At 42.6% G+C, this 144179-nt stretch overlaps 2 protein-coding genes across 5 annotated transcripts; one reads left to right on the forward strand and one right to left on the reverse strand.

Annotated features, from left to right (window-relative positions):
• Nucleotides 1–5410: 5410 nt before the first annotated feature.
• On the reverse strand, nt 5411–64637 carry lhfpl4a (LHFPL tetraspan subfamily member 4a). Of its 3 annotated transcripts, XM_014132151.2 has the most exons (5): nt 63517–64637; nt 25117–25356; nt 15349–15365; nt 10889–10924; nt 5411–8589 (listed from the first exon to the last, which is right to left on the reverse strand). In XM_014132151.2, the coding sequence occupies exons 1-5, from the start codon at nt 63920–63922 to the stop codon at nt 8536–8538; spliced, it is 753 nt and encodes a 250-aa protein (XP_013987626.1). In that variant the 5' UTR covers nt 63923–64637; the 3' UTR covers nt 5411–8535. The 3 variants fall into 3 exon arrangements, with proteins under 3 accessions (XP_013987626.1, XP_013987627.1, XP_013987628.1); XM_014132152.2 differs by lacking the exon at nt 10889–10924; XM_014132153.2 differs by lacking the exons at nt 10889–10924; nt 15349–15365.
• Nucleotides 64638–82299: 17662 nt separating this feature from the next.
• On the forward strand, nt 82300–128045 carry LOC106565250 (myotubularin-related protein 14). Of its 2 annotated transcripts, XM_014132148.2 has the most exons (19): nt 82300–83194; nt 94213–94361; nt 95620–95728; nt 96559–96634; nt 100543–100609; nt 100817–100939; nt 101405–101478; nt 101917–101987; nt 102189–102263; nt 103034–103100; nt 105222–105307; nt 107796–107872; nt 109519–109555; nt 109938–110008; nt 110422–110480; nt 113101–113239; nt 116928–117107; nt 123100–123264; nt 124483–128045. In XM_014132148.2, exons 1-19 carry the CDS (start codon nt 83054–83056, stop codon nt 124661–124663), a joined length of 1947 nt encoding a protein of 648 aa, XP_013987623.1. In that variant the 5' UTR covers nt 82300–83053; the 3' UTR covers nt 124664–128045. The 2 variants fall into 2 exon arrangements, with proteins under 2 accessions (XP_013987623.1, XP_013987625.1); XM_014132150.2 differs by lacking the exon at nt 123100–123264.
• Nucleotides 128046–144179: the final 16134 nt, after the last annotated feature.

Genomic DNA, 144179 nt, shown 5'->3' on the forward strand with positions numbered 1-144179 from the left:
GGCAGTAACAACTACAGTAGGTATCCCAAACAAATCTCAAAGAACTCGAAAATGTCATAGCAGAGGCACTCGGGAATAAATACAAATGAAGTTACAGTAGTCGTCGGATACATAATTATTTAACTTTAAATGCTACTAGATGGTGTTGTAGTTTACTTTGGCTGAATGCATTATTCTTAGTTTTCCCAGATAGTTAGTGTCTCAACCATAATATGAAATAATGGAAAGCATGATATTCAATTGATTTATTTCATTTTTTCTTTAAAACAACAACACTAACAATGTTAAAGTGGTGTGTGACAATATCTGTCACGGTGGACTCTCCTGCTGCACAATCTTGCATAAACATTCCATTTTCATAACATGGAGAGACATCACTTCATCTCATTACGATAGAAAATAACATTACGACTATAGCAAAGCAACAAAAAAATATTTAAAGGAAAAGCATTCAACAGGTAATGCACATACAAAGTATTCCACAATTTCAGTTTTGTTTTGGCACATTTTGATCAGAGAAAGAACAAAAAGAAAAACTGATTATTAAGTAAAAGTGACAGTGCATGTGACTACCTAGCCTTGGCAGTCGCTAGTGGGCCTTATGGATCTCCACTATCGTCTGGGCTTGATGTGCACAGCCGGTAATACACTCACGTCCCCCGGCGACCGGTTCCTACATAAAGCATTCTCCCTTATGGCTACAAAGGCTTCGACTTAATTTAATGGCGAGAAGGAGGGGGGAAAAAACGGGGAAAATATGCATACTTGCTTTATGAAACATCATTTTCCTCCACCATGCTAGAGTCGCTAATGCCTAGGAATGCTACTTCCTGATGTTGCGCTCCACGTTCAGCCAATTAGGTTGTAGCAGTCTTGTATTTCAAACCCAGAAGATTCAATTATTTGTATTTGTCAAATGGCAGCCGTGCATCGATCATCATTTCACCAAAATAAGACCCTCAATATTTATTGGAAAGGAGCATCAAGCTCATCACCGTGCACTTTCGCCACACTGTGAAATTCATAATAACTTATTTAATCTGTACCCTAATAAACTGCATGCTTTCCCAAGTTGTAATGGGAGGACCACACAACATATCATTGTGTGACTTTACTTCGATACAATGGTTATGATATCAATATTTGCGCATAATGGCGCTGCCACTGCCATTTCTCGCATAATGAATTTGACCTACACAAAAAGATGTCTAGCGTATTTTGTTTTGTCAACATTTGGAAAGTTTACTGAAAAACGTTCTGTTTCCATCAGGCCTGTAATGAAATGTTTTATTGGACATGTACTTTACTCACCTGAAAAGGTTGGATGGAAACCTGATATATGCTGTACCAATTCTTGTATATTGAATTCACAAACTCATCGCAGGGAGTGTGGTTTGACATAAGACTCATCTGGAGGGATGCTCGACACTAAGACTATTTATAGAATTTAAATGTAATTTCTGGCACATTTCGTAGAACATATCAGTGTGAATCAAATAACAGATCATATAACATACAGTGCATTCACAAGTATTCAGACCCCTTGACTTTTTCCATATTTCGTTATGTTACAGCCTTATTCTAAAATGAATTAAATTGTTTTTTCCCCTCATCATTCTACACACACACACACACACACACACACGTTTTTGGAAATGTTAGCTAATTTATTACAAATACAAAAATGGAAACACCACATTTACATAAGTATTCAGACACTTTACTCAGTACTTTGTTGAAGGACCTTTGGCAGCGATTACAGCCTCGAGTCTTCTTGGGTGTGACGCAACAAGCTTGGCACACCTGTCTTTGGGGAGTTTCTCCCATTCTTCTCTGCAGATCCTCTCATGCTCTGTCAGGTTGAATGGGGAGCGTCGCTGCACAGCTGTTATCAGGTCTCTCCAGAGATGTTCGATCGGGTTCAAGTCCGGACTCTGGCTGGGCCACTCAAGGACATTAAGAGACTTGTCCCGAAGCCACTCCTGCGTTGTCTTGGCTGTATGCTTAGGGTCGTTGTCCTATTGGAAGGTGAACCGTCACCCCAGTTTGAGGTCCAGGTTTTCATGAAGGAGCTCTCTGTACTTTGCTCCGTTCATCTTTCCCTCGATCCTGACTAGTCGCCCAGTCCCTGCCACTGAACAACATCCCCACAGCATGATGCTGCCACCAACATGCTTCACCGTAAGGATGGTGCCATGTTTCCTCCGGATGTGACACTTGGCATTCAGGCCAGAGTTAAATCTTGGTTTCATCAGACTAGCGAATCTTGTTTCTCATGGTCTGAGAGTCTTTAGGTGCCTTTTGCCAAACTCCATGCAAGCTTTCATGTGCCTTTTACTGAAGAGTGGCTTCCGTCTGGCCACTCTACCGTAAAGGCCTGATTGGTGGAGTGCTGCAGAGATAGTTGTCCTTCTGGAAAGTTCTCCCATCTCCACAGAGGAACTCTGGAGCTCTGTCATAGTGACCATCGGGTTCTTGGTCACCTCCCTGACCAAGGCCCTTCTCCCCTGATTGCTTAGTTTGGCCGGGCGACCAGCTCTAGGAAGAGTCTTTGTGGTTCCAAACTTCTTCCATTTAAGAATGATTGAGGCCACTCTGTTCTTGGGGACCTTCAATGATGCAGAAAGACATTTTGGTACTCTTCTCCAGATCTGTGCCTCAACACAATCCTTTCTTGGAGCTCTACGGACAATTCCTTCGAACTTGTGGCTTGGTTTTTGCTCTGACATGCACTGTCAAATGTGGGACCTTGAATAGACAGGTGTGTGCCTTTCCAAATCATGTCCAATCAATTGAATGTACCACAGGTGGACTTCAATTAAGTTGTAGAATAATCTCAAGGATGATCAATGGAAACAGGATGCATCTGAGCTCAATTTCGAGTCTCATAGCAAAGGGTCTGAATACTTATGTAAATAAGGTATTTCAGTTTTTTTATTTTAATGAATTTGCAAACTTTTTGAAAAACCTGTTTTCGCTTTGTCATTATGGGGTATTGTGTGTCGATTTGATGAGGATTTGTAATTTTTTAATCCATTTTAGAATAAGGCTGTAACGTAACAAAATGTGGAAAAAGTGAAGGGGTCTGAATACTTTCCAAATGCACTGTACATGTATGTGTCAGTTATCATACCAGATATCATATTGTCAAGTTAAAGAATTGATATGGCAATTTGCTGACAGGTTTCATTGTAGCCAATACAGAGATTTGTAAAAAAAAAAAAAGTTTTATAATAAAGAGGTTCAGAGATATGTGATATAAGTCACAGTAAAACAAGAGGGATAATACAAAAATGAAATAGTCTCCCATTAGAACCATCCCAATAAATGTCAATATACTTGGCTGTTTGCAAGATGGAGAAGACAGAAGTTCCTCTGTTGTTACATACACATTTCATTTCAGGCTGGGATGAGAGTAGAAATCTGTTTTGAAAAGGCTATACAAAGGGTGCATCTGAAATGCCATCCTATTCCCTATATACTGTATTGCACTACTTTTGGCACCCTATTCCCTATGTACTCAACTAAATTTGACCGGAGTCCAAGTCAAAAGAAGGGTTTCTGTTTAAAAGTAGTGGACTACATAGGGAATAGGGTGACAGAAGTAGTGCAATATATGGACTAAAGTGACCCTTTGGAAGGTCTGTCCTGAGGAAACCATCAGGATGTTGTCATTGCTGCTGTCAGGCCAATGGGGCGCAAGAGTGGTTTACAAGAGACTAGCCCAGTGAAACTCCTAATGAAAGACGAGCCACATGGCACTGTTCAAAACAAAACAGCCCAGTGAGGGCACCCCTACCGTACAAAACACTGGACGCTCTGCAAAATATAAAACTCTCCAAATATTTGTAAGGGTCCAAGTATTCAACCCCCCCCGTCATATTGTCTTTATAAACATAACCAGAAAAGAGAACAGACATGTAGAAAACAAGTGAAAGGAAAGTGATACTAAGTACACCAAATTATATATATATTTTTCTATCTTTTCATATCCCCATTCATATCCCTCTGTGGTCAGTTGTTACACCAGTATTTAGTCTCCATGTCCCTCAGGTGGATAAAAGGCCTGAGGAGGACACACTTTCCTTTAAAAGAGTTCCGCTAAACGGAAACGATGGGTCTGGCAATGGCCAGGGAGAAAAAAAACACTGATGATATTCATTCAAATACTACCAAGGAAACATATTTTTGCATTTACAAGTCCTCATTTTAGAACGGCTGATCCACGGGAGCCAGAGAAAGGGGTGTTGGGTTAAGGAGAGGGGCAAAGAAAGAGTACGGGTCTCTGCCTGATGTCTACAGTAGGACGTCGACTGTGTTTGATTGTCAGGCTTTGCCGACATTTTGCTGGGTTCCACCTCCTCTCCCTTTGTTGTTCTTCGTAAGCTCATTCTCCTTTGTTATTTGCTACATCTCAAAAGAGGCGCACTTCTATTTCCTCATCTATATTGGAGGTTCAAAGTTCAAGTATGGGGGATTTAAGGTATGGGGACATTGCTGGGTTGGAAAAGCACCACGGAGGAATCTGTCCACCACCTAAAGAGACCGCTTTGATTACCTTTGCTCCACATCCAACATCCCATTAGTCTAGCCAGGCAAGACATTACGATGGTGTTGCAGCACAAGAGGTCAACCTCACTGACCTCAAGATGACACCAGTTCTATTGACCCAAGACATGTCGGGACACTTTGTCTACTCACCGTTGGAGAACAACCATGGGATGTCCTGTATTTATTTAATCTGAGATCCAAAAATGGGATCTGTGATCCTAAAATGGTGAGCTCCCGTTGGTTAGATATTGAATCGATCAACCACAGTGTGCGATGTTGGTGCAGAATTAAGATTCGAGGGCAGGGACGACATACAATTCTATGTATGTAATTTCACCTGCAGCTAAGCCTTACAGTAAGAAGATCTGTGAAAAGTGTAGGAGAAAATCTCTGGGCATCTAAGGTGTCAGGGTCTAACATATAGCGTTGAAAGATTAACCAAAATCTAATTGACCAACGTCGGTTAAATTATTAGAATTCTATTTAGTCGCTAGAGATAAATCAGATCAAGCGCAAACTGCGTGGTGTAGTAGGGAGTTGTAGTTTCCAACAGGCCAATATTCAACATAGTTTAGTGCAGAAAACGTGGTAATGAACTACAATGACCATAATCCATTGTATGCCTACTTGTCTGGTCTGTGTGGTGTGATCTAAAGGAAGAAACTACCAAAATAGTGATTTTGTCAGACAGCATAGGCAGCAGTTCTATAGAGATGAGATGATGACTTGGAATTAAATAAAGTTGTCAAATAGGCCTAAAACAACTAATATACACAGCAACTGGAATATTTTTATTAAAGTAATGTGAATAAATGATGGTTAGTAAGTGATACACAGTAATGGGCAGTCACTACCGTCATTGGACTTGTATTAATTGTTTTATTCTCTGCTGTTACAGTATTTAATGTAAAAAAAAATCTAAATCATGAACAATTATTATTTTTCAATTCCTTGACAGAAAAATTATTCTTCACAATGACTTCACAGTTCTTACTTTCGCAACTAGAGGGCGATTGGCTGATTTCTAGGGGTCTTTACTCCCGAAGTGTTGACTGTTTTTTTGTTTGCCAGTTAGCTAGCAGTTCTCAGCTTTTAGCAGCCAAAGGCTTGCAGTTTCTCTTACTGGCGATAACTGATTGCCATAATTTATTTTTAGTCATTACCGAATTATTCAATGTAATAAATCAAACATTAAGCCTTGTAAACAATTCATGGTAACATTGTAAACAATTAATTTAGACCCGGGGTATATTTGAAACAGGTGTTTATTTGCTTAAATGTGTTCCTCTGCGCAGTTATTAAAAAGGACAGGCGGCTATTTGAGACTGTATTTAATTTAAGTTTTATGGTACTCTGGGCTGCTTTCACAATGATATTAAGATGACCGTATGAAAAACAGAGGCTATTTTGCTTGTACCATTATGTTGCGATAGACTCATTTTTCTTTTATACAGCAACATAAATGTTCAGCTAATGTTTTGCTACCACTGCTAGACATGTTGTCTTACTTGTTGTTTAACTTTCACTAGGGTTTTCCTCATTCTCTGGTTTGGGACTGAAGTTCACCATTTTATATGAATGATCATTCAGGAATATAAAAGCACTCAGAAATTAAATTATTTTGCAAGTCAAGACCAAGGACTTAACACCAACACATTTTGGGGGAGATCCTTCGCCTGGTCAGAAATGGCTAGCTGACGTCTGACATTTTTAAACACTCTATGGCGGGGGGAGATTGAATTCGCGTTTTGCAACATTAGGTCGGAGTGGCAAACAGCAAGGTTCATACAAATCTGTTTCAAACTAAATGCTAGCTAAACGCAAGAATAAATAGTGTTTTAATAAAACCATACACTCTTAGATAAAAAAAGGGGTTCTATGTAGAACCTTTTGGTCTATTCAAATTTGAACTGCCATTCTGATTCAAAAACCAACTGCCATTCCAGTATGACAGTGGTTAAACGTGCAAATAGCCTACCAATAAGCATGTTATTTTTCCATTTATTAAGGTAAGTCAAGTTTATTATTTCATTCAAATATGACACCAGTCATATGATAAACTAGCTATGCTAGATAGATAAAGTTGTATTAGAATTTGAGCACCATTTGTTATCTAGCTAGCTAGACAAGAAATTAGCCTAGTTTAATTAGACACTTTACAAGCTAATTAGCTCAGTTATTAGTAACTCTTACAAAAAAAAATTACTTTTTATTATTGAATATGCCAAATAGAGCTACAGACCCAGCCTGACATTGGCTATTAGATAATTGTTACTTTTATTTCAGTATTTCACTGTTGAGTCAGACGAGGGGACTATGTTTCATGAAGCCATTAGAAGACTGTTGCTGACCTCTGTATAATGCATGTGATGGGCAGTGGGCTGACTGAGAGGAGGTATGCATCTAAATTATTCCTCATTATTTCTAAGTCTTGGTGATTCAATAGCCTAGTTAATCATTACATGACTTTTAACACACTATCTGTTTTACTCAGTCTGGCAGTAACTCAACTATCAGAGGCAGAGGATCTCTTTCGGCTGCTGCTGACAACAACTCTATGTAAGTTGTTCTTCTACAATGTTGTCTTCATTTTGGCAGATCAACTCATGCTTATTTCTGAAGATGAGTTCATGTTTTTGGTCCTTTTTTTCTTATTTTCAGGAACCAGCCTAGGAAACAACCCTTACTGTACTGTTCCATAGAGAAGTCAGCTTGAGTTGGTACCAATATTGACGTGGCCCATCATTCAAACAAACAGATGCCTCCTTGGCCACCAGTGCATATTTCCAAACTATGTTTGTATATAATGACAGTAAAATCTCAAAACTATACTGGTATTCTTTTCTCCATTATTTATTGTTTATTAAATTATATTGTTATCTAAAAATATGACAATTTATTAGTATTAGCCATAATTCATAAATGGCACCATACAGGGTTCTATATGGAACCAATTTTGTTTCAGTGAAAAAGAACCCTTGGGGTTCTGATCAAAGAACCCTATAAAAGGGTTCCATATAGAACTTTTAGAGGTTCCATATATGAAGCAAGTGATCTATCAGAACCCTTTTTTTCCTAAGAGTGTGAGTTAGATGCAGGATTGTGATTGAAATTCTGTAGATTGAAGGAATTGACAGCAGTGAAGTCTTTTCTTTTCAATGCCTGTCAATTAATTCGGTCCATCATTACCACTGTCTTTGCTCCTGTTGGCTTTTCTGGTTCAAGGATGTTGGTAGATCAAATTACACGGGTAGAAGAGAAGAAATGGTGCAGATAATCCACACTTCCTTTTCCAAGACAATGATCAGAAAGGGGTTGCTATTCTGAAGGGTTTTAAGGGATGATAATTATGGGGTAATAAATGCTATTTTTACCATGTTTCCATAGAAACACCTTATTTACACTTGTCTTCTTTTTCTTTTGTATTTCCTGGGACCAGACCTCATGTACAAAAAGGGGAAGTTGAAAATTTGTCAGAAAAAAAGATGGTCTTCAAAATTACTGTCGCTGTACAAAATTCTTGTTTGTGTTTTTTTTCTTCCTTTTTTGTCTTCTTTTATTAGATATCTCAGAAGTAGCACCCACTTGTACAAATGCACTTCTTAAATGGTTATTTTTAAAGCTGGAAATGACTCATTTTCCATTCTGAATAAAAATATGTAGATTTTCATAGAATATGCCTGCCGCAAGCATCATCATTATCATTAACTTCATTACTTTGTTATAGTAATATTATGTGATAATTAATTAATACTGTATATCATTAATTTTTTTCCCAGAGTTTTATAAAGCTGATCATATAATTCCTTTTTTATCATATTTCTCTTCAAATAGTTTCTCTTTTTGAATATCTTCCATTTCAGTTCTATTTTACAAACAGCTCCACTTTGAGACCAGTGGTTAGACCTGAAGAGCTATGGTCTTTGGGGGCGAATGAGCAGAGGAGATGAAGAGGAGGGTCTGAAACTGTTGGGGGGAGTGCGCTCAGTGGAACCGTTGGACTCCGTATCGTGGATCCTTGGTCTCCCGGATTTCAATCTGTGAAAAAAAAAGAAAAGATAAAAAGGTTAGAGGGACTCCAGAAAGTAAGGCAACACATGGGGAAAAGAGAGAATGGGAGAAGTAAGGCAACACATGGGGAAAAGAGAGAATGGGAGAAGTAAGGCAACACATGGGGAAAAGAGAGAATGGGAGAAGTAAGGCAACACATGGGGAAAAGAGAGAATGGGAGAAGTAAGGCAACACATGGGGAAAAGAGAGAATGGGAGAAGTAAGGCAACACATGGGGAAAAGAGAGAGAGAAGAGGTGAAAGAGAGAATGGGAGAAGTAAGGCAACACATGGGGAAAAGAGAGAATGGGAGAAGTAAGGCAACACATGGGGAAAAGAGAGAATGGGAGAAGTACAAGGAAGGATCTGGTCTGGAATAAGGGGAGTGACACAAAGGTTCACATAATGGGTTTTGGATCATTCATGCCCAATTTTACTCTTGTTTCAGGAATCCACTACCGCCCCACCGGCCACCCCCCCTGCTTGTGTTGTGTGCTCAGTTATTAGTATTACTGTCCATCCCAGCACTATGGTGAAACAAGCAATAACAAAGGTGCTGGGGCGGACAGTAACACTAATAACCGAGCACACAACCAAAGCAGGGGGGTGGCCACGAGTAGCGGATTCCTGCTTTAACAGAAAACAAATTACTTGATTCCTCTAGTGGCTATTATCATAATTTTGTATAATCCTGTGAAATCATTTTCATTTTATCCAACCGATATGGTATGTCATTGTGGATGAGAAAGGAGCAGCACAAGGGGCATGAAACATGAGTCACTGTCAGTAACCGAGGTGTGGAATATGAAAGAAACAAAAAAGCATACAAACGCAATACTGTTTAAAGGTCACAGATTACATTTTCTCTGACATTTCAGACCAAATCCCTAAAAACAACATTTCATTATGTTTTTGTATGGGATCATCTTGTAGATAACTTTTCATTATGTTTGAATATATATTTATATTGGACTCAGCATTGCGACAGTGATAACCATAGTAACTGCGCTACAGCACATAAAACTTGGATGTGCCTCAGAACGTACAGCTGCTCTCCTTGTTTACATGTTATTATTGTCTTTTTGCCTGGTTTTAAAAATAGTGTTTGTATAAACAAAATGTGCATGTGCTTGACTTGTTTTGTCCTTGACGCTTTGCAGAATACACAGAAATCCAGCTGACGTTTTCAAGCACAACGGCCATTAACGTTCCGTACAAAACGGCTACGTTGCCTAACGAGGACTTTCAAAGTAACGAGTCAAACCACATAGCGTGTCACATCCTGCTCTAACCCCACATCGTTAGTCCACTTGGACCTGAGACTACATTAACTTGCTGTTTGCAACTCAGCGTGCCTGGCGAGGATAATAATAGCTGTAGCACTTTGCCAGGATGACTCATCCTCCACGCAAGCCAATTTAATGAAAATCGGATTACGCCAAAAGTGAATCAATCAGGGGCGGGGGCTGTGGATGAATAGGTAGATGGAGGAGAAAAGGGATTACAGTGTTATTAATCTGTTTAAGAGCCCCGCTCTACCTTCGCCACCCAAGCAGGTGTCACATTTGGCTGGGGGCCAGGACGTCTTCGGCGCAGACTGAATTAAGTCATCGCATTCCTCCCCCACTTTGGAAACATACCATGGAGTGCTAAGGCTCCACCTGGAACACTACACCTCAACCCCCCCCCTTCACATAGGTTGGTCTGCTTGCCAGGAGCATGAGTTCTTCCCCCCGATTTATGGGGAGATCTAAGTGCCTTCCAAAGACAGGCTTTATGAGCTCATTAATTACAATAGTTTGGGACATGTCGGCCATTTTGTTTTGAGTTGGTGTCTGACCTGTGCTCTGTGCAAAACTATATTGATTAATTATTGTATTATCAAAAATGCTGATTCACTGAGAAAAGTATCAACTTGTCTGTAGCAGGTTAGAGAAAATATCTAGAGAACAATGTCAAGATGTCTGATGTGGTCATCACCTGTCTCTATCAAGAAGAGAATATGAACATAGTGATATCTAGATGTCTATTTTGCTGACTTATTTTTGACAAGCTAATTGATGCCTTTAATATGGGAGCATCACGCACAGGAAATATGAGGAGAGGTTGAGGGAAGGAGTGCACAAAACACCAGTACTACTTATTACAAACAGAAGCAGTCACATCAAGACATCCAAAACAGCTACAAACAGGTTCCAAGTGAATGCTAGGGTAAGTCACATGCACATTGGTTGATTGACAAGGTCATATTCCCCCATGATTGAATGGGAGAAGCTGATTGGTCTTACTCCGTCCATCCTGAGGGTGGAGCCAAGGTGGAGATGCTGGAGGGGAGGAAGGTAGCGTTATCCCTGTGCATCGTCATGACAACAATAGGTACTGCTATTGTCTACCACACCCAATTACTTATGTCACATCACTAGCATTTATAGCACTAAATAAACAAAGAAAATGTACATATTTTTAGTAAATTATTATAGCGAAGAGGTTCAGAATCTAATAAAAATGCAGAAACATAGCCAACCAGTGCCTAATTGACCTTATTTAGATTTTATTGGATGATTCATTGGGAAAACTGAGCCTACCTCTATAGCCTCGAAATGATCATTTCGATTTTTTTTTTACTGCAGCCAGAGTGAAAATTAACCTATAGTGGTGTGCTGTCCGGCATCCATATTGGGAAGTCATCAGTTCTCAGACAAAACTCACGACTTCTTAATATGGATACCGTACTAGTGACCAAAATTCTGGATATTGCATTAAAAATGACCTCCGAAGTGTCTTTGTAGAGCAGTGTCATCAGCTTACTACTGTATATTAAATACCAGCCCTCCGGCTCTATCCATATTGTTTCTGCTGACTCTGTCATTACTTTCGCCACCTGACGAGCACAGTGGTCTCCTTCTGTGTGCAAATAAAAAGGCCTCAGGGTTCAATTTGGACCATTTCTATTGATTGAAGCTATAAATCATCGTTTTCAAGGTAGACACTCAATCTACTGTGGACAAGGAGTTCATTTCTGCACTCCTCTAATAGACAACTCTACTTTGAGGTTATTATCTCTCCTTGAACAATGATAACCTTCCCTCCTCCTCCTCCTCCTCCTCCTCCTTAACCAAGAATGAGCCTTTTTCCAGAACAAGTGAACAGACACTTAAAATGCTGAAAACGGTTCTTAAAATACCCCTGACATTAAATATTCACATATTCAAGGTACGATTCCTTTTCATTGCGAGACATTTAAGACATAAGCAGAATTTTTTTCCCCCCAGTACATTAAAAGTTATCGCTGCGGCTTCTTTTCTGTGGAATACAAAGAGGTGGACATGTTTCTCTCCTTAAGCGTCACTACTAGTACTTTTAACAATTCATTTTTCATGGGCCACAGTGCTGGTGCTCACAGCTCACGTCATATTTGTGTTTGTGAGAACAATTTTTTTTTTTTTAAAGACCGCTCCACTCGTAATTAGGCTAGCATTTTCCTCTGCTCCCTTTCTCTCCCTCTCTTTCTCTCTTTCTTCCCAGATATGAATCAGAGTGGCTACACACTAGCCCCAGGTCCTGTAGCTTCTCCTGCAGACAGAGGCTCAGTGATATGAGTTACTCGACTTGACGGCTCCTCTCCACTCGCGGTATGCCTCGCTCCTGTGGGAGTGCATTCTGCCCCAGGATATTTTAATACAACATGCTACCACCTTTGTTTCCACGAACCTCTCTTCCCTCCCCCCTGCCTTCCCCCCTCTCTCCACTCCCCTGTCCCCTCCAGCGGGGATGAGAGAGGATTGAAATCACTGCGGAATATCACTTAGCGAGGCATGCGCATGTGACCATCTCACAGGAACGAGTGGAACGCTGAAGGGTAAGACAACCGACATAACACCAGGTTGCGTTAGCAGAGGCAGTAACACACGCACCCAGGCTGAAGCGGGGGGGGTGGGGGGGTGGTTCTACTCTACTCGCTAACCCACCTGGACAGCAGAGGTCACTGTAAACACCAGAGGCTGATGGGAGGAACATTGCAATGGCTGGAATGGAATCAATGGAACGATATCAAACACATCAAGCATATGGAAACCACATGTTTGACTCCCTTCCATACATTACAACGAGTCGTCCTATAGCTCCTCCCACCAGCCTCCACTGGTACAAACTAGTGGTGCGCGGATCAGCTTTTTGTTCACTTGCACCCGCCTGCAATTGCTAATAACCTATCCGCAACCACTTTATATGTGATGAAGGGAAAATCTGAGACAATGCGCTGTAGGATACAGTCAGAGACGGCAGAACAATAGTTTGACAGGGGGTACAGGATTTTTTTGTTGTTGCCTGATTTAGATATGTTTCTGCTTATAATTTCCGACACTTTGGTCAGCTATTTTCAGGTCAACTTGTCTATAACTAGATACATGCAGCTTCTCTTCTGACATTATACAGTTGAAGTCAGAAGTTTACATACACCTTAGCCAAATACATTTAAATTCTGTTTTTCACAATTCCTGACATTTAATCCTAGTAAAAATTCCCTGTCTTAGGTCAGTTAGGATCACCACTTTATTTTAAGAATGTCAAATGACAGAATAATAGCAGAGAGAATGATTTATTACAGAATATATTTATTTCATCACATTCCCAGTGGGTCAGAAGTTTACATTCACTCAATTAGTATTTGGTAGCATTGCCTTTAAATTGTTTAACTTGGGTCAAATGTTTCGGGTAGCCTTCCACAAGCTTCCACAATAAGTTGGGTGAATTTTGGCCCATTCCCCCATGACAGAGCTGGGGTAACGGAGTCAGGTTTGTAGGCCTCCTTGCTCGCACAAGCTTTTTTCAGTTTTTTCACAAATGTTCTATAGGCTTGAGGTCAGGGCTTTGTGATGGCCACTCCAATACCTTGAATTTGTTGTCCTTAAGCCATTTTGCCACAACTTTGGAAGTATGCTTGGGGTCATTGTCCATTTGGAAGACACATTTGCGACCAAGCTTTAACTTCCTGACTGATGTCTTGAGATGTTGCTTCAATATATCTATTTTGTGAAGTGCACCAGTCCATCCTGCAGCAAAGCATCCCCACAACATGATGCTGCCACCCCCGTGCTTCACGGTTGGGATGGTATTCTTCGGCTTGCAAGCCTCCTCCTTTTTCCTCCAAACATAAAGATGGTCATTATGGCCAAACAGTTCTATTTTTGTTTCATCAGACCAGAGGACATTTCTCCAAAAAGTACGATCTTTGTCCCCATGTGCAGTTGCAAACTGTGGTCCCGTGTGGCTCAGTTGGTAGAGCATGGTGTTTGCAACGCCAGGGTTGTGGGTTTGATTCCCACGGGGGACCAGTACGGAGAAAAATAAATTATGAAATGTATGCATTCACTACTGTAAGTCGCTCTGGATAAGAGCTTCTGCTAAAATGTAAAAATGTAGTCTGGCTTTTTTTATGGCGGATTTGGAGCAGTGGCTTCTTCCTTGCTGAGCGGCCTTTTAGGTTATGTCGATATAGGACTCGTTTTACTGTTGATATAGATACTTTTGTACCTGTTTCCTCCAGCATCTTCACAAGGTCCTTTGCAGTTGTTCTGGGGATTGATTTGCACTTTTCACACCAAAGTATGTTAATCTCTAGGAGACAGAACGTGTCTCCTTCCTGAGCGGTATGACGGCTGCGGGGTCTCATGGTGTTTATACTTGCGTACTATTGTTTGTACAGATGAATGTGGTACCTTTAGGCATTTGGAAATTGCTCCCAAGGATGAACCAGACTTGTGGAGGTCTACAATTTTTTTTCTGAGGTCTTGGCTGATTTATTTAGATTTTTCCATGATGTCAAGCACTGACTTTGAAGGTGGCATGGAAATGCATCCATAGGTACACCTCCAATTTACTCAAATTATGTCAATTAGCCTGTCAGAAGCTTCTAAAGCCATGACATCATTTTCTGGAATTTTCCAAGCTGTTTAAAGGCACAGTCAATTTAGTGTATGTAAACTTCTGACCCACTGGAATTGTGATACAGTGAATTTTAAGTGAAATAATCTGTCTGTAAACAATTGTTGGAAAAATTACTTGTGTCATGCACAAAGTAGATGTCCTAACCGACTTGCCAGAACTATAGTTTGTTAACAAGACATTTGTGGAGTGGTTGCCCATTATCAGCAACCATCAGTCCTGTGTTCCAATGGCACGTTGTGTTGGCTAATCCAAGTTTATCATTTTAAAAGGCTAATTGATCATTAGAAAACCATTTTGCAATTATGTTAGCACAGCTGAAAACTGTTGTTCTGATTAAAGAAGCAATAAAACTGGTCTTCTGTAGACTAGTTGAGTATCTGGAGTATAAGCATTTGTTGGTTCGATTACAGGCTCAAAATGGCCAGAAACAAAGAACTTTCTTCTGAAACTCGTCAGTCTATTCTTGTCAGTCTATTAGTGTTACGGACTAATGCCAGTTAGCCAACAATAATGAAATAAAAACCTCAAAGTAGCCTTATGATATAAATGCATGCATTTTCTTTACATATTGTTTTCTATTTATCAAACCCGCCCGCCACCCACCCACCCACCCACCCACACAATATGACCCTAAACCTGGCCTCCCCGCGGATATAACCGAGAGGACTGCGGGTTATGAGTCAACCTGCTCATCACTAGTACACATCACACACACGCCGGCGCACAAGCACACAACACAGATACATTACAACCACAACACACAACAAGGCACTAAAAAAGCCATAATAACAATTGAACTTACCCTGGACACTGCAAAATCTGTGAAGACAGAAGGAGAATTGTTTTGAGTCAACCTCCTTTAGTAAGACTGATGTGAACAGGGGGAAATGGTTTTGACTGCACATGTACAGTGCCTTCGGAAAGTATGCAATCAATTTACAATTACCTTAGTCTAAAATGGATTTTTAAAAATTATAATCCTCAGCAATCTACACACAATACCCCATAATGACAAAGCAAAAACATGTTTGTAGAAATACCTTTTTTACATTAGTATTCAGACCATTTGCTATGAGACTCGAAACTGAGCTCAGATGCATCCTGGTTTCCATTGATCATCCTTGAGATGTTTCTGCAAATTAATTGGAGTCCACCTGTGGTAAATTCAAATGATTGGACATGACTTGGAAAGGCACCTGTCTATATAAGGTCCCACAGGTGACAGAGCAAAAACCAACAACCATCTCTGCAGCACTCCACCAATCAGGCCTTTATGGTAGAGTGGCCAGACAGAAGCCTCTCAGTAAAAGGCACATGACAGCCCGCTTGGATTTTGCCAAAAGGCACCTAAAGACTCTCCGACCATGAGAAACAAGATTCTCTGGTCTGATGAAACCAAAAATTAACTCTTTGGGTTGAATACCAAGTGTCATGTCTGGAGGAAACCTGGCACCATCCCTACGGAGAAGCATGGTGGTGGTGGCAGAATCATGCTGCTACACGCTTCAGCACTCGCCGGTCCCGTTCTGTAAGCTTGTATGGCCTACCACTTCGCGGCTGAACCGTTGTTACTCCTAGACGTTTCCACTTCACAACAACAGCACTTACAGTTGACCGGGGCAGCTCTAGCAAGGCAGGAATTTGACAAACTGACTTGTTGGAAAGGTGGCATCCTATGACGGTGCCACGTTGAAAGTCACTGGGCTCTTCAGTAAAGTCATTCTACTGCCAATGTTTGTCTATGGAGACTGTATGGCTGTGTGCTCAATTTTATACATCTGTCAGCAACGGGTGTGGCTGAAAAAGTATGTGGACACCACTTCAAATTAGTGCATTCGGCCATTTCAGCCAAACACTGACAGGTGTACAAAATCAGCAAAAAAATTATGGAACTACCCAGACTCTGCATAGAGCCGGCCATCTGACCAAACTGAGCAACGGGGCAAGAAGGACCTACAGAGTTCCTTGGTTGAGATGGGAGAACCTGCCAGAAGGACAGCAGTCTCTACAGCACTTCACTAATCTGGGCTTTATGGGAGAATGGCCAGACGGAAGCCATTCCTAAGAAAAAGTCACATGACAGCACACCTGGAGTTTGCAAAAAGGCACTTGATAAACTCTGAGATCATAAGGCAAAAGATTCTGTGGTCTGAAGGAGACAAAAATGTAACTCTTTGGCCTGAATGCAAAGCGCTATGTCTGGAGAAAACCAGGCACATCTCATCACTTCCACCTGACAGATCCACGGATGAAGCAATCGCTATTGCACTGCACACTGCCCTCACCCACCTGGACAAAAGGAATGCATATGTGAAGATTCTGTTCATTGACTACAGCACGGCCTTCAATAACATATTGCCCACTAAGCTCACCGCAAAGTTCCCGGCCCTAGGACTGAACTCCTCCCTATGCAACTGGGTCCTGTACTTCCTGACGGGACATCCACATGTGGTGAAGGTAGTCAACATTACCTCCTCCACACTGATCCACAACCAGTGGAGGCTGCTGAGGGGAGAACTTCTCATAATAATGGCCGGGAAGGAGCTAATGTAATGGCATCAAACACCTGGAAACCATGTTTATTTCATACCATTCCACTGATTCCCCTCCAGTCATAACCACGAGACCGTTCTCTCCAATTAAGGTGCCAGCAACCTCCTTTGTCCTCAACATGGGTGCCCCAAAAGGGTGCGTCCTCAGTCTACTCCTGTTCTTCCTGCATGCCCATGACTGCATGGCCTCACACAGTTCCAACTCCATCATCAAGTTCGCTGAAGACACGACAGTAGTAGGCCTGATTACCAACAACAATGAGACGGCCTACAGAGAGGAGGTAAGCACTCTGACGGCGTGATGCCAGGTAAACAACCTCTCCCTCAACATCAGCAAAACAATGGAGCCGATTGTGGACTTCAGGAGGAACCATGCTGGGCATGACCCCATCATCAACGGGGAGACGGTAAAAACTTTAAAGTTCCTCGGAAATGGTCAAACTACACGGATACCGTGGTGAAGAAGAAGGCTGAAGAAATGTGTCCTGTCTCCGAGGGTCCTCACTGTGTTCTACAGGAGCACCATCGAGAGCATACTGTCGGGCTGCATCACAGTCTGGTATGGCAACTCCGCCGCCGCTGACCGCAAGGATCTACAGAGGGTGGTATGCTCAGCCAAAAGTACCATTGGGTGCACACTGCCTGCCTTTCAGAACACCTACAACACCGGGTGTCGCAGGAAGGCCAAGAAGATCATCAAGGACCTCAGTCACCCGAGCCACGGCTTGTTCTCCCGCATTCCACTCATGCGCAGGCAGTATCGGAGCATCATGGCAAAAACTGTCAGACTAGCTAACAGCTTCTACCCCCAGACCATCAGGCTGATGAATAACCACCACTAGAAAGGTACCTGCTCCCCCTTTACCCTTCCTGCCCCCCGGACTTCCAAACTTTTACTACTGAACTTGTTTAGGCTTGCATACTTTTTGACTCAAGACATTTCAGCGTTTCATTTTTTATTAATTAGTAAAAATATTTAAAAAACGTAATTCCACTTTAACATGATGGGGTATTGTGTGTAGGCCAGTGACAAGAAAAACTCAATTTTAAATGCAGACTGTAACACAACAAAATGTGGAAAAAGTCAAGGGGTGTGAATACTTTCTAAAAGGCACTGTAAGTCAAGGAGTATGAATACTTTGTGAAGGCACTCAGTGGCCGTTTATTAGGTACACCACCCCGTTCATGAAAATGGATTGCTCCTACAGACAGTGAGTCAAGTGGCCGTGGCTTGCTATATAAAGAAGGCAGATAGGCATCGAGGCATTCAGTTACTGTCCGATTGAACATTAGACTGGGCAAAACGAGTGACCTAAATGACTTTGAGCGTGGTATGATCTTCAGTGCCAGGCTGGAGTCAGTATCTCAGAAGCATCTGCCCTCGTGGGCTTTTCACGCAGGCAGTTTCTAGGGTTTACCGAGAATTGTGCGACAAACAAAAAACCTTCAGTCAGCGGCAGCCCTGTGGGCGAAAACAGCTCGTTGATGAGAGAGGTCGAAGGAGAATGGCAATTATTGTGAAAGCTAAAAGGTGGGCCACAAACAGACAAATAATGATGCAGTACAACAGTGGTGTACAGAACGACATCACGGAACGCACAACCCGTCAATCCTTGTCACAGATGGGCTATTGCAGCTCCTATCAGTTAAAAATACGAAGAATCGGCTCCAGAGGGGACATGGTCACCAACACTGGACAATTGAGGAGTGGAAAAACATTGCCTGGTCCGACGTATCCCGGTTCCTGTTGCGTCATGCTGAGTCAGGATTTGGACCCATCCTGCCTGGTGTCAGCGGTACAGGCTGGTGGCGGTGGTGTACCACCGTCCACTCTGCAGCAACTGCATGATGCCATTGTGTCAGCATGGACCAACATCCCTGTGGAATGTTTCCGACTAGTAGAATACATTCCCCAAAGAATTCAGGCTGTTCTGGAGGCAAAGGGGTGTTCGACCCTGTACTAGATGGGTGTACCTAATAAACTGACCGCCGAGTGTATATCTTTTTTTGTCTTTCGAAATTGATACTCTGGCCTAAAAAAAGTGGTACCCCGGGCAGCCAGTTGCCCATCTCTGGACTATATATTACATTATTTACCTGAAATTAAAAACATACTGTACATTAAATAAATATTTCCAATTGTGGGATAATAATAATCATAGTCCAGCCCCTGCATTGCATTTATTAACATTTATGTTTAATATTATATAGAGCTTATACATGTTTGGTAGTCTGTATGTAGTCATTTACTAAATCACATCTTAATTTTATGTAGGCTACAGGCACAACATCACTGTTGTCTTTATACAGTTCTACTATTGCACGAGCCCAGTGTCAATTAGAGACTAGTTCAATGTGATAATATCGAAGGGTGGAAAAAATCCCATTATATAAATGTATTAAGTATAGTGTATTTTCCTTCTATAGCAGGTTAAACCAGCTGTTTATCCCCAAGGGTTGTTGAATAAGACTATTCCTCTTGGCTGGCTCAAATAAGATTTGCAGTTCCGTCGGAATTCTATCCAAATTCTGGCCTCCCGCGGTGAGAACTAGTGGGAGGTCTGGAGCGGGAAGCTGGGGAGGGAAACCCTCTGAAAAATGTGGCTGGAAATTATCCCTCGGAATCCATCGGACACGAGCACGGCTCCCAACACACAAACATGTCCACATCTGCCCATCAAAGCTCCATCGTATCTTATTCAAACAAAAAAAGTGGTTTAAAAAAAATCTTATTTAGGTTTATATTTCATGTATAAAATTGTTTTTATAATTGCATTCAGGGCGTGATATTTTTATGAAAGAGAAGCAGTCTTATCTCAATGAAACAAACCATGACGCTGTGACTGAAGCTATTTTATCTGATGAAGAATAAATAAATACAGATGGGGGAAACAGCAGAGTGGATTAAGGCAAAAACAAATAACGCCAGAGGAGTTCTGGCACAGTGCCACCAGGTTGTTGTTGTTGACGCAACACCGATTCTCAGGCAACTACAGATGCCTTAACACCCCCCTCCACTCACACTGCCCCCACCCCACCAGAATCTAATCTTGTGCTATCCCAGAGCCCCCCCAACCCTCCATCCCCTCTGTCTGGCCCCCCACCCCCTACGACCTCATTTACCCCCGCCCACCTCATTTACCCACATCCTTAAACCTGATGAAACAAAATGAGCATCCAGATGAGGGATGATGGAGAGAGAGGGGGGGGGAGGAAGGAGAGACAATCGATGGGGGAGAACTGAGGAGGAATGATTGGAGGAATATTAGAAAATGTATGTGAGAGAGAGAGAGAGGAGAGGAAGGAGGGAAAAAACAGGCACAGCTGCAGAGTGCCGGGTCGCTGGGGAGAGAGAGCAACCGCAGCCTTATCCTGCTTGAATCTGACACGTAACCATGGAAACTTCCTCAACAGAATCAGAGGGCTATGAAGGAATTGGGGGGGGGGGTAAAAAACATTTTTTTTTTTAAGGAAGCTCGACGCGCTCTCCGTCTTTTCCTGGCTCTGATCATGCTGCAACATCCCTCATCACGACACTAACAATATTTATGGTAAATCGTACAAATATACAGACGCACCGAATCTAGATAGAGCAGCGTTGTCTCGTTATGCAACCCTTAGACTGCACACAGAAATATTTCATACACTGAAATGTTATAAGGGAACAGTGGGTAGATGATTGAAAACCTGGATGATGTAATGCACATGACTGAAATGCAAGATCAAATATTTATGAACATGTGTCCCCTGAAGCTTAAACCCCCATCCCCATCAATATCACAATTTTCAAGTCAAACAAGCAGGGGAACCAGCCCTGATTGTGCAAACTACAAGAAAAACACATCCTGACCTGGTTAAGTATGGTGTAGAGTTCCCCCTGCGGTGTTCAGGTTTGGGTAGGTTACTTTCTAAATGTAATCTGTTACTAGTTACTTGTCCAAAATTGTAATCAGTAACATAACTTTTGGATTACCCAAACTCAGTAATGTAATCTGATTACATTAGATTACTTTCCCCTTTAGAGGCAAAAAATGTATGTTACCAATTGAACAACATCTATTGCAGGATAAATCAATGTTAGAGTTAACATAGCTGGCCATAAATGGATGTAAAATGTTACTTTGTGTTGGTTATGTAGGCTTCTTCTAACCCATCACTTTCTACTACATATAATAACATGATTAAATCTTTACATTAAAAACCAATGTCTATCAGATTATCAGTCATTCCGATGAACTTATTATCCCTTGATCTTCAAGAATAGGACTTGGAAATATGGAAGTATATATTAGCCTAATTGTTTTACCTGAGCATGACCCAATAACGAAGGACTTATTAGCCAGCCCTACTCTGTTGTTTATGATTCTGTTGTCATGGAGGACTGATTGGGCTCATTGATTCGAGTTGAAAAATAAATGCTGCGCTCATGTAATGGCATGCTTTGAGCACTACTGAAAGGTCCTATTTACATGTGAAAAATGTATGCCATTTGCTATAGGCCTATTGTTGACCTTTTTTGTTGGTGACACTTTGATATCTTGATAATATGCGGCTGTTTAAAGGGTGAATCCACAGTTGAGGGGTGGGCCTGGAGAAATGTAAGAACTCTCAGATTAATAGACAGAGCTGTGGATGCAAGGACTAACCATCCATATCATCATAATGATTGTTTTAACCATGTTATGAGGCGATACAGTGTTTGTTTACAAACATTGGGAGAAAAACAAGCTTATATTTTGGGTTCTCATGTGGTGTGACAGTTGAACTAAACTCATGAGGCATTTATAAGATATTCTTCAAGAATCAATGGATATATACTGTGGCAAGAAAAAGTGTGTGAACCCTTTGCAATTACCTGGATTTCTGCATAAATTGGTCATCAAATTTGATCTGATTTTCATCTAAGTCACAACAATAAACATAGTGTGCTTAAGCTAATTACACACAAATTATTGTATTTTTCTTGTCTATATTGAATACATCATTTAAACATTCACAGTGTGGGTTGGAAAAAGTATGTGAACCCCTAGGCTAATGACTTCTCCAAAAGCTAATTGGACTCAGGAGTCAGCTAACCTGGAGTCCAATCAATGAGACGAGATTGGAGATGTTGGTTAGACCTGCCTTGCCCTATAAAAAACACTCACAGAATTTGAGTTTGCCTGATGTGAACCATGCCTCGAACAAAAGATATCTCAGAAGACAAATAAGATTAAGAATTGTTGACTTGTATAAAGCTGGAAAGGGTTACAAAAGTATCTTTAAAAGCCTTGATGTTCATCAGTCCACGGTAGGACAAATTGTCTATAAATTGAGAAAGTTCAGCACTGTTGCTACTCTCCCTAGGAGTGGCCGTCCTGCAAAGATGACTGCAAGAGCACAGTGCAGAATGCTCAATGAGGTTAAGAAGAATCCTAGTGTTAACTAAAGACTTACAGAAATCTCTGGAACATGCTAACATCTCTGTTGATGAGTCTACGATACGTAAAACACTAAACAAGAATGGTGTTCATGGGAGGACACCACGGAAGAAGTCACTGCTGTCCAAAGAAAACATTGCTGTACGTCTGAAGTTTGCAAAAGTGCACCTGGATGGTCCAGGCAAAATAGCCAGGCAAAATATTCTGTGGACGGATAAAACTACAGTTGAGTTGTTTGGAAGGAACACACAACACAATGTGTAGAGGGAAAAAAAGGCACAGCACACCAACATCAAAACCTCATCCCAACTGTAAAGTATGGTGGAGGGAGCGTCATGGTTTGGGGCTGCTTTGCTGCCCCAGGGCCTGGACAGCTTGCTATCATCGACAGAAAAATGAATTCCCAAGTTTATCAAGACATTTTGCAGGAGAATGTTAGGCTATCTTTCCTCCAATTGAAGCTCAACAGTAGTTGGGTGATGCAACAGGACAACAACCCAAAACACACAAGTAAATCAACAATAGAATGGCTTCAACAGAAGAAAATACGCCTTCTGGAGTGGCCCAGTCAGAGTCCTGACCTCAACCCGATTTGAGATGCTGTGGCATGACCTCAGAGAGCAGTTCACACCAGACATCCTAAGAATATTGCTGAACTGAAACAGTTTTGTAAAGAGGAATGTTCCAAAATTCCTCCTGACGTTGTGCAGGTCTGATCCGCAACTACAGAAAACATTTGGTTGAGGTTATTGCTCCCAAAGGAGGGTCAACCGGTTATTAAATCCAAGGGTTCACATACTTTTCCCACCCTGCACTGTGAATGTTTACACGGTGTGTTCAATAAAGACATGAAAACATATAGGTTGTGTGTTATTAGTTTAAGCAGACTGTGTTTGTCTATTGTTGTGACCTAGATGAAGTTCAGATTCAGTTTATGCAGAAATCCAGGTATTTCCAAAGGGTTCACACTTTTTCTTGCCACTGTATATAATGTTTTATCATAATGAATTAGATTGAACAATAAAAGCCCTACTTTTATTCCATAGGCTGGGATCCACACTATGCAGCAGTTGCAAGAGCGCATATTTCACTGGCTGTCCACTGGTTGCAAAAACAATGATTGATAGGCAGCTTAGACTTCTTGGGTTAAAATACACATTTAGATTTGTGTACAGCCATCCACAACAATTGCAATCCGTAAGGCGCAAATAGCTAAATGAGAGAGCAGCAGTGTGATTCACATCAATGCACTATGTATATATCAATAATAAGTGATATCAGTATCGCACGTAGACTACACCACAGCATTGTAAGACATAGCTTGGACTGTAGCCTACAAAAGCCTACTCTTGCTCTTTTCCCGCGATCCATCAAACACATTTGGTGTGTCATAATGGTCTCTGACTTGTGGTCAGACTCGCTCAGGTGGAACAAACTTAAACTTACGCCTTTTTTCAATGCTGATTTGAATGTCATTGAGAAAACAGAGAAGTGTCAAATCTTTTTTTTTTCCGCAAACATCCTTTCTGAATTTAAAAGTAATCCTAATATAGTTTTTCAAAAGTATCTGTAATCTGATTACAATATTTTATCTGCTAATGTAAAGGATTAAAGTTACAGTTTTTTGTAATTTATTACAAGTAACCGGTTAGATGTAATCTGTTACTCCCCAACCCTGGCGGTGTTGCATTGGCTTTCCTCATGTTGTCGTGGTAGCTATAGCTGTAGCTAGCGGTTTTCATTTTGAAATAGCTATAGCTACACTACATGGCCAAAAGTATGTGCATACCTGCTTATCAAACAATCTCATACCAAAATGTGCATTTGGGCAGGTAGCGTTCTCCTTGCGTCCGACAAACCCAGATTTGTCCGTCGGACTGCCAGATGGTGAAGCGTGAATCATCACACCAGAGAGCGCTTTTTCACTGCTCCAGAGTCCAACTCCAGCTGACGCCTGGCATTGTGCATGTTGATCTTAGGCTTGTGTGCGACTGCTCGACCATGGAAACCCATTTCATGAAGCTCCAGAAAAACAGTTATTGTGCTGACGTTGCTTCCAGAGGGAGTTTAGAACTCGGTAGAGAGTGTTGTAAGGCCATGCTAGTGCCAATGTTTGTCTATGGAGATTGCATGGCGGTGTGCTCGATTTTATACACCCGTCAGCAGCGGGTGTGCCTGAAATAGCCAAATCCACTAATTTGAAGGAGTGTCCAGATGCTTTTGTATATATAGTGTAGCTAGCTGCGAGTTGAGCTAGCTACGTGGAGACTTGTTTGTGCCGAATTTCAAACTCAAAACCACTACATTGAAACTTGATACTCACAAAAATAATACAAAAGGACAGGGCTGGTTTTTAAATGTCATCACTTTAAAACATAGCTACATAGCATTTTGTAAATCCAGTGTATTGCCTGATATATGACAACAATTAGCATTAGCCACTGGTGTCTCAATAACCTAGCCCATCTGGTAAATGGGCAATGCTTTATTTTACAGTACTGCTGGTAAGATGTGGTAAAAAAAATAGGACTTTTGGCGCATAATAAAACAAAGATTAGCATTAGCCTAGCAGTCAGCCTAGCTTCATTAGCGTCTCACCTTTTTGTTCTGCTTTAAGCTGCTCCTCCAGCTGGAAGTCGTTCTGCCGGTTGCCCAGCACGAAGGCCAGGAAGGAGAGGATGAGGGCGTCCATGATGCCAACGATAGCCAGCATGTAGGCCCAGCGCACCGAACAGTTCCCCAGCGTGTACTTCCCCGTCTCCTCGCCACACATGTCGCGCACCACTTCCGAGTCCCAGCCATCCGGAAAGATCATACAGCCCAGGATCAAACACACGGCTATGGGAGAGAGAGCAGGGGGGAGAGAGGTGAGCCCTAGCTATAAGAGGTGCGTGTCGACTACCACACCACAGAGTCATCTATAATCAGGTTGAAAGACCACACTTCCACTGTATGGTTTAGCATACTCGCTTGAGACAGGATGAAGTGCATCGTTTCAGGGGAGAGGGTTAAGGAGATAGTACGAAGTGTACCGTTTGGGGTGGGGTTGTATGGGAAGTGTCATGGGGGAGGGCTGAAGAGATAGATTGGGGGGGTGGTATAGAGGGGGGTGAACAAATGGGAACGGTGTTGTGTTGGTAGGGGTACTATAGGTAGGATAGGTGAGATTTAGGCAAGAAAAACAGTTTTTTGGAGTAAGGAAAGGGAACAAAAGAAGGAGACATGGAGAGAAAAAAAGGGAAGGAGAAAAAAAGTATATAATTGCTCAATTTCACACTGCATCGTAAGTCAACCCTCATTGCCATTGGAACTGCTTTGCAAGCATCCCTCTCCGTCTTGCTCTTGCACTCGACCAAGGCTGAGCCAAAGAAAGAGGGAGATGGGAAGCGAGAGAAGTGGGGAGAGAGAAAATACTAATAAAGATAGCAGAAAGAGGAGCAGAGCGTTATTGTGCTGACAATCGTATTCATCTTCAGCAAAGGACCGGTGGAGTCAGTGGAGAACAGTGACACTGCACTGCAACTGAGCCCAGTGAAAAGACCCCGGCTAAAGAGGTGCGAGCGTCTGTCGACTACCACACCACACAGTCATCTATAATAAGGTTGAAAGACCACACTGCCCTTGCACTGCCACTGTAAGTTCGAGCGTACTCCGCTCAAGGCAGGGTCAATTTATACATGGATTCCTGCGGCCAAAGGAATCAACTTGATATTGTCCGCCTCCATATAACATACAATCTGATGTAGTATGTTACATTACTGAAAAAAGGTCAAATAAAATACATTATTCTCTCTGCACTATGTATCTTGATTGCACTAGGAACAGGCCTAAACTATGGCTTATACATACAGATAAAGATATACACACATACACATTATCGGCTTCAGAACCAATATAAAAAAAAACAAGTGTCTCCAGGCAGTAGTGTCGTTCATCTGCAGTATACAACAGGAGGAAAATGAAAGTAAACGGATCACTTCGTTTCTATCTACTTTTTAAGAGGAGCAGGGGGACAGGTTGTTTCCTGTCAGCGGCAAAGACCAATGAGCGCTGATCTATGCTGTGAAGGTAGAAGATGCTTTGATCCACCACTGTCACACACACACACACACACACACACACACACACGCACACACACACAGCCGAGGAGAAGAGGGGGCAGAGAGCTTTATGAATTATTGATCATGAGGAAGGGAGGGATGGAGGGAGAAAGCTGGAGTGAAATAAAGCCTCAAAAAGGAGTAGGAGAGAGATAAGGAGGATGAAGAAATGGAAGGAAAGGATGAAGGCAGTCCGAAAGGAGAAAGACAATGCGTCGAAGAACTGAAAGGAGAGGGAAAATTAGTGAGAAGAATAAGAGGGAAGGAGATTTAGGGAGTCTAACATAAATAAGAACGTGATCATGATTCAAATGTATCATTACTATTCTCCCCCTCCCTCTAACCTCATATACACTACATGGCCAAAGGTATGTGGACTTTATTAGTTGCTGTTAGGGGTTTTAGGCTAGGTTTCTGTATAGCACTTTGTGACATCTGCAGATGTAAAAAGGGCTTTATAAATACATTTGATTGATTGACACACACACACGCACACGCACACACACACACGCTACTGTCTATTATCTATCCGGTTGCCAAGTCACTTTACCCCTACCTATATGTACAGTACATACACTACATGGCCAAAAGTATGTGGACATCCGTTGCTGACAGGTGTATAAAATCAAACACACAGCCATAGACAAACATTGGCAGTAGAATGGCCCATACTGAAGAGCTCAGTGATTTCAACGGGGCACAGTCATAGGATGCCACCTTTCCAACAAGTCAGTTTGTCAAACTTCTGCCTTGCTCGAGCTTCCTCGGTGAACTGTAAGTGCTGTTATTGTGAAGTGGAACTGTCTAGGAGTGTAACAGTTTTGCTTCCATCCCTCTCCTCACCCCTACCTGGGCTCGAACCAGGGACCTCTGCACACATTGACGTCACCAATGTAAACGCTATTAGCGCGCACCCCGCTAACTAGCTAGACATTTCACACCGGTTACAGAAGCAACAACGACTCAGCTGCGAAGTGGTAGGCCAGACAAGCTCACAGAACGGGACCGCTGAAGTGCATAGAACGTAATAATCGTCTGTCGCCAGTTGCAACACTCACTACCAAGTTCCAATCTGCCTCTGGAAGCACTGTTTGTCGGTAGCTTCATGACATGGGTTTCCATTTTCTAGGCCAAGCGTCGGCTGGAGTGGTGTAAAGCTCACCGCCATTGGACTCTGGAGCAGTGGAAACGCGTTCTCTAGAGTGATGAATCACGCTTCACTATATGGCAGTCCGACGGACTAATCTGGGTTTGCGAATGCCAGGAGAACACTACCTGCCCCAATGCATAGTGCCAAATGTAAAGTTTGGTGGAGGAGGAATAATGGTCTGGGGCTGTTTTTCATGGTTCGGGCTAGGCCCCTTAGTTCCAGTGAAGGGAAATCTTAACGCTACAGCATACAATGACATTCTAGACGATTCTGTGCATCCAATTTTGTGGCAACAGTTTGGGGAATTTTGCAGTTGGCACTATACATTGGGGCAGGTAGTGTTCTCCTGGCATTCGCAAAATCCAGATTCATCCGTCGGACTGCCAGATGGTGTAGCGTGATTCATCACTACAGAGAATGCATTTCCAGTGCTCCAGAGTCCAATGGCGGTGAGCTTTACACCACTCCAGCCCACGCTTGGCATTATGCATGGTGATCTTAGGCTTGTGTGCGGCTGCTCAGCCAAGGAAAGCCATTTCATGAAGCTCCCCACAATCAGTTGTTGTGCTGACGTTGCTTCCAGAGGCAGTTTGGAACTCAGTAGTGAGAGTTGCAACTGAGGACAGACGATTTTTTGCACGCTACGCACTTCAGCACTAGGAGGTCCCGTTCTGTGAGTTTGTGTGGCCTACTACTTCGCGGCTGAGCCATTGTTGCTCCTAGACATTTCCACTTCACAATAACAGCACTTACAGTTGACCCGGGCAACTCTAGCAGGGCAGAAATATGACGAACTGACATGTTGGAAAAGTGGCATCCTGTGATGGTGCCACATTGAAAGTCACTGAGCTCTTCAGTAAAAAATATAATAGCCGAATCCACTAATTTGAAGGGGTGTCCACATATTTTTGTATACATAATGTATTTTATTTCAGCTCATGAAATATGGGGATCAACACTTTACATGTTGCGTTTATATTGTTGTTCAGTATATTTGGGATTCTGATGGTGTACGACAGTTGAACTAAGCTCATTTAGACATTATATTCTTCAAGAATCATTGGGTTCATATAATTCATTTATATGTCCAAAAATTCATGTCGCAAATAAGGACTGAAAACTGCTAATTTCACGTGAAACTGCAATTCACGTGAGGTGAACATTTTCATCACGTGTAAAAAGGTGATGTTAACATGTGAACTCTAAATGTAATACATGTGAAAATATAGTTTCAAGTTAAATTTAAGCTCAACATGTGAAAATGGCTATTTCACATGTGAAACTGCAAATTGGACATGCAACGCACTCGCGCACACACAAACACAATCCCCGCCTTTGAAATCAGTCAACAAAGTCTAATTATTAAACACTCGATATACAGTGCCTACAGCAAGTATTTAGACCCCTTGACTTTTTCCACATTTTGTTACGTTACAGCCGTATTCTAAAATGGATTAAATAAAACATTTTCCTCAGCAATCTATACACAATACCCCATAACGACAAAGAGAAAACAGGTTTTTATAATTTTTTGCTAATTCATAAAAAATATAAAACAGAGATACCTTATTTACATAAGTATTCAGACTTATGAGACTTAAAATTGAGCTCAGTTGGGGATGTTTTTCAGCGACAGGGGACTGGGAGACTAGTCAGGATCGAGGGAAAGATGAACGGAACAAAGTACAGATAGATCCTTGATGAAAACCTGCTCCAGAGCGCTCAGGACCTCCGACTGGGAGCGAAGGTTCACCTTCCAACAAGACAACAATCCTAAGCACACAGCCAAAACAACACAGGAGTGGCTTTGGGACAAGTCTCTGAATGTCCTTCAGTGGCCCAGCCAGAGCCCGGACTTGAACCCAAATGAACATCTCTGGAAAGACCTGAGAATAGCTGTGCAGCAACGCTCCACATCCAACCTGACAGAGCATGAGAGGATCTGCAGAGAAGAATGGGAGAAGCTCCTCAAATACAGGTGTGCCAAGCTTTTAGTGTCACACCCGAGAAGACTCAAGGCTATAATTGCTGCCAAAGGTGCTTCAACAAAGCCCTGTGTAAAGCGTCTGAATACTCATGTAAATGTGATATTTCAAAAATTTCTAAAAACCTGTTTTTGCTTTGTCATTATGGGGTATTGTGTGTAGATTAATGAGGGAAAAAAACTATTTAATCAATTTTAGAATAAGGCTGTAACGTAACAAAATGTGGAAAAAGTCAAGAAGTCTGAATACTTTCTGAATGCATTGTACAAAAGCAAACACCATGCCAGTTTTATTGCTGGTCTTATTACAATTTTAATGACTGCACTCGAATTAAAACCATCGTCGGGGAACCATGTAGTGTTGCCATAGTGCACATCAACAGCGGGTTGGATCCTCACGCACTACCCATCATGCCCTGGGGTGGCACTTTCTCTCTCTCCCTCACTCTCTCTTTCTACCTCTTTCTTTCTCTCTCGCTGCACTAACCACAATGTATTCCACTTTGGCGAGCACAAATAAAAGGGTATTTCAGTGTACTATAGACTAATAATTGATAACAACCCATATCCTTGGGATTCAGGGATAACCTTTTAGACGAGCGTGTGCATCGAGATAGGACGAGCACTATTAACCTTGTATTACTTCATTAGATGACACAGAGAACTGAATGTTGCCAACAACGACCATGAATAAAAATGTGCACATATTATACAGTAACGACAACATATTCTGTATGTACTATACATACCAGTATGCTCTCAATATATATATATAGTACCAGTCAAAAATGTGGACACACCTTCTCATTCAACGTTTTTTCTTTATTTTTACTATTTTCCACATTGTAGAATAATAGTGAATACATCAATGAAAATAACACATGGAATCATGTAGTAACCAAAAAAGTGTTAAACAAATCAAAATATATTTTACATTTTAGATTCTTCAAATAGCCACCTTTTGCCTTGATGACAGCTTTGCACACTCTTGGCATTCTCTCAACCAGCTTCACCTGGAATGCTTTTCCAACAGTCTTGAAGGAGTTCACACATATGCTGAGCACTTGTTGGCTGCTTTTCCTTCACTCTGCAGTCGAACTCACCCCAAACCATCTCAAATGGGTTGAGGTCCGGTGATTGTGGAGGACAGGTCATCTGATGCAGCACTCCATTACTCTCCTTCTTGGTCAAATATCCCTTACACAGCCTGGAGGTGTATTGGGTCATTGTCCTGTTGAAAATGAAATGATAGTCCCACTAAGCACAAACCAGATGAGATGGCGTATCTCTGCAGAATGCTCTGGTAGCCATGCTGGTTACGTGTGCCTTGAATTCTAAATAAATCACTGACAGTGTCACCAGCAAAGCACCCCGACACCATCACACCTCCTCCTCCATGCTTCACGGTGGGAAACACACATGCATAGATCATCCATTCACCTACTCTGAATGGAGGTTGGAACCAAAAATTGCATATTTGAACACTTCAGACCAAAGGATACATTTCCACCGGTCTAATGTCCATTGCTCATGTTTCTTGGCCCAAGCAAGTCTCTTCTTATTTTTGGTGTCCTTTAGTAGTGGTTTCTTAGCAGAAATTCAACCATGAAGGCCTGATTTATGCAGCCTCCTCTGAACAGTTGATGCTGAGATGTGTCTGTTACTTGAACTCTGTGAAGCATTTTTTTGGGCTGCAATCTGAAATGATCCTCTGCAGCAGAGGTAACTTTGGGTCTTCCTTTCCTGTGGCCGACCTCATGAGAGCCAGTTTCATCATAGCGCTTGATGGTTTTTGCGACTGCACTTGAAGAAACTTTCAAAGTTCTTGAAATTTTCCGGATTGACTGACCTTCATGTCATAAAGTAATGATGGACTGTCATTTCTCTTTACTTATTTGAGCTGTTCTTGCCATAATATGGACTTTTACCAAATAGGGCTGTCTTCTGTATACCACCCTCACAACACAACTGATTGGCTAAAACGTATTAAGAAGTAATGAAATTCCACAAATTAACTTTTAACAAGGCACACCTGTTAATTGAAATGCATTCCAGGTGATTACCTCATGAAGCTGGTTGAGAGAATGTAAAGATTATGCAAAGCTGTAATCAATGCAAAGGGTGGATACTTTCAAATATGAAGAATCTCAAATATGATTCCATATGTGTTATTTTATAGTTTTGATGTCTTCACTATTATTCTACTAAGTAGAAAATAATAACAATAAAGAAAGTCCCTGGAATGAGTAGGTGTGTCCAACCTTTTGACTGGTACTGTGTATACAGTGCATTCGGAAAGTATTTAGACCTCGTTACGTTACAGCCTTATTCTAAAATGTATTAAATAGTTTTTTTTCCCCCACATCAATCTACACACAATACCCCTTAATGACTAAGCAAAAACAGGTTAGAAAATTTTGCAAATGTATTAAAAAATAAAACCCAGAAATATCACATTTACATAAGTATTCAGACCCTTTACTCAGTACTTTGTTGACACATCCTTGGCGTGTTCTTGGGTATGACGCTACAAGCTTGGCACACCTGTATTTGGGGATTTTCTCCCATTCTTCTCTGCAGATCGTCTCAAGCTCTGTCAGGTTGGATGGTGAGCATTGCTGCACAGCTATTTTCAGGTTTCTCCAGAGATGTTCGATTGGGTCCAGGCTCTGTCTAGGCCACTCAAGGACATTCAGAGACTTGTTCTCCTCCTGCATTGTCTTGGCTGTGTGCTAAGGGTCATTGTCTTGTTGGAAGGGGAACCTGAGCGCTCTGGAGCAGGTTTTCATTAAGGATCTCTCTGTACTTTGCTCCATTCATCTTTCCCTCGATCCTGACTATTCTCCCCAGTCCCTGCCGCTGAAAAACATCCCCACAGCATGATGCTGCCACCACCATGCTTCACCGTAGAGATGGTACCAGGTTTCTTCCAGATGTGACACTTGGCATTCAGGCTGAAGAGTTCAATCTTGGTTTCATCAGACCAGAGAATCTTGTTTCTCATGGTCTGAGAGTCCTTTAGGAGCCTTTTGGCAAACTCCAAGTGGGCTGTCATGTGCCTTTTATTGAGTAGTTGCTTCCGTCTGGCCACTCTACCGTAAAGGTCTGATTGGTGGAGGGCTGCAGATATGGTTGTCCTTCTGGAAGGTTCTCCCATCTCCACAGAGGAACTCTGGAGCTCTGTCAGAGTACCCATCTGGTTCTTGGTCACATCCCTGACCAAGGCCATTCTCCCCCGATCGCTCAGTTTGGCCGGGCGGCCAGCTCTAGGAAGAGTCTTGGTGGTTCCAAACATCTTCCATTTAAGAATGATGGAGGCCACTCTGTTCTTGAGGACCTTCAATGCCGCAGAAATGTTTTGGTACCCTTCCCCAGATCTGTGCCTCGACGCAACCCTGTCTCGGAGCTCTATGGACAATTCCTTCGACCTCATGGCTTGGTTTTTGCTCTGACATGCATGGACAGAGCAAAAACCTTATATAGACAGGTTTGTGCCTTTCCAAATCATGTCCAATCAATTGAATTTACTACAGGTGGACTCCATTGAAGTTGTAGAAACAGGATGCAGCTGAGCTCAATTTAGAGTCTCATAGCAAATGGTTTATTTATTTGTTATAAATGTGGAAAATGTCAAATCTTTTTATGCTTTGTCATTATGGGGTATTGTGTGTAGATTGATGACAAAAAAATAAATTGTAATCCATTTTAGAATAAGGCTGTAACGTAAACAAAATGTGGAAAAAGGGAAGGGGTCTGAATACTTTGCGAATGCACTGTACGTTTTATTAGCTAAACAATGTGTCACTCTCCTTGCCCTGCATGCTAAACATGTGCACGTGTGTGTGTGAAGCAGGCAGCTTGGGAGTTCTCTCTATGAGCCTGAGCAGTCCCTGTGTGGCCTACAGGCCAGATGTGACCAAGCTGGGTTATTTTATTGGGCCGTTCCTCCTAATTAACCCCCTCACTCTGATTTAACGTTAAGGAAGGAGAACACTTTGCATAATGGAACTCTCAGCCCATACTAATAAAGCATCTCAGGGTAGGAGTACTGATCTAGGATTAGGTCCCCCCCTTCCAACTTATTCATTATGATCTAAGAGGAAAAAGTGTTCCTAGATCGGCTTTATGAATACGGGCTCTGGACTTGTGACTCTGGACTTCAGACAATTAATTTAGACCCAAATTCTAACTTGATCTGTGCTGTGAACTCTTTTCGCAATGACATCGATGTTTGATTAATGTAGTCACATTTTTCTCAATTTCTGTTCATCTATTCCTGGTCATGGTTAGAAGGGATCCAGCTTTTGTCAAATGAATGTCAGATTTGACGTTTCGTAGCAGGTTAGGAGAATGTACGCAGCAGGTAAGGATAATTAACACAACAGGTTAGGAGAATTAGGCTAAGGTTAGGAAAAGGGTTAGGCTTAGCTAAAATGCTAAACATTTAAACTTTTGATGTTAATTTGACCAAAGCTGGAGCCCTTCTAGCCATGACCTCTATTCCTTGTCAATTGGTCCAGGAAGTGTTTCTGGATTCTGATTGGTTGTTCTCGGCTTGTGGCTGGCTGACACAGGTTAACAAGATTTAGACTTAATAACTAATGGGCAATTATTTAAATCGGTGTCAGGGATGGTGGAAGAGGCTTCAATAAATATAAGCACATGCTCTCTGAACTTGAGTGTATGTATGTACAGTGAGCTCCAAAAGTATTGGGACAGTGATCCACAGTAATGTGGATGCTACGGTGATTACAGATAATCCTGAATGAATCGTGAATAATGACGAGTGAGAAAGTTACAAACGCACAAATATCATACCCCCCCCAAAATGCTAACCTCCCCTGTTATTGTAATGGTGAGAGGTTAGCATGTATTGGGGATATGATATTTGTGCGTCTGTAACTTTCTCACTCATCATTATTCACGATTCATTCAGGATTATCCGTAATAATGGTAGCATCGACATTAATGTAGAAGTGTTTAGAAACATATTCTATTCTTATTTACAATAAAAGGGACTCCAAAATGACACAATACATTATTTACCATTCATTTCTATTGGGCTCAATTATAACCTAAAACACAACCAAAACAAACCGCAAATTCATCCAACAAGTTTGTAGAGTCACAAGCTTGATGTAATCCTTGCGTGCTAGGAATATGGGACCAAATACTAAACTTTAGACTACTTTAATACACATAAGTGAATTTATCCAAATACTTTTGGTCCCCTAAAATGGGGCGACCATGTACAAAAAGTGCTGTAATTTCTAAACGGTTCACCCGACATGGATGAAAAAATGACAGTCTGCACTTTAACCTCATAGTCATTCTATCATTTCAAATCCAAAGTGCTGGAGTACAGAGCCAAAACAACAAAAAAATGGGCCACTGTCCCAATACCTTTGGACCTCATTTTATATGTGTGTGTGTGTGTGTGTGTGTGTGTGCACACGTGCATGCGTGCGTTTGGCTTCGGGTTGGAAACCAGTGCAGAGCTGATCCCATTTTGAGACACAGCACTTTTAAGTCGTTTTCTTCCCATCTCTCTCTGTCTTTCTCTCTCACACACAGGCACACACACACACACACACACACACACACACTGCTGCCATTGTAGGGGTTAAACCCAAGGGAAGTGCACTGTGGATGTACATAAAGGTTATACCTTCACCGAGGGGATTGGAGATAGCTATAGCTATAGTGACCTCCAACTGAGAGCTGTACCTTAAATACAGTTACTATTATCACACTCTCTGTGTGAAAAAATAAACTCATCTTTCTGTACTATTTCTAGCTTTGAGGCTTGGGCTTTTGAGCAGCTTGAATGCCTTTGAATGAAAAAAGCTTTACTAGTCATTGATTTGATTTGGAGACAAATACTAAACAGTGAAGAGAGATATGTTGTTATTGCATCAGATATATCCTGTGGAGTGAAAACACAAACACACAGGCTGTTCAGGGGCTTGGCGACAAACAAACAGCATGACGAATTGCCCGTCAGTTGTTAACGTCCCCCAAATTGCGGTCCTCTGAATGGAAATCCAATTGACTCGCTCTACTCTAACGTTGCAAGAAAACAACTGGATGAACAAAACCAACTCGATTCAATTATCTCTGACCATTAGTGTTAAGCCCATTCACAGTCACTGTGGAGTGTATGAGATACATACTAATAAACAGAGGAAAGGAAATGAGAATAGTGCGTCCAAACAACACGCTTTGGGTGCTTCGGTAAAGCATCAAGCCGGTCCCTCAACATTGGAAATAGCTTGTTTGAAATGTGCTAGTATGAATATAAATGGGCTATTCTGACAGGGATTTACAGTATATCTGCCATGCAGCCTAGTGTGATTTGTACAGTATATATGGCCAGTCAGCTGAGATATAGATTTTCTCCCCCGCTCTATGAAAAGAACTACATTTCCCAGATACCCTCGAGGCCTTGGCGTTCCAGAGGTGTTCATTATATTTTGGTTGGCCCAGCTGGGAAGAGGGGGCGTGAGGGGAAGGAACAAATGACTAAATCGATGAATCTGTTAATCCAAGGCTAATGCCAGACAGCACATACACACATTCACAAGCGCATATACATGTACATACAAGAATGCATTAATGGCACACAAACATACATCTACTGTAAACATATACATACTGTAAACATACACATATGACTACTACACAGCTACTATACCCAAACCTTTAACAGAAGAAAACATCCTGTGTAGTGCTGCCTGTCTATTAAAACCTGTTGGGGCTAGGGGGCAGTATAAAAACGTACCCGATTTAAACTGGTTACTACTCTTACCCAGAAACGAGAATATGCATATAATTAGTAGATTTGGATAGAAAACACTCTAAAGTTTCTAAAACTGTTTGAATGGTGTCTGTGAGTATAACAGAACTCATATTGCAGGCCAAAACATGAGAAGATTCCATACAGGAAGTGCCCTGTCTGACAATTTGTTCTCCTTCTGTGGCATCTCTATCACAAATACAGCATCTCTGCTGTAACGTGGCATTTTCTAAGGCTTCCATTGGCTCTCAGAAGGTGCCAGAAAGTGGAATGACGTCTCTGCAGTCTCTGGGCGAAAAACAGCAGGAGTTTTTGTGAGTGGTCAGGCAGGGAACAATGACACTGGAGATGTCATCTTGTGGACGCGCTCCATGTTTTTCTTTCAGTCTTGGAATGAAAACAACGTCGCCCGGTTGGAATATTATCGCTATTTTACGAGAAAAATAGCATAAAAATGTATTTTAAACAGCGTTTGACATGCTTCGAAGTACGGTAATGGAATATTTTGATTTTTTTGTCACGAAATGCGCTCGCGCGTCACCCTTCGGATACTGACCTGAACGGCACGAACAAAACGGAGCTATTTGAATATAACTATGGATTATTTGGAACCAAAACAACATTTGTTGTTGAAGTAGAAGTCCTGGGAGTGCATTCTGACGAAGAACAGCAAAGGTAATCCAATTTTTCTTATAGTAAATCTGAGTTTGGTGAGGGCCAAACTTGGTGGGTGTCAAATTAGCTAGCTGTGACAGCTGGGCTATCTACTCAGAATATTGCAAAATGTGCTTTCGCCGAAAAGCTATTTTAAAATCTGACACCGCGATTGCATAAAGGAGTTCTGTATCTATAATTCTTAAAATAATTGTTATGCATTTTGTGAACGTTAATCGGGAGTAATTTAGTAAATTCACCGGAAGTTTGCGGTGGGTATGCTAGTTCTGAACATCACATGCTAATGTAAAAAGCTGGTTTTTGATATAAATATGAACTTGATTGAACAAAACATGCATGTATTGTTTAACATAATGTCCTAGGAGTGTCATCTGATGAAGATCATCAAAGGTTAGTGCTGCATTTAGCTGTGGTTTTGGTTTTTGTGACATATATGCTTGCTTTGAAAATGGCTGTGTGATTATTTTTGGCAGGGTACTCTCCTGACATAATCTAATGTTTTGCTTTCGCTGTAAAGCCTTTTTGAAATCGGACAATGTGGTTAGATTAATGAAAGTCTTTAAAATGGTGTAAAATAGTCATATGTTTGAGAAATTGAAGTTATAGCATTTATGAGGTATTTGTATTTCGCGCCACGCGATTCCACTGGCTGTTGACTAGGTGGGACGCTTGCCCAGGGAGGTTAAGAACAACAAATTATCTTAATCTGCTTGTGTTAGATTTTTTTATTTGATTTATATACAGTATCAGTCAAAGGTTTGGACACACCTACTCATTCCAGGGACTTTCTTTATTTTTACCATTTTCTACATTGTAGAATAATAGCGAAGACATCGAAACTATGAAATAACACATATGTAATCATGTAGTAACCAAAAAAGTGTTAAACAAATAAAAATAGATTTGAGATTCTTCAAAGTAGCCACCCTTTGCCTTGATGACAGCTTTGCACACATTTGGCATTCTCTCAACCAGCTTCATGAGGTAGTCACCTGGAATGCATTTTAATTAACAGGTGTGCCTTGTTAAAAGTTAATTTGTGGAATTTCTTTCCTTCTTAATTCGTTTGAGCCAGTCAATTGTGTTGTGACAAGGTAGGGGTGGTATACAGAAGATAGCCCTATTTGGTAAAAGACCAAGTCCATATTATGGCAAGAACAGCTGAAATAAGCAAAGAGAAACGACAGTCCATCATTAGTTTAAGACATGAAGGTCAGTCAATTCGGAAAATGTCAGGAACTTTGAAAGTTTATTTAAGTGCAGTTGCAAAATCCATGATGCGCCATGATGGAACTGGCTCTAATGAGGACCGCCACGGGAAAGGAAGACCCAAAAGTTACATCTGCTGCAGAGGATAAGTTAATTGGAGTTTGGACCTCAGTTTGCAGCCCAAATAAATGCTTTACAGAGTTCAAGTAACAGACACATCTCAACATCAATCAATCAAATGTATTTATAAAGCCCTTCTTACATCAGCTGATGTCACAAAGTGCTGTACAGAAACCCAGCCTAAAACCTCAAACAGCAAGCAATGCAGGTGTAGAAGCACAGTGGCTAGGAAAAACTCCCTAGAAAGGCCAGAACCTAGGAAGAAACCGAGAGAGGAACCAGGCTATGAGGGGTGGACAGTCCTCTTCTGGCCATCCCTGAACAGTCAACAACTGTTCAGGGGAGACTGCGTGAATTAGGCCTTCATGGCCGAATTGCTGCAAAGAAACCACTACTAAAGGACACCAATAAGATGAAGATACTTGCTTGGGCCAAGAAACATGAGCAATGTACCGGTGGAAATATGTCCTTTGGTCTGATGAGTCCAAATTTGATATTTTTGGTTCCAACCGCCACGTCTTTGTGAGACGCAGAGTAGGTGAACGGATTATCTCTGCATGTGTGGTTCCCACCATGAAGCATGGAGGAGGAGGTGTGATGGTGCTTTCTGGTGACACTGTCGGTGATTCATTTAGAATTCAAGGCACACTTAACAAGCATGTCTACCACAGCATTCTGCAGCGATACGCCATCCCATCTGGTTTGCGCTTAGTGGGACTATCATTTGACCAAGAAGGAGTGTGATGGAGTGCTTCATCAGATGACCTGGCCTACACAATCAGCTGACCTCAACCCAATTGAGAAGGTTTGGGATGAGTTGGACTGCAGAGTGAAGGAAAAGCAGCCAACAAGTGCTCAGCATATGTGGGAACTCCTTCAAGAGTGTTGGAAAAGCATTCCTCATGAAGCCTTTGAGAGAATGCCAAGAGTGTGCAAAGCTGTCATCAAGGCAAAGGGTGGCTACTTTGAAGAATCTAAAATCTAAAATATATTTTGATTTGATTAACACTTTTTTGGTTACTACATGTGTTATTTCATAGTTTTGATGTCTTCACTTTTATACTACAATATAGAAAATAGTAATAATAAAGAAAAACCCTTGAATGAGTAGGTGTGTCCAAACTTTTGACTGGTACTGTATATATTTACCCACTTTTTCTCCCCAATTTTGTGATATCCAATTGGTAGTCACAGTCTACACCTGACGAAGATCAGTTTCGGATCAAAACGTTGTCAATAAAGCGGTTAATTGTGAGCTTTAACATTGTGCGGGCCTTCTTGTTCTATACTAGTATTCTTTAATAGCCCAGCACCTATGTTTTTAAGGATGTGCGTATGACCACACATTTTTCTAGTTATAGTCCCATCGCTGCAACGCCTGTACGGACTCGGGAGAGCCATGCGTCCTCCAAAACACGGCCCTGCCAAGCCGCACTGCTTGCTTAACCCGGAAGCCAGCCGCACCAATGTGTCGACTGGTGACCGAGGTTAGCGTGCATGCACCCGGCTCTCCACAGGAGTCGCTAGAGTGTGATGGGACAAGGACTTCCAGGCCGGCCAAATCCTCCCCTAATCCGGACGACACTGGGCCAATTGTGAGCCGCCTCATGGGTCTCCCGGTTGCGGCCGGCTACAACACAGCCTGGGATCGAACCCGGGTCTCTAGTGACGCCTCTAGCACTGCAATGCAGTGCCTTAGACCACTGCGCCTCTCGGGAGGCCGCTGCTTGTGTTAGATTTACATTTACAGTCCATACATACTGGTCCCCCGTGGGAATTGAACTCACAACCCTGGTGTTGCAAGCACCAACTGCCAAAATAATGGAAACTCTTGAGTAAACGAGGAATACAAAGTATATTGAAAGCAGGTGCTTCCACACAGGTTAATTAAGTAATTAACATCCCATCATGCTTAGGGTCATGTATGAAAATGCTGAACAGGCCGTTATTTTGGCTACCATGGCTATGCCCCCATAGGATGACAATGCCCACATCCACAGGGCACGAGTGGTCACTGAATGGTTTGATGAGCATGAAAAAGATGTAAACCATATGCCATAGCCGTCTCAATCCCCAGATCTCAACCCAATTGAATACTTATGGGAGATGCTGGAGTGGTGCCTGAGACAGTATTTTCCACCACCATCAATAAAACACAGAATTATGGAATTTCTCCTGGAAGAATGGTGTCGCATCCCTCCAATGTAGTTCCAGACACTTGTAGAATCTATGCCAAAGTGCATTGAAGCTGTTCTGACTCGTGGTGGCCCAACACCCTATTCCTTTATTTATGCGGTTACCTGTACTTCCCTCCTCAATATAACCTTTTACTAATTTGATGTCAGGTATCATTTGATTGAATGAATGCGAATGAACTGAATAATGGCACCATTCATTCAACTTCCTAATTCCAATTCCAGCTCTTTTGAATTAGCCTTATATTTCCTATCAGTATCATTGTCCATTCCTTTTCATAGCACCTGGATCAAAAGCTGAAAGTGACGAATCAAAGAGCTTTATTTCGAGGGGGATGTCATCCGTTTAGTTTAACATATGGACCACAGTTGACCAGATGGAACAGATATGGAGAGAGCCATCCAGCAGGGAACCAGGTGCTATAGACGTGGTGTGTGTGTGTGTGTGTGTATTTGTTTATGCGTGCATGAAAGTGTGTATATGTAAGTGTACATGTATGTGCGTTTTTTTAATTAGTGCAACAGGGACACGTACGATTGGTGATGCAGCCAATTATCCAAGAGCAGGGCTCTTACAACGTATGCTATTTACACACACACACACACACACACACACACACACTTTAATACTAGTGCACATCCTCCTAGATCCTCAAACATTAGATGCAATTCACAATCTTTTTGCTGTCACACACCGTACTAGGTCTCTCTCAATGTATGAGAGGGAGGGAGGGAGAGAGGGAGGGGGAATTAGGAGACAGAAGGGATGAGGGAGGAAAAGAGAGCGAGGGAAGGGAGAGACAGAAAGAGGGACAGTGAGACAGAGAGAGGGAGGCAGAGACAGAAGGAATGAGTGATGAGGAGGAAGGACAGAGACATAAACAGAGTGGCAAATAAGAAGTTGTCTCGAGTCGGTAGCGCCGCGATACAGGAAGGTCATGAAACCATGGCAACCGGCTGGGCCCCGGAGAAGGGAGGAGCAACTCTACCACGACTCGCCTCTCAGCTCAGGCACTGTGCAGCGTGGGATAGAGGGAATGGGCCACCGGGTGGGAGAAAGAGAGCGGGGGAGGGGGAGGAAGGAGAAAGACAACAGAGCCAGACAGAGGAAAGTAACAAGGGAGAAGTGGGAGGAAGATTTAGCGATATATACACGCACACACAACCGCCCCCGAACACACACACACACACACAGACAGACATTACCCTAAATGGTTGAACAGAGTTGATTTCAGATGATGAGTCATTTGAATGGAAAAAGGCCCAAAGACTATACCACACACACACACACACACACAGTACTGGAAGCCAAAACACAGCAAACACACAGTATAAACAGCCACCGTGCCAGTACCGCTCCTGCTGTGTGTTGGAGATATGGCTTTGATTGGCAGTATCTAACAAATACCCTACTGTAGACGGGACAATATTTCGAACAGCCAGTTATTCTTTCAGAGTAGAGTTAAAGGGCACACTTATGAACCATGGACAAACGCAATGTGCTACCGTAACATGTCCTCTTTCATGCCGTCAACAAATACAATGCATCTCAATTCTGCACAATGTAACTGCCTCCATTAATCAAAGCCATTCTCCGAACTGTATGCAAAGCGAAGCATATGAAGCTTCAAACAATATGCGTCTTTACACACACGCGCGACACACACACACACACACATGCGCGGACACACACGTTTCACTTTCACTGTTTCACTATGTTTCACTTTGTTCCACATACATATAGAGTACCTTATGGGATTATTCTCGCTCATTATTTTTCACAGGGGTGAGAATTCAAGCATGAAGTGGCGTTTACTTATTTTTTTGGATCGTGAGTAGCGAGGGGCCAAATATAGACCATTAAAATTGTTTATAAGCTTTCGTTACGCAACTCTTGATTCAGCAATGAGTCCACTGAAGTCTGGTTAAGACTGCGGTGAAAATGAACAGACCAGACACACGACATCGCTCCTTCCCTCCCGTCTCCGGTCATATGCCTCCTGTTCTGGGGGATGTGACTCCAGATTGGGATTAAAGGTGTGTGAGATGTTACATTGGAAGAAGTCTATTGAGGGGATTAAGATTATAAGATTGATATCTAGACTGTAGGGACGGTAATCTATTTTAATGGCACAGGGAACAATACTGACCAAGCCTGTCTTTGTCTTACAATAACTACCTTTTTCCCTGGTATAGATCTATTGACGTAAATCAACAATTACTACGGTAAAACATTGGGCAACATTGCCTAGTTTCTGAATGAACTACAGATGATAGGGTATGTGGTGATTTCCGTTGAACAGTGCTTACAATGATTTCTAAGTAATTTAAGGTAACAAATGAAAATGTAGCCGCAAGCAGCAATGAAATGGGGTACCGTCTTATGAACAGGCTGAACGAGACAGTTACATGGAAGCATTATATATCTTCCCTCTTATACATGTAACAATTCAAAACACTTTTTGTCCATGCTTCAAGTTGATAGAGGGAAGAGAAGTGGAGTTATTAGGGTTTAGCTATTTACAAATGTGCCACTTTCTCAAGGAGATTTTTTGAAGATTTGATTTAAAGAAAATCCAATATGGCAGAAGTCATGTCCATGAGGCAAATTGGTTCCTTATGTTGAGAAACACTTATATACAACGTTTTGTGGTTGTACATCAAACGGGGTGACAGGGCTGAGCCTTAGACTTCGAATCCTTATTACAGTGTCACCTATGGGCCGTTTCTGGTGTAGCAGTGTGGCAACTTTTTCATCTAGTGCCAAAGTGTATTTTTTTTTTACCAATTTGGGCATTGAGATATTATCGAAATAAGCTTTAATTGCAGCTTCACTGCCAGCACCACTAACAAGTAATTACATAATTGGTATTTTACAACTGCTCATAACATCCAGTGTATCTGTACCATTCCTTTTATGACATGGTGTGATCCTCATTATGTGTTCCTACATGTCCATACCGCTTCTGCCACTAGGGATAATAAAAGTGTATATCACCAACTGAACTCAAATACAATCCAGCTTTATTTAAACTAGGCCTACATTTTAAAATGTCAACACACTTTACAGTACAGTATCTACAACATCATCTACATCATAGACAGCAATATGCCAGAGACTGTTAGCTAGTAAGCATTGGGTCTTCAACACCCAAGGTCCTCAAATCCATTCTCCCTACCTCAAGGCTTTGACAACAAGCAGGGACTTTGATTGACAATTTGTTGCTGGATGACCATTCAATTATCTCTGTTGATAGGAACACCTCCCCCAGCCCTTCCTTTAGGAGAGGGACGCAATTTCCTGCTTCCCAAAGAGTGGAATGTAATATAAAATCCATAAGCGGTTGTGATGATTTACTGCAAGATGGAGCGAGGCGCTGAGATCACTTCTCGCTCGGTGTGAACGCACACGCCGCAAACCTGAACCTATAGGGGAGGGTCCGGGTGGGCATCTATACTTGGCGGCGGCTCTGGTTCGGGGCGTACCCCCACACCGCCCGCTGATCCCCCCGCTTCTGTGTCGCCGGAGGAACCAGACCGTGGATTATTGCCGCTGAAGACTCCGGGCTGCAGGCCGTCTCAGGAGGCTCCGGACTGGGGAGCGTCGCTGGAGGCTCCGGACTGGGGAGCGTCGCTGGAGGCTCCGGACTGGGGAGCGTCGCTGAAGCCTCCGGACTGGGGAGCGTCGCTGCAGGCTCTGTGCCATGGATCATCCCTACAGGTTCCGCGCCATGGATCATCACTGGAGGCTTTGTGCCATGGATCATCACTGGAGGCTTCGTGCCATGGATCATCCCTACAGGCTTCTTGCCATGGATTATCCCTACAGGCTCCGGGCCATGGATTATCACTGGAGGCTTCATGCCATGGATCATCCCTACAGGCTTCTTGCCATGGATCATCCCTACAGGCTTCTTGCCATGGATTATCCCTACAGGCTCCAGGCCATGGATTATCCCTACAGGCTCCGGGCCATGGATCATCACTGGAGGCTTCGTGCCATGGATCATCACTGGAGGCTTCTCGCCATGGATCATCACTGGAGGCTTCTCGCCATGGATCATCACTGGAGGCTTTTCGCCATGGATCATCACTGGAGGCTTCTCTCGTGGAGCTGGAACGGGTCTCACCGGACTGAGGAGACGTACTGACAGCCTGGTACGTGGAGCAGGCACAGGGCGTACCAGGCTGAATAGACTCACTGGAGGGAGAGTGCGAGGAGCAGGCACAGGATGTACTGGGCTGTGGAGGCGCACTGGAGGGAGAGTGCGAGAAGCAGGCACATGCTCACCACGATAAGCACGGGGAGTTGGCTCAGGTCTCAACCCTGACTCCGCCAATCTCCCCGTGTGCCCCCCCCATTTTTGGGGGGGCTGCCTCTCGTGCTTCCTTCCTTGCCTCCCAAGGCAGGCTTCTATATCTGTCCAATACTTGCCCCCAAGTCCAGTCTATTCTCTCCTCCCACTCTTCCAGAGACCAGGAATCCATCTCCTCCTGGGCATGCTGCTTGATCCAGTTGTGATGGGTAGTTCTGTAACAACCGTCGCAATGAGGGGACCAAGGTGCAGCGTGGGAAGTGTTCATCTTGATATTTATTTTTTCTCAGAACACTTAAACAAAATAATAAACAATGGAAACGAAAGCGCACAGTTCTGTCAGGTAAAACTCAAAACAACTACCCACAAAACACAGGTGGGAAAAGGCTGCCTAAGTATGGTTCCCAATCAGAGACATTGATAGACAGCTGCCTCTGATTGGAAACCATACCTGGCCAAAACATAGAAATAAAATACATAGAATGCCCACCCCATATCACACCCTGGCCTAACTAAACAGAGAAAAATGGCTCTCTCACATCAGGGCGTGACACATTCCAATATTGTTGGTTAAATTATATGCCACAATGTTACAATTTAGACACTGCATTAAACCACAATCAAAACAACATTGCCTCAATGTCAAATGCATCTTGGAAATGATGACGAGACGATGAAACAGCCAGCGCCCTGGGGGAGCATTTTAAAAATTCTGAATTTTTCCGTCAGTTATTGAGTCAGGACCTTTGGTACTATGGTTCATCTTAATACTAGTAGGTCTGAAATTAGTCCTGACAACTCACAAACCTAAACACAGCTTACAGTTAGAAAAAGAGGGTTTCCAACCACAGTTGGCATGGTAGGCTAACCCACTGGCTTGTTGACTTCAGGTTTCTGCTCCTAACTGGAAATATTCTTGCTTAAATTATCCATTGATGTCAATTGAGGTCAATGGAGATTTACCCTTAATGTTGCCTTTTAAGTTCACATTTGCCCCTCGGTTACCCCAACTGTCAAAAGCCCGGAAATGATTGTGGAACGGGAAAGGTACAGTTAGATAGGCTTATTAATGATTCCCAATAGTGTCTGTGGGCCACCAATTTTTATTGATTTATATTGTACATGGCTGGATGCACACATAATGTACATGGCACAATGCACACATAATCACCACAATGACCAGTATGTGTCACATTCATGTACAATTCAATGGGATAGCAATGGGAACTTCATTCCTGCACGTTGTTTCAAAACAAGAGCTATTGTACAAAACCAGACCTGTCCCCCTCATTATTGGGCTTTATCATTAACTATTATTCTGTTGTCTCCTGGAGCTAAACACAGTTCACTTTAACGGCAACAAATCAACGCTAAGTAGGCCAAGTCCTGCTTAGAAGTGTGTGGCCAAAAGCAAAATAACAATGGCGAGAGAGAAGAGAGAAAGAAAGAGAAAGAGCTCGAAAGATTGGTATTCTCCAAATGTAGGCTAATTAGACACAAATAACTACAGTTCCCCGCAGGCCCAGAGGTTTCTGTTTCTCTCTCTCTCTCTAATTCATGGATGAAGGGAGGAGAGAAAGAGATGGAGGCAACCTCTGTGTGTTTAGGAGTGTGTGTTGTGTCGTCGGGCCCCACAGGGGAAGTGTTGTCAGTAGAATGTTTTTCGTGACGAGCAAGAATATGATGCAGCTGGTGGTATAAGTGGTCAACGTTATTGTTTCAAGAGCGCTAAATCATTGCCACTTGGAGAATCCTAGCCACGCTGACTGCCATCACCTGCCATCTGAATACACTGAATCTCCAGCTCCAAGGGAAATTAAACAATCCAGGTAATCAGGGTTGGAATTGGGAGGGGAGTGAAATGATTAAAAACTGTATGTTTTCGAATAGAATGGAATACAGGATTTTCATTGGTGTGTTCTCAGAGTGACTTTCTCCTCTCCAATAGAATCCCTGCAGGTAACACGCTGCATGTCGTCACAGCGTTTCAAAAACAAAATCACCACACTGCTCATACCTGACAGACAGTCTGTGCACTTCACAAAACTCATGACCCAGAACTTTTGCAACATTTCAACTACAATATATTCGTGGATGTGTTGGGGTAGCTGAGGGGGAGGGGGGGGGGGGGGGAGTCTTCTCTTACCCCAGTCATCACAGGCCTCTCCCCTGACCATGCTGCAGCGGAATGTGAACTTGTTGAACTGCAGGCAAGTGACACCCTGAAAGCTGAGTCGAGAACAGGTGTTTCCCACTTCTGGAACACGGTCCCTGACACAGTGTACCCCAGGTCTGACACAGTGTACCCCAGGTCTGACACAGTGTACCCCAGGTCTGACACAGTGTACCCCAGGTCTGACACAGTGTACCCCAGGTCTGACACAGTGTACCCCAGGTCTGACACAGTGTACCCCAGGTCTGACACAGTGTACCCCAGGTCTGACACAGTGTACCCCAGGTCTGACACAGTGTACCCCAGGTCTGACACAGTGTACCCCAGGTCTGACACAGTGTACCCCAGGTCTGAAGCAGTGAACTGAAGTCCTTTTTTTTTTGTGAGCATGAACTTTGTGAAGCAAAAAAGCACAGGAACAGACTGCCCACTGCACATCTGGACTGCGTTACTAGGATTGCCATGACAAAGTACAAGTATTGCATGAGGAGAGTCGAGGAGCAGCAGGCACACTTCCGCTCGTCAAATGATTAAGCATGTTGCTCTTACATCGGGGTGTTTATAACACATGACTAGGCTCATTTGTTCTATGAGGAGAGTCAAGGAGCAGCAGGTACAGTTCCGCTCATCAAGATTCAACATTTAATGTCACATGCACAAGTACAGTGAAACGCCTTTCTTGCCAGCTCTGAACCCAACAATGCAGCAATCAATAACAATGTAATACTAAAAATAGGTAGAACAAAGACACACAAGATATAAAAATAAGAAATAAGAAGAACACAAGAGAGTAAGTAAGCATACTATATACAGGGTCAGTTCAAGTACCATATTTACAATGTGCAGGGATACTGGATCGATAGAGTTAGATACTGTATGTATAGGGATACAGTGACTAGGCATCAGGATATATGATAAACAGAATAGCAGCAACGCATACGATGATTGTATGTGAGTGGGTGTGTAGAGTCAGTGTAAATGTATGTGCATATTATGTGTGTGTGTGAGGAAATTATGGAGTGAGTGTTTGTATGTGTGTTGGAGTATTAGCGTGTGAAGTGTGTAGGGCCGTGTGAGTGTGCATATAGATAAGAATAAAATCCAAGGGTCAACTCAGATAGTCCATGTAGCCATTTTGTGAGCTATTTAGTTAGCTATTTAGCAGTTGTTCAGGAGCCGAACAGAAGCTGTTCAGGAGCCTATTGGTGTCAGACTTGATGCACGGGTACAGCTTGCCATGAGGAAGCAGAGAGAACCATTTATGGCTTGGGTGGTTGGAGTCTTTAATGATTTTCTGGGCCTTGCTTTCACAGTGCCTGATATAGAGGTCTTGGATGATAGGGAGCTCGGCCCCAGTGACATACTGGACTGTCCACACCACTCTCTGTAGCGCCATGCGATCGAGGGCGGTGCTATTGCCATACCAAGCAGTGATGCAGCCAGTCAACATGCTCTCAATGGGACAGCTGTAGAACTCTGAGGATTTGAGGGCCCATGCCAAACCTTTTCAACCTCTCTTTTTAAAAAAATAAAATAAATATATATATATATATATTTTTCACCTTTATTTAACCAGGTAGGCCAGTTGAGAACAAGTTCTCATTTACAACTGCGACCTGGCCAAGATAAAGCATAGCAGTGCGACAAAAACAACACAGAGTTACACATAAACAAACGTACAGTCAATAATACAGAAGAAAAGAAAAATAGAAAGATCTGTGTACAGTGTGTGCAAATGTAGAAGAATAGGGAGGTAGGCAATAAATACACCATAGAGGCGAAAATAATTACAATTTAGCATTAATATTGGAGTGATAGATGTGCAGATGATGATGTGCAAGTAGAGATACTGGGGTGCAAAAGAGCAAGAGGGTAAGTAATAATATGGGGATATCTTCGTCCTGAAGGGGAAGAGGCGCTGTGCGAACTACACTGCACTCGATGTGGATGGGGGCATGCTCACCCCCCTGTTTCTTGTAGTCCATAATCAGCTCCTTGCTCTTACTGACGTTGAGGGAGAAGTTGTTGTTCCGGCTTCACACTAACAGGTCACCGACTTCCTCCCTGTAGTCTGTCTAATCGTCGCCGGTGATCAGGCCTACTACCCTTGTGTCGTCAGTAAACTTGATGATGGTATTGGATTTGTACATGGCCACGCAGTCGTGGGTGAACAGGGTGTACAGGTTGGGATTAAGCAGACAGCCCTGAGAGGCCCCAGTGTTGAGGGTCAGCATGGCGGAGGTGATGTTGCCTACCCTTACAACCTGGAACCGGCCCATCGGGTAGAGAGTCATTGTTGGCCAGATCACGGCTGGGTCTTCCTTTGTAATCCATAATGGACTGTATCCATGTGAGTAAGACCTTTAAACAGGTCGACATTCACAAGACCGCAGGGCCAGACGGATTACCAGGACGTGTATTCAGAGAATGCGCTGACCAACTGGCAAGCGTCTTCACTGACATTTTCAATCTGTCCCTGACCGAGTCTGTAATACCTACATGTTTCAAGCAGACCACCATAGTCCCTGTGCCCAAGAACACCAAGGTAACCTGTGGAACTGTCTACCGAACCATAGCGCTCACGTCTGTAGCCATGAAGTGATTTGAAAGGCTGGCCATGGCTCACATCAACACCATCATCCCAGAAACTCTAGACCCACTCCAATTCGCATGCTGCCCCAACAGATCCACAGATGACGCATTCTCTATTGCACTCCACACTGCCCTTTCCCACCTGGACAAAAGGAACACCTACGTGAGAATGCTGTTCACTGACTACAGCTCAGCATTCAAAACCATAGTGCCCTCAAAGCTCATCACTAAGCTAAGGACCCTGGAACTAAACACCTCCCTCTGCAACTGGATCCTGGACTTCCTGATGGGCCACCCCCATTTGGTAAGGGTAGGCAACAACACATCTGCCACACTGATCCTCAACACGAGGGCCCCTAGAGGGGTGTGTACTTAGTCCCCTCCTGTACTCCCTGTTTACCTACGACTGCGTGGCCAAGCACGTCTCCAACACCATCATTAAGTTTGCTGACGACACAATGGTAGTAGGCCTGATCACTGACAACGATGAGACAGCCTACAGGGAGGAAGTCAGAGACCTGGCAGTGTGGTGCTAGGACAACAACCTCTCCCTCAACATGATCAAGACAAAGGAGGTGATAACGGACTGCAGGAAAAGGAGGGCCGAGCACGCCCCCATTCTCATCGACGGGGCTGTAGTGAAGCAGGTTGAGCGCTTCAAGTTCCTTGGTGTCCACATCACCAACAAACTATCATGGTCCTAACACACCAAGACAGTTGTGAAGAGGGCACGGCAATGCCTATTCCCCCTCAGGAGACCGAAAAGATTTGGCATGGGTCCTCAGATCCTTAAAGTTCTACAGCAGCACCATCGAGAGCATCCTGACTGGTTGCATCACCGCCTAATATGGCAACTGCTCGGCATCCGACCGCAAGACGCTACAGAGGGTAGTGCGTAGGGGCCAGTACATCACTAGGGCCAAGCTTCCTGCCATCCTGGAGCTCTATACCAGGCGGTGTCAGAGGAAGGCCTTAGAAATTGCCAAAGACTCCAGCCACCCTAGTCATAGATTGTTCTCTCTGCTACCTTACGGCAAGCGGTACCGGAGCGCCAAGTCCAGGTCCAAAAGGCTCCATAACAGTTTCTACCCTAAGCCATAAGACTGCTCAACAGCTAATCAAATGGCTACCCAGACTATTTGCATTGACTCCCCCACTTTTTTATGCTCCTGCTACTTGCTTTTTATTATCTATGCATAGTCACTTTACCCCTACCTATATGTACTGTACATATTACCTTAATTACCGCGACCTGTATCCATTGTATCCACATTGACTCAGTACCGGTACCCCTGTATATATAGCCTCGTTATTGTTATTTTATTGTGTAACTTTTTTAAACTTTAATTTATTGAGTAAATCTTTTCTTAACTCGTATTTTTCTTAAAACTGCATTGTCGGTTAACAGCTTGTAAGTAAATATTTCACAGTAAGGTCTACACCTGTTATATTCGGCAAATAGAGCCTGTGTAATATGATTCCACCTTAATCCTACATTGTATTTTTGCTCATTTGATGACTTTGCAGAGGTCATAGCGGGGCTTCTTGAACTTGTTCCTGACCTCAGCTGTAGCCTCATGGTTGTCTGCGATAGCCCTGTGTGAGTTAGCCCTATCCTTTAGTTTAGTGCCAAAATCAGCATTGATCCAGGGCTTTGATTGGGGAAGCAGCGAACCTTGACTGTGGGGACAACGTTGCTGATGCATTTTTACATTTACATTTACGTCATTTAGCAGACGGTCTTATCCAGAGCGACTTACAGTAGTGAATACATTCATTTCATTTCATGCATTTTTTTTGTACTGGCCCCCCGTGGGAATCGAACCCACAACCCTGGCGTTGCACACACCATGCTGGCGTTGCAAACACCATGCTCTACCAACTGAGCCACAGGGGGGCTCGTACGCATTTCCTAATGAAGCCAGTGAAGGAGGTGGTTAGCTCGTTGATGTTATCGGCAAAGTCCCAAAACATATTCCAATTAGCGCTAGCAAAGCATTCCTGTAGCATAATCTCTGATTCTGCAGACCATTTCTCAACAGAGCGAGTCACGGTTAATTCCTGTTTGAGCTTCTGCTTGTAAACAGAAAGCAGGAGTATGGAGTCATTATCTGATTTGCCGAATGGCGGACGAGGGAGGGCCTTGTATGCTTGCTTGTGGGTAGAAGAACTGTAATCTAGGCCTTTATCGTCCCTAGTGGCGAGAGAGACTTGTTGATGGAAGTTGGGCATCACGTGTCTTAATGACGTGGAATTAAAATCGCTGGCAACCAGAAAAGCACCCTCTGGATGTACATTTTCCTGCTTGGCTGAAAACCCCCCTGGGAGGTTAAAAGGTTGGAATTTGACCATCAGGTATTCCAAGATGGGTGAACAATGGGTCGACACTTCCACCGCACTTGAGTCTGCACATCAGTTGTTGTTGATGAAGAGGCAATCCCATCCCCTCAATTTCCCTGACTCCACTGTACTGTCAGCATGGTGAATGGAGAATCCATCGAGTTGGATAGCCACGAGGGCTGTCTTGTCCGCGAACCATGTTTCAGAAAAGCAGAGAATATGGCAGTTTCGAGAATCCCGTTGGTAGCAAATCAGCGATCGGAGGTCATCCATCATATTATCAAGTGACTCTATATTGTCCAGTAGAATGGATGGAAGAGGTGGCTTGTTCTCCCTTCGCATTAATCGTGCCTCTGTAACATTGGCCTTTCCTCTTAGGTAGCCCAAAAATTGGGGCGGAATTACAGAAAGAGCCAAGGCAAGATGAAAATAGCAGGATTATGCAAAACAGCGTTTTAAGCTATTAAGCAGGCTATTAAGCAGGTTTGCTCTTATATTGGGGTACATGGCTATACATGGCTATTTATTTTTTATTTCTTTTTTATGGCTATACATGGCTATTTGTTTTATGTGCTGTATTTGGAGTGCATTTTTATAACAAATATTACATTAGCAAACAAAACTACTTAATTGAGACATGTCATTTTAATTTGCGGTTAACGCTGTAAGGTGGCGGCTCTCTCAGTGATTGAATCCTGCCAATGTGGCACCCTGGCAAAAATGTGTGACTACCACTGCTTATTTTTGGCCTCGAACCGGACCTGCATTGCCTCCAGAGTTGAACCAAACAACCCTGTGGGAGAATTACGCTCTCCCACCACAGTAGTTCCCATGATCTTCCTCGCCAGAATGGTGTACCGGGACATGCGCAGAATGAAGTTGGCTGTAACAAGGATCTCATCCAGGAGCTCTGTGCGGAGCTTTCCTGCGGCCAAAGCTGTGCCTGTGTGTGTGTGTGCTCCCCTGCAGCATAGTGACAGACGAGAGAGATTGGGCAGCCACCCCCTCTGCATGATACACCTTATCCAGCTGAGCAGCCGAAAAGTGACAGTGCTTGTTAGGGAGCGTAGGATTCGCATTAGCATGCCCTTGTTAGCCAACGGGGCTAGGTAGCTAGCTAGCTTTCTATCCTCAGGAGGCATGTGCACCAGCCCTGCCCCCTCCATCCCCCACAGATCCATGAACGGGGCACAGCCGTGCAGCATCAGTTTAGCTGAATGCGGGTTGGACCAGGTTGCTGTCAATGCTTCGACGATGTCAGGAAACAGGGGTAGGTTGTGCTTGACTGTGGCAGCCACATGGGGAAGATAATTCCCATCTAACCGCGATGACTTCTGCTAAGGGCGTGAACACGGCCATACAATAGATGGCCCTAATCACCCCCAGACACACCTGGCTAACTTGATTGGTCATGTAATCATTTGGCGAAGTGGAGTTTTTGGTTTAGACACGTAGCGTGTAGGGCCGTGTGAGTGTGCATAGAGATAAGAATAAAATCCAAGGGTCAACTCAGTCCATATAGCCGTTTTGTGAGCTATTTAGCAAGCCAAACAATGAACCGGCATAATGCCAACTCATACGACTACCAACACAAACTGATTGTCATAGCTGAAGTATGAATCTGCAGTTAGCTAAAGCTAACCAACTAGGTCTAATGTTCGCTAGCTAGCTAACAGGCTATAACTAGCAATGGAAATGGATTTCTGATTTGAATAATATTACTACACAGATCATACACGTAAAGTTAGCTAGCGAGCCAGCAAGCTAACGTTCGCTAGCTACCTAACAGTATGCTTTAACTTGCAAATGAAAACGACGTTCTGACAAAATTATAATATCTGAAAATAGTAGCTAGACTCTTACCCGTATACATGGATGAACGCTTCACGGCAGACTGGAACAATTTAACTCTGTTTTATTTGTATCTACATCTTGTTAGGCCAGCGTTGTGTCAAGTCTCTCCGGTTCACACTGACCGTGGCATGTGTAGAAAGTAGCCCATCATAACTTTTTTCCAACTGATCTGTCAATAGCGCCTGCTAAATTCAGGGCATCAATGTTTTTGAGAAAAGTACCTAAACTTTTGTAGTTCTCAGTGGCTAACGTTAAATCTTTAAAAAAAGCCACAATAGAAAGGATTATCAACATACTGAGCAGCTCATGTTATAGACAGACGCATGCTACATGGAAGACCAATACAAACTCATCTCCCGGCATGTCCAGCCCATCCATTATCTCAGCCAATCATACTGTAGCTAGCGAGAAGGTTCCTGTATTTTTCCGCATTTTGATGGAGGGAAAAAAAGACAGTAAAATGCCTCTCCTGTGAAGAGACAGCAACCCCTCATGTGCGACACACACCTACCTTCTTGAAAACGGATCACTTCGCTATCTTTCCCTCCTTCCCTCTCTTTCCCCCCTTCCCTCTCTCCTTACGTGAGGAGTTTAAGTGCTGGCCTGGTCCTGGGCTCCGGTGTGGAGCAGCTGTCCCTCTACCGTCCCTGACTGGGCAAGTGTCTGGTCTGCCAGTCAGCAGCCTGGCACACAGCGGAGCTCCACCACAGAGCCTAGTGAAGAGGGGAGGCCCCAACTCAGAACTGCACCACAGAGCTGATTAAACTATCATCTCCGCCCGGCCTGAGCGCATTAGGCCCATATCCAATCCCATTAGGCTGCTCCCTCTCTTATACACACACACACACACACACACACACACACACACACACACACACACACACACACACACACTCAAACATAAACATCAAAAAGCATTCTTTTCTATTCTCTCTTCCACACACATTTCACAGAGGGCTTCTGAGGCTCCATTCTGCTTGAAAATATCAACAAACCTATTGAACCCCCTCAAGAAACACAAATGCACACACATTCACAGCAACCCCTCACTTATCTCTTATTAGTGAGACAGAAATACTGTACATATTGATTACACACATCCAGACAATTACCTGTCAACTCCTCTTCACTACATTGCCCTTAACGCTGAACTGTTCCAAAAGCCCCTGCCAATGAATTTAACTTGTACTCCACTTTCCCTCTCTGCTTCCTTCTCCTCTCCTTCTCTATTTCACCCCTCTTCCCTCTCTCCTCTACCCTGGGAGGTGTGTGTGTGTATGTGTGTGTGTGTGTGTGCCGTTCGGCGGTGATCTGCCATCGATAATGGGGTTTCGTGGGGAGTGTACAGTAATTGGCGGAGGCTTAACGTCTGGGGGAAAGGAGAGGATTATGGGAGGGAGAGTGGGCTGCCACGATGTGAAACCCCGGGCAGGCACCCCCTCTGATTCGAGCTTAAATCTGCATTAACAGGGTCCCCACTGGCACCCACACAGAGCCACAACATACTCCCATTTTCGCCCAGTTTCTTTCCCTCTTTTACTTTCCCCTCTCCCTTCTTTTGTTCTTGATTCTGTCCTTCTAATCTCGTGTTATCATTCCGCATCTTTCTCTGTCGTTTGTTAGTTCGTTCATTCATTTGTTCTTTCTTTGGTTGGCTCATTTGGCACAACATACTCTCCATACAACAGCCATTTCCATGAGGTTGTTGATCGAGAGATGGAAGGGAGGGAGAGAGAAAGAAGCACAAAGATGGAAAGAGTGAGAGAGAGAGTAAAAGGTGCAGGGATGGAAAGATAAGAGGCAGTAAACGGTAAACAATGAAGGAACTCCTGGACCCTCACCCCTTGTATGTTGAAATGTAAGTTAACATTTCAATCTGACTTAAGGTCTGTGAACCAAAGTGTTAGCTTTGGTGCAGTGCTTTATCGCATTTTCATAATCAATCCCAGTGTCAGACCGCAAAAACTACACAGGCTTTTGTTTCCAATATAACATTGATGATTTTAAAATTTTTCTAATTTAATTTAATTTATTAGGATCCCCATTAGCCGACGCCAATGGTGACAGCTAGTCTTACTGGGGTCCGACACATAATGAAAAAAAACATTACGGAAAAAAATACTTTACAATTTACATACAGTACCAGTCAAAAGTTTGGACACACCTACTCATTCAAGGGTTTTTCTTTATTTTTACTATTTTATACATTGTAGAATATAAGTGAAGACATCAAAACTATGAAAGAACACAAATGGAATCATTTAGTAACCAAAAACGTGTTAAACAAATCAAAATATATTTTATATTTGAGATTCTTCAAAGTAGCCATCCTTTGCCTTGATGACAGCTTTGCACACTCTTCGCATTATCTCAGCCAGCTTCACCTGGAACGCCATGTCACTCAATGTATTTATAGTTTTCAGTTTCCACTTCCTCAGATGGTTTATATCAGCAATTGAATTAGGCCTATATATAATATTAGTGCACATGAAGATTCCTCTCTATTGAGAGAGAGAGAGAGAGAGAGAGAGAGAGTGTGTGTGTGTGAAGGGACCAGGTGAGTGTGGATCATTTCATGAATTACCTCATACCTCGTGTTCCTCGTGTTCCTCGTCCTCTAGGCCTATTTATCGCTCTGTCTCTGAATGGTTATGGTGAGCTCTCAGTCGATGATGGAACTACATTCTCTCCCACGCACACAGACAGACGCAAAGACAGCTACAATGCCACCGCTGAAGGTGACAACACGAAATCGTGACTCCCGTATGTGTCTAATAAGATAGGACCATATTATCCAACCTAACATTTACAGGGGGTCTCACAGTGGTGTCATTACGTAAAGCTACTGTAAATACCTGGATATGGCCCATTTCTTGACATGGTATGGCAATGAGTCTCTCTTAAGATTACAACATTGTAAAATGTGTTTGTAAAATAGTGCCTTTAAAAGAGCAATTCCACCACTTTTCAACCTCATTGTCACGTCCTGACCATAGTAAGTTGTTATTTTCTATGGTAGAGTAGGTCAGGGTGTGACAGGGGGTGTTCGTCCATTTTTGTATTTCTATGTTTAGTTTCTAGTTTTGTATTTCTAGGTTGTTTTTTTGTTTGGCATGACCTCCAATTAGAGGCAGCCGGTTGTCGTTGTCTCTAATTGGAGGTCATATTTAAGTTGATGTTTGTCCCACTTGTGTTTTGTGGGTGATTATATTTTGTGAGTGTGTTTGTGCCTCCTGCGTCACAGTTTGTTGTTTTGTTCCTTCAGTTTATTTTTTGTATCGCATTAAGTTTCACTGTCAAATAAATATGTGGAACGAAACCGACGCTGCATTTTGGTCCGATCATTCGAACAGCCGTGACATTCATTTTCATTATCTCCAGTGTCTACAAATGTGAAAATGGCGCATTTCTATGTTTTGTAGAAAAATTCTACCCATTGATATCATCAAAAGTCCAAAGTCCCAATGCAGGCGTTTTTATTTCAATATCAAATTAACCAATTTACCACAGGGTGATGTCACCCTGGAAAGCTGAATGTCCCGCCCAGGCAAACCTGCTGATTAGAATGTCCTGTGTAGATTGTATTTTCAACCAGCAACTATCAGGAAATAACAGCGATTTTTTTTTTTTTTTTTATCACACTTTTACAGCTGTTGTACAATATGATACAAAACACAGGATTTTGACTGCACTGGGCCTTTAACTTCTCAGTCCACAAATACTGAAGGAAAACTGTCACTGGGAGAAATGCTGCCCGTCTGTACACTTGTTGGCACCTTTCCAGCCGACCGTCAACATCTCATTGAACTTGTCTGCATTATTTTGCACTGACCCAGCAAACCACCTATGCGGCCTATCTTTTAGAGATAACTGAGTTACTGCTGAGCTTGTACTAGTATAAAAAAAAGACATTTGCAGAAATACACTGTAGTAGCCTACTACATTTTTTAAAAGAATGTTGCCAATAACCGTTCTACTTTTTAAGCAATGTCATCTAGGCCTGCACCAGTCCAGAGTGCCTTATTGTAGTCTTCCCTCCATTTTCTTACAGAAGTCTATTGGAGGATTTCACTCATTGCTACATGCTCGAAACGTACTTGCTCTCATGATTGAAGACAGCTATACTTTGGGTATAGAAGGCATGTAGTCAGTAGAGGATGAGGAAGGCTAATACATAGAATCAGTACTCCTGCAAGAGCAGCTCTAATTACAGGTTTTTGTCCTTCAGTTTTGAGCAGCTGCCAAAGTAGTCCACTACAAAAAAAATATGTTGATTTAAAAAGGAAAAAGAAAAGCACAAGTGCTAAAAGCAGAGATCGAACGCGACGACAATAGTCCTCTGAGCTTGTTCCATGCGAAAGAGACAGAAGGTGCAAAACGAATGTACAGCGAGAACAGCCACAGTTTCATACCGTCTGTCTACCTGATGATACACACGTCGCAACACGTCGCATCCTGGGAAAGACAAAGGATAGACCAGAGCAGGGATGGACAACTTTAATGGGGGTGGGGGCCACAAAAATTGGAAACTCATCATTAGGGCCCGCAGTGGCTCGCGGATCTGCGTACACACATCCATACCCACACATGCAGTCAGAGCCAGCCCTAGCCTTTTGGGGGCCTTAAGATAAATGTTGTTGCCTCCCACCCCCCTCTCCCATTGTGAGCAAAACATTTTAGCGACCACCATATTGACACCCGATAACACATTTTTGCCAATGGCCATTTAAAAAAAAAATTATGTCAAAGCTGGTTTGCTGCAATTGTACATATTTTACCATGGGGTAGAGAGAGGATTTAACAATTTTCTAACTAATTTAATGCAATTCTACTAATTTTGCCATGGGGCGGAGAGAAATTTGGGGCAGTTTTAAATATGATATTGGGGCCCCCCAGTCGGTAATTAAATCATGATTAATACAAGTTTAGACAGTTGGCCGCTAAAAAATCAATATCAACAAAAAATTGCTGACATGGGCTAATTGAGTGACTGCCAGTGACTGACATAGGAGAAAAACTGCTGATGCACAATAAAATGTACAGTGCATTCGAAAAAGTATTGTTACATTACAGCCTTATTCTAAAATGGATAAAATATTTTTTTCCCTCTCATGAATCTACACGCAATACTCCATAATGACAGGTTTTCAGACATTTTTGTAAATATATTACAAATAAATCTTCTTGGGTATGACGCTACAAGCTTGTCACAGATCCTCTCAAGCTCTGTCTGGTTGGTTGGGGAGCGTCGCTGCACAGCTATTTTCAGATCTCTCCAGAGATGTTCGATCGGGTTCAAGTCCGTGCTCTGGTTGGGCCACTCATGGATATTCAGAGACTTGTCCCTAAGCCACTCCTGCGTTGTCTTGGCTGTGTGCTTAGGGTTGTTTTCCTGTTGGAAGGTGAACCTTCACCCCAGTTCTGAGTGCTCTGGAGCAGGATTTCATCAAGGATCTCTCTGTACTTTGCTCCATTCATCTTTCCCTCAAGCCTGACTCGTCTTCCAGTCCCTGCCGATGAAAACATCCCCACAGCATGATGCTGCCACCACCATGCTTCACCGTAGAGATGGTGCCAGGTTTCCTCCAGACATGACGCTTGGCATTCAGGCCAAATAATTTAATCTTGGTTTCATCAGACTAGAGAATCTTGTTTCTCATGGTGTGAGTCCTTTAGGTGCCTTTTGGCAAACTCCAAGCGGGCTGTCATGTGCCTTTTACTGAGGAGTAGCTTCCGTCTGGCCACTATACGATAAAGGCCTGATTGGTGGAGTGCTGCAGATATGGTTGTCCTTCTGGAAGGTTCTCCTATCTCCACAGAGGAACTCTGGAGCTCTGTCAGAGTGACCATCGGGTTCTCGGTCTCATAGCAAAGGGTCTGAATACTTAGTTGTTTTTTTATATATATAAATTAGCAAAAATGTCTAAAAACCTGTTTTTGCTTTGTCATTGTGTTGTATTGTGTGTAGATTGTTGAGGGAAAAATGAATGGAATACATTTTTGAATAAAGCTGTAACGTAACAAAATGTGTGTGTGGGGGGAGGGGGGGCGATCCGTAGGTGTACAAAGGGGGTCAGTTTCCCATCCCTGGACCAGAGGGAAGGAAGAGGAGGAGCGACAGAGTAAGAGAGAGTGTAGGGGGAAAGAGGAAAATAAGACACTACATTTGCGGCTAGTAGAGAGCTTTTCATACTACAACCGAACCGAGTATAGCCAAACCAAGCTGTACTGAGCTGGCCCACCGTAGTAGCTGGAACCATGCGGAAAAGGTGAAAAGTAAATATCCAACACGTTTGGCTTGGTTCAGTACGATCGTGTGAAATGGTTATACTGTAGGAGCCCCTAAAAACCCATTCCATGTTATGTCATGTCAAACATAACCTTATGGCAGAAAGGGGGAAACTGAAGCTGGGGGATAAAAAGGTAAGCACACTGCATGAGAAACGGAACTACATGGACAGTGCCTTCGAAAAACATTCAGACCCCTTGACTTTTTCCACATTTTGTTACGTTACAGCCTTTTTCTAAAATTGATTTTAACGTTTTTTTCCCCTCGTCAATCTACACACAATAACCCATAATGAAAAGGAAAAACTGATTTTTGGAAATGTGTAAGGAGTGCGTACTGGCGGCAGAGAAGTCAGACGCAGGAGAACAAAACTGTGTTTCCAAACGGCGTAGTTTAATAAAAATAATAATAAAAATAACCCGACGCACACCAAGACAATCAACAAGCACTTACAATAAACAATCACCGAGAAGGACATGAGGGGGAACAGAGGGTTGAATACACAACATGTAATTGATGGGATTGGAACCAGGTGTGATGGAAGACAGGACAAAACCAAAGGAGCCCGAACAAGGAGAGGGACCAACTTCGGCGGAAGTCGTGACAAAATGTTTGCTAATTTATATGAAGAAAACCCCACCCAGAAATATCACATTTACATAAGCTGTACTCTGTACCCTGTACTCTGACATGCACTGTCAACTGTGGGACCTTATTTAGACAGATGTGTGCCTTTCCAAATCATGTCCAATCAATTGAATTTACCACAGGTGGACTCCAATCAAGTTGTAGAAACATCTCAAGGATGATAAATGGAAACAGGATGCATCTGAGCTGAATTTCGAGACTCATAGCAAAGGGTCTGAATACTTATGCAAATAAGGTATTTCTGTTTTTTATTTTTAATAAATTAGCAAACATTTCTAAAAACCTGTTTTCGCTTTGTCATTATGGGGTATTGTGTGTAGATTGCTGATACATTTTTTTATTTAAACAATTTTAAAATAAGGCTGTAACGTAACAATATGTGGAAAAAGTCAAGGGGTCTGAATACTTTCCGAAGGCACTGTATACCTTTGCTTTTCTAGAATTCTATAGAATAACATTACACTGAATGAAAACATCCTGCTATCAGTAAAGCTGGAGTGCATTGAAATGAGTCTGTTGCCTACTGTTACATTCCTGGTGACAGAGGTGCTGATGGAACTCCACAGCTTAGCATTAAATTGATATGTAGCATCACAAATGGAATCCTATTCCCTTTATAGTGCACTACCTTTGAACAAGGCCTTGGTTCCAGTATATCCTATCCCAGTGTCATCCAGCTGTGAATGAATGTCTACCTTATGCCATCTCCCCCTGCCCCCCCCACTCTCTCTCGTTCCCTTTCCATTTCTCTACTTCCCTCCCTCTCTTGAGACAGTGACTTGGCAGAGCAGAAAATTAGGAGAAATTTGATTTGAAGAGGTACTGAGTCCACCATATTCCTCCCTCTCCTGTGCACCCCATGCCTTCTCCAATACTATAACTTTGAAGCAGAACAATAGTGCAACAGCAGATTGAGGTTTCCCGAATCCCCCAATTTTGCCAATGCTGTGAAGTGTGTGTGTGTGCGCGCGCGTGTGTGTGTGCACGTGCATGCGTGCGCAATTACACCAAGAAATATCAAAGCTAATACTCACCATCCATTTCCAAATCTCACTCTCAAATCCGCACTTTGACTTTCTCAACTACATGCACGTCTCACGCAACTCTTATCTGAATTCACAGTCGGTGGCTACACACATTTAGAGCGAATTAAATTGCACTGTGTCTAATTAATTAGGGGTTAGTGCAATTTGAGATGTATGACGGGCTACCGTTCGACTGAGCGCATAATGTGAGTTGGCGTGCGTGTGGCAAGTACACTACACTTGAGCTGAGACAATCTGTTCCCTCTCTGTGTGTGTGTGCGCGCGTCGCTCGCTCAGACAAGGTGCATGAACCGCACCGCACAGCGACAGAAATCCCATGTTTCTTTCACAAAAGTTTAAATACAATCCTGGAAACCGAGGCCAGGGATTCCAAACAAAGTCAAAAGCTGTCACCTGTCACAGTTATTTGTGTTGTTGGCTGAATTCTCTCAGTAAAATAAAGAACAACGAACAGAGCTCATATGGCTTTTTTGATGCCAGACAAATCACCATTTTGTTTTACACGTCCTTCACTGGGTTCCATTCAAAACGAATCAAAAAAGCTAATAATATTATATCATATTAAATTGTCTGATTCATGGTCGTGACAGAGCTATATACACTAGTGTCATTGCCATGTTATACGCATGTAATTACGCAGAAATCCAGTTTGAAACCACGACAGGAATTCAAGAAACCACGACAGGAATTCAACTGTGCGTTCCCAATGATGAGAACTAAATTAACTTGACCAAGATTATGTGAAAAATATCAGGTATTAAAATCAGGAATGGTGTAGGCTATGGCTATATGGGCACTTGGCCACAAACATAGAAACTGTGATCGCTGTTGCAATACTTCCCAAGGAAGTTAATGGGCATAATTTCATGTAATTACACTATAACAATTTGTTTCATCCCCGATGTCACGTGGCCACAGTGATAAAGATTAAAACTTGAATCGGCAAGGGGTTTGATCGTCAAGGGGTTTCCCCCTCTCTGTTTCTCGCTCTCTCTATCTCACTCACTCTCTCTCTCTCTCTCTCACACACACACAGCCCACACGCCATATGTTTTACTTTCCATTGAAAATCCTATTTTCCCTAACCCTAACCTTATCCCTTACCCTAATCTTAAACCCTAACCATAATGTCTAACCATCATTCTAATCCTAACCCTAATTGTAATCCTAACCCTAAACCTAACCCCTAATCTTAAAATAGCCTTTGTCCTCGTAGGGATTTCGGAAATGTCCCCATGAGAGAGAATTTTCCTTGTTTTACTATCCTTTTGGGGACTTTTAGGGATTTCCGGTACCCACGACGATAGTAATACAAGACCACACACACACACACACACACACACACACCACACACACACACACACACACACACACACACACACAGTAAGCTACAACAGCACATCCAGGTGTTGTTGAACAGTGAGGAAAGTAATGGACCCCTCAATGTTTGTGAGCAGAATACATGAATTGCCCCATCCGTGGTGGTTGCTACCCAAACGCCAATATCTTACCACATAGCAGCTGCATCCAAGCGCAGGTCTTGTAGACAGTGGCGGTGTTGCAGAAGAAGAAGAGGATGAAGCAGGCGATGCATCCCAAGATCAGCACCATGGACAGCAACACGAAGAAGGTTGCCGCTTTAAATGCGCTCGAAGGGATGCTGCTGAATTCGGCGAAGGTTCCTTGGCAGGTGAGCTCCCGGTTGGAGTTCCCAGTGCCCACGCAGTAGTGAAACAAGCCGAAGTAGCCGGCGTGTGGGGTGTTCACGCTGTCCCCAATCCAGTAGGGCTGAATGAACACCACCACGTTAATAATGGCCAAACATATGGTGAAAATAGCCCACAGAACCCCAATGGCCCGCGAATTCCGCATGTAGTTGTCATGGTAAATCTTGGAGGCTTCTTGCGAAGGCAGCATTTTCCCCACCCCTGGCGTTACCTCGTAATCTCCTCGTCTCCCCCCTATCTTCTTCAATGGTCCCTCAGCAACGCTTTTGATATATGCACACTCCGGGGTCTCTAAAATATGGAGATAAAAATGTTCTCATAAAAATTACACAAAGGTCTGCACTGTCTCCCCAGGTCCACTGTCTCCCCAGGTCAAGGTCCAGGTTTCTGGCTTTATTTAGTCTCACATCCAAATGGTTTCCAAATGACGGAAGACCGAAGCGTTAAGCCCGAAGCGTGATTCAACAATGATGGGGAAGACCCTCCCTCCTCTCAACACGTAACGACACAGCAGAGTCGATCAAGCTCACATTGCACAAAACAATGGTCTTGGAAAAACTGGATTAGACACATTATTTGCCATTCACCACCACCGTCAGAGTGTTAATAATGAAGCTATACCACTCCCATTAGATCGAACGGTTCAAATGAGAGACAAGCAGCGCTGCCGAGCCCCACTGATGAATCTTCCGCGAACGAATTGAGATATAAGGAAAACGGGAGCATTCGTTACGAACGCCTGTCATTTTGTTACATACATCTGGAAAAAGAGACCGATACTTGTCCTTTGAAGAATGAAGACGAGAAAAGATGGGCTTTAGTCGTATCACTGTACATACAAGACCCCATGGTCGTGGGTTTTCATACTATCTCCTGGTTTTCCCTCTCGCTCTCTCCTCCGCCTCTCTTCTCCGCGCGATCACGCTCACCGGGGGATGTTGAGAGTTGTCGATGATGGCGCGCACACGTTTGAATATTGCAGAAATGTGAACGCCTCCAGTGTCCATACCTCACTGGTAATTCTCAATTCCCAACCAAACACAAGTTGATGTATAGCCTACAGAGAAAACAATTGTAAAATGGTGCATGGATGGGGACTATACGGGGATACGGGGACTTACAGGGCTAAACAAAACCTGCTGGTCTACTAATCCTTTGACAAAATAATTAATAGGTGTTAAAACATGGCAATGATTTAAAGGCAACGTCAAGTTGGTTAATTTTCTAACCACATTGCATCCTGCACACTAAAAACAAATGGTTACATATAGTGCCAAATAAGGGTTATTTTGCTTTTAACCATAGGGGATCCCTTTTTGGTGCTATATATACTGAACAAAAATATGAACATATGAACGCAACATGTAAGGTGTTGGTACCATGTGTCATGAGCTGAAATAAAAGATCCCAGAAATGTTCCATATGCACAAAAAGCTTATTTCTCTCAAATTGTGTACACAAATTTGTTTACATCCCTGTTAGTGAGCATTTATCCTTTGCCAAGATAATCCATCCACCTGACATGTATGGCATATCAAGAAGCTGATTAAACAGCATGATCATTACACAAATGCACCTTGTGCTGGGGACAGTAAAAGGCCACTTTAAAATGTGCAGTTTTGAGGGAGCGTACAATTGGCATGCTGATTGCAGGAATGTCCACCAGAGCTGTGGCCAGAGAATTTAATGTTAATTTATCTAACATAAGCCACCTCCAATGTCGGTTTAGAGAATTTGGCAGTACGTCCAACCGACCTCAACACTAAGCCAGCCCGGGACCTCCACATCCGGTTTCTTCACCTGCAGGATTGTCTGAGACCGGCCACACGGACAGCTGATGAAACAGAGGAGTGTTTCTGTCAGTAATAAAGCCCTTTTGTGGGGAAAAACTTATTCTGATTGGATGGGCTTGACTCTCCAGTGGGTGAAATTTTATTTTTAAATTTTTATTTCACCTTTATTTAACCAGGTAGGCAAGTTGAGAAGAAGTTCTCATTTACAATTGCAACCTGGCCAAGATAAAGCAAAGCAGTTTGACACATACAACAACACAGAGTTACACATGGAGTAAAACAAACATACAGTCAGTAATATAGTAGAAAAAGAAGTCTATATACAAAGTGAGCAAATGAGGTGAGATAAGGGAGGTAAAGGCAAAAAAGGCCATGGTGGCGAAGTAAATACAATATAGCTGTCACGGATTTCTAGGACTAGTGGAGATGCGGAATCAGGCGCAGGAGACAGAGGGCCGGAGCAACAGTGTTTTAATGCCACGGTAAACAAAAGACAATAGCCGAAAGGCACAGGGCGCTTAAATAAGTCCGCCAGGAAAACACATTCCCAAAAGAAAACACGAGGAAAAGCGCACAGGGCGCAGCCCGGCAATAAATCGTACACAGGCCAGCGAAACAGGCCACACACACAACTGTCCTGAGTGGACAATAAACAATCCCGCACGAGAACCCAAACTGAAAATACACACTAAATAACCCCCCACTAATGACAGACACGAAACAGGTGCGGGATAGACAGACAAAACCAAAAGACACAGAAACATAGATCGGTGGCAGCTAATAGGCCGGCGACGACGACCGGCGCCACCTTCGTTGGATACTGTGAGATTACCCCTTCCCTGCCGACGCCGGCCTCGGGGACGGCCCGGAGGGCGGGGTGCCGGCCGATCCGGACGGCGACGGTGGAATTCCTGCAGCATAGGTGGATCCAGAACGTCCACTGCCGGAACCCAGCACCTCTCCTCCGGACCGTACCCCTCATAGTCCACGAGGTACTGCAGGCCCCCAACCCGACGTCGGGAGTCCAGGATGGCTCGGACTGTGTACGCCGGGGCCCCCCTGATGTCCAGGGGGGGCTGGGGGACCTCCAGCACCTCATCGTCCTGCAGCGGACCAGCTACCACCGGCCTGAGGAGAGACACATGAAACGAGGGGTTAATGCGGTAATATGAAGGGAGTTGTAACCTGTAACACACCTCGTTTATCCTCCTCAGGACTTTGAACGGCCCCACAAACCGCGGACCCAGCTTCCGGCAGGGCAGGCAGAGGGGCAGGTTCCGGGTTGAGAGCCAGACTCTGTCCCCCGGGTTAAACACGGGGGCTTCACTGCGGTGGCGGTCAGCGCTCTCTTTGTGTCGTTCACCAGCCCTCCTTAGACACTCCTAGGCCGCATTCCAGGTCTCCTGAGAGCGCTTCACCCATGCCTCCACCGCAGGAGCCTCCGTCTGGCTCTGTTGCCATGGCACAAGGACCAGCTGATACCCCAATACACCCTGGAAGGGTGACAGGTTAGTAGAGGAGTGGCGCTGAGAGTTCTGGGCCATCTCGGCCCATGGTACGAACTGCGCCCACTCCCCTGGCCCGTCCCGGCAATACGACCGCAGGAACCTGCCCACATCCTGGTTAATGCGCTCGACCTGCCCATTACTCTCGGGGTGGAAACCCGAGGTCAGGCTGACCGAGACCCCCAGCCTCTCCATAAACGACCTCCACACCCTGGACGTGAACTGGGGACCCCGATCAGATACAATGTCCTCGGGCACCCCATAGTGCCGGAAGACATGGGTGAACAGGGCCTCCGCGGTCTGCAGGGCCGTAGGAAGACCGGGAAAAGGGAGCAGACGGCAGGACTTAGAGAACCGGTCCACAACGACCAGGATCGCAGTGTTCCCCTGGGACGGCGGGAGATCCGTGAGGAAATCCACCGAGAGGTGAGACCAAGGCCGTTGTGGAATGGGGAGGGGCTGTAATTTCCCTCGAGGCAGGTGTCTAGGAGCCTTGCACTGGGCGCATACCGAACAGGAAGAGACATAACGCCGAACATCCTCAACCAAGGTGGGCCACTCGGGCTGGGCCGGAGGACAGGCGGGCCACTCGGGCTGGGCCGGAGGACAGGCGGGCCACTCGGGCTGGGCCGGAGGACAGGCGGGCCACTCGGGCTGGGCCGGAGGACAGGCGGGCCACTCGGGCTGGGCCGGCCGGCAGCTCTGGCGACTCTTGGCTGGCGGGCAGCTCTGGCGACTCTTGGCTGATGGGCAGCTCTGGCGGCTCCTGGCTGGCGGGCAGCTCTGGCGGCTCCTGGCTGGCGGGCAGCTCTGGCGGCTCCTGACTGGCGAGGCTGGGCTAACGCACTAGACGCCTGATGCGTGGGGCTGGTACTGGACGTGCCAGCCTGGAGACACGCACCTCAATGCTAGTGCGTATAGCGGGAAACACCGGACCGTAGAGGCGCACTGGCGGTCTTGAGCGCAGGGTTGGCATCACCCCTTCAGGCTCAATGCTCACTCCTCCCTGGCACATGCGGGGCGCTGGTACTGTGCGTGCCGGCCTGAAAATCCCAGGCCTCACCACAGCCCCTAACCCAAAGCACGGGACCTGTCCAGTCTGTCTCTGCCCCACAAGGGTACGGGGAGCTGGCCTGGGGCTCCACTCTCGCCCCGCCAAACAGCCCTTGTGCCCCCCCGCAAAAAAATATTAGGGCTGCCTCTCGGGTTCCCTTAGCTCCCTTAGTTTGTCCTCCCAGAATCGTCGTTCACTCTGCCAAGTGCATTCATCAACCCGATGCTCCTTCCTCCTCCACTGCTTGGTCCTTTTGTGGTGGGTAGTTCTGTAAGGTCTGTCGTCAGGAATGGAGCAAGGCGCAGCGGGAATGTGGATACTCATATTTTTAATAAACTCGAGTAAAGCATCCACAGGAAAAAAACAATAAACACGACAGGAACAATTTTGCAGGCACACAAAACGCAATGCAAAAACAAGTACCCACAACCCCAAAGAAAAACACACACCTGTTTATAGGACTCCCAATCAGAGGCAACTAGAACCACCTGCCTCCAATTGAGAGTCCAACAACCAATCTACACATGACACAAAAACCTCCACGTCCTGACCAAAACTAATACAATTGCTCCCTCTTCTGGTCAGGACGAGACAATAGCAAGTAAAACACTGGAATAGTAGATTTGCAGTGGAAGAAAGTGCAAAGTAGATATATAAATAATGGGGTGCAAAGGAGAAAAATAAATAAATAAATACAGTAGGGGAAGAGGTAGTTGTTTGGGTAATTATAGATGGGCTATGTACAGGTGCAGTAATCTGTGAGCTGCTCTGACAGCTGGTGCTTAAAGCTAGTGAGGGAGATGAGTGTTTCCAGTTTTAGAGATTTGTGTAGTTCGTTCCAGTCATTGGCAGCAGAGAACTGGAAGGAGAGGCGGCCGAAGGAGGAATTGGCTTTGGGGGTGAACAGAGAGATATACCTGCTGGAGCGCGTGCTACAGGTGGGTGCTGCTATGGTGACCAGCGAGCTGAGATAAGGGGGGACTTTACCTAGCAGGGTCTTGTAGACGACCTGGAGCCAGTGGGTTTGGCGACGAGTATGAAGCGAGCCAACGAGAGCGTACAGGTCGCAGTGGTGGGTAGTATATGGGGCTTTGGTGACAAAACGGATGGCACTGTGATAGACTGCATCCAATTTATTGAGTAGGGTATTGGAGGCTATTTTGTAAATGACATCGCCAAAGTCGAGGATCGGTAGGATGGTCAGTTTTACGAGGGTATGTTTGGCAGCATGAGTGAAAGATGCTTTGTTGCGAAATAGGAAGCCGATTCTAGATTTAACTTTGGATTGGAGATGTTTGATGTGATTCTGGAAGGAGAGTTTACAGTCTAACCAGACACCTAGATATTTGTAGTTGTCCACATATTCTAAGTCAGAACCGTCCAGAGTAGTGATGCTGGATGGGCGGGCAGGTGCAGGCAGCGATCGGTTGAAGAGCATGCATTTAGTTTTACTTGTATTTAAGAGCAGTTGGAGGCCACGGAAGGAGTTTTGTATGGCATTGAAGCTCATCTGGAGGGTAGTTAACACAGTGTCCAAAGAAGGGCCAGAAGTATACAGAATGGTGTCGTCTGCGTAGAGGTGGATCAGAGACTCACCAGCAGCAAGAGCAACATCATTGATGTATACAGAGAAAAGAGTCGGCCCAAGAATTGAACCCTGTGGCACCCCCATAGAGACTGCCAGAGGCCCGGACAACTGGCCCTCCGATTTGACACACTGAACTCTATCAGAGAAGCAGTTGGTGAACCAGGCGAGGCAGTCATTTGAGAAACCAAGGCTATTGAGTCTGCCGATGAGGATGTGGTGATTGACAGAGTCGAAAGCCTTGGCCAGGTCAATGAATATGGCTGCACAGTATTGTTTCTTATCGATGGCGGTTAAGATATCGTTTAGGACCTTGAGCGTGGCTGAGGTACACCCATGACCAGCTCTGAAACCAGATTGCATAGCGGAGAAGGTGCAGTGGGATTCGAAATGGTCGGTAATCTGTTTGTTAACTTGGCTTTCGAAGACTTTAGAAAGGCAGGGTAGGATAGATATGGGTCTGTAGCAGTTTGGGTCAAGAGTGTCCCCCCCTTTGAAGAGGGGGATGACCACAGCTGCTTTCCAGTCTTTGGGAATCTCAGGCGACACGAAAGAGAGGTTGAACAGGCTAGTAATAGGGGTTGCAACAATTTTGGCAGAGAATGTTAGAAAGAAAGGGTCCAGATTGTCTAGCCCGGCTGATTTGTAGGGGTCCAGATTTTGCAGCTCTTTCAGAACATCAGCTGACTGGATTTGGGAGAAGGAGAAATGTGGAAGGCTTGGGCGAGTTGCTGTGGGGGTTGCAGTGCTGTTGACCAGGGTAGGGGTAGCCAGGTGGAATGCATGGCCAGCCGTTAAGTAGTTAGTTAAAGTAGTTAAAGTGACTATGCATATATGATAAACAGTAGCAGCAGCGTAAAAAGATGGTTGGGGGGGAGGGGGGGTTGGGGGGGCACACAATGCAAATAGTCCGGGTAGCCATTTGATTACCTGTTCAGGAGTCTTATGGCTTGGGGGTAAAAGCTGTTGGAAGCCTTTTTGTCCTAGACTTGGCACTCCGGTACCGCTTGCCATGCGGTAGTAGAGAGAAAAGTCTATGACTGGGGTGGCTGGGGTCTTTGACAATTTTTAGAGCCTTCCTCTGACACCGCCTGGTGTAGAGGTCCTGGATAGCAGGCAGCTTAGCCCCAGTGATGTACTGGGCCGTACGCACTACCCTCTGTAGCACCTTGTGGTCAGAGGCCGAGCAATTGCCGTACCAGGCAGTGATGAAACCAGTCAGGATGCTCTCGATGTTGCAGCTGTAGAACCTTTTGAGGATCTCAGGACCCATGCCAAATCTTTTTAGTTTCCTGAGGGGGAATAGGCTTTGTCGTGCCCTCTTCACGACTGTCTTGGTGTGTTTGGACCATTCTAGTTTGTTGTTGATGTGGACATTAAGGAACTTGAAGCTCTCAACCTGCTCCACTACAGCCCCGTTGATGAGAATGGGGGCGTGCTCGGTCCTCCTTTTCCTGTGGTCCACAATCATCTCCTTAGTCTTGGCTACGTTGAGGGATAGGTTGTTATTCTGGCTCCACACGGCCAGGTCTCTGACCTCCTCCCTATAGGCTGTCTCGTCGTTGTCTGTGATCAGGCCTACCACTGTTGTGTCGTCTGCAAACTTAATGATGGTGTTGGAGTCGTGCCTGGCTATGCAGTCGTGGGTGAACAGGGAGTACAGGAGGGGACTGAGCATGCACCCCTGTGGAGCTCCAGTGTTGAGGATCAGCGTGGCAGATGTGTTGCTACCTACCCTCCCCACCTGGGGATGGCCCGTCAGGAAGTCCAGGATCCAGTTGCAGAGGGAGGTATTTAGTCCCAGGATCCTTAGCTTAGTGATGAGCTTTGAGGGTACTATGGTGTTGAATGCTGAGCTGTAGTCAATCAATAGCATTCTCACATAAGTGTTCCTTTTGTCCTGGTGGGAAAGGGCAGTGTGGAGTGCAGTATAGATTGCATCATCTATGGATCTGTTTGCAAATTGGAGTGGGTCTAGGGTTTCTGGGATAATGGTGTTGATGTGAGCCATTACCAACCTTTCAAAGCACTTCATGGCTATGGACGTGAGTGCTACGGACGGGAGTGCTACGGGTCTGTAGTCATTTAGGCAGGTTGCCTTTGTGTTCTTGGGCACAGGGACAATGGTGGTCTGCTTGAAACATGTTGGTATTACAGACTCAATCACGGACATGTTGAAAATGTCAGTGAAGACACCTGCCAGTTGGTCAGCACATGCCCGGAGCACACGTCCTGGTAATCCATCTGGCCCAGCAGCCTTGTGTATGTTGACCTGTTTAAAGGTCTTTCGTCGGCTACGGAGAGCGTGATCACACAGTCGTCCTGAACAGCTGTATTGACGCTTTCCCTGTTTGATGGTTCGTCGCAGGGCATAGCAGGATTTCTTGTAATCTTCCGGGTTAGAGTCCCGCACCTTGAAAGCGGCAGCTCTACCCTTTAGCTCAGTGCAAATCCTGCCTGTAATCCATGGCTTCTGGTTGGGGTATGTACGTACAGTCACTGTGGGGATGACGTCCTCAATGCACTTATTGATAAAGCCAGTGACTGATGTGGTGTGCTCCTCAATGCCATCGGAAGAATCCCGGAACATGTTCCAGTCTGTGATAGCAACACAGTCCTGTAGTTTAGCATCTGCTTCATCTAACCACTTTTTTATAGACCGAGTCACTGGTGCAGGAATCAGGAGGATAGCGTTGTGGTCGGATTTACCAAATGGAGGACGAGGGAGAGCTTTGTACGCGTCTCTGTGTGTGGAGTACAGGTTATCTAGAATTTTTTTCCCTCTGGTTGCACATTTAACATGTTGATAGAAATTTGGTAGAACTGATTTAAGTTTCCCTGCATTAAAGTCTCCGGCCACTAGGAGCGCCGCCTCTGGGTGAGTGCTTTCCTGTTTGCTTATTTCCTTATACAGCTGACTGAGTGCGGTCTTAGTGCCAGCATCTGTCTGTGGTGGTAAATAAACAGCCACGAAAAGTATAGCTGAAAACTCTCTAGGCAAGTAGTGTGGCCTGCAATTTATCACAATATACTCTACTTCAGGCGAGCAAAATCTAGACACTTTCTGAGATTTCGTGCACCAGCTGTTGTTTACAAATATGCACAGACCGCCCCCCCCTCGTCTTACCGGAGTGTGCTGTTCTATCTTGCCGGGGCAGCGTATATCCCTGTAGCTGAATATCCATTTCGTCATTCAGCCACGATTCCGCGAAACATAGGATATTACAGTTTTTGATGTCCCGTTGGTAGGATATTCGTGATCGTACCTCGTCTAATTTATTGTCCAATGATTGCACGTTGGCGAGTAGTATTGATGGTAATGGCAGCTTTCCCAGTCGCCTTCGCCGGGTCCTGACCAGGCATCCGGCTCTTTGTTCTCTGTACCTGCGTCACTTCCTCTTGCAAATAACGGGGATGTCGGTTCTGTGGGGTGTTTGGAGAATGTCTTGAGCGTCATCTTTGCTGTAGAAAAAATCTTGGTCTAATCTGAGGTGAGTGATCGATATTCAGAATCTCTTTTTTTGCCGTAAGATACGGTTGCAAAAACATTATATACAAAATAAGTTACAAATAACGCGAAATAATCCCCACATCATTTCACAATTGGTTGGGCACCCATAAAACTGCTGCCATTTCTTCCGGCACCATTTAATCAAACGATGAAACCAGCGGGTAAATGATTGAAGACTGATATTCTGACTTTTTTGACAGCACAATGTGAGTTTTTAATTAGTCAGTACAGCAATGTAATGTTGTTGATCTGTCAGTTTCCCAAGCTAATTCCCTACTTTTCACACTGACACGGTATAAACATCTCTACAGGCATCACTGTCATGGTACAGTCAGTACACAACACTATGCTCATCATGCCTTAGCAGGATCAGATGGGGACAGTTGTCCCAGCAGATCAGACAGCCAGGGAAGACCAGTCTACAGAGCTCAGGTGAATTTTGCAGTATATTATAACAACCAGTGAAATGATGCAAAGTTCCAATCTTGAGTTGATGGGTCGGCTACAGTCAGATCTGGGAATAATGCTCATTTCAATTATTGAACCATTGATTCTATTCTTGGATAATACAATGTATTAATGTACACCAAGGTAATTCTTTGTCATGCTTCATCTGAGTAGGATCAAATGGTGACAGGGGTCTCAGCAGGCCAGGGTCAGGCAACTAGGGAAGACCATTCTGTGACGGCGCTGACGTGACCTTTTACAGATGCAACACTTTATTTTCTCTGTGCAGCGAACACAGGACAAGCCAGAAGCTTCAAGATTGAAACTATTTTAAGACAGTCTGACAGACCTCTAAAGTTGATTTCCAAACTGTATCAAGGGTTGATAGAGGTTTTTCCTTATGACACAAAACATGTAAAACAACAATGTGAGGAAGACCTGGGAGACACCGTTGATGATGATGAATGGATACAGATATGTTTGAATGCCGGGTCATGTTCATATAATCACAGACATAAATTACTGCAGTTTTAAGACCATCCATAGAACGTACTATATGCCAGTGAACATGAATATAATGCATTCAGAAATGTAATTCCTCTGCTGGAGGTGCAAAACACAAAAAGTGGATACATTTGCATATGTTATGCTCTTGTGAAGGCTGCCTGAATTCTGGCAAAGAGTATGTTCTTTTATCTCAGCATGTTTACAGATTCACCCTTCTCCTCGTTTTTGTTTGCTTGGAAATGTTGATACTGAAGACTCTTATCAGAAGAAACTGTGTAACCTAGCGTTGCCATTAATCGGAAGGTTGGTTATCCTCCCACAACGTCACAATGGATGGCATTAATGTCAAGTTATGTATCACTAGATTTGATTTATTACAAGATTAAGGGTATACTGCGCAACTTTCATAAGGTCTGTATGCCTTATATGGAATACTGTACGACAAAAGGAGTCTGTATTGAAAACATGTCCACGTCAGGGGAGATACCTATTTAGGAAATCCCTAGTTGCTGGGCTGCTCAGTCCTGGCCCTAGGTTCTGCCGTAGAGTTGGTTGTCACTCTGGTCTTGGCCTAACAGACTCAAAACCAATAATGAATGTTTTACTAAGATTCTAAAGCTGAGTGGGGTGTGTTGGGTTGGAGCGCTCCAAGTAAAAAGAGCTCTACAGTACTATTAGGCCTATGATATGAATCCTCTGTCAATATTGGGACAGTGAAGCATTTTTTCTTCTTTTGGCTCTATACTCCAAAAGTTTGAAATCAAACAATGACCATGAAGCTAAAGTGCAGACTGTCAGCTTTAATTTGAGGAAATTTTCATCCATAGCGAGTGAACCGTTTAGAAATTACAGCACTTTTGTACATAGACCCCCATTTTAGGGGAGCAAAAGTATAAGGACAAATTAACTTGTATGTGTATTAAAGTAGTAAAAAGTTAAGTATTTAGTCCGACATTCATAGCACGCAATGACTACATCAAGCTTGTGAATCTACAAATTTGTTGGATACATTTTCTGTTTGTTTTGGTTGTGTTTCAGATCATTTTTTGCCCAATAGAAATGAATGGTAAATAATGTATTGTGTAATTTTGGAGTCCTTATTGTAAATAAGAATATAATATGTTTCCAAACACTTCTACATTCATTTGGATGCTACAATGATTATGGATAATCCTGAATGAAGTGTGAATGGTGATGAATGACAAAGATAGATGCACAAATATCATACCCCCAAGACATGCTAACCTCTCACCATTACAATCGTTTTTTGGGCGGGTATGATATTTGTGTGTCTATAACTTTCTCGCTCATCAAAAGGGTCATATTATATTGTGTAGAAATGAAGGAAATTAGCTTTAGATGCCCCCAAAAATTATAAGGGAGGAACCCCAGACCCCCCGCCAGGTTCTAAAACCAAAGTTGCGCCCCTGCTGGTCATCGTCATATTTAAAAAGTAATGGTATAACACAACAGATGACATAAACTGGAATGACACTCTCACTCATGGTATTTTAATGAGCCACCGTACATTTTAATTATCACTAAAAGAGAGAAAAAAACTTTTCTGAAGTGCAAAGAACCATTGAATGGCTTAAAACAGGCAATCTAATCTAATTAGTATAAAAATGTAAAAAACATCCCCCTGTGTAACACTTCCTCATCTGCGGTGAAAGGTGACAGAGCCAGAGAGGTGTTTGTCAGACCATGAGACATCTCAAAAATCGGTCTTCCCACGGAATTGGCGTACAAACTACCCCTCTATGGAAAGATGGAACTCTCACAGACACATATATGTTTTGCTTTAGGACGCCCACAGGCCTCATAAGACTCGTCTGAAGGTCCCCTGGAACCAGTCAAAAAAATTTTATGGAAGTACAGAATCTGCCAATGGATGAATACAATATTTCACAAACGCATGAATGGTCGATATTGTGTTGTAATATGGTTTGGCTATAAACTATAGAGCGATTTTTCATTCATTCACCTCTGAAACATACAGTTGAAGTCGGAAGTTTACATACACTTAGGTTGGAGTCATTAAAAGTAGTTTTTCAACCACTCCACAAATCTCTTGTTAACAAATTATAGTTTTGGCAAGTCAGTTAGGACATCTACTTTGTGCATAATCCCAACAATTGTTTACAGACAGATTATTTCACTACCAAATACTAATTGAGTGTATGTATATTTCTGATCCACTGGGAATGTGATGAAAGAAATAAAAGCTGAAATAAATCATTCTCTCTACTATTATTCTGACATTTCACATTCTTAAAATAAAGTGGTGATCCTAACTGACCTAAAACAGGGAATTTTTACTAGGATTAAATGTCAGGAATTGTGATAAACAGAGTTTAATTGTATTTGGCTAAGGTGTATGTAAACTTCCGACTTCAACTGTATATTTCTTTCAGTAAACCCATGCAATTGTAATGCTCGTCGTTAGAGGGAGAAGTGGACCAAGGCGCAGCGTGGTAAGTGTTCATGATACTTTATTTCACAACACACTCAAACAAAATAGCAACCGGCGAAGAAAACGAAAGCACACAGTTCTGTCAGATTCAGATGCTAAACAGAAAACAACCTCCCACAAACACAGGTGGAAAACAGCCTGCCTAAGTATGATTCCCAATCAGAGACAACGATAGACAGCTGCCTCTGATTGGGAACCACACTGGCCCAAAAACAAAGAAACAGAAAACATAGACTTCCCCACCCGAGTCACACCCTGACCTAACCAAACATAGAGAATAATAAGGATCTCTATGGTCAGGGCGTGACAGCAAAGCACCTAAATGCCTACTACACCATATTTGGCTTTCTGTTTGCCTTGGCAATAATGAAAGCAATTTATACCCCAGTAAGCACAGACTGACACGACGTCTATTCAAAGTCGTTTTCCGGTCCTGACCGGACATCTTTCCTGTGTCATTTTTTTTGGTGCGGCCCAAACATAGACGTCGATAATTGGTTCAGGTTTGGTCCAGTCAGATGTGTTGTGACAAGGTAGGGATGGTATACAGAAGATAGCCCTATTTGGTAAACGACCAAGATCAGCTCAGATAAGCAAAGAGAAATGACAGACCATCATTACTTTAAGACATGAAGGTATGTCAATCAGAACATTTCAAGAACTTTGAAGGTTTCTTCAAGTGCAGTCGCAAAAACCATCAAGCGCTATGATGAAACTGGCTCACATGAAGACCACCACAGGAAAGGAAGACCCAGAGTTACCTTTGTTGCAGAGGATAAGTTCATTTGGGTTTCCAGGCTCAGAAATTGCAACCCAAATATGTTTTTCACAGAGTTCAAGTAACAGACACATCTCAACATCAACTGTTCAGAGAAGAAGGCCTTCTTGGTCGAATTGCAGCAAAGAAACCACTACTAAAGGACACCAATAAGAAGAAGAGACTTGATTGGGCCAAGAAACATGAGCAATGGACATTAGACTGGTGGAAATCTGTCCTTTGGTCTGATAAGTCCAAATTTGAGATTTTTGGTTCCAACCGCTGTGTCTTTGTGAGACGCAGAGTAGGTGAACGGATGATCTCTGCATGTGTGGATCCCACCGTGAAGCATGGAGGAGGAGGTGTGATAGTGTGTGGGTGCTGTGCTGGGGACACTGTCAGTGATTTATTTAGAAGTCAAGGCACACTTAACCAGCATGGCTACACAGCATTCTGCAGCGATATGCCATCCCATCTGGTTGCGCTTAGTGGGACTATCATTTGTTTTTCAACAGGACAATGACCCAACATTTACATTTACATTTAAGTCATTTAGCAGACGCTCTTATCCAGAGCGACTTACAAATTGGTGCATTCACCTTACGATATCCAGTGGAACAACCACTTTACAATAGTGCATCTAAATCTTTTAGGGGGGGGGGGTAGAATGATTACTTTAGGGTGTGTAAGGGCTATTTGACCAAGAAGGAGAGTGATGGAGTGCTGCATCAGATGACCTGGCCTCCACAATCACCCAACCTCAACCCAGTTGAGATGGTTTGGGATGGGTTGGACCGCAGACTGAAGGAAAAGCAGCCAACAAGTGCTCAGCATATGTGGGAACTCAATCAAGACAGTTGGAAAAGCATTTCAGGTGAAGCTGGTTAAGAGAATGCCAAGAGTGTGCAAAGCTGTGATCAAGGCAAAGGGTAGCTACTTTGAAGAATATAAAATATAAAATATATTTAGATTTGTTTAAACCTTTTTTGGTTACTACATGATTCCATATGTGTTATTTCATAGTTTTGATGTCTTCAGTGTTATTCTACAATGTAGAAAATAGTAAAAATAAAGAAAAACCCTTGAATGATTAGGTGTGTCCAAACTTTTAACTGTTACCGTATGTGTTTGATTGGTTTAGATTTGGTCTGGACCGGACCAAATTTGAACCATGGTTAGACATCTACACTATGTTTCACAGGTTTCACGTGCCAATATGTCCTCCAAACACCGGCTTCGAGGGCATTATAACTTTTATACAACAGGTTACCAACATATTCAAATAAGGATTTACATATTTTCATTAATAAAGTTATTTTTATTCATTTATTCATACTATTTCATCCTTCCACAAGATATAGTCCCAACACAAATCTAGGGTTGCTTGACAAGCCTGCTGGTCGTTCCTTCTTTCGGTTCGGTTGCCATAGATGTGACCCAGTCGTTAAGTCTTTTTGCTCTCTATCCATGGATGTGACCCCGTCGTTCGTTCTAAATATTCTATTGCCATACTGGCTGGCAACGTTCTTATCCCTTGCTTGCTAGCTAGCCAACTACGGCTAACTTAGTCACTTCAAACAGCGCAGCCAGAATAACAACAAAGTAGCTGCATTTGCATTTGTTTAAGCTGTTTTCTACTGACATTTATTTGGATACATCCATAACAATGAGCTAATGACGTGTGATTTCACTTGGCATAGAAAATGTGCTCTCTTGTCAGGACACTGTTGTTCAGAGGAGCTAGTCAACAACACAGCTAACAGTCACTTCAAATTGAAGCTGGTAAGACTGCAAACTAGCTGCACTTTGTTTAATTTGACCTGTTTTCTATTGATATTTCTTTGTATATAGTGCATTCTGAAAGTATTCAGACTCCTTCCCGTTTCCCACATTTTGTTACATTACAGCCTTATTCTAAAATGGAGTTAAAAAGAAAATCCTCATCAATCTACACACAATACCCCATAATGACAAAGCAAAAACAGGTTTTTAGAATATTTGCTCATTTATTACAAATAAAAAACAGAAGTATCACATTTACATAAGTATTCAGACCCTTTACTCCGTACTTTGTTGAAGCACCTTTGGCAGCGATTACAGCCTTGAGTCTTCTTGGGTATGACGCTACAAGCTTGGCACACCAGTATTTGGGGACTTTCTCCCATTATTTTCTGCAGATCCTCTCAAGCTTTGCCAGGTCGCTGCACAACTATTTTCAGTTCGCAAAACACCAGTCTCAACGTCAACAGTGTAGAGGCGACTCCGGGATGCTGACCTTCTAGGCAGAGTTCCTCCGTCCAGTGTCTGTGTTCTTTGCCTATCTTAATCTTTTATTTTTATTGGCCAGTCAGAGAAATAGCTTTTTCTTTGCAACTCTGCCTAGAAGGCCAGCATCCCGAAGTCGCTTCTTCACTGTTGACGTTGAGACTGGTGTTTTGCGGGTACTATTTAATGAAGCTGCCAGTTGAGGACTTGAGAGGCGTCTGTTTCTCAAACTAGACACTCTAATGTACTTGTCCTCTTGCTCAGTTGTGCAACAGGGCCTCCCACTCCTCTTTCTATTCTGGTTAAAGCCAGTTTGCGCTGTTCTGTGAAGGGAGTAGTACACAGCGTTGTACGAGATCTTCAGTTTCTTGGCAATTTCTCGCCTTCATTTCTCAGAACAAGAGTAGACTGACGAGTTTCAGAAGAAAGTTCTTTGTTTCTGGCCATTTTGATCCTGTAATCGAACCCACAAATGCTGATGCTCCAGATACTCAACTAGTCTAAAGAAGGCCAGTTTTATTGCTTCTTTAATCAGAACAACAGTTTTCCGCTGTGCTAACATAATTGCATAAGGGTTTTCTAATGATAAATTTGCCTTTTAAAATTATAAACTTGGATTAGCTAACACAACGTGCCATTGGAACACAGGAGTGATGGATGCTGATAATGGGCCTCTGAACGCCTATGTAGATATTCCATAAAAAATCTGCCGTTTCCAGCAACAATAGTCATTTACAACATTAACAATGTCTACACTGTATTTCTGATCAATTTGATGTTATTTTAATGGACTAAAAAATGTGTTTTTCTTTCAAAAAGAAGGAAATGTCTAAGTGACCCCAAACTTTTGAACGGTAGTGTAATTTTTAAATGGTTCTCTAGTAAATTAGTAACGTCTCACCCCATGCTCAAGAATGGCCCTTTTCTCTACATTCAAATTACAGCTGCTCATTTTCGGTTATTTGAAAAAGAAATAATCTCCAAAATATTTTTTTTCTAAACAAGCCTTAGAAAGTTGGTTGCAATTTCAGTTTAATCCACCTGAAAAGACAGAACAAATAATACAACAAATATTTTTGTTAAACTCAAATATACTAATTGATTAAAAAAACATATTTTTCGATCAAATTTTAAAAAAGGTATAATCTTTGTAAATTATATCATAAATAGGACTGGTGGAGTTATGTCACATATGCAGCTAACACAGACATATGGAAATGTCTGCTCTACCCAAAATTACAACCAACTAATTGCAGCATTACCACAAAAATGGAAGAGGCAAGTGGAAGGAGGAAAAAGTAAGGAACTTGTCTGTCGGCCCTGCATTAAAGACCAAAAATGGTTAAAGAAAATTGTGATAAATAAAAATATATACCAGTTTCATTTAAGGACCAAAAAATGACAGCTGTGCCATATAAATTGCTAAATAGTTGGGAAGAGATTTTCAATGTACCGATTCCATGGCACATGGTTTATGAATTGACACGCAAAACGACACTGGATTCAAAACTTCTAATTTTTCCATTTAAATTATTATACAAAATTCTTGCAACTAATAGAATGTTATATATATGGAAGATACAATCTTCTCAGCTCTGCAGATTTTGCTGCGAGGAGGCAGAGTCATTAGATCTATTATTTTGGTACTGTCCATATGTAGCTCGTTTTTGGTCACAGGTCCAGGAATGGCTGAAGAATTGCAACATTTACATAGAACTAACGCTGCAGATAGCAATGCTGGGTGATTTGAAAAGTCATAGTCAATCGATCAATAATATAATAATTATTTTAGCAAAAATGTTTATCTTTAATTTACAATCTGTTGAAGCAATGAGAATAGAAAGGTTCAGTCTTTTGTGATGCATCACAGCACAGTTGAAAAACGTATGGCAAATGGAAATCCAAAATGGATGGTGTTAAGAGATAGATGGGAAGGGGTTGAATGGAGCTGAAGGGTGGGACTAATAACAACAAGATAACAAATGTAAAACATATCGGGTCTGTAAAATGTATATAGGTTCAGAAATTTCGTGAAATAGCACAGTTACAAATAGAAATCAAACTGGATGGACATCAGAAATAGAGGAAGGCCAGGAATAAAAACAAACAAAATATAACTATTGTAAAATAGATTGTGTCTGTAAAATGTGTATAGTATGTATAAACTGGTAGAAGGTAGAAGCCTAAGTGTTATTATTTATTAGTTTACTCCAATTGGGCGAGGGACGGTAGGGTTTGCGGGGAATAATAAAGGTATATTCTAAAAAAAAGTGTGTATATATATATATATATATGTATGTATGCATATATGCATATATGTATGTGTATGTATGTATGTATATGTATGAATGTTTATTTATATATATGTATATGGGTATGTATGTTTGTTTTTAGAAAGATATATTTACCCCAAAAATATATGGGGGATTGGAAATGATGCAAACAATTACGTTGATTGAAGCAACAATCTATCTGCAATATTAAAGCTGATCCCCCCCGAAAACGGAGACGTGGCTGAGTCAAATAGGAATCCTGACTTAATTAACTTAAAATATCACACTTTATTGCAAATCTGTGCTTTATGTAAGAAAGTCCCACTTTAATTGACAATTGGCTGTTAATTAATGAGCGTTTACGAATTGAATGCCTTACGTCATTATCAGGTGGCGATGGTGGTCACGTGCTGGTTTCAACTTCCTGTTTACCACTTGTTCCTTGAGACAGTTCACGGATTTCAACACTTGCACATTCGTGTGATTTTGATCGAGAACAACAAATACGTATTTGAATCCCTGCAGTTACGGAATTAATCGTTTTGGAAACTTTCATATTTTTTGTCATCTTTGCCTAGCGGAAATTAAGACGTGACATTGAGGAAACGCGTGACTAGGCCAGGAGTCCTTGAGATTTCCTGAGTCAGGCCCCCGGACTACATGATTGAAGCTCGTAACGTTAGTGTTCCTCTGTCAACACCAAACATACGCGTGATGAGGGCAAGGACTACAAACCAGTCAGCTGGGTGATTGTCTGCATTACATTTTAAAGGCTAACTTTTGGTAATGTGGTGGTTTTAACTTGGAGCGTGGATACGTTCTAAAAGGAGCTAAGTTAACTAGATAAAGTTAGCTAACGTTAGTCAACTAAATCCACCTCCTCCGGCTTAGTTAGTTAGCCACGTTAGCTACAGCCTTCTTGCCTGGCCAGTTTTTCCTGGAAGCTTTAGCTAGCCGTCCTTGTTTGTAGAGAGTTCCAACCCGGCGGTGCCCTGCATTCAGGAGAAATACCCGGTTCCGGCCCCTTCAAGCGGGCAGTCAGAAATAAACTGGCTGGGAAGGGATGGCCTGGTGGCTCTTCCCGTTCCCAATGTGCTGCGGTGTTTGAGGGCGGACGAGTTCGGATAGAGCCCAAGGTGGCTCGCGGCACGATGATGGCTGCATCCCCGTCTGTGTCTGGGAGCCTAACGGCCTCCGGACTAACTTTATCCGGCAGAAAGAGCGAGGAAATAGCGGATTTGATCGATTTGTTTTCGAAGACACAGTACAGGGCGAAAGAAGTCTCCCGACGGGTAAGTTAGAGGTTCTCAACATGCAAATTTTTGTATTATCATAATTTCTGCATGTCATATAATAGCCCTGCTTTAGCTATGTATTTTCCCAGAGATAGTGTGCCATTAAATCTCGATCACGACTCTCAGTTCCATTGTATTACACTTAAGTCATTGGACGAAGGCGTCTTCTGTAGTGGGGAGTTTGATCCCTGGCTCTCGGTCTAAACATTAAATCTGCGTGAAATAATTTTAACGATACAAAATATTAAATTGATGCACACCTTGATGGGGTTAGGGTCGGTGTACCCACACAGCCATGCACTGCCTTAAAGTATTAATACCCCTTGACTTTCTCCATATTTTGTGTTACAGCCTTAATTCACAATTTATTTAAATATTTTAATCACCCATCTACACACAATACCCCATAATGACAAAGTGAAAACATGTTTTTAGAAATCTTTACAAATGTATTAAAATTAAATACAGAAATATCTAATTTAAATATATATTCCCATCCCTGAGTCAATACTTGTTAGAATCAGGTTTGGCAGCGATTTACAGCTGTTTGTCTTTCTGGGTTAGTCTCGAAGAGCTTTAAAAAAATCTTCCAGCTCTGTCAAATTGTTTGTTGAGCATTATTAAGCAACCATTTTCAAGTCTTGCCATTGGTTTTCAAGCAGATTTAACTCAACTGTAACTCGGCTACTCAGAAATATTCCCTGTCTTCTTGGTAAACAACTCCAGTGTATACTTGGCTGTGTGTTTTAGGTAATTGTCCTGCTGGAAGATGAGTTCCCAGTGTCCCGGTGGAAAGCAGACAGAACCAGGTTTTCCTCCAGGATTTTTCCTGTGCTTAGCTCCATTCCTTTTATTTTCTTATTCTAAGAACTCCCCAGTCCTTACTGATTTTCAAGCATACCCATAACATGATGCAGCCACCACTATGCTTGAAAATATGTAGTGTGATAGTCAGTGATATGTTTGGAGCAAATCCAATTCAACACAACATTTTGTATTCAGGACAGTGCATTGTGAGTTGCTTTGCCACATTTCTTTCAGTATTACTTTAATGCCTTGTTGCAAACAGGATCAATGTTTTGCAATATTTTTTTATTCTGTTCAGGCTTCCTTTTCACTCTGTCAATTAGGTTAGTATTGTGGAGTAACTACAGTGTTGATCCATCTTCAGTTTTCTCCTATCACAGCCATTAAACTCTGTAATTGTTTTAGTTATCATTGGCCTCATGGTGAAATCCCGGAGCGGTTTCCGTCCTCTCCATCAACTGAGTTAGGAAGGACGCCTGTATCTTCGTAGTGACTGAATTGATACACCATCCAAAGTGGAATTAATAATAACTTCACCATGCTCAAAGGGATATTCACTGTCTACTTTTCAAAAACATTTGACACATCTATTAATAGGTGCTCTTCTTTGCAAGGCATTGGAAAACCTCCCTGGTCTTTGTGGTTGAATCTGTGTTTGAAATTCACTGCTTGACTGAGGGACCTTACAATTATCTGTATGTGTGGGGTACAGAGATGAGGTAGTCCTTCAAAAAGCATGTTATACTCCCCATCAAACAGTGCACACAGAGTGATTCCGTTAGGGCTGTCCCCGACCTCCAAAAAATATTGGTTGACTGAAAGTTGTCTGTTCTTTCGACCAATCGATTGGTTGACATTTTTATGTGTATTTTTCCACATCTAGAGACACCGTACATATGCAACTATATATGCATTAAGCTTGTCTGATGCTTGAAGTGCACTGTTTGATGAAATAGGACACATGACTCAAGATGCACATTTTTGTGGAACGGTTTTATTTAATTTATAATACCGTCTTCGTATCTTAATATGATTGTCATGTGGTTAATGAAAATTCTATCTAAATGAAAATGATACAAACCTAAAAAGTAACTTCTATTGCCATTGCCGACTATGTAAAAATAGCATATAAAGCCTGCAAATAAAAACATTGCAGCCTGCAGGGAGAGAATATCCTGATAAAAGTAAATATCCTATCACATTGGCTACGCATGGCCTGTCTGCAACGGACTTGAAACATTAGATCAACACATTTTTGTCTGACCCAAAGCCATACTAGGAAACTTGCAACATTGTATAAAATATTCTGGGTCCTCAGTTTCCCATGCCAGTGAGCTCTGGACAGACACAGCTGTAGGCCTTTTATGCAAAGGATAAGAAGTAATCAGGTAGGCCTATTTTTATGACGTTTCCACTGGATCATAGCATGACATTTTTCCCTTTCACACTGAGTGATTATCGAAAGTGAGAGAGCTGAAAAATATTTTTCAAATGCACTGAGGAACTATTGTCATTATCAATGGATGTAAAAACAGACTTTGTTTGAGGTGAAGAAAACATTACTTTGAGAAACTCCACAGCTCATCAGTGGTGGTGCGTTAAGCCAATCAGAAATACTATCAGATCCCCAAATGGACAAATTTGTGACCCATCACCTCGATTCGGTCTTATGAAATTGTGTTTTTTTACATTGGATAAAAGTAGAGACGCAGTGCTACAAAATTGTATATCATACACTTCAGCTGATGTTCTGAAAGAGCTGCAAAATCTGGATCCCAACAAATCAGCTGGGCTAGACAATTTGGACCCTCTCTTTATAAAATTATCCGCCACAATTGTTGCAACCCCTATTACTAGCCTGTTCAACCTCTTTCGTATTATCTGAGATCTCCAAAGATTGGATAGCTGTCGCAGTCACCCCCTTTTTCAGAGGGGGTGACACTCTAGACCCAAACTGTCATCGACCTATATCTATCCTGCCCTGCCTTTCTAAAATCTTCGAAAGCCAAGTTAACAAACAGATCACCGACCATTTCGAATCCCACCTTATCTTCTCCACTATGCAATCTGGTTTCCGAGCTGGTCATGGGTGCACCTCAGCCACACTCAAGGTCCTAAATGATATCATAACCGCCATCGATAAAAGACAGTACTGTGCAGCCGTCTTCATCGACCTGGCCACGGCTTTCGACACTGTCAATCACAGCATTCTTATCGGCAGACTCAATAGCCTTGGCTTCTCAAATGACTGCCTCGCCTGGTTCACCAACTACTTCTCAGATAGAGTTCAGTGTGTCAAATCGGAGGGCCAGTTGTCCGGACTTCTGGCAGTCTCTATGGGGGTCCCACAGGGTTCAATTCTCGGGCCGACTCTTTTCTCTGTTTACAGTTGAAGTTGGATGTTTACATGCACTTAGGTTGGAGTCATTAAAACTCGTTTTTCAACCACTCCACAAGTTTCTTGTTAACAAATTAGTTTTGGCAAGTCGGTTAGGACATCTACTTTGTGCAAGACACAAGTAATTTTTTCCAACAATTGTTTACAGACAGATTATTTCACTTATAACTCACTGTATCACAATTCCAGTGGGTTAGAAGTTTACATACACTAAGTTGACTGTGCCTTTAAACAGCTTGAAAAATTCCATAAAATGATGTCATAGCTTTAGAAGCTTCCGATATACTAATTGACATAATTTGAGTCAATTTGAGGTGTATCTGTGGATGTATTTCAAGGCCGACCTTCAAACTCAGTGCCTCTTTGGTTGGTTGACATCATGGCTGATTTCTTTAGATTTTCCCAAGACCCCAGAAAGAAATTGTTGACCTCCACAAGTCTGGTTCATCCTTGGGAGCAATTTCCAAACGTCCGAAGGTACCACGTTCATCTATACAAACAACAGTACGCAAGTATAAACACCACGGGACAACGCAGCCGTCATACAGCTCAGGAAGGAGACACGTTCTGTCTCCTGGAAATGAAAGTACTTTGGTGCGAGAAGTGCAAATCAATCCCAGAACAACAGCAAAGGACCTTGTGAAGATGCTGGAGGAAACGGGTATAAAAGTATCTATATCCACAGTAAAACAAGTTCTATATCGACACAACCTGGAAGGCCAGTCAGCAAGGAAGAAGCCACTGCTCCAAAACCGCCATAAAAAAGCCAGACTATGGTTTGCAACTGCACATGGGGACAAAGATCGTACTCTTTGGAGAAATGTCCTCTGGTCTGATGAAACAAAAATAGAACTGTTTGGCCATAATGACCATCGTTATGTTTGGAGGAAAAGGGGGGAGCCTTGCAAGCCGAAGAACACCATCCCAACCGTGAAGAACAGTGGTCGCAGCATCATGTTGTGGGGGTGCTTTGCTGCAGGAGGGACTGGTGCACTTCACAAAATAGATGTCATCATGAGGAAAGGATATATTGAAGCAACATCTCAAGACATCAGTCAGGAAGTTAAAGCTTGGTCGCAAATGGGCCTTCCAAATGGACAATGCCCCTTGCATACTTCCAAAGTTGTGTCAAAATGGCTTAAGGACAACAAAGTCAAGGTATTGGAGTGGCCATCACAAAATAACAATATGGGGATCAGTTGTTGGGGGTGCTATTTACAGATTGGCTTTGTACAGGTACAGTGATCGGTAAGCTGTAATTATTTCGCCCTGACCTGAATCCTATAGAAAATTTGTGGGCAGAACTGAAAAAGCGTGTGCGAGCAAGGAGGCCTACAAACCTGACTCAGTTACACCAGCTCTGTCAGGAGGAATGGGCCAAAATTCACCCAACTTGTTGTGGGAAGCTTGTGGAAGGCTACCCAAAACGTTTGACCAAAGTTAAACAATTTAAAGGCAATGCTACCAAATACTAATTGAGTGTATGTAAACTTCTGACCCATTGGAAATGTGATGAAAGAAATAAAAGCTGAAATAAATCATTCTCTCTGCTATTATTCTGACATTTTACATTCTTAAAATAAAGTGGTGGTCCTAACTGACCTAAGACGGGGAATATTTACTAGGATTAAATGTCAGGAATTGTGAAAAACTGAGTTTTTTAAAATGTATTTGGCTAAGGTGTATGTAAACTTCCGACTTCAACTGTATATCAATGATGTCCCTCTTGCTGCTGGTGATTGTCTGATCCACCTCTCCGGAGATGACACCATTCTGTATACATCTGGACTTTCTTTGGACACTGTGCTAACAAACGAGTTTCAACACCATACACTCCTTCCGCGGCTTCCAACTGCGTTTAAATACTAGTAAATCTAAGTGCATGCTCTTCAGCAGATTGCTGCCCGCACCCTCCCACCCGACTAGCATCACTATTCTGGACGGTTCTGACTTCGAATATGTGGACAACTACAAATACCAAGGTGTCTGGTTAGACTGTAAACTCTCCTTCCAGACTCATATTAAGCCTCTCCAATCCAAAATTAAATCTAGAATCGGCTTCCTATTTCGCATCAAAGCCTCCTTCACTCATGCTGCCAAACACACCCTCGTAAAACTGACTATCCTACCGATCCTTGACTTTGGCAATGTCATTTACAAAATAGCCTCCAACACTCTACTCAGCAAATTGGATGCAGCCTATCACAGTGCCATCCGTTTTGTCACCAAAGCCCCATATACTACCCACCACTGTGACCTGTATGCTCTCATTGGCTGGCCCTCACTACATGTTCGTTGCCAAACCCACTGGCTCCAGGTCATCTATAAGTCTTTGCTAGGTAAAGCCCCGCCTTATCTCAGCTCACTGGTCACCATAGCAACACCCACCGTAGCACACGCTCCAGCAGGTATATTTCACTGGTCATCCCCAAAGCCAACACTTCCTTTGGCCGCCTTTCCTTCCAGGTCTCTGCTGCCAATGACTGGAACGAATTGCAAAAAACACTGAAGCTGGAGACTCATCTCCCTCTCTAACTTTAAGCATCAGCTGTCAGAGCAGCTTACCGATCACTGTACCTGTACACAGTGAATCTGTAAATAGCACACCCAACACCTCATCCCCATATTGTTATTTATCTCCTTGCTCTTTTGCACCCCAGTATCTCTACTTGCACATCATCATCTGCACATCTATCACTCCATTGTTAATGTAAATAAATTGTAATTATTTTGCCTCTGCCTATTTATTGCCTTTCCTCCCTACTCTTCTACATTTGCACACACTGTACATAGATTTTTCTATTGTGTTATTTACTGTACGTTTGTTTGTTTAACTGTTGTTTTTGTCGCACTGCTTTGCTTTATCTTGGCCAGGTCGCAGTTGTAAATGAGAACTAGTTCTCAACTGGCCTACCTGGTTAAATAAAGGTGAAATAAAAAAGTTGAGGAACAATGGGGAAAGGAATTTTCCTTTGAAAGTTGAAACCCTCTTAAGCCCCACCCATATCTTTACAGTAAGGATACATTCCAGGTAAAAATACACTATCTAGTCCTTGGCATCACATTTTATTGGTCACATACAAGTGTTTAGCAGATGTTATTGTGAGTGTAGCGAAATGCTTCTGTATCTAGCTCTGACACTGCAGTAATATCTAACAAGTAATATCTTACAATTTTACAACATATACACACAAATCTAAGTAATGGAATTAAGAATATATACATTTATGGACGACCAATGTCAGGGCGGCTTAGACTAAGATACAGTAGAATAGAATACAGTATATACATATGAGATGACTAATGCAAAATATGTAAACATTAATGAAGTGGCCTGTGATTTCAAGTCTATGTATATAGGCAGCAGCCTCTACTGTGCTAGTGATGGCTATTTAACAGTCTGATGGCCTTGAGATAGAAGCTGTTTTTCAGTCTCTTGGTCCCAGCTTTGGTGCACCTGTACTGATGATAGTGGGATGAAAAGGCAGTGGCTCGGGTGGTTGTTGTCCTTGATGATTTTTTGGCCTTCCTGTGACATCGGGTGCTGTAGGTGTCCTGAAGGGCAGGTAGTTTGCCCCCATTGATGCGTTGGGCAGATCGCACCACCCTCTGAAGAGCCTTGCTGTTGTGGGCGGTGCATTTGCCATAGCAGGCGGTAATACAGCCAGACACAATGCTCTCAATTGTGCATCAGTAAAAGTTTGAGGGTTTTAGGTGCCATGCCAAATTTATTCAGCCTCCTGAGGTTGAAGAGGTGCTGTTTCCCCTTCACCACACTGTCTGTGTGGGTAGACTATTTCAGTTTGTCAGTAATGTATACACCGAGGAACTTGAAGCTTTCGACCTTCTGCACTGCAGTCCTGTCTGTGGATAGGTAGGTGCTCCTCCTGTTTCCTGAAGTCCACAATCATCTCCTTTGTTTTGTTGAAGTTGAGTGAGAGGTTATTTTCCTGGCACCACACTCTGAGCCTTCACCACCTCCCTGTAGGCTGCCTCGTCATTGTTGGTTATCAAGCCTACTACTGTTGTCGTCTGTAAACTTAATGATTAAGTTGGAGGCGTGCTTGGCCACACAATCATGGGTGAACAGGGAGTACAGGAGTTGGCTTAGCACGCACCCTTGTGGGGCTCCGGAGTTGAGGATTGTGGAGTGATTGTTTCCTACCTTCACCACCTGGGGGCGGCCCGTCAGGAAGTCCAGGACCCAGTTGCACAGGGCGGGGTTCACACCCAGGGCCTCAAGCTTAATGATGAGCTTGGAGGGTACTATGGTGTTGAATGCTGAGCTATAGTCAATGAACAGCATTCTTACATAGGTATTCCTCTTGTCCAGATGGGATAGGGCAGTGTGTATTTGATTGAGGTATTCTAGGTTGGGTGAACAAAAGGACCTGAGTTCCTGTATGTTATCACAATCGCACCATGAGTCGTTACTAATGAAACATACACCCCCGCCCTTCTTCTTCCCAGAGAAATATTTACTCCTATCTGCGTGATGAACTGAGAACCCAACTGGCTGGACCGACTCAGACACTATATCCCTAGAGAGCCATGTTTCCGTGAAACAGAGTATGTTACAATCCCCGATTTCTCTCTGGAAAGATGCCCTGAGCTCATCAACTTTATTATCCATAGACTGAACATTAGCGAGTAATATACTCGGAAGCGGTGGGTGGTGTGAGCGCCTCCTCAGTCGGACTCTAAGACCACTCCGAGTACCTCTCCTCCGCCGGCGGTATTTTGGGTTGGCCTCTAGAATAATTTAATTTGCCTTTAGCGGGTGCGAACAAAGTATCTGTTTCCGGGAAGTCATATTCCTGTTTGTATTGCTGGTGAGTTAACGCCACTCTGATATCCAATAGTTCTTCCAGGCTGTATGTAATGACCCCCAAAAATGTTCTGGGCTAATAATGTGTCAGAAATAATACATAAAAAAACTAAATACTGCTAAGTTTCCCAAGAGCTAGAAGCACGGCAGGCCTCTGTCGGCACCATTTTTACACAACAATATCATAATCTGATTTTGAAAGTGTAAAATATTTTATAATTATTATATGCTTACTCAGACACTTGATGGGTCATGTGAAAGAATGACCCATCTATAACTATAACTACCCCCCCAGCCACATCTACAATTGAAGTCAGAAGTTTACATACACCTTAGCCAAATACATTTAAACTCAGTTTTTCACAATTCCTGATTTTTAATCCAAGTTAGGTCAGTTAGGATCACCACTTTATTTTAAGAATGTGAAATGTCAGAGTAATAGTAGTGATTTTTTTTTTCTTTCCCCCCCCCCCCCCCAGCTTTTATTTCTTTCATCACATTCCCAGTGGGTCAGAAGTTTACATACACTCAATTAGTATTTGGTAGCATTGCCTTTAAATTGTTTAACTTGGGTCAAACGTTTTGGGTAGCCTTCCACAAGCTTCCCACAATAAGTTGGGTGAATTTTGGCCCATTCCTCCTGACAGAGCTGGTGTAACTGAGTCAGGATTGTAGGCCTCCTTGCTCGTACACGCTTTTTCAGTTCTGCCCACAAATTTTCTATAGGATTCGGGTCAGGGCTTTGTGATGGACACTCCAGTACCTTGACTTTGTTGTCCTTAAAACCTCTCTGGGATATATGGGACGCTAGTGTCCCACCTCGATAACAGCCAGTGAAATTGCAGGGTGCCAAATTAAAAACAGAAATCTCATAATTAAAATTCCTCAAACAAGTATTATACACCATTTTAAAGATACACTTCTTGTTAATCCAGCCACAGTGTCTGATTTCAAAAAGCACACCATACGATTATGTTAGGTCAGCGCCTAGGTTTTTGCCTGCCATATGAGTTCTGTTATACTCACAGACATCATTCAAACAGTTTTAGAAACTTCAGTGTTTTCTATCCAAATCTACTAATTGTATGCATTATATGCATATTCTGGGCCTGAGTAGCAGGCAGTTTACTCTGGGTACCTTATTCGTCCAAGCTACTCAATACTGCCCCCAGTCCCTAAGAAGTTAAGCCATTTTGCCACAGCTTTCGAAGTATGGTTGGGTTCATTGTCCATTTGGAAGGCCCATTTGCGACCAAGCTTTAACTTCCTGACTGATGTCTTGAGATGTTGTTTCAATATATCCACCAAATTTTCCTTTCCTCATAATGCCATCTATTTTCCCTCCTGCAGCAAAGCACCCCCACAACATGATGCTGCCACCCCCGTGCTTCACAGTTGGGATGGTGTTCTTCGGCTTACAAGCCTCCCCCTTTTTCCTCCAAACATAACAATGGTCATTATGGCGAAACAGTTCTATTTTTGTTTCATCAGACCAGAGGACATTTCTCCAAAGAGTACGATCTTTGTCCCCATGTGCAGTTGCAAACCGTAGTCTGGCTTTTTTATGGCGGTTTTGGAGCAGTGACTTCTTCCTTGCTGAGCGGCCTTTCAGGTTATGCCGATATAGAACTTGTTTTACTGTGGATATAGACACTTTTGTACCTGTTTCCTCCAGGATCTTCACAAGGTCCTTTGCAGTTGTTCTGGGATTGATTTGCACTTTTCACACCAAAGTACGTTAATCTCTAGGAGACAGAACGCGTCTCCTTCCTGAGCTGTATGACGGCTGCGTTGTCCTGTGGTGTTTATACTTGCGTACTATTGTTTGTACAGATGAACGTGGTGTTTGTAAATTGCTCCCAAGGATGAACCAGACTTGTGGAGGTCAAAACATTTTTGTCAGATTTTGGTGATATATGTAATGGGGAATTGATAGACATTAACAATCAAACACAAACAATTCACACAATTAAGTTATGAAACAATGAATGTGCACAAATTGGCTGGAGAGAGACTTGCATTGTGCATCTTAGCCACACTCTCCTTCTTCTTGAACTGTGCCATCCCGGCGGCCTCCACATTGGATTAGTCTCGGCCTCCGCAATGGATTAGTTCGATGAGATGGCACGGGGACGCTTGACTAAAAAAAATCTTAGTCGACAAACAGCCTATCGACCAAAGAATCGACCAGTCTATTAATTGAGGTTAACCCTAGAGGCCATACAAGTATGACTTGTTAAGCACATTTTTACTCCTGAACTTATTTCGGCTTGAGATAACAAAGGGGTTGAATACTTATTGACGCGAGACATTGCATCTTTTCATTTTAATGAATTAGAAAAAAATAATAAATAACAAAATAATTCCACCTTGACATTATGCGGTATTTTGTGTCGGCCAGTGACAAGTCTCAATTTAATCCATTTTAAATTCAGGCTGTAACATAACAATGTGGAAAAAAATCAAGGGGTGTGAATACTTTCTGAAGGCATTGTGTGTCCATGTTACAGCGCTTGTTTCCGGGATAGCATTCCATGAGAGAAACAATTTGTATTTTTAATTTGAAGCTAGACCTATACATTGTTGGTTTACAAAGTCTCCTTTGACAACATAGACATAGGCTATACAATGAAGTAATGGGTCTGGGATAATGATAAAACAGTAATCTTATTGGTTCATATTCTTAAAAGTGGTATTTCATATGTCATTAGTTGAAATGACCAAACGAGCAGTGGGAAATCTTAAAAATGGCACTTTAAAAGAAGAAATTCTGCAGTTTCTTATTAATGTCACCGCAATCTTGACAGAAACCAAGGGGGATGGAAATAAAATGTTGGACATGGGACAATAAACATATATTGACTTTTCCTTGTTTGTGTCCACATGATTTAGATACACGTCCTGTTTTTCCTTCTTTGCCGGGGGGGGAAATTTTGACTAACAGACTAACAATAACCACTTTGGTATATTTGTGCCTTACAGGTCGAGACGATAGAGAAGCGTTGCTTGGAACTCTTCGGCCGAGACTACAAGTACAGCGTCATCCACAACACCAACGGAGAGGTGTGTGGCCACTACCCACAGCAGATAGTCTTCCTGGAGTATGAAAGCACTGAGCTCCATAAAGACAGGTACCTAGCCTACTACCTACGTTACCTTAACAAGGTCATCACTGAGGCTGTGTCAGAAAATATTCGGCCTGCTAGATGTCCAATCCTTGCTTCTTCCGTACTTGTTTCCTCCACTCCTCTCAAAGCTCATTGGAGGAGGAGGTCCAAGGGAGGGACCATGATCCTCTTTTCCAATGCGCTTTGAAAGCAATGGAGGAAACAAGCAAGGATTTGACAGTTAATCAAGGCCACTTAGTAACTAATTACACTGTTGTTTATTTGTGCCTTCCATAGTCCACTGCACATATTCACACAGAGTCTGAGTAAGAGTGCTTATCTAAGCCCCTAGGATCAGGTCCCCCTGTCCATTATAGCCCAATCAATTCATGATGATCTAAAAAGCAAAACTGATCCTAGATCAGTCTTTCTACTCTGAGATGCTTTGTGAATATGGGCCCTGACCTGTTATTGGACAGAAAAACTAAACGGGTTTAATATAGTTCAGCCCACATCGTCATGAGTCATGATTCATGACACAGAGGGGGTTTAAAATTATATGCCCATTTTCATGTCCGAGGTCATATGTATTGTGTGAATCAACAGGAAACATGGGAATGTTCTATTTTGGTACTTGTTCGGGAAATAGAATATGTGCTTTTGACCTATGAGCAGAGCAGTGCAACACTAATAAGATCCACACAGTGAAGAAGATGTCTCGATGTTCCAAAATGTGCTCGTCAGGCTAGATGACGATGTTTATGGGGATAATGCCCTCCCTTCAGGCATTATGATTCCGGATGTGTGTCTGTGCCCTGCTCCGTAGTTTCCCTCTACGCAAATTCACAATTTAGGGAAATCAGCCACTCAATAATTCATAAAAACACCCAGAACGTTTTCACCCAACCGTAATATCTAGAGCAAACACGTTACTTTTACTTGAGCGGCTTCACTGCAAGTGGATTGTGTTTTTAAAGATGTTAAGAAATAATAGGGAATAGGATGCCATTTAGGATTCTACATCTTAAGTTTTAACGTCCTCCTCTTCCATTCACCCACCCCTGCACGGTTTACTTTTCTAATTATGATGGTAACGAGTTCATAGTAACAATAAGGCACCTCTGGGGTTTGTGGTATATGGCCAATATACCACAGCTAAGGACTGTATCCATTGCTATATTGAGGATTATGATCCATATATTGCTTTGTTATAATAGAGCCATGAACATGATATATTGCTGATCCATTTATGATGATCCATATATTGCTGGTGTGCCCCCAGGTTTGAGAGCACGGTCCAGATCACCAAGCTGCAGGACCTGGTGAACCGCAGTAAGATGGCCCGCTGCCGAGGGAGGTTCGTCTGCCCAGTCATCCTCTACAATGGCAAAGTACAACTTTGAGATATATTTATTTTTATGTTTATGTATTTTTTTCTATGTCTCGCCTTCATTTCACCAGGAAGTTAGTCCCTTTGCGGTCCGGAGACATCAGCCTGGTTTGAATACTTTTTCAAATGCACCCTTCTTTCCTCCATTCCTTGGGGTAATCACTGATCTGGTCAGACATAATTAGTGAAGTCAATGCAGTGGAATGCTTGCCAACACTAGCCTAATCCTGTCATGTCACATCAGTGATTGCTTCGAGGAAGGAAGTATTTTTAAGAGCGTTTGAACAGGGCCCTCAAGTCACCTCTAGCCAGCTAGGCACATTCCTTTCTGAGATCTTTCATTTATAAAAGTGTAATTTGTAGTTAATAGCTTTTTAATGCCATACTTTCAGGCTGCAATTTAGATTGAGTTCAAATGCTGTCTTTACTTCACTTATTTTAACAGCTAGGCTTGTTACTGCTTTGCTATTAGCCTACTATGGCTAATACGACCACGTTTGTCATTTGTAATTAAGGGGGGGGGGGGGGGCTTCTCTTGAAACTTTACCTTCCTAGTTTGGAACTGTTTTAGCCTGGGCTGCTGTATGTTCTCTTTCTCTTTGATCTGTCACAATGTTTAAAAATGGCCTCTGCCTTTGATTTTCTGCAAATCTTTGAAAACCTGTTGAGCATTGTTTTTAAATACTTCTTGCCTTTTGAGCAAAGAAGTGAACGTGTCAAAAACAACAATAAGAGGGACTTGATTGAATGGTTTATAGACTATTGAAATGAGGAGTATGTTAACGTGCCTGTGTGTGTCTAATACTTATCCTGTGTTGTCTTCCGTTGCAGCATATTTGTCGGTCGTCCACTTTGGCAGGCTGGGGGGAGCTATATGGACGCACCGGGTACAACTACATCTTCTCCGGTGAGACTGACAAAAAAGTAAATTTTGTTAGCAAGTGAATCTAGTTCAGGGCCGTATTCACAAAGCGTCTCAGAGTAGGTCTAGGATCAGTTTTTCCCTTTTGATTTATATTTAGTAAGGTTACATGGACAGGGGAACTTGATCCTAGACCAGCACTCTTCGGGAGGGGGGTTGGGTAGTTGAGCGGCTTCACTGCAAGTGGATTGTGTTTTAAAATTCAATAAGGAATAGGGGGCCTCCTGAGTGGCGCAGCGGTCTAAGGCACTGCATTGCTTGAGGCGTCACTACAGACCTGGATTTGATCCCAGTCTGTGTCATAGCCTGCCGGGAGACCCATCCGAGTTAGGGGAGGGTTTGGCTGGCCGGGATGTCCTTGTGCCATCGCGCTCTAGTGACTCCTTGTGGTGTGCCGGGTGCCTGCAAGCTAGCTTCGGTTACAAGTTGTACGGTGTTTCCTTCGACACGTTGGTGTGTCTGGCTTTAGGGGTAAGCGAGCAGTGTGTCAAGAAGCAGTGCGGCTTGGCAGGGTCGTGTTTCGGAGGACGCGTGGTTCTCGACCTTCGCCTCTCCCGAGTCCGGACGGGAGTTGCAGCGGCGAGACTAGGCTGTAACTACCAATTTGGATATCATGAAATTGAGGAGAAAAAGGGGTAAAAGTTTAAAAATATGTACATTTTAGGAATAGGATGCCATTTAGTACTCGGTCTACATCTTGAGTTGTAACATCCTCGTCCTCCTCCATTGTTCTCCTCCCCTGCTCCAGGGGTGCTGCCTGTACTGCGGTTGACCCTGTGCTGCTGGCTTCCAGCCTCTTATACTGCATATGCCTGTTATTAACATTGCCTGTTAAAAAAATGGGACAATGTTTATATGACCCCCTTACAAACAGGCCCATTATTGCCACATTCTTGCCTGCATATGCCTTTTATACCTACCGTGTGCATGCCGGTGACACGTGGTGGTGGTGGTAGTGGTGTGCAGATGTGGGTGGGCGTCTATTTGAATAATTGTATTAATTCGTTCAGGCCAGTCCTAAGAAACATTAAGACTAATAGAATAGCATATTTTTTTGTTTAATTACATCCATATTAATTAAATGGTTCATTCTTTTTTTTCATTAAACCGACAAAACATACCTGCCCCAATCAGTCAACACATATATACAGTATATTATGGTAAGAATATAGCAGAATAAAATACAAGTAATATTTTCCCCATACAACTGGTGTCACATTAACGTGTGGAACCGCTGTCATAAACAAAAATACATTATATTATTTTTTTAAACGGAGCCCAAGCCCGTGTTTTTTAAAATCCGCGTTTCATCTCTTTCTTACCTTCACTCCACTTTAAGGAGCAGGCGTATGGTGTTAAATTGGGATTATCTTCATCATGATACCGACAGAAAATAACAGCCATCCTATTTTCAAAAGCATGTGAGTCTCGTGCTCATATTTCACACCCTCCGCGCCCTTTTTGGAGTTGCCTCTACCTGATGGAGCAAAATTATAGGCCTGCACTTGATTTTTAGGCTACATTATTGCATGCTAAATGTTTCTGATCTGTGATAGCTGTGCAAATGAATAGATGAGCTATACCACCTCCACTTATTTGCCCAGCCAGAAACCAATTACCGTAATTTCCGGACTATTGAGCGTACCTGAATATAAGCCACACCCACTGAATTGTAAAAAAAATATTATTTTGAACATAAATAAGCCGCACATGTCTATAAGCCGCAGGTACCTACCGGTACATTGAAACAAATTAACTTTACACAGGCTTTAACGAAATACGGCTTGTAACAAAAATAAATAGGCTTTAATGAAACACGGCTTGTAACAAAAAATAAAAAATTTGCAGTAAGCTTTAGTTGTCTTTTTGCACTGAGTCAATTCCTCACGCTGCTGTTTCCAACGTCTTATCATCGACTCATTAAGACCAAGCTCCCATGCAGCAGCTCTATTTCCTTTTCCAACAGCCAGATCAATCGCCTTCAACTTGAAAGCTGCATCATATGCATTTCTCCGTGTCTTTGCGATGATGAGGGTAACAAAATGACTACCGTAATCAGAATGATGGGAAGTTTGAGAGCGCTCAATTTAATCTAAACAGTAAACCAAGAAGTTGTTTGACCATAACCCGTTCGGCAATTTCATTGGTCTAATGAAAGCTTCATGCTGCCAAAAAAATGAGCACGTCACAGAATGGTTTTTTTTTTTGAAAAAAAAATTGAAAGCGGGAAAAATCCATATATTAGCCGCGTCATTGTTTAAACCGCGAGGTTCAAAGCGTGGGGAAAAAAGTTGCGGCTTATAGTCCGGAAATTACGGTAACCAAATAGCCTATACGGATGGAGAGTCAGTGAATCAAAATCACATTGATTGAGCCGAGTCAGTGAAGGCACAGGCTTTTGATCGGGAGTAGGGCTAGGCTACTATGCGACTGCGAGTAAATAGCAAAATTAATCCACTTGTTAAACTACATGTATAACTTGCTGGCCAAAGGTTCTAGTAAATGATCCAACAAGAAAAGATGATCACTAGCAGCCCTAAACTCAGTTTAACTAACATTTCCCCAGCCTAATTGTAGCCTAATCCCAATATCCAAACGGAGATTCGGTGAAAACAAATTGATCGAGGAGTCCCCACGTGTGTCTCGAAGCAACACGACGGCGCTGTCCTAATCAAAATGTGGTCTTCAAATGATCGACTAGTTGACCGCGCGCGCCGTCGGTGTGCGTGCTAAGTGGTGGGCTAATCGAAGAGATGTGTGAAGTGACATGCCTCGCAAAGTTTAGTCGGTAGGATGGTTAGGGGCCGGGCACTGCCGAGCTACCATCAAGAACGTAATGCTTGTCAGTTCATCTATCACACCTCTGGGAACTCTGGAATGATGAACTATGTTCCACGATCAAACAGTGCTGCTATATTTTCACTTGCGATGGCTGCCGTCTATTCCCCAAGACAGTTTTTATGCATTTGGCTTAGTTTAGTAGTTGATAGTCATATTGTGGTTTAGTCAGTAGTGCCATAGGGCCCCATTCATTCTGAAATAGATCTAAAACACCTTACAAACACTCCCGATTCAACTCCTATGAGAGAAGTATCCTCAAGTGTGTCCTCATTGAATCCACTTTTACACGGAACCCAAACCGGCTGCGGGCGTGCCCTATCGTGCCTAAATGTATTTTGTCCCCCTACACCAAACGTGATCACGACACGCAGGTTAAAGTATCAAAACAAACTCTGAACCAATTACATTAATTTGGGGACAGGTCGAAAAGCTTTAAACATGTATGGCAATTTAGCTAGTTGGCTTGCACTTGCTAGCTAATTTGTCCTATTTAGCTAGCTTGCTGTTGCTAGCTAATTTTTCCTGGGATATAAACATTGAGTTGTTATTTTACCTGAAATGCACAAGGTCCTCTACTCCGACAATTAATCCACACATAAAACGGTCAACCGAATCGTTTCTAGTCATCTCTCCTCCTTCCAGGCTTCTTTGAACTTATATGGTGATTGGCATCTCCACTTTCATAGTATTACCACGACAACCAGCAAAACGGTTCATCTTTCAATCACCCACGTGGCTATAACCAATGAGGAGATGGTACGTGGGTACCTGCTTCTATAAACCAATGAGGAGATGGGAGAGGCAGGACTTGCAGCGCGATCTGTGTCAGAAATAGGAATGACTTCTATTTTAGCCATTGGCAACGCCGAAGCTCGTTGGCGCTCGCGAGCAATAATTGAATAACATGGATTTCTACATTTATTTTGCAACGCTCGCGCACGCGACGTGTCCGGTCAGCATGTAAGAATTATATGGTGGTGACGCATCTCTCGTTCTCTCATTCGCTCTCCCTCCCTTTCTTTTGCTCATTCGCATTCTCTCTCCCCCTCTAGGGGGTACGGATGACACGTGGGGGGCAGAGTCCGAGCCAGAGGTTCCAGAGGACGACGACGGTGTGAGGTTGGTGTCTTTTCACGTGATCCAGTGACGTGTGTTTTGTTTTCCTTGCCTGATTTTTTTATTTTTTATTTTTTTATTATTGTTTTATTTTATTTTTTTATTTTTTTGGAATGCTCAAAATGCCCCATACATTTTTGTGGTCGTTGGATGACGTCTAACATTTTTCTTTGAACTCTTTCTCTACATCCCGTCTCTCCCTCGCTACAGGAACGGGGACTCTCAGCTCTTTGACAAGGTGCGGGGTCTGGACATCAAGCTGCTACGCTACCTCTCCGTGCGCTACATCTGTGACCTCATGGTGGAGAACAAGAAGGTCAAGTTTGGCCTTAAGTAAGTCTCAAGCTCACAGCCAGGACTCTTAATGTATTCACCCCTCCCACCCCCGCCCCACACACAGAGGGGGATCTGTTCTGGGTCATTGGCTCCTGTTCATGGTGGCCTTATGGTGACTTTATGTAATGTAATAAACAAGTGTACACTTTTTTTGGACGTTGACCTTTGCATGTGTGGCGGTGTGTGTTGTCTTTATTTATGTAGCTGCCTGCCTGCGTGCTTGTATGGTTGTGATGTAATGTTGACGTGTGTGTGCATGGCGTGGTTGTCTCTGTCTGTTCACATACTTACTATGGTTCGCCGGTTGTGCAGCTGTGTGTACATGTGTCACTGACCGTTAAGTCAGGCGTCATGTATACACGTACGGTTTTCATCACCTTCTGAATATTTTCTTTCTCTACTCCACTTTTTACATTTTTAATTTTTTATCTTCCCCTCTCTTCTCGTCTCTTGTCTGTCCAGTGTCACCTCGTCTGAGAAGGTGGATAAGGCCCAACGCTATGCGGACTTCACCCTGCTCTCTGTGCCTTACCCGGGTAAAGACAATTCTTTCAACCCCAACCTACGTTTACATTCCAGTTCATTGTTAAAATATTCTCCTTTTTATTAGGAAAACAGGTTTCAGCAGTCTTGACAAATAAATTTAGTGTTACGTCGATGACAGTAACTCGGCCTTACAATGCATTTCTACATCTTATTAATAAACGTCTTCCCCAGAGAGATAGCTACAGACCTGGGATCAAATACTATTTGCAATAATTTGAAACACTTAAGCTGGGCTTGACTGAGTTTGATCGGCGCTATGGGTGACGCAAACTCCACCCATCTGGCACACCGGGCAGGCTAAAGCACTAAAAGTATTTGAAAGATTTCAAACCGTATTTGAACTCAGAACTGGATAGCTAGAGGACCTGTACTGTTCTCAATGCGTACAGTTGTATCGTGACACCGGACCCCTCTCTCTGTGCTTCCAGGGTGTGAGTTCTTTAAGGACTACAAAGATCGAGACTACACCGCTGAGGGACTAGTATTCAACTGGAATCAGGTATGCTGGTCGATTTTAACGTTTCCTGCCTAGAAGTATAGTTAATAGAAGGGATAAAAGACTAAAACCTAGGCAATTTAACTTTATCCTCACCCATTCTAGTCATTCTATGGTCTTCTGATCTCAGATTGTGATGTATCATATGTCCATCCAGATGAATGATTTTCACATTTCAAAACATACCATTTTTATTGTTGACAGGATTTTGTGGATGCTCCTTTGACAATCCCTGCGTGCTTTACCAAGAACTTGAATATAAACTGGAGTGAATATCAGGTTAGTCTTTTTTTTTTTTTCCTTCTTCTGAGTATTTCCTCAGTGTTGTTGACTAGGAGAGAAGGACAGATAGGAGACTGTATCACAGGGCACTAGGCTGGATTCAAATTTATGCCAACACGTGTTTGTCTGTCGGAGGCAGTGGCCCAAACCACTAGACCACCCAGGCCACTATATCAGGTATGTCTAACTTTCCAATTATACTTCAGTGAAATGTGATTCCTATTATGTCACAGTATTACTGGTCTCACAGTGACCTCTGTAGGTTGGCCGTGGAACGGCATGGTTGCCGACCATTCATTTCTCATGTCGTCTTGACATTCTCTAAAACGGGTGTTTTCAAACCTCTCCTCAGGCACCCCTAGCCATTTCATGTGTTTAATCCATTCCAGAGCTAGCACACCTGATTCAGTTTGTCAACTACTTATCAAGCCCTTGATTAGTTAACTCAAGTGAGCTAGTTCAGGGCTACAACAACATTGTGAGTAGGTTGGGGGTCCCTGAGGAGATTTTAGAAAACCGCTGCTGTAAGACAGTTTGTGTTTTAATGCATATTTTAGGTAATAAGAGATGTAGTCACCACACCAGGGCCACGTTCAGTAGGCAAACATTGCAGATAGAAATGTCATGAATCCTTATTCCAAATGTCAGAGAGGCATATTTGTTCTACATAACATATTTCTATCTGAACATTAGTGACCTGCTGGATGTGCCTCCGGTGAAAACGTGTTGAAAGTCCTCATGTGTTCTTCTCTGTCCTTGTGTTTCAGTCTTGGGACCTGGTCCATCAGACCCAGAACTACCTGAAGCTGCTGCTTCACATCATCAACAGCGACGGTCAGTATGTGTGTGTGTGCGCGTGTTGGTTAAAGCTCCTTGGGGGCTGTAACCAATTTTTTCTTTCTGTCAGGGAGTGAAATGAACATGGAGAAAGAGTGGGTAAGTCATATCATATCTCATATGGTCGTCTAGTGAGGGTCCCTGAGATGTAGGCCTCCAAAGTCAAACTTGACCCAGGGAAGACCAAAGGCTTATGTTGCCATTGTGCTGTTTAAATCCTCATCACTTACTAGTCGCTATAAAAACCTGGTTCAATCCTTTGTTTCTCAAGTGTTTGTTATTTGGTTGTCTGATTTAATCAGGCTGTAATACACAATGAATTGCTATATACAGCCTTACTCTGCTGGTTGTCTGTGTGGTTTGTCTTTCAGCCGCTCGAAATTTGGGACAAAATATCCACAGGAAAGTATCGTTTTAAGGGAGCCGGTAGGTACACTACCGTTAAAAAGTTAGGGGTCACTTAGAAATGTCTTTGTTTTTGAAAGAAAAGCACATTTTTGGTCTGTTTAAAATAACATCAAATTGATCAGAAATACAGTGTAGACATTGTTAAATGTTGTAAATGACTATTGTAGCTGGAAACGGCAGATTTTCTTTAATGGGATATCAACATAGGCGTACAGAGGTCTATTTTCAGCAACCATCACTCCTGTGTTCCAATGGCATCTTGTGTTAGCTAATCATTCAAGTTAATCATTTTCAAAGGCTTATTGATCATTAGAAAACCCTTATGCAATTATGTTAGCACAGCTGAAAACTGTTAAAGTAGCAATAAAACAAGTACATTAGTGTCTAGTTTGAGAAACAGCCGCCTCACAAGTCCTCAACTCGCAGCTTCATTAAATAGTACCCGCAAAACACCAGTCTCAATGTCAACAGTGAAGAGGCGACTCCGGGATGCTGGCCTTCTAGGCAGAGTTCCTCTCTCCGGTGTCTGTTCTTTTGCCCTTAATCTTTTCTTTTTATTGGCCAGTCTGAGATATGGCTTTTTCTTTGCAACTCTGCCCAGAAGGCCAGCATCCCGGAGTCGCCTCTTCACTGTTGACGTTGAGACTGGTGTTTTGCGGGTACGATTTAATGAAGCTGCCAGTTGAGGACTTGAGGTGTTTGGTACTCTAATGTACTTGTCCTCTTGCTCAGTTGTGCAACAGGGCCTCCCACTCCTCTTTCTATTCTGGTTAAAGCCAGTTTGCGCTGTTCTGTGAAGGGAGTAGTACATGGCGTTGTATGAGATCTTCAGTTTCTTGGCAATTTCTCGCATGGAGTAACCTTCATTTCTCAGAACAAGAATAGACTGACGAGTTTCAGAAGAAAGTGCTTTGTTTCTGGCCATTTTGAGCCTGTAATTGAAACCACAAATGCTAGTGCTCCAGATACTCAGCTAGTCTAAAGAATGCCAGTTTTATTGCTTCTTCAATCACGCAACAGTTTTCAGTTGTGCTAACATAATAGCAAAAGGGTTTTCTAATGATCAATTAGCATTTTAAAATGATAAACTTGGATTAGCTAACACAACGTGCCATTGGAACACAGGACTGATGGTTGCTGATAATGGGCCTCTGTACGCCTATGTAGATATTCCATAAATTAGCCGTTTCCAGTTACAATAGTCATTTACAACATTAACAATGTCTACACTGTATTTCTGATCAATTTGATATTTTAATCAACATTTTTTTAGCTTTTCTTTCAAAAACAAGGAAATGTCTAAGTGACTCCAAACTATGTAACGGTAGTGTATATGGTTTTGTTGGGATGTATTTCTGGTGTGTATTTTCAGTCTACTGACACACGTGATGTAAACACTTGCACAATATGTAAACAATAGCCGAGGCACCCAAGCGTAACAGAATCACAGAAGGAACGTTGCCTCGCAATCAGCAGTGGCAAATCTACTATCTAAGAATACTTTCCTGTGGAGATTTTTTTTCTCAAATTTCAAGCAGCTGAAAGACCAACCACGCAGACAATCGGTAGAGTAAATTGAAATGTAATTTTAATCAACATTCTGGCTTGTAAGAAACATTTACTGATTTTGCACTCCAATGTTTCAGGCTGTGTATACCAACTAATTGTGTATGACAGCCTGATTAATCAGTGATTTGATTTGCCCTGTAGATGAGAGCGGTCTCCTGGTGCACTGCATATCCGGTTGGGACCGGACGCCTCTTTTCGTGTCCCTCCTGCGGCTCTCGCTGTGGGCAGTAAGTGTTCTCTCTCTCTCTCTCTCTCTCTCTCTCTCTCTCTCTCTCTCTCTCTCTCTCTCTCTCTCTCTCTCTCTCTCTCTCTCTCTCTCTCTCTCTCTCTCTCTCTCTCTCTCTCTCTCTCTCTCTCTCTCTCTCTCATTCCTATCACCCTGTTTTTCTCTTTCTTTCCTTCCTATCCCACTGTTTTATCGCTCCCCCCCACACACACACACACTCCACCGCCACCCAGGTATCAGTTTAGTAATTCAATTCAAAAGGAACTTCTAAATACATTTTTCTGTAATTCCACAATGCATTCATCTGCTTTCACCCCCGATGCCCCTCCCATTTGTCTTAACACGCAAGTCGAATTAAGATTCAAGACACACTGCCTAACACTAGAAAAGCCAGTTGAAATAGAGCTAATCACTTAAATTGAAAGAGTTATTTGGTAAGTGTTTTAGAAACCTCAGAATCTGCTCTTTCTGATGTAGGAGGATTTGAAAAAGTCACTACCGGTTGTCTGTGGGGTTTGTCCTTCAGCCACTTGAAATGTAAAAAAAAATATCGACAGGAAAGTATTGTTTGCCTGACTTTTTAGAGCGCTGGTAGGTACAGTGCATTGGGAAAATATTCAGATCCGCTGACTTTTTCCTCATTTTAAGTTACAGCCTTATTCTAAAATAGAATTATATATTTTTTGATCCATCTACACACAATACCCGATAATGACAAAGCGAAAACAGGTTTTTATCAATCAAATGTATTTATAAAACCATTCTTACATCAGCTGATGTCACAAAGTGCTGTACAGAAACCCAGCCTAAAACCCCATACAGCAAACAATGCAGGTGTAGAAGCACAGTGGCTAGGAAAAACTCCCTAGAAAGGCCAGAACCTAAGAAGAAACCTAGAGAGGAACCAGGCTATGAGGGGTGGCTAGTCCTTTTCTGGCTGTGTCGGGTGGAGATAATTTGTTTTTCTAATTTATCAGAAAATTAAAAACAGAAATACCTTTTTTACATAAGTATTCAGACCCTTTGCTATGAGCCACAAAATTTAGCTCAGGTGCATCCTGTTTCCATTGATCATCCTTGAGATGTTTCTGCAACTTGATTGGAGGCCACCTGTGGTAAATTTAAATTGATTGGACATGATTTGGAAAGGCACACACCTGTCTATATAAGGTCCCACAGTTGACAGAGCAAAAACCAAGCCATAAGGTCGATGGAATTGTCCGTAGAGCTCTGAGACAGGATTGTGTCGAGGTACAGATCTGGGGAAGGGTACCAAAACATTTCTGCAGCATTGATGGTCCCCAAGAACACAGTGGCCTCCATTCTTAAATGGAAAAAGTTTAGAACCACCAAGACTCTTCCTAGGGCTGGCTGCCCAGCCAAACTGAGCCATCGGGGGGAGAAGGGCCTTGGTCAGAGATGTGACCAAGAACCCGATGGTCACTCTGACAGAGCTCCGGAGTTCCTTGGTGGAGATGGGAGAACCTTCCAGAAGGACAACCATATCTGCAGCACTCCACCAATCAAGCCTTTATGGTAGTGTCCAGACGGAAGCCACACCTCAGTAAAAGGCACATGACAGCCCGCTTGGAGTTTGCCAAAAGGCACCTTAAGACTCCTACCATGAGAAACAAGATTCTCTGGTCTGATGAAACCAAGATTGAACTCTTTGGCCTGAATGCCAAGCGGTAAAGGATGGTAGAGGCAGCATTTATTTTACCTTTTTTTAACTAGGCAAGTCAGTTAATAAGAACAAATTCTTATTTTCAATGACGGCCTAGGAACAGTGGGTTAACTGCCTTGTTCAGGGGCAGAACGACAGATTTGTACCTTGTCAGCTCGGGGATTCGATCTTGCAACCTTTCGGTTACTAGTCCAACGCTCTAACCACTAGGCTATGCTGCCGCCCCAGCATCATGCTGGGGTGATGTTTTTCAGCAGCAGGGGCTAGGGGATGATTCAGGATCGAGTTAAAGCTGAACGGAGCAAAGTACAGAGAGATTCTTGATGAAAACCTGCTCCAGAGCGCTCAGGACCTCAGACTGTGGCGAAGGTCCACCTTCCAACAGGACGGCCCTAAGCACACAGCCAAGACAATGCAGGAGTGGCCTTGGGACTAGTCTCAATGTCCTTGTGTGTCCCAGCTAGAGTCCAGACTTGAACCCGATTAAACATCTCTGGAGAGACCTTCATTTTCTCTGCAGCAACACTTCCCATCCAACCTGACAGAGCTTGAGAGGATCTGCAGAGAAGAATTTGAGAAACTCCCCAAATACAAGCTTGTAGCGTCATACCCAAGAAGACTCGAGGCTGTAATCGCTACCCAAGGTGCTTCAACAAAGTACTGAGTAAACGGTCTGAATTCTTATTTAGTTTTTTTTAAGAAAATGAAACAGGAGTATAACATTTACATGTGTCACCTTTCGGGGCTAATTTGCGTGGAGTTTATTTAATGACATGTTGAAATTCTTTAATGTATTTTTTAATAGGATGGTGCCGTCCACGCCAGCCTGGAGCCTGCTGAAATCCTCTATCTGACAATCGCCTACGACTGGTTCCTCTTTGGGTAAGGATTCACAGTCCACTCACAACACCGCCATTACTCCTTAGTAATACTGAGGGGTGTGTTCACAACAGCAATCGAGGACTGTCTGAGTGGGGAGGGGAAAACTGAAACGTGACCAGACCCAGATGTGTTTGAGATGCATAATTGAGGAAGGAGCTTTATAGGAAGGAAGACTCTGAGGAGAGGGTAGAGCAGGCCAAGTTAAGTACCCTGTCTCTGTCTCAATTAATCTTTCCTTGATTGCTCACCTTCTCTCTCCTCAACCTTTTCAACACATTGGAGAAGAAAGTCAGAAAGAAGGAACTTTGGACCCTCTCCTCCGATATACAGTAGTTGAGGAGGTGAGGACATAGGATGCAAGGAATCACCGAAAGGCGAATTGAGATGGAGCCTTTTTCATTTCTCTCTTCCACTCCCCCCTCTCTCTCTCGCTCTCTCTCTCTCTCTCGAGGCTTTCCTTCATAATTACCGCTGTGCATCTCTCCAAAGTTTAACTCGTCAAACGGAGTAAAAAAAAATATTAACAAAAAAAATCCCTGCCCCGGAGATGGCTCTACAGAGTAATTATTCCAGGACAAACTTCTGAGACTGCGGCCAGGGAAGAGGGATAAACTGGGAGTCTCTCTCTCACTCACACACACACACACACACACACACACACACCAAACCTCTCCCCTTTAATAATATCTGTAATAATTGGTGTTTTTTTACCAGCAATCAGTGTTATGATGCAGCGGTATGTATGGATTTGCGTAATCTTTCATTATGGCTCAAACTCCCATTGAGAGTTTGTTCATTTGTTGTTTTCCCTTTAAATGTAAAAGCAATCCTAATGGTCAGTTCAGGTTCTAAGCTGGAGATGAGAGAGAAAATGAGTGACAACTGGTCAGTTGGTTATTGATATACTTTATTTAGTAAATTACAAGGTCTAAACGGTCCCCTACTTGTGCTTTACAGTCTTCTTGACTTTGACTTTGATCTTTTGAACTGTTTGATTCAACAAGTATATAAATTGGAAAGTAAAACTTACATTGTAACCATTGTACCAGGTAACACCAGGTGCATGGAGAAAACCGGATGCTGAATAGAAAGGAACAGATATTGAGAAAGTATTAAAGGCCCAGTGCAGTCAAAGATGTGATTGTCCTGTGTGTTATATATATTTCCACACGATGAGGTTGGAAGACTGTAAAATTTTGATAATGCCCTTTTTTATTTAAGAGCTGTTTGAAAAGGCCGCCTGAAATTTCAGCCTGTTTTGGTGGGTTGGAGTTTTGGCCTGCCTGATGACATCACCAGGTGGTAAATTGGTTAATAGCCCAATAAGAAAGAATTGCCTTGCCAATAGCTAATTTTCAGTTTTCTCCTCCCCACTCAGATCACTCCCACACAGTCCTAGCAAAATTCTTGCTTGAGAAATTGCTCGGAAGCTTTTTTTTTGTTACCATTTTAATTGAAAACAATCAATGTAAGGTACTTTATTGTTACCCAGAAATGTTATGTTATTGAGATAAAAGGCTGCATTGGACATTTAAAAATGTTGGTTGGTGTTGGCAGCTAATAATCATATGTAATAAAGTGTTCTTTGATTTGTTTAATGGATTCTGTAATCATACTCGTTCATCTGGTTTGTGTCACTTCTACAGTCATATGCTGCCTGATCGCCTCACCAAAGGAGAGGAGGTCAGTTGCACTCTAACACAATATCAATGCCACCTCTTCTCTCTCTCTCTGTATGTGTGTGCCCGCGTGTATGTGGAATATTAAAACATTGGTTATTAGTTTTCTATTTAGTTAATATGGTTATTGCCCTCAAACAGTTATAACACTGTTGCCGTCTTCTTAAATTCGTTTTAGGAATTTACTACACCAATGTAAATATAATGGCTTGTGAAGATGAGAGTAAAATGTTATCTGATTTCTGAAACTGATATCCAATTCTCAACTTAAGTGAGTTGTTTTGGGGTGTTTTTGAAAACTAGGGGGCAGCGTTTTGTCATGTATTTAATTTCCTTATTTTTTTACACCTGAAAGACGTAACTTCATCTTTCATTCCTCCCGGCAGATTTTCTTTTTTTGCTTCAATTTTTTGAAGCACATTGTCTCAGAGAAGTTCTCTGCCATGAAGAAACAGAGGTGAGTGAAATGTCATGAATCAACGGAGACATTTGGAATGTAAAAGCACTTTTATAAAATATTGGCCGCCCCCAAAATGGCACCCTATTTCCAATATATTGTGCACTACTTTTATCCAGAGCCCTATAGGCTGTGGTCTAAAGTAGTGGACTATATAGGGAATAGGCCTTACTATACCCTTAAGCCACTTTTTTTTTTATCTTTCAACTGTAGAAATACAGCCACTCAGGGCAATAACGCTGTTCTTTCATCGTCGAAAACCGACTGTGACCAAACAGTTTTTTTTTCTTCACATTTCTATATCCTTTGATCTTTCTCTCTCCTTCTTTTTGAGCAGTGTCAGTCTTTTTCTCTCGCTCTCTTCTTCCTCTCTTTCTGCGTATTATTTCATCATCCTTTTTTCTCTTCCAAAGGAGGAAAAACTCTCATTTCAAAGAGACCGATTTCACAGTGGACGACCTCTGCAAGTTGAGTAAGTTGCTTCCCTGGCGACATAGTTCATTATTAAGTATATGTTACATGAGGATAGAGGTGTATTTCATACATTGTTAGTACAGTGGTGGTATGTTAAGACATTATTTTTTTAAAGACCCTTGTAAGAGTTCCTGCTGTGCACTACAGTTCTGATCTCATGTAAATGTCATGTAAATGAATGTGATACATTGTACTCATGATATGTTATGAAGAAACTTTTGAAAAGCTGCAAATAGCGGCATATGCCCTTTACATTTACATTTAAGTCATTTAGCAGACGCTCTTATCCAGAGCGACTTACAAATTGGTGCATTCACCTTATAATATCCCGTGGAACAACCACTTTACAATAGTACATCTAAATCTTTTAAGGGGGGGGGGGGGGGGGGTTAGAAGGATTACTTTATCCTATCCCAGGTATTCCTTAAAGAGGTGGGGTTTCAGGTGTCTCCGGAGGGTGGTGATTGACTCCGCTGTCCTGGCGTCGTGAGGGAGCTTGTTCCACCATTGGGGTGCCAGAGCAGCGAACAGTTTTGACTGGGCTGAGCGGGAACTGTGCTTCCTCAGAGGTAGGGAGGCGAGCAGGCCAGAGGTGGATGAACGCAGTGCCCTTGTTTGAGTGTAGGGCCTGATCAGAGCCTGAAGGTACGGAGGTGCCGTTCCCCTCACAGCTCCGTAGGCAAGCACCATGGTCTTGTAGCGGATGCGAGCTTCGACTGGAAGCCAGTGGAGAGAGCGGAGGAGCGGGGTGACGTGAGAGAACTTGGGAAGGTTGAACACCAGACGGGCTGCGGCGTTCTGGATGAGTTGGAGGGGTTTAATGGCACAGGCAGGGAGCCCAGCCAACAACGAGTTGCAGTAATCCAGACGGGAGATGACAAGTGCCTGGATTAGGACCTGCGCCGCTTCCTGTGTGAGGCAGGGTCGTACTCTGCGAATGTTGTAGAGCATGAACCTACAGGATCGGGTCACCCCTTTATGAATTACCTCTGTGCACTACACTTCTGATGTAACGTGATACGCTTTTAGGTCTTGTCCCCTCAACATGATGCACAAAGCTTTGAACGCACAAGCCTAAATGGACATGGATATTGTCTATAAACTGTATCTGGCAAAAGGCTTATTACAGGCTATTGTAGTAAAAAATAAAATAAGTGACACAATAAATAACTAGGCTATATACAGGCGGTACCGGTACCGAGTCAATGTGCAGGGTTATAGGTCAGTCTTTGCAGGGGTAAAGTGTCTAAGCATAGATAATAAACAGTGAGTAGCAGCAGTGTAAAAACAAAGGGGGGGGGGGTCGTCAATGTAAATAATCCGGGTGGCTGTTAATTAGGGAGCCTTTTGGACCTAGACTTGGCGCTCCGGTAATGCTTGCCGTGCGGAAGCAGAGAGAACAGTCTATGACTTGGAAAGCAGGAAGCTTGGCCCCAGTGACGTACTGGGGCCAATGGTGCAGCTGTAGAACTTTTTGAGGATCTGGGAACCCATGCCATATCTTTATAGTCTCCTGAGGGGGAAAATGTGTTGTGCCCTCTTCATGACTATCTTGGTGTGTCTGGACCATGATAGTTAGTTGGTGATGTGGACACCAAGGAACTTAACTCTCAACCCGCTCCATTACAGCCCCATTGATGTGAATGGGGTCGTGTTCGGTCCTCCTTTTTCTGTAATCCACGATTATCTCCTTTGTTTTGATCACGTTGAGGGAGAGGTTGTTGTCCCGGCACCACACTGCCAGGTTTCTGACCTCCCTAAGCGAGCATAAAAGTTATTTAGCCCGTCTGATAGGCTCGCATCACTGTGTAGCTCTTGGCTGGGTTTCCCTTTGTAGTCCATAATAGTTTGCAAGCTCTGCCACATCCGACGAGCGTCAGAGCTGGTGTATTAGGATTAGTAGAGCCGGTGTGTTGACGCTTTGCCTGTGAGGGTTCGTCTGAGGGCATAGCGGGATTTCTTATGCGTCCGGATTAGTGTCCCGCTCCTTGAAGCGTCAGCTCTAGCCTTTAGCTCGGTTTGGCTGTTGCCTGTAATCTATGGCTTCTGGTTGGGATATGTACGTACAGTCACTGTGGGGACGACGCCAACGATGCACTTATTGATGAAGCCCGTGACTGAAGTGGTATACTAGTCAATGCCATTGGATGAATCCCAAAACATATATTTCAGTCTGTGCTAGCAAAACAGTCCTGTAGTGTAGCATCCGTGTCACTGACCCCTTCCCTCTGCAAAAGCAATAATGTTCCTTCATGACTGTCACAACATCGGTTGAAGGCTTAAAACATTTAAAACTTTCAACTCTGGCAGAAAATCCAGACATGTTCTTTTATACAGCTATTTAATTACATTTTTGTTTAGTTTGCTTTTTCAAGCGGTTTGAGATTATTTTTGTAATAGAAGAGCTATAGAAGTTTAATAAATAATAATAATTAATATTATACATGCATATAAACCAACCGCAGGCAACGTTCCAGACAAAATTTGACAATAAGGCAACTTAACTTCCATAGAGTATCTTTAATGAATCTGTGCCCTATAATTGTCCTCAAATCTCTCCTCTGTAATTGGTCCGAGGGCCTGTCCGCTAACCAATGTCTTCCGTGTGATTGGTGCAGAGTCCAGGGAGTCCAGGGGCAGCGTGACCAGTTTGAGCAGTGACTTCTCTCTGATCACGGAGGACGCGGGCGGAGCCTCCAGCCTCACCAACGAGGCCGTGGACCTGTTCTCCGGCCAACCTCTGGGAGCCTCCAGCTGGTGAGTCCTCACCGTTTCTCTGGAAGTCCGTGTGACCGCAGCCGAAACATTTCCTTTCACTTTTGAATATACCCCCTTATGTATCAGGGATGTCACATGGATGAGTATTCCTTTAAAGGGTGATGGCACTTCCTGATTTGGCCTCATTTTAGATTGGTTCATTAAGATATGCAAGCAGCCCTGTCTGAATTCAAACGTGAGTTGGTTTCAGGGAGTGGTTTGATGTCTCTTGTGTGTGTGTGTTCGCAGGTGGGAAGAGTTTGCCAAATTATTTAGCTAATTAGCTTCAGCCAGCTGGTGTGCAACCAGGGCAAAATTGGTTTGACTTTGGACAGCCTATCTCTTGGGCTAGTTAGGGACCGTCAATAAATGACAATGTAAATTAGACATTATTTTCACATTGCAAACCTTTTTTAGTTTTCTCATTTAAATGCTTTCAATATTTGTATATGACATTTTACAATGTATAGTTGTTTAGAGTTTTTTTTAGCCCTTATTAACACTCCCTTTTGAAAATGGCAGATAACATGTCAGAGCTCAGGGTCTCTACTTCACAGCTCTGTATGGGCTTTGACTGACAGCTGTTAATACCCCTTGTGTGACAAGTTGCCCCCATCCCTCCCGCTAATTGCGCATTTTTGGTTGTCTTGAGTGAGGGAAATGCTGTAAATTACGAGGACTCTATGAACAGTACCAGTCAAGAGTTTGGACACAACTACTCATTCAAGGGTTTTTCTTAATTTTTACTATTTTCTACATGGTAGAATAATAGTGAAAACAACAAAACTATTAAATAACACATGAAATCATGTAATAACCAAAAAAAGTGTTTTCTTCAAAGTAGCCACCCTTTGCCTTGATGACAGCTTTGCACTCTCTTGGCATTCTCTCAACCAGCTTCACCTGGAATACTTTTCCAACTGTCTTGAAGTAGTTCCGACATGCTGAGAGCTTGTTGGCTGCTTTTCCTTCACTCTGCGTTCCAGCGCATCCCAAACCATCTCAGTTGAGTTAAGGTTGGGTGATTGTGGAAGCCAGGTCATCTGATGCAGCACTCATCACTCTCCTTGGTCAAATAGCCCTTATATAGCCTGGAGTAGTGTTTGGTGATTGTCCTGTTGACAAACAAATGATATTCCCACTAAGCGCAAACGGGATGATGGTGTATCGCTGCAGAATGCTGGTGTAGCCATGCTGCTTAAGTGTGCCTTGAATTATAAATAAATCACAGACAGTGTCAACAGCAAAGCACCATCACACCTCCTCCTCTATGCTTCACGGTGGGAACCACACATGCAGAGCATCCATTCACCTACTCTGCGTCTCACAAAGACACGGCAGTTGGAACCAAAAATCTAATTTGGACTCATCAGACCAAAGGACAGATTTCCACCAATCTAATGTCCATTGCTCGTGTTTCTTGGACCAAGCAAATCTCATCTAATTATTGGTGTCCTTTAGTAGTGGTTTCTTTGCAGTAATTCAACCATGAAGGCCTGATTCACATAGTCTCTTCTGAACAGTTGATGTGTCTGTTACTTGAACTCTGAAGCGTTTATTTGGGCTGCAATTTCTGATGCTGGTAACTCTAATGAACTTATCCTCTGCAGCAGAGGTAACTCTGGGTCTTACTTTCCTGTTGCGTTCCTCATGAGAGCCAGTTTCATCATAGCTCTTGATGGTTTTGCAACTGCACTTTCCGGATTTACTGACCTTCATGTCTTAAAGTAATGATTGACTGTCGTTTCTCTTTGAGCTGTTCTTGCCATTATATGGAATTGGTCTTTTACCAAATAGGGCTATCTTCTGTACACCACCCCTACCTTGTCACAACACAACTGATTGGCTCAAACACATTAAGAAGGAAAAATTCCACAAATTAACTTTTAACAAGGCACACCTGTTTAATTGAAATGCATTCCAGGTGACTACCTCATGAAGCTGGTTGAGAGAATGCCATGAGTGTACAAAGCTGTCATGAAGGCAAAGGGTGGCCACTTTGAAGAATCTCACATAAAATAACACTTTTTTTTGGTTACTACATGATTCCATTTGAGTTATTTCATATTTTTTATGTCCTCAGTATTATTCTACAATGTAGAAAATAGTAAAAAGAAAAACCCTTGAATAAGTAGGTGTGTCCAAACTTTTGACTGGTACTGTATTTTGAAAGATGAGATGTTGAGGATTATAATAAATACCGCTTTGATGTCATATAAGCAAGCCAAACGCCCGTATGTCCAAATGTGCACTTCACATTTCCGTATCATATAACTAATGTAATATACAGTGTCAACGTTCATGATGACTGTTTGATGTACAGTTACAATATGACATGTAACTGGGTTGTCCTGAACAGAATGAGCCTGTTTGTTGTATTGTGATTTTTTTTTTCTTCTTTTGCTACAGACCACGTATCTGAATGCACTCATGACTCCATTCTTTGCACACACAAATTACTTTCTGCTTCTCCGAATTGCATTGTGAAAACCAAACACTGTAAGATCGTATTTTATCATTTAGCTAATTTCGCTAGTTGGCAATGGAACAAGCTTTCAAATCATGCCCACCTGACCCATATTGCGATTTTATAATGGACTGTTTCTGGATTGCGTGAACAACAATAGTAATTGTGTAAAAGTGGAGATGCAGGACTGTGTTCCAAACAACTACGAGTGTGCTTGGTTTAGTTCTTTAACGGAACAGCCAGGAAAGCTCAAAAAAGCACCTTATAGTTGAAGACTATAAAAGTGCATTGAAATTGCTTAGGAGCTGTGCACGCTTTGGAGAGGTGTGGGTGTGTGTGTGTCCACTTGGAGACACCAGTTAGTCCTCTCACTCTAACCCTTGTCATTTCTTTGTCTTATGTTTTACCTACCCCACATTTTTCCAAGAGTATTCTTATCATGTTACTGAATGTATCCGGAGTGCTTTCATATTTCTTTATCAACAAATGCGGTGAAAAGTACTGTACATGCAAATAAAATCAGCAGTAATGTTTGGATTAAGTATTGTGTCAGATTAACTGTTGTCCTCACCTTTTGGCCCAATAATTTGCCAATCATGTCTAAACTGTTCCCTTTCAATTGCTACCATGGTTGTGCATATGCTTTTCATTGTTCTAAGAAATATTTCAATTTAGCCCTATCCATATAGGCCAATTCCCACGAGTGTAAGGGGTTAAGTCATTGAAATTTGAAGCTATTGGAAATGTAACATATTGTCCCATGTACATTGTATAGTTTACCAATGGTCTCTGACTAGCCCCATAGGGTTGCGTGAGGCTGCACTCTGAATTGATTACTTTTGTGCTGCCAGCTGTGGCCATGTGGACAGGATTGAAACAAACCCAACTTTAATTTACCTTGTGATGCAGTCATAACCACAAGTCTCGCAAAACTCAGTTTTGGACGAGACCGACTTTATGACAAATTATCCTATTTACACTTTTCTAGTAAATTTTGATAGTAGAATACGTGTTTCTGACTCATATCGATGCCACAGCCTGTTTTCTAAATTAGAAGTTGGTTTTTAGGGGCAGTTGCTCTTTAACCTAATAAAGTCCAGTATGCCTTGTCTCTGGCGTTTCTGGCTCCATGCTCTTACCAACTGAGCCACAAAGGACCAACCTCTGCCTTAAAATAAGGGTTGGCTAAAGTCAAACTTCTCCTTTTATGTGCCCCCCCAGGAGGAAGGGACACACCTCGTCCCCCCAGACGGTGCTGTGGAACCGGCCCGACCCCATGCATGAGCGTCTGGCCCATCCCCTCAGCCAAGAGGCCAAGTCTTCCAGCTCCTCCTCCTCCAACCAATCGGAACAGGGCTTCACACGCGCCGGCAGCAGTCCTATGTCTGTGCCTGGGAGAAGGTAAGCTTCCACTTTAGAAGTCAGTCGCCGATTTTGTTTGAAAGATTTATATTCTGTATTTTCTGTTTATTCAGATGGGCATAGTATGAAATGAATGGGGAAAGGGAGATGCAGAATAGCGGTGGGGCCGGGATTCTGCGTATATGTGCTGCAGGTGACGTTATTTGCTAGACCAACCTCAAGCACAGTCGGTTGCAGTTTATGGGCTCCGACCACAACGATGAGGGATGCTACGTTTTTGTCTGCCCCTACTTTCTGTCTTTGTAAATGGATTGACTTCATTCTGCGTCTCTGTTTCCATGTTGCATGTTTGCCATTCTGCAATGAATGGTGAATAACTGCATGTTAAATTAAAACATCTAAGTGTAGGACTTTCTGCAGTGACGCACATACCCTTTACAGACATACTTTATAGTCATTTATTTTTCAAAAGAATAGAATGGCTTGAGACATCTGTGGCATTGTGTTGGATGAGAAAACCGCACCTTTTAGAGTGGCCTTTTATTGTCAGCTTCTTGGTATGCCACACCTGTCAGGTGGATGGATTATCTTGGCGAATAAGAAATGCTCAGTAACAGGGATGTAAACAAATTTGTGCACAAAATATGAGAGAAATAAGTGTTGTGTGTATGGAACATTTCTGGGATCTTGTATTTCAGCTCATGAAACATGGGACCAACACTTTAAATGTTGCATTTATATTTTTGTTCAGTATACATTCAATATTATTTTTGTTCTAGTTGGCTGTACCTGCACCAAAACCTCAGGAGACAATTAGTTTTTATTTCCATTACTGATCAACACTTCTCTTGTCCCTCTGCCGCAGACATATGGTGAGCAATATGTTTGGAACATCGAATTGCTATACATAAAGATGTGAGAATTGCAATACATATCGTATCGGCACCAAAGTATCGTGATAATATCGTGAGGTCCCTGGCAATGTCACGGAACTGCTGTCATATAACAGTTGTATTTTGAAACGGAGCCCATGTCCTCATTTTTTTTAGCAGATGTCCTCATTTGTTTTTAATGTGGCTAGAAACACTAGATTCTGCACTTTCTGATCATGTAAAGAAATAACGATATCGGACCTGAATGAACCTTTGCAGAATTATTTGAGAAAATTGCCTTTATTTGATCCACGTGGGATGTGATCACACCATCAGGCGCGTACGTTCTCTCCTTTCCAACTCCCCTAAAGACAGCCTACTAGTTAGTGATTTGTGGTTTATCTAAGTTAGAAGCCCATAATTTATTAGCTAAATACAAGGGCATATAAATATATTTACCATTTCAAGGTCAAGAAAAAAAACATGAAAAGATTCCCCCAGGCTAAATGTTAAAAATAATAAAATACATGTACATTTCTGTGACAATAGACAATAACCGCTCAAGGACAGAACTACGCACATTTAAATGGAGAGAATAAATCCATTAAAAGCATTTCTGTGAAGCTTTGTGATTGACAAGGACAAGTTTGATGTCGGACAACAATAGAATGGCACGCATTAAATCATGAACAATGTCGCCTCAGCATTACGGCTACAAGCTGTAGGCAGACCTTTACAGCAATCATGACTAGGTCAGTTGAAGGAAATAAAAGTTTAGTCTTTGATACCGACAGCACCTTTCAGATATAAAGAAAAGGCAGAAAAAAGTTGGTGGCATGCTGAAGTTGGCGGGTTTTCGTCTTGGTTTGTTAGAGAACCCAAGCACAAATACACGCATCCCCTGGTGAGACATTGTGGTGAGGCTGTGTTTTCAGTAGTGTGTGTGTGTGAGACGGTTGGTCTCACAGTACAGCTTGATTACACCCTTCTCTGTATATGTGTGTCTAGGGCTGTGGTGGTCATGATATTTTGTCAGCCGGTGATTGTCAAGCAAATAACAGCCAGTCTCACTGTAATTTACCGTTAATTAGTATAAACACATTTAGCATCTCCTGGCTTCCACGCATAGCCTACAAGCCACTGATTCAGAACTTTGGAACATCTACATTTAAAAAAAATCTAATAAATCCATGTAATATATCCTACACCATCACAATAAATCCCGCTACCAAAACCTGCGGGCTCTCCTTCACTGCAGCCAACGTGAGTAAAACATTTAAATGTGTTAACCCTCGCAAGGCTGCAGGCCCAGCCGGCATCCCCAGCCGTGTCCTCAGAGCATGCGCAGACCAGCTGGCTGGTGTGTTTACGGACATATTCAATCACGCCTTATCCCAGTCTGCTGTTCCCACATGCTTCAAGAGGGCCACCATTGTTCCTGTTCCCAAGAAAGCTAAGGTAACTGAGTTAAATGACTACAGCTCCATAGCACTCACTTCCGTCATCATGAAGTGCTTTGAGAGACTAGTCAAGGACCATATCAGGCTTGATTACCAACAACGACGAGACGGCCTACAGGGAGGAGGTGAGGGCCCTCGGAGTGTGGTGTCAGGAAAATAACCTCACACTCAATGTCAACAAAACAAAGGAGATGATCGTGGACTTGAGGAAACAGCAGAGGGAGCAGCCCCCTATCCACATCGACGGGACAGTAGTGGAGAGTTTTAAGTTCCTTGGCGTACACATCACGGACAAACTGAAATGGTCCACCCACACAGACAGCGTGGTGAAGAAGGCGCAGCAGCGCCTCTTCAACCTCAGGAGGCTGAAGAAATTCGGCTTGTCACCAAAAACACTCACACATTTTTACAGATGCACAATCGAGAGCATCCTGTCGGGCTGTATCACCGCCTGGTACAGCAACTGCTCTGCCCATAACCGTAAGGCTCTCCCAGAGGGTAGTGAGGTCTGCACAAAGCATCACCGGGGGCAAACTACCTGCCCTCCAGGACACCTACACCACCCGATGTCACAGGAAGGCCAAAAAGATCATCAAGGACATCAACCACCCGAGCAACTGCCTGTTCACCCCGCTATCATCCAGAAGGCGAGGTCAGTACAGGTGCATCAAAGTGGGGACCGAGAGACTGAAAAAAAGCTTATATCTCAAGGCCATTAGACTGTTAAACAACCATCACTAACATTGAGTGGCTGCTGCTGACACACTGACTCAACTCTAGCCACTTTAATAATAGAAAAATGTATGTAATAAATGTATCACTAGCCACTTTAAACAATGCCACTTTATATGTTTACATACCCTACATTACTCATCTCATATGTATATACTGTACTCTATACCATCTACTGCATCTTGCCTATGCCGTTCGGCCATCACTCATTCATATATATTTTTTGTACATATTCTTATTCATTCCTTTACACTTGTGTCTATAAGGTAGTTGTTGTGGAATTGTTAGATATTACTGCATGGTCGGAACTAGAAGCACAAGCATTTCGCTACACTCGCATTAACATCTGCTAACCATGTGTATGTGAAATAAAATTTGATTTATTTTAGACAGAAAATGTAGTCTCTTTCAGAAGAACACTGAGTTGTACTTATGTTAAGCCCTGATATGGCTATGTGATATGACTGTGGGCTACACTAGTTCATTTAGCGTCATTTAGCGGACAAGAATTGCATAGAATTCCGTGGCATTATTTTATACTATGAAGAATACAGTTGAACATGGCTTAATAAAATAGTATATTTTCTCCAAACGACTTCAAAGGAAATGCACACATGCGGCTATTCTGTGTTGAGCAGTGAACATAGAAACAGGTCCTCCTATATGCATAATTTAGAGTTATTTATGTAACTGTAGTTGTGATTCAAACATTGGGTTATATGTTTTGATGTTTGATACATTCTAAGGCTACATGATAGGACTCTAATGATGATTTGAAAAAGTTTCAAGCTGCACACACTTCATCAGTCTCTCATTCACAATTTGGCAAGCACGTGATAATATTCTCACCAGGCCTCGAATTTCCCAGGGGCATCCCTCTTGTGTGGCCGTAATGCCCCCTGAAAGAATTCATGCCTTTTGCTGAAAAAAATAGGCTAATTATAATTCCCTTCTGCCAGCTGCCGTGCTCCGAAGCACCTCTCACTCACATGGCTCGCTCAGATGTAGCCAATACCCGTCACATGATCGGTTCCTTCTCTCAGGCATTTCAGCTAAGAAGTAGGCTACAAGTGAATGAAGACAGACGCATCGGGAACGCAAGCATTCCTCTTATCGAATTCCTTGCCGCATATTGAAGATGTTAGAACTGTCCACATTTAGCTTTCTTATTGTCTGCCAACAACATGAGTAGGCCTAACGAATAGCAAAAGCACTAGCCTATGTCAGTCTACTATCCCCCATAGTACGAAAGTTGACTTATTCTATTGGTCAATTTGTCCTTCTGTGCAAGAAATAAATATTCCAAACATATTCTGGGACAGTTGTGGGATGCGATAGATCCCAAATGAATACAACACGGCAATTTTTTTCCCACATTATAACCGCAGCAATGCACACATGGCAGTAGGCTATAAGTGCGAAGGTTCCAAAATGCAATGAATCAGCGGGAAAACACTGTTCTCGAAAGTGACGGCAAATACGATCATGCATGTAATGCTTTATTATAAAGGTGCATTTTTATGGTGAAAAGGATCTTCCCCAAACTTGAAACTCACGTCCTGCGTATGTATGCTAGTTAGGCGCTACACCGCTTGTGAAGCGAATTAATATGCTTAAATTTAATAAGTTATTTGACCACTAGTTGTGACACAAACCTTATAAAAATATAGGCATGTGGGCTAGGATACATGAGGTGTGCGACTATGATCTGAAAAGTTGCAAAGAAAGATGCCCTGTTTCTTGCCTTCCTGCACAAGCTGGACATCATTCACAAGTGAGAGGCTAATATTGTCACCCATCAGACTATTCATAATGTTGTCTTTACATATACTAAATAATATGTGTGATATTCGTTTTGATTTAGAATGGACCATTATCATGCACCTGTCTCGAAACAGGGGATTGGGGGAAAGAATACATGACATCTATGTACTTAATATGCAAATAGGGAATGCTTTTCCTATGGTTCATTTGTATGCCAGGTAGGCTATACTCCTGTTGTAAAGTGAAGCAATGTGCTTAATATTAGGAAAGTTGATAAATAAATTAATAAATAAATAGAGTAGGCCTAGCCTATAGAAAACTGATGGGATCCTCCTCTTTTTAATAGAGGCCATCAAAACTCTGTTTTCTCATCTACTGGCATAGCCTATAGAAATGTTGGCTCATGGGCTCTCATGAAGTGTTTGATTAGATTTTTGATTACATTTACATTGATGTCCAAGTGATTTAGAGGAACAATAGTGCTGAGTACTAGGCAGGAAGCAAGTTTGGAAGGCTACTAATGACCAGCAGCAGCATCAGAGCTTGAAGAAGCCTAATTACCGTGACTAAACGGTCACATGGATTTTGACTGCCGTCATGACCACCGGTGTGACGGTAATACAGTCACTGTAACAGCCCTGTGTGTGTGTCTCACCGGTCTGTTAGTACAGCTCCTTACTCCAGAGCTCCTTGTTCGTTTTGTCAATTTGCATGACAATGGAAGGTGCGTTGTTGTTTAGGTATTTGGTTCAAACTCCATTCATTGTCATTCCACTGACATTGGGGTATGTGTAATGTCCATATGGCGTTTCTATGCATGTTGACTTGCCTTGTTAATTCCCCCTGAGGGGATTATTCTAGTTGTTTTGGATTGAATTGACGTGAGTGTTGTCCGTTGACGTTTGCCACTAAGGTCGCGACTCCGTGCCTTGAAGCCCCCCCCCACTGACCTCATAGCTCACGGCTGGATTCTCTCTCGTCTCTCACTTTTCTCCCAATTGAATTTCCTTATTTTTTTCCCCCTCTCCTTTGGCTCTTTCACTTTCCCCTCTCCTTCTCTCTCTGTATTCGCTGCATTCCCTGCTCTCTCCATTCTCTTTTTCCACTCTTTCTCTCTCTGCACCTCCCATCTCCCACTCTCTCCCCCCTATCATTCTACCCCCCCAACCTTCTCTCTCCACCTCTCCTCTCTACTCTGGCCAGGCTGGCGGCGGAGTACGCCCGATCCGGCTCCTCCCTCTCCACGGACTACGGCAGCTGGCAGCTCGTGTCGGGCTGCGGCTCCATCCACGACCATGGACAGGTCGCCCCCGCCAACGACTCGCCCCTCCCCTTTAGCTTCCAGGACGAGGGGCCCAGCGGACGCATGTGAGTCTACGGGCTGCGTCACAAAATAGCACACAATCCCCTATGTAGTGCACTACTTTTGACCGGGGTTAGGTAGGCTGTGGGCTATGTAGGGAATAGGGTGCCATTTGGGACGCACACACGGATCGCATTCCGATTCTCGACTTTTCTCCCGGAAGTGTGCACTCGTTCACCCCCCCCCCCCCTCGTGCATTGGTGCAAGCATGGCTGGAGGGAGTTATCACCATATTGCTCACACCAGTGTATTCCTTTTAAATCCACGAGGGGGAATGTACGAGTACCCTTCGGCGTAGTGGTCGAGAATTGGACCGCAGCCACGCACACCTCTAACCCTCAGGAATATCTCTTTCTCTCTCTTTACCTCCTCTCTTCTCCCCCTTTCTCCCTTATTTATTCACCTCCTTTCTCTCCCCCATTCCTTTGTGGAAGAGGAGGCAGAGGCAGGGCTCAGTGGGCGGGGGGCTGGGGCCTCCTGTTGGGCTGGTCCACCGTTATATATGTGTGTGTGTGTGTGTGTGTCACACACCTGCAGGGTTGGATAGAGTTGGTGTGTGTTTGAGTGACAAAGCAGAGAAAGAGTCTGTTCTGGAGGATGTGTGCGTGGGTACCTGGTATGCGTCTCTCTCTCTACACTTGCACAACAGTGTTCGGCAGACTGTTTAGGCAGTCTTCGTCTACACACACCGATGGCCTGAGCTATCGCTCTCTCTCTGTGTGTGTGTGTGCTGTGTCTTGGAGGGGGTGCGTCAGACTAAAGTACGGAATATTTGCTTCATCATTCTCTGTCCCCTGTGAACTGGAGGTTTAAGTACAACTGAAGGAGGGGAACGAGGGAAGGAGTTTCTTTATCGTTCATCTCTTTTTTTTCTCCAGACTGCCTCTTCCCAGTGGGGGGACACCTTTCCATTTCAGCTTGATCTGGCTGCCAAATTGAGTGTGTCCCGAGAACAAGGCGGCATGGGCAAATGACATCTATCTTTCTTGATTTGATTTGAAGGGAGAGGGGGAACAGAGGAGGAAGTGTGCAGTCTGGGATTGCTCAGATTAGAAGTACACTGTCCTTCTTTCATAACTAATTGGTGGAGCCTCTCTTCTCTCGCCAGTTCCCTGTCTTTTTACATTTATTTTCATCTGGTCTTCCCTCTCCCGTCTCTTCTCTAACTTGTTTACTGTTTTTTCCCCCCGCATCTCTCTTTCCCTCCTTCCTCTCTCTCCCAGGTGCCCGTCTCCTTCGGAGCGTCAGGTTCGTTTGGAGGCGGTGAGGGAGGTGTTCCTTGCAGCCTACAGCTCCACCGTGGGCCTCAAGTCCAGCGCGACCAGCCCCTCCGGCGCCATCACAGGCCTTCTGGAGCAGTTTGCCCGCGGCGTTGGCCTCCGGGGCACCAATAGCATCATCTGATCTAGGATTAGGTCACCCACCGCAAATGTGAAATCTGGGCCCGTAGTTATCATATTCATAAAGCGTCTGAGTAGGAGTTCTGATCTAGGATCAGTTTTTCCTCTTAGATCAAAATGAATACAATCATATCGACAGGCATGACCTGACTCTAGATCTACCCTCCTACTGTGAGGCTCTTTGTGAATATGGTCCCCTCCCCCTCCTTCACCTCCCTTCTGCTTAACCCCGTCCTGTAACACCTTGTGGTTGAATTGCGATCCACGATCAGCGTTCATTTTGTCGGGGAAAGCCACATCCTGTTTCGTATGGACTCTAATAAAATAAAAGTGCAAATTTCTCTACTCTATCCAGGTGCTGAAGCGTCTTAAAAAAAAGCATTTTATATATATATATCTCTCTCTCTCTATCAAACCCAGATAAAAAAATTAAAAAAAATCTCTCCATTTAATTTTTTATTCATGCCTTCCAACTTACTCTCTGGACTTTTGCCTGTTTTTTTTTTTTTTATATTTTATTTTATTATTTTATTATTTTTTGCACATTTTTGTCAATTCAGGGAGTGGTTCGGGGGGATAACAATGCCAGCCACAGTATCAAAAAGGGACAGCTGGCCATTGTATAAAAAAATGTGCAGCATGGTTTAGAATAAAACTTGTCATTTATCTTTGTGGTTGGTGCTAAGAACGTGGTCAGAGTACAATGGACTTTTTACATGGGGCGCTTTTTATGTGGAGTTCTTCCTTTCCTGTTTTTAAAATAATTATCTGGGATTCAACGTGCTGATCGTCCTAAATGGAGGAGACCACACTTCTCTTTTCTTCAGTGACTGAACTCATGAAAGCTGCTATTCAGTGCTGAATCAAGCGGAAGCATAAACCATATCATTGTAGTGGATACTGTGGTTTACATACAAACAGCACTAGTCAAGTGTGTCAGGGCAACAGAAATATGTTTCTTTTATAACCTAATTCGGCGTAGAAAAGTCCGTCAAGCTGCATGTAGCTTTATTTTGTAGAATGTAATATGTTGAATCCTAAAACACCATCAGTGCAAACCTTTATTAGCCGATTTTTAGAATTTGTTAATTATTTCTAATAATCAGACTTGTGGTCAGATAAGTCACTTATGTGCAGACTTAAAGCAAAGATCAGTTTAGCATTGTCGCCATACAAAACATTTTTATACAGTCTTCCTATGTTTTAAATTGATTTAAACCGCACATACACACCATTAGACTGGTCCCAGATCTGTTTGTGCTCTCTTGGCGTGAACCAATCTGGGATCAAGCTACACCATCATTACTGGTGCTTAAGACAGCAAGCCAGGAGAAGCCAGTACCATTGCTGGGCTTTGTTAAGTCTTTTAAGGTGCTTATATTTGAGCCCACTTCTGATAGCTATTCATACGGTCAGTCACTTCATCTCTCAACTTTTGTCTCTCAGTTATGTGACATGACGGCTCCAAGCCACACCGCTTTCGGTCTTTGTTATCGCTGTACGTAAGTTTATGGCCTCGTTCCAGGCTGACTACATTGCAGTAGCCAGATCTCCCAACACATGGATAGGTGTTAAACATATTGACTTACTGCATGAGCTGCTCTAACAATATGAAAGACATGGCACAGAACCATTGGTTGATGTGAGCAGCGCGACTGCAATATAGACAGCCTGGAACACATCTCTTTTTGTGACTTAAAAGTGCTCTATTGCTGCATGAACAAGTGAACTTGGGGCCTACTTTGGATTAGTTCACTGCCACTGAACAATGGGCCTTTCAGATCACGTGGACAAGACTTTGACGCTTTCCAGACCGACTACATTGCGGTTGCCTGCCAGATCTCACAACGCTTGGATAGGTTTTTAACATACAGCTAACCGCATCATTTGATGTAGCAATCTGATGGCCGACTGCTAAGTTGGTTGCTGCATGCAGCACGACTGCAGTGTAGTTGGCCTGGAATGTGACCACGAGGGAGGTAGCGATTATGCAGGCAAATGGCAATGATGTGGCGTCATTGCGTTGAAAGAGATTAGTTTAAGGCAGCACTTACTGTTTGTTTAGCTTGTTTGCAACGCCAAATGGTTTTGACGGCTGCTGTACTGTACCTCAGGACCTTTTGTTGTGCCTTTTCAGCGGTAGCAGTGGAAGAGATTCACCCTTTTTTTAAAACCTTTTTTTTTCCCCAAAGTAATTTCTGTGTCTTATACAGTTAAAGAGCGTGTTGTTTTTTTTTTAAATGCTTTGTGAGAATCCACAACTAAGAGCTAGCTACTACACTTTAAAACACATAGTATTGGTCAGTTGAAAGGCAAGCTAATGGCTTAATCCTTCAATCACTTGAATGCAAAATGATTTATATTTTTCCAGTCTTTGTTCAATAACGTTTGTCTATGCTCAATGGCAATTGATCATAATGTACAATATTGTTTCTGCAAAGTCTGCTGGTGTGAGATCTTTCTGTCAATCAGTTGAGTTTAAGGGGAGATGGTGAGGGGTGACGGTTCAGGGATATCGGTGTGAGAAGTACTTTCGCTTGTCAATCAGTGTGCATGCAGACTGATGCAGTATTGGGACATCTGGGTTTAACACATTTGTACATTCTCTGTCTCATTGGATCTTCCAACAGTCTACTTTGTTGGAAGCTTACCTGGTGACTTTCTTTCACTTGTCCAATCCTTTAAAATCAAAGAAAGGAAATTACTTTGGGCCCTCCTCTCACCTTCCCTGAGCATAACCCATCTGGATGAGTTTGAGAGACAATTTAGCAAAAACATTTATTTTTTTAACTACCATCACATCCTGTTATCAAACTTCGATATGATTTACCACACCAGAGAAATTATTGAATACCGGCATGTCCATGGTAGGATACATTGGTGACACTTGGGTCTATTCCTAGGTCCCTGTTTGTAGGCAAAAGGCAGCCTGCCAGGCTCAGAGCCCCTAGACAATTTGCAGTTGATACATTCCTCTCAATTTACACTTCACTGGGTACATTATTTACCTTAAGGATTACGTAAGCACCTCACGTGATTGTTCAACTCATCCATGTTTTTGCATGTAATTTCCCCCAACTAATTGAAACTAGTGGAATATACAGTACATGCATACATTTTTTCCTAAATTAACCTTCATTTTAGTGTGATTATTTTCTTTTGATTTTACAGATGCTGCATTGCACTCATCTTCCTTATTGTCTGTGTGAAGAGATTGACACGTCATTTTCGAGTTGAGTCATTTAAGTAATTTTATCTTGTTTTTTGTTTTAAATTGCTCTTAATTCTCGCCAGAGAGAGAATCGGCTACATTGAGAAAGGTGAATTGATATGCAGGTGGTTATTATGAATAAAGAAAAACAAATAAAATGTTTTATGTACAATCATTTCCACCCTGAATCATTGGTCTTATATTTTAGGCTTTAAAAGTGTTGTGACTTTACCTTCATTAATCTGATGACTGTTAGTGGATTAAAAAAATAACTTGAATTGTTACCTGATTTAAATTAATCATGTAACAACTCATTAGGATTTGGGGCACCACGGAAGAAGTTGCTTAAAGATTTACCATTTCCAGAATTAAACTCTAAGGTACATATGCCTTTTCCTATTTTGTTACATTACAACGTGTAATTTAAATGGATTTTTATTTTTATTTCATGTAATGGACATACACAAAATAGTCCAAATTGGTGAAGTGAAATTTTAAAAATAAATGGAAAAGGAGTGTGCATATGTATTCACCCCCTTTGCTAAGAAGCCCCTAAATAAGATCTGGTGCAACAAATTACCTTCCGAACTCACATAATTAGTTAGATTGCACTCAGGTGGACTTTATTTAAGTGCCACATGATATATGCTCTGTTCTGAAAGGCCCCAGAGTCTTCAGCACCACTAAGCAAGGGGCACCATGAAGACCAAGGAGCTCTCCAAACAGGTCAGCGACGAAGTTGTGAAGTACAGATCAGGGTTGGGTAATAAAAAAAATATATATATCCAAAACTTTGTACATCCCACAGAGCAACATTAAAAACATTATTAAAAAATGTAAAGAATATGGCACCACAATAAACCTGCCAAGAGAGGGCCACGGACCAGGCAAGGAGGGCATTAATCAGAGAGGCAACAAAGAGACCAAAGATAACCCTGAAGGAGCTGCAAAGCTCCACAGCGGAGATTGGAGTATCTGTCCATTGGACCACTTTAAGCCATACACTCCACAGAGCTAGGCTTTACGGAAGAGTGGCCAGAAAAAAAAGCTTAAAGAAAAAGCTTAAAGAAAATAAGTGAACACATTTGGTGTTCGCCAAAAGGCATGTGGGAGCCTCCCCAAACATATGGAAGAAGGTACTCTGGCTTTTTGGCCATCAAGGAAAACGCTATGTCTGGCGCAAACCCAACACCTCTCATCACCCTGAGAACATGAAGCATGGTGGTGGCAGCATCATGCCGTGGGGATGTTTTTCATCGGCAGGGACTGGGAAACTGGTCAGAATTGAGGGGACACCTGTTTCAGTCTTCCAGAGATTTGAGACTGGGGTGGAGGTTTACCTTCCAGCAGGACAAATACCCTAAGCATACTACTGAAGCAACACTCGAGTGGTCTTGGAATGGCCTAGTCAAAGCCCAGACCTCAATCCAATTAAGAATCTGTGGTATGACTTAAAGATTGCTGTACACCAGCGGAACCCATCCAACTTGAAGGAGCTTGAGCAGTTTTGCCTTGAAGAATGGGCAACAATCACAGTGGCTAGACGTGCCAAGCTTATAGAGACATACCCCAAAAGACTTGCAGCTGTAATTTCTGCAAAAGGTGGCACACTATAAAGTATTGACTTTGGGGGGGGGGTGAATAATTATGCACGCTCAAGTTTTCAGTTTTTTTGTCTTATTTGTTTGTTTCACAATAAAAATATTTTGCATCTTCAAAGTGGTAGGCATGTTGTATAAATCAAATGAGACAAACCCCCCCAAAAATCTATTTTAATTCCAGGTTGTAAGGCAACAAAATAGGAAAAATGCCAAGGGGGGTGAATACTTTCGCAAGCCACTGTATCTATTTTATCGAAAGACAGTCATCTTATTAATCATTACCTCTTATCATATGCATCATTCTGAACATTGTATTCTCCTTGCATCTGCAAAAACCCCAGCCTTGATCATTATTCAGTACTACACAAATTGGTTTAATTTTTTATTTACTAGCTAACTAAAAAAATAACACAGAATACACACACGCACTTAATACATGAAACAAAGGTCCCTAGCGGACTCACACAATATGGCATTTTACCCAACAACATGGAGAGAGAGAGAGAAAAAGGCACACTTACAGTTGAAACATTTCATAATTATTCTTAGTAATGTTAATCACATACATTACCAGTCATAAGTTTTAGAACACCGACTCATTCAAGGGTTTTTATTTATTTGTAATATTTCCTACATGTAGAATAATATCCCGAAGACATCAAAAATATGAAATAACACATATGTAGTAACCAAAAAAGTGTTAAACAAATCAAAATATATTTTATATTTGAGATTCTTCAAATAGCCACCCTTTGCCTTGATGACAGCTTTGCACTCGCTTGGCATTCTCTCATCCAGCTTCACCTGGAATGCTTTTCCAACAGTCTTGAAGGAGTCCCACATATGCTGAGCACTTGTTGGCTGCTTTTCCTTCACTCTGCAGTCCTATATGGATGATCTCCGTATGTGTATTTCCCACCGTGAAGCATGGAAGAGATGGTGTAGGCGTGCTTTGCTGGTGACAAGGTCAGTGACTCATCCCAAACCATCTCAATTTGTTTGAGGTCGGGGGATTGTGGAGGCCAGGTCATCTGATGCAGCACTCCATCACTCTCCTTCTTGGTAAAATAGCTCTGACACAGCCTGGAGGTGTGTTGGGTCATTGTCCTGTTGAAAAACAAATGATTGTCCCACTAAGTGCAAACCAGATGGGATGGCTTATCACTGCAGAATGCTGTGGTAGCCATGCTGGTTAAGTATGCCTTGAATTCTACATAAATCACTGACCTTGTCACCAGCAAAGCACCCCTACACCATAACACCACCTCTTCCATGCTTCATGGTGGGAAATACACATACGGAGATCATCCGTTCACCCACACCGTGTCTCACAAAATCTCCAATTTGGATTCCAGACCAAAGGACACATTTCTACGGGTCTAATGTCCATTTCTCATGTTTCTTCTGCAAGTATCTTCTTATTGGTGTCCTTTAGTATTGGTGTCCTTTAGTAGTGGTTCTTTGCAGCAATTCGACCATGAAAGCCTGATTCACACAGTCTACTCTGAAGAGTTGATGTTGAGATGCGTCTGTTACTTGAACTCTGTGAAGCATTCTTTTGGGCTGCAATTTCTGAAGCTGGTAATTCTAATGAACTTATCCTCTGCAGCAGAGGTAACTCTGGGTCTTCCATTCCTGTGGCGGTCTTGATGAGAGCCAGTTCCATCATAGCGCTTGATGGGTTTTGCAACTGCACTTGAAGAAACATTCAAAGTTCTTGAAATGTTCCAAATTGACTGACCTTCAAGTCTTAAACTAATGATGGACTGTCGTTTCTCTTTGCTTATTTGAGCTGTTATTGCCATAATACGGACTTAGCCCTATTTGGTAAAAGACCATCTTCTGTATACCACCCCTACTTTGTCACAACACAACTGATTGGCTCAAACGCATTAAAAAGGAAAGAAATTCCACAAATTAACTTTTAACAAGGCACACCTATTAATTGAAATGCATTCCAGGTGACTACCTCGTGAAGCTGGTTGAGAGAATGCCAAGAGTGTGCAACGCTGTCATGAAGGCAAAGGGTGGCTATTTGAAAAATCTCAAATATAAAATATATTTTGATTTGTTTCACACTTTTTTGGTTACAACATGATTCCATATTAGTTATTTCATAGTTTTGATGTCTTCACTATTATTCTCCTATGTAGAAAATAGTAAAAATAAATAAAAACCCTTGAATGAGTAGGTGTTCTAAAACTTTTGCCCGCTTTGGAATAAGAAATCATGAATGTATTTACGTGTGGATGCCCTTGTCCGTCGTGTAGTCCTGAACAGAAATACAGAGTTCACTCTTCCTTTCGCTCCTGAAGCTGCTTATTTAAAGATAAGCCAGCCGTGCCGATGTTTCCAGTGGGGTGATGAGAGTAGCGTACAGTGACTTGAGACTCGTAGTAGGATGGGGTGGTTTGAAGAGTTTGAGATATTTGACTTAGGACAGCTAATCAGCTGTACACAGTGATTGTCTGAGAAGGGAGTTTGTCGCCTCTTCCTCCTCGTGTTCATAGTCAGGATTTAGACCACTTCAGACGTGGGCTGCAGCTCCCCGTCTTTCCTGGTTCAAAGAAAGGTGAGTTTATTTCTTCACCTCTTGTTGAGGTTCAAAGTTCCAACCATTTCAGACATGTAGCTACCGCTCCATGCTTTTTTGGTCTAATGTTAATTTCGTTTCGTTCTTACATATGCACAGTTTATAGGAGATAAATTATGGAAGTATAAGATAATCTTTCACATTATATATACAACGTATTGGATGGAAACTTGACAGATAAAGGGTATATACTTTCCCAGTTACAGTATTTTGTCCATACAGTTTTTAATGATGTTACAAAATGATCAGCAGTATAATATTTGTTTTCCATAGCTCCCCACAGACCATTGCCCACATTGTTATGTTAGGGATATTGTTCCATTATCCATGTTTGACCGTGTTAGTTTTCAGCGGGAACAGTCTGTGGAAAAAGACATTCCTTTGGTTGATACTAAAGGGTAGCAAGAGTCCTGCATAATTTACGACCGGGTGTGGAGGTGTCAAAAGCCCCACACCAGTTCCCTCTTTCCCTCTGTGGGTAAGAGAAGGTCTAGTTTGTCAGCCATTGCCAAGCTGATCTGACCCATTGTGATCCTCACAGGACAGTCATGACATACAGTGGGGGGAAAAAAGTATTTGATCCCCTGCTGATTTTCTACGTTTGCCCACTTACAAAGAAATGATCAGTCTATAATTTTAATGGTAGGTTTATTTCAACAGTGAGACACAGAATAACAACAAAAAAATCCAGAAAAACGCATGTCAAAAATGTTATAAAATGATTTGCATTTTAATGAGGGAAATAAGTATTTGACCCCTCTGCAAAACATGACTTAGTACTTGGTGGCAAAACCCTTGTTGGCAATCACAGAGGTCAGACGTTTCTTGTAGTTGGCCACCAGGTTTGCACACATCTCAGGAGGGATTTTGTCCCACTCCTCTTTGCAGATCTTCTCCAAGTCATTAAGGTTTTGAGGCTGACGTTTGGCAACTCGAACCTTCAGCTCCCTCCACAGATTTTCTATGGGATTAAGGTCTGGAGACTGGCTAGGCCACTCCAGGACCTTAATGTGCTTCTTCTTGAGCCACTCCTTTGTTGCCTTGGCCGTGTGTTTTGGGTCATTGACATGCTGGAATACCCATCCACGACCCATTTTCAATGCCCTGGCTGAGGGAAGGAGGTTCTCACCCAAGATTTGACGGTACATGGCCCCGTCCATCGTCCCTTTGATGCGGTGAAGTTGTCTTGTCCCCTTAGCAGAAAAACACCCCCAAAGCATAATGTCTCCACCTCCATGTTTGACGGTGGAGATGGTGTTCTTGGGGTCATAGGCAGCATTCCTCCTCCTCCAAACACGGCGAGTTGAGTTGATGTCAAAGAGCTCCATTTTGGTCTCATCTGACCACAACACTTTCACCAGTTGTCCTCTGAGTCATTCAGATGTTCATTGGCAAACTTCAGACGGGCATGTATATGTATTCTTGAGCAGGGGGACCTTGCGGGCGCTGCAGGATTTCAGTCCTTCACGGCGTAGTGTGTTACCAATTGTTTTCTTGGTGACTATGGTCCCAGATGCCTTGAGATCATTGACAAGATCCTCCTGTGTAGTTCTGGGCTGATTCCTCACCGTTCTCATGATCATTGCAACTCCACGAGGTGAGATCTTGCATGGAGCCCCAGGCCGAGGGATATTGACAGTTCTTTTGTGTTTCTTCCATTTGCGAATAATCGCACCAAATGTTGTCACCTTCTCACCAAGCTGCTTGGTGATGGTCTTGTAGCCCATTCCAGCCTTGTGTAGGTCTACAATCTTGTCCCTGACATCCTTGGAGAGCTCTTTGGTCTTGGCCATGGTGGAGAGTTTGGAATCTGATTGATTGATTGCTTCTGTGGACAGGTGTCTTTTTTACAGGTAACAAGCTGCGGTTAGGAGCACTCCCTTTAAGAGTGTGCTCCTAATCACAGCTCGTTACCTTTATAAAAGACACCTGGGAGCCAGAAATCTTTCTGATTGAGAGGGGGTCAAATACTTATTTCCCTCATTAAAATGCAAATCAATTTATAACATTTCTGACGTGTTTTTCTAGATATTTTTGTTGTTATTCTGTCTCTCACTGTTCAAATAAACCTACCATTAAAATTATAGACTGATCCTTTCTTTGTCAGTGGGAAAACGTACAAAATCAGCAGGGGATCAAATACTTTTTTCCCCCACTGTAAGACATACAGAGAAATAGGCCACTTGCTTTATGCTCTGCTGGCTTTGTTTTACTGATTTTCACATTCCCTGAAAACAGTGTGTTTTACTCCTAGAGATCCTATAATTCACTATATGATTAGGCTTTACAGTGCACTTGGAAAGTATTCAGACCCCTTGACTTTATCCACATTTTCTTACGCCTTATTCTAAAATTGACAACAACAAAAAATTTCCCATCATCAATCTACACACAATACCCCATAATGACAAAGAAAAAGCAGGTTCTTATACATTTTAGCAAATGTATTAAGGGCTCTGGCTGGGGCCACTCAAGGAAATTCAGAGACTTGTCCCAAAGCCACTCCTGTGTTGTCTTGGCTGTGTGCTTAGCGTCGTTGTCCTGTTGGAAGGTGACCTTCGCCCCAGTCTTAGGTCCTGGGTGCTCTGGAGCAGATTTTCATCAAGGATCTCTCTGATTTTTGCTCTGTTCATCTTTGCCTCGATCCTGACTAGTCTCCCAGTCCCTGCCGCTGAAAAACATCCCCACAGGATGAATCTGCCACCACGCTTCACCGTATTTTTTTATAGAATGTTTTATTTTGCCGTTATTTTATCAGGTAAGTTGACTGAGAACACGTTCTCATTTACAGCAACGACCTGCCGAATAGTTACAGGGAGAAAAGGGGGATGAATGAGTTGTAGGGATGGGTGCCAGGTTTCCTCCGGATGTGACACTTTGTATTCAGTCCAAAGAGTTCAATTTTGTTTCTCATCATCTGAGAGTCTTTTGGTGCCTTTTGTCGAACTCTAAGTGGGCTGTTATGTGCCTTTTACTGAGGAGTGGCTTCTGTCTGGCCACTCTACCATAAAGGCCTGGTTGGTGGAGTGCTGCAGATATGGTTGTCCTTCTGGAAGTTTCTCCCATCTCCACCAAGGAACTCTGGAGCTCTGTCAGAGTGACCATCGGGTTCTTGGTCAACTCCCTGACCAAGGCGCTTCTCCCCCGATTGCTCAGTTTGGCCAGGTGGCCAGCTCTAGGAAGAGTCTTGGTGGTTCCAAGCTTCTTCCATTTAAGAATGATGGAGGCTACTGTGTTCTTGGGGACCTTCAATGCTGCAGAAATGTTTTGGTACCCTTCCCCAGATCTGTGCCTCGACACAATCCTGTCTCGGAGCTCTACGGATAATTCCTTCTACCTCGTGGCTTGGTTTTTGCTCTGACATGCACTGTCAATGGCACCTCAAATAGACAGGTCTGTGCCTTTCCAAATCATATCCAATCAATTGAATTTACCACAGGTGGACTCCAATCAAGTTGTAGAAACATCTCAAGGTTAATCAATGGAGACAGGATGCACCTGAGCAAAATGTCGAGTCTCATAGCAAAGGGTCTGAATATTTTTAATACATTTGCAAACATTTCTAAAAACCTCTTTTAACTTTGTCATTATGAAGTATTGTGTGTAGATGGCTAAGGATTGTTTTTATTTCATCCATTTTAGAACAAGGCTGTAACGTAACAAAATGAGGCAAAGTTAAGGGGTCTGAATACTTTCTTAAGGCACTGTATGTGTGCCTGCATATGAATGGGTGTGTGAGGGAGGGTGAATATAAATATGTGTAGGAGGGCGGGAGAGAATGGGTATGTTGATGCATAGGGTATAGGTTGTATGTGAATGGATGAGTATGTCGACGTATGGATGGCTCAATAATCCATGCTTTCTGGGAATTCTATAATGTCTGTAAGTTGTGTGCGGAGCTAGAAAGTTGGCTGTCAGAAGTATTACAATGTAAACTTAATTTTAATCCGTCTGTCTGCATATTTCAAGAAATGGCATATGGGGGTGTAGTGATATACCCAATGGGCTGGACGATTCTCTTCTCATCACACATCTTGAAAACATGTATACAATAAAACGTGGAAATCAATCAATCCGCCATCATTAACACATTGAGACAATTTCAGGCCAAGTGGCAAACAATAATGCAGGCACTCAAGATGGGGGTGTGAGCATGAGGGTCTGGGCAGATGAGATGTATTCATTGTTCATGTGGAAATTGTTGTTTGTTTGTATATGGTGTGAAAAGAAAGGATGGGTGTATGAGAGGGAGGGTGGGAAAGATGGGAGGATGGGACAAGCCTGGCTTGGGGGGGGGGGGGGGGACTTGCAAGTTATTGTTATTCCTTGTTTACCATTATAGCTTAGATCCAATGATGGTTATTGGTGAGAGTGGAGATGGGCTCTATCTGAAGGATTGGGTTGGGGTTGCTGGGAGGGCATCAGAAACTTCCCTGAAGTGTGTGTGTGTGGTGCCTCTCTACTAATTTCTTTTGGTGGACCCACTCTCCCCAAGTAGAGCCCCTCCAGCCACTATTCTTGAATTTAATTCACAATATATTATAAACTGACTACAGTATTTAAGTGGCAATCTCCAATATATTATTTACAATGACATAACCCACAGACTTTTGGTACATTAGGAGAGGAGTTGGAGCCTATAAACCCTGAAAAGGCACATCCCCTCAAAGTACAAAGAAGTACTTGCTTTATGTTTTTGGTGTGTTCTCTGTTAAATGTTTGCTCTAGCATACATGTTCACACGTTCTATATATTTAAAGTTTACAATAACTATGTATTCATACTATGACTCTCCCATATCCATGGGATGTCCGCCGCCCTCATGACATGTCTGCTAAAATGTTTTATCTGGTTCTTCAATGATAGACGGAACAGACAAGGTTAACGTTGCTTCTTTACAAGGCCAACAAAATCCAACGTATTACATGGAATGTGCACGGGTTCCATGATGGGGTTACACTTCAAACACTTCAAAGAGGTTTGCGCAGCCTGATAAATAAGAATACACTCTTTTCCCATATATCCCAGCACACTGACCAAGAAGGCAGTTTTCTAATGTTGAATTATACATTACATGGAGAAAAATACACATTGATGTCATTGTATATCCCCCCCAGTGGCAAATCTGGTGTTTTACATAGAATTCAAGCTATATTAGATCAAACCCAGACAGGAACTATTATTTTCAGCAGGAATATGATCTTTTACTTTTGAAGAGGGCCAACAACTACAAGTTAAACTCAAATAAAGAATACTACTTAATGGCAAATAAACCTGCAACCATCTTGTAGCACAAAACAAATACACAGTTATGATTTTGAAAGAGAAGGATACAAATGCTTTGATTAGAAACAACCGCTATTAATAACAATTTTTAAAGCTTCTATAAAAATCTATTTAAATCAGAATGAAACATTTGGACTGATCCTACAGCCTTCTTAAACTTAATAACCCTGAAGCAACTATCAGCAGACAAAAAATTATCACAAAAAAATGTATCACCCAAAAATAAATATTAGACACTGTTAAAGCATTTGCGCGGAGAAAGGCACCAGGTATGGATGGCTTTCCCAAAATAATTTTATTTGACATTCTGAGACAAAGAAGCGCTCCTATTTACTCAAATAACAACAAACATGTCAATCAATTCAGTGCTTCAGCGTTCCATGTATCAAACAGTTACTTCAGTTTTAAAACCAGGAAAATATGGAGAGTCCCCTGCAGATTACAGACCCATACATGTAATAAATTGTGATAATAAAATAACAACAAAACTCATAAGCAACAGAATGAAAAAAATCTTACCAGACTTGATACATATTAATCAAACAGGGTTTATTAAAAATAGACACAAACAAATACAAGAACATGTTTCAGTATAATACAATATGCTAAAAAACAGTTGTAGATTCATCAATAATGACTTTTGATGCCGAAAAATCTGTTGACCATCTTGAATGGCCTTTTCTATTCAAAACTTTGTAAGCCTTCAACTTTCCAGCTGAAATTTTGCATTTCATAAAAATATAGAAATATCATAAAGAAGAAATATACACAAATAATAGATTATCTGATGAAATTGCTTTTGAATGGGGCACAAGACAGGGATGTCCTCTCTCTTCCCTTCTGTTTGCATTGGCATTTGAACCACTTGTAGAAATAATTAGACAGGACCCAAACTTAACAGGTATCGGTGTTGGTAAACATGAATATCTGCAGACGATATCCTGATATACTTGACTAATATTGAAAACTCAATGTCCCCCTTTTAAAAATAGTTTCTGAATACTCTCAAACCTCAGGACATAAAAGTAAAGTGGAAAAATAAATGAAATGGCAATAGGAATAATAAAAAGAAAAATAATAATCTACAGCAATCCTTTAATTGGACCACAACAAACATTAAATACTTAGGATGCTTAATATGTGACAACAAACAACAAATATATAAATATAATTTTATCCCATTACTCAACAACATGAAAGCAGATCTAATTAAATGGAACAATCTTCCCATATTGTAAATCTTACAGGTCGAATAAACCTCGTTAGAATGGCATGGCTCTCAAAGTGTATATATTTACGGTAATACCAATTACCACACTGAAGACATTCTTTAAATAAAGCATACTCGGTCATAACAGATGTTATATGGGCAAATAAAACGTATATAACTAAATGGAAAGTTTTACTTCTCCCTAGGTCTGAGGGTGTTTTAACCCTCCAGACATGGAATTGCTTTTACTTGCGACATATTGTTAAATGCACTGAAGAGGAACAATGGGTACATATTGAAGATGCGCATGCACATCCCCAGAATCTTTGCACATGTCTGTTTTCAAAGGATAAAGCTAAGAACATTAGGAACTTCTTAGTTAAGAACACCATAACAATATTGAAGAAAAGGAAACGGATTCTACAATGATCAATATCACTCCCTAAAAACACAACCCTATGGAATAATCCTTGGATAGCTTTTCAAAATTCACTGATAAATTGGCCCACATGGAAAACAAAAGGCATAGAAACTGTAAATGACTTGGTAATAGGAAATACAATGACAAATAAAAAGCCATTTGAACTGACCAATGAAGACATTTTCAAATATACGCAACTTACATTCTTTATCTGAAATCTTTAGGACATAGCAATATTGAGGGAATCCTATTTGAGTCAGAAAAGGATGTTCATATGATCGGTAAGATATACAAAACCTTGCAGAGAGCCTATCCAACTGACAATCTCTTAGAAAACAATATAAACTATTGGAACCAAGACTTCAAAATAACTGATATAGGCCCAAGATGGAGGGAGTGTTAGTTATGTACCAACTAAATTACAGTTAATGTAAATGTACTCTAAACTAATGTATAGAATGTACAAGTGACAAAATTCACTAATTCTACAGCACAATGGCAGAGTCATGTCTTAAGTGTAAAATGAACAATGACTCAATAATTCATGCCTTCTGGGAATGCTATAAAGTCCAAATGTTATGGGCACAGTTAGAAAGTTGGCCGTCAGAAGTTTTACAATGTAATGTATATTTTTTTTTTTTACATATATCCGTCTATCTGCATATTTCAAGACATGGCATATGAGGGTGCAGTGAGATACTCAATGGGTTGGACCATACTTTTCTCATGAATCATTTTGAAAAACCTTTTTCTTAGCTGGAAATCAAATGATCCTCCATATTTAAGACATTGAACGGATCAAATTCATTATTATTTAAATATTGAAAATGTGTGGGCGACAGAGAAAAACTCAATAGTGCAATTTGAGGTATGGCATAGTTTTACAAGCACTGGAGTTGGATGCGGTGGGAACATGTGGGTCTGGCCAGGCGTGATGGCATTTATATTTGTGTTCATCTGTCTGTTGTATGTTGTCTGTATATATTTCTTGTTTTAAATTCCATAAAAACATTTTTTTTTTGCCCAACAGGGTGTTTCTCTTGAGATAAATCAAATCATTCACAAGAGAATTCAAGTCAAGAACTATATGGGATGCTGGGATGAAGGGAGTTAAGCAAATATTCAACCTTGTTCAGCGCAGAAACGTGTTAATTAACTACAATGAGCATAATCCATTACGCCGGATTTTCCATCTCAGACAGAGAAGGAGAAACTTTCATGCCTGCTATGCTAGGTTCGATACAGACAGACGCATATACCGCATGAGAGAGGAATATACACAACGCAGCAAAGAGAGAGAGAGAGAGAGAGAGGATGGAGACAGTTCATTAAAGTATGCCTTATCTACTTTAAAGATTTATTACAATTATTTTGTCAGACAGCTCTGCGACATATAGGATGACTAACAGTACAGTTTAGTGAGCACACATATATACGTTTGTCTGGCTGGCTGCTGCTGCCTGAGCAGAGATGAGATGATGACTTTAAAGAATGAAAATATTTAATTATTTTATATTCATTTCCTATTTTCTATTGATGTCCACCCAATGTGGACTTGACAGAGAATCACTTTAATGTCATTATTTCATAAACATTTAAAAAAATAAAGAAATCTCAAAACCGAAAATCGAAAACCATGATGGTATTGGCAAATGTGCTCTAGCCAACAGCTTGCAGATACAATGCTAGATTATGTTTATTTGTCAAAGGCAGCCAAGCATCGATCGTTATGTCACAAAAATAAGACCCTCAATATTTTTTGAAAGGAGCATCAAGCTCATCACCATGGCCATTCACCACCCTGTGAAGTTCATCATAGTTTATTTAATGGAGCCTAATAAACTGCATGCTTTCCCACGATGTTGTGCTAAAAATAAATTCGACATGTACTTTACTCACATAAATAGGTTAGATGGAAATTGGAGAGTAGGCAGAGCATGATGATGAGAATGATGATCTGCAGGACAGCGCTTCTCAGTATTAGAAGTAAAAATACAGCCAGACTGGCCTGCTACTGTGCCTTTCTAAAACTTATAAACTGCCGAGAGTAGACCCACAACTGATCCAAGTAGAACGAAACATTCAAATCACAGGGCTTTTGCGCGGTTATTCAAATGACATTTTCATAGCAGAATCTTGTACTCGCTTGAAAACAACAACGGTAATGTTCTTTCATGCGCAATGATTCACTTGGTCTGTCTGCTGCCAATCAAATATTCCTATTTGTTATTGTGGCTATCATCATTCTCATATTGAAAATTGATGCAGCTTTGAATGTTTTTATGTGTGGTATGATTGATATCTGCCTATTGCAGATATGTACAAGAGATCCACCTACCACTATTGTCACTATGAATGGTGGTAGAAGGCAGGATAGACAATTGGGGACAGATCGTAATTGACTGGGGGAGGGGTGGTCCAAAATAGGGGAGGGTTGTCGAACTTTTTGTTTGTGCTTTGGAGAAGGTTGTGTGTTTTCTTTATTGGCCAAAGGGGAGGGTAGTGCGTTTTTTCCCCTGGTTTACATTTGCTCTTCTGCTTGTATTTTCCCAACAAAAAATGGCTTGACTTACTTTTGATGTGAAATATCTAATCACATTTTATTTGTCACATGTGCCGAATACATCAACCTTACCGTGAAATGCTTACTTACAAGCCCTTAACCAACAATGCAGTTCAAGAAATAGTTAAGAAAATATTTACTAAATAAACTAAAGTCAAAAATTTCATAAAATAAGTAACACAATAAAATAACAATAATGAGGCTATATACAGGGGGTACCGCATCAATGTGCGGGTGTACAGGTTAGTTGAGGTAATATGTACATGTAGGTAGGGGTAAAGTGACTATGCATAGATAATAATAATAACAAACAGCGAGTGGCAGCAGTTTAAAAACAAAGGGGGGGGGGGGGGGTCTATGTAAATAGTAGAAGCTGTTAAGGAGCCTTTTGGACCTAGACGGCTTGCCGTGCGGTAATAGAGAGAACAGTCTATGACTTGGGTGACTGGAGTCTGACAATTTTTGGGGCCTTCTTCTGACACCGCCTATTATATAGTTCCTGGATGGCAGGAAGCTTTGCCCCAGTGATGTACTGGGCCGTATGCACAACCCCCCTGTACCGCCTTACCGTCGGATGCCGAGCAGTTGCCATATCAGGTGGTGATGCAACTGGTCAGGATGCTCTCTTTGGTGCAGCTGTATAACTTTTTGAGGATCTGGGGACTGATGCCAAATCTTTTCAGTCTCCTGAGGGGGAAAAGGTGTTGTCGTACCCTCTTCATGACTGTTACACTTATAAAGTTTAGAAACGTTTGTGAAGGTTTGGTGTGGCTATTATTAAGCTTTAGCTACTGCAGGCCTATGACATGAAGGCAGTGCGCCCCGTCGCACCAACTGACTCTGACAGTTGAACTTGAGGTGAGGAAGTCTGTTTCAGGCCTACCAGAGTTAACGAATTAGCCTCCTTCTGTACGTCTATATCTGTATAGCCTACACGGTAGCCATCTGCCATAAATAAATGCATGTCGGTGTCATAGCATACCACCGGCATATCTCTCTCTCTCTCTCTCTCTCTCTCTCTCTCTCTCTCTCTCTCTGGGGTTAGACATAAGCATCTCTTCCTTTATATAGGCTATATATACACTACATGGTATGTGGGCACATGCTCATCGGACGTCTCATTCCAAAAGTATAGGCATTAATATGGAGTTGGTCACCCCTTTGCTGCTATAACAGCCACCATTCTTCTGTGAAGGCTTTCCACTAGATGTTGGAACATTGCTGCGGGAACTTGCTTCCATTCAGCCACAAGAGTATTAGTGAGGTCGGGCACTGTTGGGCGATTAAGCCTGGCTCGCAGCTGGCGTTCTAATTCATCCCAAAGGTGTTTGATGGGGTTAAGGTCAGGGCTCTGTGCAGGCCAGTCAAGTTCTTCCACATTGATCTTGACAAACCATTTTTTGTATGGACTTTACTTTGTGCGCAGGGGCATTGTAATGCTGAAACAGGAAAGGGCCTTCCCCAAACTGTTGCCACAAAGTTGGAAGCACATAATCATCTAGAATGTAATTGTATGCTGTAGCATTAAGATTTCACTTCACTGGAACTAAGGGGCCTTGCCCGAACCATGAAAAACCGCCCCAGAATGTTATTCCTCCTCCACCAAACTTTGCAGTTGGCACTATGCATTGGGGCAGGTAGCGTTCTCCTGCTCCAGAGTCCAACAGTGGCGAGCTTTACACCACTCCACTCAACACTTGGCATTGCACATGGTGATCTTATGCTTGTGTGGGGCTGCCCGGCCATGGAAATCCATTTCATGAAGCTCCCGACGAACAGTTCTTGTGCTGCTGTTGCTTCAAGAGGCAGTTTGGAACGCGGTAGTGAGTGTTGCAACCAAGGACAGACGATTTTTATGTGCTTCAGCACTCTATGGTCCCGTTCTGTGAGCTTGTGTGGCCTACCAACTCATGGCTGAGCTGTTGTTACTCCTAGACGTTTTCACTTCACACTAAAAGCACTTACAGTTGACTGGGGCAGCTCTAGCAGGGCAGAAATTTGACAAACTGACTTGTTGGAAAGGTGGCATCCTATGACGGTGCCACGTTGAAAGTCATTGAGCTCTTCAGTACTGGCCATTCCACTGCCAATGTATTCCCAAACCTGCATAATTTTTTTGCAATGAGGCACTGAAGTAAAACTGCTAAAAAATTGGTCAAGTAATTAACTTTATGTCCTGAATACAAAGCGTTATGTTTGGGGAAAGTCCAACATAACACATGACTTAGTACCACTCTTCATATTTTCAAGCATAGTGTTGGCTGCATCATGTTATGGGTATGCTATTCATTGGCAATGACTAGGGAATTTTTTATGATTCAAATAAATGGAATAGAGCTAAGCACAGTCAAAATCCTGGAGGAAAACCTGGATCAGTCTGCTTTCCAACAGACACTGGGAGACAAAATCACCTTTCAACAGGACAATAACCTAAAACACAAGGCCAAATATACACTGGAGTTGCTTACAAAGATGACATTGGATATTCCAGAGTGGCTGAGTTACAGTTCTGACTTAATTCAACTTGAAAATCTATGGCAAGACTTGAAAATTGCTGTCTAGCAATGATCAACAACCAACTTGAAAGAGCTTGAAGAATTAAAAAAATTATAATGTGCAAATATTGTACAATCCA

Source organism: Salmo salar, chromosome ssa12, assembly GCF_905237065.1.
Source record: "Salmo salar chromosome ssa12, Ssal_v3.1, whole genome shotgun sequence".
Lineage (NCBI taxonomy): Eukaryota > Metazoa > Chordata > Actinopteri > Salmoniformes > Salmonidae > Salmo > Salmo salar.

Excerpts from the sequence above, each read along its gene's own strand:
- lhfpl4a (XM_014132151.2), bottom strand. The coding sequence starts at position 63,922 with ATGCTGCCTTCGCAAGAAGCCTCCAAGATTTACCATGACAACTACATG. Across the intron at positions 25,357-63,516 it reads TTGGATGCAGCTGCTATGTG|CCGTGTGTTTGATCCTGGGC; the intron begins GTAAGATATTGG and ends TCTCTCCCATAG. Across the intron at positions 8,590-10,888 it reads CCACCCTCAGGATGGACGGA|ATTGAAATCCGGGAGACCAA; the intron begins GTAAGACCAATC and ends TTTTTTTCACAG.
- LOC106565250 (XM_014132148.2), top strand. The coding sequence starts at position 83,054 with ATGATGGCTGCATCCCCGTCTGTGTCTGGGAGCCTAACGGCCTCCGGA. Across the intron at positions 94,362-95,619 it reads ACTGAGCTCCATAAAGACAG|GTTTGAGAGCACGGTCCAGA; the intron begins GTACCTAGCCTA and ends GTGTGCCCCCAG. Across the intron at positions 110,009-110,421 it reads TCTGCCATGAAGAAACAGAG|GAGGAAAAACTCTCATTTCA; the intron begins GTGAGTGAAATG and ends TCTCTTCCAAAG.